Raw genomic sequence first — 144,179 nt, forward strand, 5'->3', positions numbered from 1 at the left:
ATTTTTGATAGGAATAATTTCCACCTCTGAGTTCACTACTCTTTCTTCAAATCAAGTAGTCTGTTTCAAAATACTCATTTCATAATGTACAGAATGGATTTGCAATTTCACTGTGCTACTCTTTTAGAAGAAAGCTTTACTAGTTAGACATCATATAAGATTAGCTGCACTAGATTAAAAACTGTTCAACATAAAATGCCTTTCACCATTCAAAAAGTCCTCTGCTGTTCCTATGATTCAATGATTCTATCTTCACCCCAGTGCTGCCTGAAAACACACAGGGTATCTCACCTGCTATAACCAATTGTAATATTTTATTTCTCAGTGCATTTTGTAGTACGGTACATTCCCTGTTCTATTATATCCTCATCGTGTTTTGGGGCGGGGGGAGGGGGGAATATGTTGATATCCTTATCTAAAATATTATTCAAACAGTGAAATGCATAGTTACCATCAATCCACCACACTTCTTTTTAGCTCCAACTCATCTTCTTAAAACATACTGAAAGACATTCATTAACAGTGATGTGATTTCACCACCTTTGTGCTGTGTCAGTCCAGCAAAGTGCCCTGCTCTCCTGCAAAGTCTTCAGAATTCAGTTGGTAACTTCAAAGGAAGGCAAGCACCAACTTCTCCCAGAAGATCCTGTAATGTTAAGCAAAGCACATTAAGGATTAAGATCCTCTCCGGAAATAAACAGCACTTCATTTAATTCAAGTTCTTCTCCCTGAACCTTAACTGAATAGTTCTGGGGTCATTTTGATAAAACAATTTGCTAAAAGGCATCCTTTCTGATAGCGCTTTTATCTTTGCTTACTCAGTTTATAAAAATGAGTGAGTTTATCTGTGATGGATTTGAAATGTAGATCTCTAAACAAAATAATCAGATTAGCAATTTTGTGCAGTATATTTTGTGAGAGTGAATGTAAAAAAAAGATTTAGAACATTTATTAGAACACTCAAAGCATGCAAACAGCCCACTGGATACAATCCACTGGGGAATTAGGCAAAAGCATACTAAAATCCCCTCACCAAAAATTAAGCCTCAATACTGACATTCCCATATAACATTTGATAAATAGTTCCCAGTACTATTTTAATCCTCTCTGGGAGCATAAGAGAGAATCTAGAGATCCATTCTTTACAAGCACATTAAAGGATGCACAAAAATCCAACCGTGGGGGGTCAGCTCCATTCAAGAAGCTCACTTGATTTTGCTTTCCAAGTTTCCAAACAAAGTCATACCAGCAAAACAAATTGCTAGGTAAACATTTTACAACTAGGTCTTAAAGAAGGCATCTACCTTCTGAAGCAGGGAGGATTATTCCTGTCAACTTTTCTACTAAGTTCTTCTGCTGTTATGAAGCTATCAAATATCACTGAGACATTTTATATGAAATGCTACATTTCTACTTTGCTCTTTCTGAGATTGATTTGGACAGAGTCTATTTTTGTAGGATGGATGCTCTAGAATTCTTCTATATGCAGTTGCACAGAAATACTTTTAAGAAACTGGGGTTAATGGTAGAAACAAATTGTAAAAGTATTTTCTCACTAATTATAGGTAATATAGGCAAGGATGGTTGTGTTAGAGTTAAATGCCATAAATACAAAGGCTCTGTTTTTCAGATGGGGTGAGCAAACACAGAAAGAACCTTTTCCCTCCCTCTCCTTAGCAGCTTGTCCACAATAGAATCACCTTGTTGTTGAGATGGTTCTAGTCTTTCAAGAGGGGGACAACCACCCAACTCCCACAGGCAGTTTGCAATCTGAAGGCAGACAAATTGACAGAAACTCAGAAAAAAGGGGAAGCAGAAAGGCAATCCTTATGAATATATTGCTTCACATCAAAGAGAGGTGTCTCTCTTTTCAGCCGGCTTTATATCAGTAGCAGGGCGGAAGCCAGTCTTTCAGAGCACCAGCCAAAGTTGGCCACCACATGCCTCCTAGGATGTTCCTCACCCTCTCAAAGATTCATAACCACACTTGTGCAGGAGTGATGTGTTTCAGCCTACTTTTATTTCAGAGAGCCTCTTGACAAGCAAGTATCTGTGCTCTCAAGTTTCCTGGGATACAGATAAGAAATCTGAAGGAGGCTAATCTAAGAACCCCCCCACAACATTATTGCATTCTTTCTAGCCTCACTTTCCTGCTGTTCTGCTGTTACAGAGAGTGTTGACTCACAGGATTTTGCATGCTGTGAGACAGCAAGAGGTAAGAGAGCTGTGTGCAATTAATCTACTGTGAGAATGAGAAGGAAAATGAAAAAAAATTATTTATAGTATCATGAATGTCCTGAGTTCGGTCCATCCAGAGCAGAACCTCTATTGACTCCCTCTCTATGCAAAGTAGTTTTCAGCACTTAAGTCTTCCAATATCTCAATTTAAGCATTGCTTGGACCTGTGTTTATTTATCAAGTCTTACTAGGTGAAGTTATGGGGGGAAAGTGAGTAAGATCCCCAGTAAAGAAAGAAACTATTCAATGAGTGATTGTGTGGCTTTCCAGACGTAATCTCAAAACGACGTGGTAGTTATTGTCCCTTACATGTTATTGGGCTTTCTTTAAAACCAGAAAAAAAAATCATGACTCTAGAAGCTGATGTAAGCACTTTGCAAACTGTCAGCAGAAATCCAAAAGCTGGGCTGGCAGGGTGAGCAACGTTGATGGCATCATCTCAGTAATGTGATAGGGACACTGGATCAGAATGCCTCCAGCACACACTGTGATAGAGAGTTAGGTCTGAATGATAAAATCACTTCTGTGCCTGTAAATCAAACTTGGGTCAGCCACCCAAGTCAACAGAAAAGAGGAGAGATGAACTAGTTAAGAGCAATTTTACAGTGACATTAAATAATCTGTAATCAGTTATAAGCTATGGGCCATTCCATTTCATTTTGCTGACACAGGTAGACCAGGGCCAGTGTATGCTCCCACAGCTTTTGCACTCACGTGTGGCAGTCACATATACAGCACATTAAGTGCTTTGGTTATCAATTGGGGCACAGCTGACCAAGAGGTGAGAATTGCACTGTCTACTGTAGTCCACCAATAACGGGAGAGATGCAAAATTGCAAAGAGAAATAATAGATCATGCTCTGGACAGCGGAAAAGATGTGGCAAATGAGGCATGGGATGTTATGCAGAATGTGTATGTTGCAGAGGACTAAAGTCATCACTGCTTCATCTGATTTGTAACTTCTGACCTCTGAGAATAATCACATCATAGTCAAATCTCACTGTTCTGAAGGTCAGTGGTGAGGTTTTTATCAGCCTGACATTTATTGTCAACAATTCTTTTTTTTCTGATGTTTAAGTTCTCATTTCATTTCTTTTTAATAACAAAGGAATGAGGACATGAGGATTATGCATAAACACCTCCCACTGACATTTCATAAAATACTTGAATTAAAATAGACTTCAATTTATCAGGAACATAGGTAACATTATCAAGGTCTCATTCACATCATGCATCCAATCAACTTTTGAAAACAGGCATGGAATTCTAAGATAGGGCTGCTTTGGGAGTGTGTTCAAAAACATAAAACAAGCATATGAAAAAAATTATACCAGAGTGCAAAATTTTTATGTGTTCATTTCTTTTCTTTCTCACCTCATATGATTTATGGTTCACTTTTCCAGAAGTGAAGTTAGCTTTCACCAGTTCTAGAGAAGAGAAACTTTGCAGAGAAGTGAAGCATTCACCACTAAAGGAAAACAGGAAGCTTCTATTTCCACTACTGTTCAGTTTATTGTCTTGCCAAGCCCAGTAATGCAGTTCATGGGAAATCAAAAGCAAGGGAAAATCTGACTAAAACCATAATTGAGATACTCAGTATCCACTGAATAGTAGCTCATCCTCCTTTACATTATCTGATAAAACAGCAGTGTTCTTAAATGCATCAACATTACAGAAATCAATTTTACTGGACACTGAAGAAGGCATTTCACAACAAAATGTCTTGTTAGAAATTAAGTTTAGTCAGTGTGTTTATTTCCCACGTTGCTTCAAAGTATATTCAACATTTGAGCTATATCATTCCCATGACAATGGGATCACAAGGAATCATTGTATAACAATGTTAGACCAGGCAGACAGAATGTCAGCAGTGTCAAACTGGCAAATATATCATTTAACCAGAGATCAAGAGGGAAAATCTGAAGGTCAGAAATACAATATTTATAATACTGTCAGTAGCTGGATGCATACTGAACACCTCATATCTAGATCTTTACAAAGCTTATCAGAGGAATGTTTACAACACACAACAGCAGCTGTTACAGCAGTTTTCTCCATTAAGTTGCAGTATGCATGGGTATGGAGCCCAGCATTCCCTAGTATATTCCCTAGAAACAGCAAAAATCTTGAGATATACTTTAATGGTACTGTTTGTCATGCAAGACACACAAGCAGCAGTGAGCTACTACCCTCATTCCCACTAATTCCAACTGGTACCACAAAACTGCCCTTTGGTACATCCTATGTCATTACTCACCCTCTACCTAATTATATTTAGAAGCCCCAGCATTTTTCCAATATGCAACACTTTCCTTGGAAATAAACTAACATGATTAGCATTGCTTCTGCCTTTGGAAGAGAGGAGAGAAGAATAAACCAAAACAGCTCTGTATTGTCACCAATTCATGCTGCAACAGGCAACTTTGGCACAGTGCAGAGAAAATACCTGTAATAATATTCAGTTTTCCTTGAGTATCTCTATGGCAATTGAACTGGAGATGCTAAAGCTATGGAAGAAAGGTTGACAAAAGCAAAAGCTGGTTCACAAGAAAAATGGAAAGAGAATGGACATAACCATACTAAATTCTGACTCTATTCAGCATATAACAATAGAAGACTCCTCCAGATTTGGTGTGGGGAAGAATCTGTCACTGAATGTTTGCACCTTCCATACCTTTCTTGTTATCATAAGATCATTTTACCTAGATCTAATGTCACTTAATACCATGCTGATAGAGAGGTTGGATGACATTACCATTACCTAAATGATAAACAAAACTAAACTAATAAAAAGGAGCCAGAATAAAAGGTTATGAAATTACTGAGTTTAAGTTGTGACTCAAATGAGAAAAATTCAAAAGTACTTTTTGTCATTTAGGTCTTGAGAGTTCTTTCATTTAAAATTTCTTATCATAAACATAATATCTCTTGAAATATCTTTTTGAGATCTCCCCAAATACTGCAGTCAGCATTAAAAAAAAAAAAAAAACCAAAAAACCAAAAAAAAACCCACTATAGATCTCTCAGATCTTAAGGTCTTTCTTATTTATTGAGATTTTATCATATTCTCTGTCTGTTGACTGTCAGATAAACTCTGCTCGTAAAATTTTATCTATGTCAGCAAACTAAGGACACAAGACATGTAAAAGCTCTATTTATGAGTTCGAAAACCTTGAGAAACATTCTCTATTTATACAGCCTGTCTCCCCATCACCTCCTTTCTTTTCTTTACTTTTTGTACCCTTCCACTTTTACACCCTCTGCCTTTGTTAATCTCTTCAATTTCTCTATGCATATTCTAAGCCCCCCTTCCCCTTTTGAATTCCTTCCTTTCTTCTGTCCTTTATTTAACAGGCTCAGAAGTTCATTTTTCCAACTTCATTTTCAGGGTTCTGTGTACTGGAAGTAAGGAGGAGGTCTGCTTATTTTTGGTCCAAACAGCATCTGGATGCTGGGCAGCTGACACATATGCTCCACCCAATTCCTCTTACCCATAAAAGTGAATTAACATGCTTCCCTGTACTCTTTGGGCTCCCCAAAACCATCACTTTTTGCTTCCTTCCTTCCACATGCTCTTTTTATAACAATAAGCAATAAACACTTTGTCCAAACAACTCTGTATCTCAGATTCTGTTCCGAGATTTTCCCTCCTTCATATGACAATTGACCGCAGTTTCCCTCAGACCTTCTGCCGTCCTACAGAAAGGACACAGATTTTGCAGTGTCCTGTTCCCCCATCCAGTTATTTTCCCTGTCTAGTTTTATCTCAATAGTTCTAAGTAAATAGAAGAACTAAATCTATGACCTTTGTGAATTCACCTGGTATATATTTTTGAATGAAACCTGCATGTCAGTAGCACAGAAACATTATATCATAATACTATACTACAGTGCTATAATACTATGCTATAGTACTGTACTATATAGTATATATGCACTATATACTATGTATACACTATCATACTGATGGTACTATAACAATGGTACACTAATGCTTCACTATTTATTTGATGCTTCTGAGTTCACCAGCTCAGAAAGAGCATGGGAGAAATGCCATCCTTCTTCCCCAAACCTGTATGTTAAGCAGGAAGAAATACCTCTTCAAAACAGAAGCAACTCTGTTTTCCATGACATACCTTACATTTCTTGTGAACAATGCATCCTGACAACAAAGATTTCAGTTATAACTCCAAAGTCTGTTGTGACTGAAGTTTTTCTGGTTCAAACCTCTATCAGTTCAGTGAACTAGAGTAATACTAGTTCACTGTGGAAATCAACATAACTGCTGCTTGGTAGCTGGATGTACTGAAATATCAAAGACTGTTCCAAAGATCACAAGCGCTGTAAGGAGTACAGTGGAAGTGTGGGGCAAGTGGGGAATGGAGACGTACCTCTGCCTGTACCTCAAAGAAAGGAGTGGTATCCATAACACTTGAAATAAAAATACACAAAGTGCATTTATTTAAATCTAGCCCTCTTTTGGAAGTTATACTGAGGCAGATTTCTTAGAAACATCATTTGGAGTCTTCTGTAACTACAATTAGATGGAGTTGGCCAAGTTCATTGCAATGACAGAGAACTCTGGACCAGGGATGTAGATGCAGAAAAAAAAACCCACCCCTCTGGTTCATATACTAACTTAATGGCAGTCTTCAACACCTACAGGGTCAACCTTTTGTTGAGATCTTCCACTGTAAAATACCATGCGATGATGCATTAGTATGCCCACTGGGATTTGAAGTACTAATTTAACATTTTTCCATTTATCACATATCAAGAGTCATGTGCATGGGGAAAGACCTTCTACATATATCAATGTACAAGTCTCAAAGAAATCAATAGTGTTTAACTAGGAATTTGTTATATTAAAAAAAAAATCCATCAAAAGAACATAAACAAAATAATTTAAAATAAGCATCAGTCACAGCTTTTCAAATATAAGCTGTCTAGGAATGTTATTTAAATGATAAGGCAAGACACTGAAATAATATTATTTTTCTGTTTTTAAATTTACTCACTAGATTTTAATGCATATAAGTGTTGCCAGATGGAAATCTGTTCGTACACATTTTCCTACATTTTGTCAGAATAGTCAACACACAGATGAATTTCAAAGGAGAGGTTCTATAAAGAAACAATATAAAATGTAAGTGCAAACTATACAAGCCAGCATATGAATCTAGAGGAACAGACAGCAAGTTCTGCCAAGGTGTTCAAATGAATAAAAATCAAAGAAACAGCTCAGTTAAACTGCAAAGAATACTGAGTACTTGTGAAGGATATCACAATCAAGCACTACAGCATCAATTCCAGCCTTCAAAAAAAATCAAAGAGAATTTCTAATGAACAATGTCATTTTCATAGCAGGTTAGAGTTTTATTACTTTATATTTTATTGTACTAGTTAAAAACATGAATTTTTGAAAAGATAAAGAAAACTAGGTGCAAAATACAGGTTGCAAACAAATACATATGAGAATAAGTACATTTTTAATGCATAGTTAGATGTGGGAAAATGTCTCTAGAATAATAGCTGAATCGGTTGCTAGATTCAAAGAGAAGGTCAAATTAACAATCAAAAGCCATATAAAAAGATTTTAGAAGGCTGAGTGATAAAACAAAGAACAACTGTCTTTAAGACAATGGTTTTAATGCTGCGTATCCAGCCTCTGTGACACAAAACAAGCAAAAAAAAACCCCCAAAAATAAAACAAACCACTAGAATTTGGCAATAATTAAAATTCAGCTGAAATGACATGCCCCAGGAATGGGTTGAAGAACAAGTCAAATAAAGAAAAAGGGCATATTTATGCATCAAACTGGATTTAGAGGAAGTGATTTAAAGGTGGCAGGTTTCAAATCAGCATAAAACCATAGTCTCTCCTTGGTATAGCAATGGTGCTAACCATTCCTAGCAAAGGGGTTTTTTTGTGGTTTTGTTCTCTTCCATTTGAGGCTTCTTTGGGTCTGGGTCTTTTGCAATCACAAGAAGGAAATGCATTTTAGAGTTACTGTTTGGGGCTACACAGACATTTCAATTAAGTAATGCAAATAGATGGTTTTTGTTTGTTACCATGAACAGTTAATTATTTTTCAGTAACATAGTCTAGATGCCAGAATCCTCCAATAAATTTTATGTTGACTTTGTGAGATAGCTGCTCAAAGAAGTTCTACAGATTATTGCTCTGTATGCAACTTAAAACAAACAGTACACAAAATTAATACAACACACAGTTAGTAAAACTGAAAAGATACCATTTACTGGTGGGGGGGAACAACCAAACAAACCAGAACAACAGACATCTGCAAAACCCACATGCTCATTTTATAACATGAAAGCTTTCATAACACTTGGAAAATCATTGCTATAGTAAGGCCCCCTATAATTCTCCCTGCTATAGTACTAAATCCTCTCACAGAAACAAGGATGGAAGAAAACACCAGGACAGAAAATAAGGAGATCTGCAAAGATCCATGAAGTATTTAGGCAAGCAGAGTTCCCTTTGGCCTCTGAAAGACTCCCTAACTGACTTACCTAAATCATAAAAAATAAGCTATATCAGTGACAAACAGAACCCAAGACTCTTGAACTCTATTTCCATGCCTCATATAATTGGCTGGCACAGTAGTAAAAAAAATTTTAAAATGCAATTACAACTCAAAAACCAATACTACGTTGCCACTGTTGGAGTATATGTTGTCATATGGAACCAGTTGTAGTTCCTAAATCCCACTTCTGCAAAACCAGGAAAATGTTGAGTCCGCCATGTTCCGAGTTACAATCAAGCTCTGAGATAGGTCACACCATCACAAAAGTTGTTACGAATTTGACATTACAGTTTCATTACTGTAAGAACAAACACCAGTTTTAAGCAATACAGCATTGCTGTATAAAAAGAAGTGATTTCAAATACCTTCTTGGTGCACGGTTTAGAATTTCAACAAGAACTTCCAAAAAAACAAATGTTGAAAAACAAAAAACAATTTAATGATAAAGGCACATGCCAGAATGCAATTAAGCTAAACCATCCTAAGTACAAAAATGTTTCTGCAGAGAGTAATTTTGTAAGAAATTCCTTCCCTTAGTACTTACCTGTGGCACCATTGGAAAAGCCTGTGACACTTCCTTCACTCACAGGTTCATCCGGAGCCCATTCAAGTCACTGTGGCTCCTGAAATATTAGTAAGAGAAAAACAGAGGTAACTGCAGATCCACACCTTAGTGGGGAAAAAGAGAATAAATAACAAATATGACAGAAAACTGAAGCATTTAATTAGTCTTCACAGAAAAGATTGTGACCAGATGCTTAACTTTGATAGCAGCCACAGCAGGATCAGAATACTTATTACCGATATTAAGGTGGATTAGAAATTTAAATAAGAATGGCATAATAATATTCTCAATACAGATTATGTAAAGAACTAGCCAAAGCATTATCCTTCAACTTTGAGTGCTATGAATTCAGCACATAATGTAGGTCAGTAAAATGACAGTACCTAAAGAAGGACAAACAGCCATCCTTTAAGATGAGGGGGAAAGGAGGACAGGGAACTACAGAACAGTCAGTCCAACTTCAATTCTCACAAATATACTAAGGCAAACACTAGGCCTAATATGCCTACAAATTGTTTCTTTAATACTGCAGTAAAAACTGACTTGTCAGGAACAAACTGTGTCAAATCAGTCTCATTTCCTTCCTCAATGTGATAGCTACTTGGTAGATAAAGGGCCCAAAGAACATATTATCATTAAGGTTTTTGATGTGGTCCCGTATAAAAATCATCACATGCAAACTAGAGAAACGTGATGAAAGTACCGTATATTCTAAGTGCTCATCTGACTCACATTGAGAAGATATCTGCGAATCACTTTCAGACTCAGTGGGTATTTCAAGTAGAGTCCCATAGGAATTTGTTCTGGCCTTAATTGTATTTAATAATTTGTTAATAACATGGAAGTTGAATAACAAGCACACTTCTGAAGTACATTGGGATATAGCTGAGGCAGAAGCGGTTACCACAGGATAAAGAAGAGTATACTGGGACCAGTTGGGCCACCCTATTTTTCAATTAAGATGGAGCCAAACTGAAGAGAGTGCTGAGAGAACTCACAGTTAGAAAAAGGGGTTACCAAACTGATTTCCAGGACTGAGACAATTTGCTCTAGTTGTATTTGATCCTGCCTCTCTGCTGAAGCCCTGCCTCAATCTCCCAAGGTGACTTCCAGACCCCATGATTTCTGTTGCTTCTGTTATTTTTATTTCCTGTTAAATAAAAAAAAGACAAAGCCAATTAGCAAAATTTTATCAAACTTCTAGACAGATAGCTGTAAGTAAGCCTTCATTTTCCAATGTTCTCTGTGAGCTTATTCAGACTATGACACTATTCCAGCTTTTTACTTTAAGAATGTTTTCTCCCACCCACCATGAATGCTAAGCCTGTCAATCACACTAACAACAACAAAATACATATGGGACAGTTTAAGGGGGAAGAGCAGACATGAGAAACTGCTCCTTTAACTTCTTTGGAATCAATTCCAAGATGTGTGCCTGGGAGAAGAAAAATGAGTATATGGTAAGTCATGTTCCTTTTATTATTTTTGTATAAAATGGTCAAAAAAAAATCAGTGACAATGGCTTATATTTTATATACAGTAATACTTCTTTGAGCTATTTTGCTCAAGTATATTTTCCCAAGAGCAGTGTTCCAGTGTTATGTCCAGTAAAATACATTGCATGCAGCTGCTATGGGTTTTTGCAAAGCAGAACTTGACTTTGAAAGTTTTGAAATAATTTAACACATTTAGTGCTTATGTTCATGAATATATATAGCTGTATTTAGTAAGAAATGCCAGTAGTATGATCTAGGAATCAGTTTTTATACTGCTCATTAACGATTTCTATGAAATCACAAATTGAGAACTTACTTTATGAAACTCCAAGGAGCTGTAGCCTGTAAAAACATGCCTCTTCTGTGGCTTGCACATTCCAGACTGTAGGAAAAAAATTCATTCAAATATATGCTGTAACGTATTAACTTTGCTGTATGTACAAGTTATGTATGAGAATGATTTTCTGTTTAGAGGTCAAATTAGCTGGTGTATAAAACACACACAGTAACTAAGATTCCTCTGAAATTTGGTAGTTCTCAAGTACTAGATGTCATTTTTGCTAAGGGGTCCAGAAAAATTAGATTTTTTTAACATACAGGATCAGATTTCTGCCTTTTTTTGAGGAGCGAAATTGTAAACAGTAAGGATGAAGTTTTAATGTCTCCAGTTAGCTACAAGATTACACTCTGCAGATGTACCCAAACACATTTTTAAGTCTACCAGTGTCCATACCAGATCAAAACACTCCAGGGAATATTCAGTAGCAAGTAAGCATGGCCTGCTCAGGGATAGTGTTGATTCTCATTCAGGTCTCTAGCATCTGCTTGAAAGTTATGTGTAGGCACCTGGCTGTTTGGAACACAACAGTGACTGTGGCCTGTCATTATCTGGTGGATTCTGGAAGACTCAATATTCTGGTCAGGAATCCCCCCCACTGCAGCCCGCACAGCCAGCGTGTGTTCAAGTGCACATATTTACTCGGATTTCCATGAAAGGTGATATACTACATAAAGTAACTAGAAGTATGAGGGACCTAAGTAGAATTGGTAACGAAATCTGGGGTCCTTCTAGCCAACAATTCTTGAAATAATCTCCTTGAAGGTAATGGAAAGCAAGTGGAAATGCATTGTAATATTCTCCATTTTTGTTGCACACACTTGAGGAAAGAAAACTATGGCATTGATCAAGCCGACATCAACACCAGCATCAAGAGACTAGCTGCAGGATCCCAGATGAGCCTCCCCACATCCCTGTTTTTTAATTTTTTGTTGCTGTTGTTGTCGTCATTTTTAATCTGACTAAAACACAATGGCAAAATATTTCTTGCAAGCTATAGTCTTTGTGGCTCAAGCACCTCTGCTCCAGCCCCTTTGGGAACATAAAACTCAAAATGACCTTCCCAAATAGGTCTCTGTCTCAGTGGAGAAAGGTGAACTGCATAAACATTGGCCTCTTGAGAGTACTCTCCTGAGAACCCAGGATACAAATTAAGGCAATGTCAACACAGGCAATGATAGGAGAATTAGCCAGAAGTTAGTGTTGAGGGAGAGCAATCAGAGAGAAGCCAGGTGGGCAAAGAGGGAGGCCTGTGCACAGCAAGGTGGGTGAGCTGGCAGGGCAGAGCTTCAGCTCACACTGCTGACTACCAGGCAGTGTAGGAACGTAACAGTGGAGGGCAGCAGGCAGCAAGGAGCAGCTCCTTGCACACCAGTATTTCTTAAAATGTCAGTGGCCTAATGGGCAATCATAGGAAGAGGAGCAGGTACTGCTGGCAGCATGCACTGAACTGCAAAATCCTTAAAACACTATTTTTAATCTGCCTTTGAGATGTTCTGAACTAGAACTGCTTACACCTACTCAGTAACCAAACTCAGCCTGTACTGCAGAAATAACAACATTGCTGCACTTCACTTTATTCATATTTCATACCTGATGCCATCTGTTATTTTGTTTTTTCCCCTAAGCAACCATTAAACCTGTAACTCACACATACTTCCCCACCCAGCTGCTTCCCACCTCCACCGTACATGAAGACCCTACTAGTGACACAATCACTCCTGAACTCAACCTAGGCAAGCAAAGTTTCTTAAGGAATGCATGCACCTGTCTGTTCTGGTCCTGTACACAGAGAAAGAGAGTATCGCTCCCTCCCGTCATCGAGGGAGATGTTGCCCCCCTTGGAACAACTCACAGCCAACACTATGAAACATTGAACACTATGAAACACCATGAAATTCAACATAGTTTTTCTTATAGTGTGCCAGCCAGGCACTTTGGAGAATATTCCAAGGCGGCAAAGGTTAAGTTGCAACGCCTTCTATCTTAATTCTGCACTTCTGAAATTCCAGGAGTTGAGTTTTGCCAGATTCAATGAACTGCAAAGTCACAAGATAGCAAAGAGTTAAGAGTATTCACTGACAACAACTGACCTGTCAGTCACTCTAACAGCAAAAATACATGCAGGAAAATTTGAAGGATAGCAGATGAGACATATCAACTTAGCTGAAATCCATTTTAATCTTTGAACATGTGCCCCAAATCCACTTTGCACTGGGAAATAAAACAGGAAGAGTAACTGGAAAGCAGAATATAACATTCCTTGGTCTCCAGCCTTTTATGGAAGCTTTCATATTTCTCCTGTTGCAGTGACTCAGAACTGCTGAGCAAAATAATCCGGGTTTGTTTCAGCAGCTGCAGCTGCATCTTTGCAATTTTATTGCCCACTCTACAAAGCAATGGCTCTCAAACTTTTCCCCCTTGCTCCATTTTAGAATACGCACCCCACCCCCTTCTCCAGTTTAAGAACTGCGTATGCTGCTCCTCTCAAAGTCGAAGTGTATTCTGTGTTAGAGGTGAAGAGGCAGAGAAGGGCTGCAAGTGGGGCAAGGATGCAGCTCAGCTGGACAGGGACAGGGGCGGGAAGGGGCAGAAGTGCCCATCCTGAGCCTCCTCGGCTCTGCTCCCTCTCGACGCCATCTCAGCCTCCACTAAATACATCTGTCTTCCTCCTCCTGCAGCCCAGAAGCAATTCCTGGCTGTGCCTGCCCAGTCCCTTATGCACATCCCTCATTAAAGGATAACAGTCATGGTTCCAAATACGTACATACAGTGATAACATATGTGATATATATGCATGCAGCACATGTAGAAACCATATCCAGACCAGCAAGTCCCCAAGTTCAAAATGTTTGGAGACTGGGAGAATACTATGGAAGTCTCACATCCTTGCCTTGTTTCTGTACAGTTTCCTAGGTAGCTCACTTCTGACCATAGTCAGAAAAGAAGATGCTGGGCTGGATGAGCTTATGGTCTGACTCAGTACAAGCATTTTATGTTAGCCCTACCTTTTACAAAGATAACGTATCACTGGAATGAATTTATTGATATTTTGTTCTTTAGCAGTAATAACAATGACAGGGAAAAAAAACCCAAACCAACAAAACAAAAAAACCAACCCCAAAACTTTAGATCGTACATCATCTTAGAGTAATTGCGTGATTTATTCAAGCCCAAAAGTATGATGCCCGGACTTGACATAAAGAATGAGATTATATGATGTGACAATATGGAACTAAAAGTTCTGCAACTGAGTTCTAATTTTTCTGTCTAAACACCACAGCACAATATGTCAAAACCCACAAGCAAGTCACATGCAATCTGAAGGCAGATCCAAGCAGCTGGATCAAGGAGTTCAAAGTAGGTAAGAGACACCTATCACTAACTGTTTTTGTAATAGATATGAAAAATAGTTTCCATATTTAAACCTCTAAGATGCTGATGACTCAAATATTTTATACACTGATTTTCAGCAACGACAGATATTTGCATATGTTGATATAATAACTTACAGTTTCCTTATACTGGAAAGAGTCACTCAGAATAATATTGATACTTCCTAAATCACCCTTTATAGGCGTTCACTTCAAGTGAGCAAACAGGAAAAAAGTTGCAAAAAGGACTTCCTCCTAGGATTTCTACAGTAGCTCAGTAAAAACCAGTGAAGCAACAGTGCAGTGTTACTCACACAGATCAAGTGTTTCTCACTGGATAGCAACATGGCCACAAAACTACCATCTCAAGATGAATTTGAGAACTGGACAGTTTTTCAAGTTGCAGATCTCCTAAGACAGGTACTGTATGTATATGTAACACATGAGACAGTCCAGCCTATATTCAGCTAGCAGAAACTCTTACTGGATTTATCTTTGAAAAACAGGTATCTTATCCTAAATCTAGCACAGATATTCAGAAGTACTGAAAATAGATTAGTCAGCACTTGTTGCCCCCAAGAACTTATTAATATTATGTGAGTTTCTTGGTGCTCTCCTTTTTTATAGAAGTTTAATTTGTGGAAGAAGCTGCTAGCTAAGATCTCCTACATGGCAAATCATATAAAAATGTTTGCTCACAGGGATATTTCTTATAATAGAAAAGGTATTTCATGCTCCAATTTATTTCCTGCTGGGAAGAAATAACCATTTCACTGAAAGTGGGTCTAGATTTTATATTTGAATATTGCTTTAAAATTTACAGCTTGTCAATAAGAATCTACTGTTCATCTTTTCTTCTCAATGCATATATACCCACAGTAGTTGCTAGACGTTGCTTAAGTTTAAGGTACTTGAGGTTTTTTAATTACTCATTCCTTTGTCTGCTTGTACCTTTCCTAGTTCTGCAATGTCCTTTCTAGTATATGTAAAATAACCTGAATTGCACAAAATATTCCAAGCTTGTCTTCAGTCATCCTTTCATTACTTGAATAATCTCCTCAAGATATATAAAATATATCATCCCTGATACATCCTTTTTTTTTTGATATGAGATTTTTCCTTGTAACTTACTGAATACTATGACTCAGGTTTTAGACTTCTGCCTGTAACTTACTTACATGAAGTCCATTCACTGCATTTTGATATATAGTCTCATTTTACATTCCTTTTGGGGTTTTTTAATGCAAGTTTCTCATATGATTTTATATATACAACTTTTCTGTCTTGTGTTCATCTTACTTCTAACTGTAGAAGCACCAATCTTTTCCAGTTCCTGCTTTACACCAACAGTGAGAATTTATTGTCATTAAGGTTTCTCATCCTTTTCAATTGAAGGAGCATACAGTCATCTTCAAGAGAAATAGTACAGTGTTATGAAGTGTTTCTACAAGAGTTCCATCTGTAGCCACATAAAAAGCAGGCCGAAGTTTAAAATGTTCATTTTTTAAATTATTTTTCCATTTTGCCGTGTGCATAAATACATATGCTCATGCATGTACAATTAAAAAAAAAACCACAACAGTTTTACAATGCAGATGTATCACAGGTGGACCATTGTCCCTACATTGAGAAAGCTAACCTGGTTCCATGGAATTAATGCATACCATAATGATAATGTATGAGCTAAACTGCAAACTTATTACTGTGAACAGCTACTCAGAGGATTAATTAGCTCAAAGCCTTTCAGCTTAAAGGAAATCAGACTAATTAATAGAAGATATAATGATTTTAAAGTACCCTGTAATTCTACAGCAGAATACAAGACAAAAAATTAGTAACAATTGTTCAGCAACTCAGAGACTTCCAGGGAATTTTCAGCAGGCATGCCATAACTACTGGCTTCATACTTGTTAAGAGAGACTCTTCCAACTTTATAAAAAGCTGTTAATGCCTATGCTTACACTCACATCACTGATTAAAGCAGCTAAGTGATCTAATTACTACAGTACAACCAGCATTAAGTGCTTGGCCATTCTGCGTATCAGACTAGCACTGGAGAGTAGTGGCCATTTGCCTGCGGCCACCATGTACAGAGCTGTTCAGCTCCTGCTACCAGAGCCTGAGCACCAGGTACTGCCATCATTTCTACAGTCAGCCAACGTGCCTGTGCTAAATCCCCCCTGCCAGAGACTGGGTGTACACAAACATGAACGCTAAAATAATGCTGTTAAGGTTGCAGAAACAAGCACTCAATTTTAAAAGTGCCAGAAGTGGGATTACCTCTATAACCTGAATTTGCCCCCTTTGACATACACATTACGATAGTCTGTAATCGCTCCTTTGTGTGCTACCTTTTCCATTCACAAAAAACTGCCTCTTTCAACACGGAGAAGCCTGTGTGTTTTGTACGCTACTCTGGGCCATTACAGAAATCGTAAGGTACGCAAGGCCAGGGCTTGCTGAAAGAGACAGAATTAATTCATGGTAATGTCGATTCAATTCTGTCTTGAAATATCAGATTCTGTCACTGCCACTCAGCATTTTTACCTGAAGCCATGTAAGTCACCGAGAAAAAAACATGACATTTCCTGAGGGCTTGACTTGAAATTCCAGGCTCTGATTTGCAGGAGTGGTGAGAGGCGAGAGTTGTACCCACCATGGCAGCTCTCCTCAGAAGGTAAAAATGCCAAAATATTGAGTATGCAAATATACACGTATATCTCACAGATCCTACATAGCTCTAGTTAGGCATCCAAAACCACTGGATACTCTATGAGTTTTATTTCCCATGCACCTCAACTCCCCCCTTACTAATAGTTTTCATCTCACAGGGTGGTCTTAGAAAATGCAGTTAATTAATGTTTCTGAAGCACTCAGACAATAAAATGAGTGCTGTAGAACAGCTCAGGGCGGGGGGCAGGAGGGGGGGCGAAATCATTCAGGGTTCACAGAGGTTTGAATACTGCGCGGTACAGGTGTACAAGATAGCAGACAAGCAGTGAAGCAGTGAGCACTGAACAAAACGTGATATATTGAACAGCAGTTCCGGAAATTCACATCAGCTTTTATGTGCTGTGACTGAGGCTGGGTCTTCTAGAAGAGATATACTGAGGTTGGTGCCATAATATATATGTACAAGACATATGTACATACATACAGTGTAATTTTGGCATTTCCTTTTCTTTTGCAGACTTAATGATGTTTCCAAAACAGATTTTTGTGTATCATAAGCACAGAAGTTATTAACTAGCAATTCTGCAAAGTGTTTCCAGCCTTACAAAAGGCATTTTGTATAAAATCAATAGCCTCACTAGTAAAAAATAATTAACCCCATTGATTTTGCTTTTTTCTTCATAAATAAGTGAAGATAATAATGGAAGCCTGCTAGTCATGCACATGTACTTACTCCCCTGTTATCTTGCATCTACACTATAATTGCATCAACACTAAGATATTCCAGGTGCATTCAGAGTTTATCTACTTGGTCTCCATTTGCCATGCAGCCTAGTCCCTCTCCTCAGTACAGATCTTAACGCTATGGAGTTAATGCATTTGTAAGAAAATGAAAAGTTCAGCGGTCGTCACTAAACACCGGTAGTGAGACATCTGCTTGTCTGACAAGCTAATGATGTAAAAAGATCAAATTTTCCCTTACACAAAAGTTACACGCTTGATTAATAGCATAAGGCAAAGCACAACAGCAGCTCATCAGAGCCAATAACCGGAGACAGAGCCAATCACTAGAAATAGATAGGCAAAAGCCAAGAGCAGAAACTGTTCATTACCTTGATTCTTTGCCTCTCCAGCAACATCAGTGCAACTGATGGCAAATTAACACATCCCACAACCAACCATTGGTCCAACACCTACAGAACCCTCTCCTTTGAATTGTGATCTACTCTGTACTGCAAACAAGCAGCACTCTCCCAGTCATAGTATAAAAGAACAATTTATAAACTCAAACAGAAATACTGGTTTATGGACATATATTCAGACAGTTTGTTTGGCCTAAGTATGGAATTTTCATATCAAAAAAGTAGATAAGATACACTTTCAAAGTTTCTAAGTGCGATCAGTTTCAAGTATTCTAGAAATGAAGGATTACATAAGAAAATCCACATATTTCTCTGAGAAAAATTTATTTTCACTAATATTCCTCTGTTAGTGTCTGAGTTAGTCATTACTGCTACTGAAATTTACAGCTAAGCATTACAAATACTAAAACTCTTGTAATGAGTGATACATTCTTAAAGATTTCATAGAATCTTAGAATACCTCAAATTGGAAGGGACCCATAAGAATCATCAAATCCAACTCCCTGCTCCTCCCAGGACTACCTAAAACTAAACCATGTGATTTCTAGGTTTCTTCTCCACTTTCCATGCATAACAGCGCAATTTCTTCAAAAAGCCAGGCTAAAACATCAGTGAAACTTTTAGGACATCTTTAGCCCTGTTCCATTCCTTACTGCTTTTTAATAAAGGAACTCCAAAGTGTCCATTTTTTTTCCAAATTACTATTTAGTTTCTGTCATAAAGAGGTACTACTTCTGGTCATTCCTGTTTCATTTTAGTTTATAATCAACACCAACTTTCTTAAAAAAACACCAACATCACAACTATGTTACAGAAAAGAAATCCTTTTTCTGAACCTGAATTCTTTCCAGCAATGCCCGTCTACCATGGGAACTGCAAGACACGCTTAGCCCAATTGTCTCGCGCTGAAGCCAAGCAGAGGCCAGTGCATACACAGGGTTGATAAACAGGCACGTAACAACAGAGCTTTCTCTTATATAGCCTTCATTTTCCAGCAGACAGTATTATAACCATTTCCTGAGGTGAAGGCATGACTACTGATGGTAGCTTGTGACACAAACTCTTTTAACGTGTTTTAATGCTGGCCTCCTCTTATCCCATAGCAATTAAACTTCTATAGTTTATTTCTATTGGGCTCTTTGTTCCATTTATGTTACCTTTGATGCTCCATAATTTCATCTTGTCCACTCTGTTCACAATTTTATCAGCCCTTACCCCCTGTAACCTTTCTTCCTAAGAAAGAGGTAATATCGTGTCTTATCTCTTATGTGGAAGTCACCACCTATTTCTAAGCATTATTGCTATTCTGTCCAATATTCTTTTTCTAATTATCCATGCCAAATAGTATAAAGATTTCCACAACCCCAAGCATTTGAGCATGGAAATATTCATTAGTTTGTTTACAAATGTCAAGTTTCATATTATTATAATAATTCTATTTTTTCTCACCTCAGTTTGGAATGCCTGAATCTGCTGTGGTTGTAGAAAAACTGGGCATGAATGGATCTCATTTCTTGGTAAGCAATTATTTCATAAGAGGTACTATACAAGCATATTTCAGTGTATGGCCAGGAAATAATCTGATATTTTCTTTCTTTGCACATACTTTGTCAATTACTCTAATTTCCTATTTTAGTGGGTTGATTTATGTCTCAGACGCGAGGAACACACACACACAACACAAATCCCAGCCAGCCCTTCTGCCCCTCCAGAGAATACAGATCTGCAGAATCAGCCATTAGCACACAACTGTGGCAGGAAATGTTTCATGAAATATGACTTAGAGGGGGTTGGGGTTTTCTTAAGAAAATATATATTGTAAAGCCATTGTTTAATTAAAAAGCTTTTTCATAAAACTTGCATGATTGAGAACATTTACTAGTACAGAATTCTACATGAATTTTACACTAAAAGTTTACAGATGCCAGGAATAATCTCTGAATAATTCTGATAACTTTCTTTCTTGACCTCTGTAGAAGTTTTTGCATAAGAGTGTGGTTAGTTGATTGCAACTAATTAGAAGAGAGGAATAGAATAATTCCTGGAACTGGGGCAGTTCCTCTACCATTAATTCCATTTGTGTAGCTAGACCTTTAAGATCTATTTAAAGGTAAAACAATTCTTATAATGTATTTATACGCTGCAGAGGAATTATATTTGCTTGGCACTTCATTGCTCAATAAAGCTGTTTCCTGGATGCATCAGGAGTTATATCTGCTGTTTCTGTTAACAAGGGCTCCAGTCCTGCACAGTGATTCATTAGACCACAGCTACTCAGGTGCATGCAGGTTCACTTTGTTTAAAACTGCATAGCCACAGAGTAAAATTGGGTTTTACTAAAAATTCGTGCTAGCATAGTAGGGCTAACAAATCTGCCAAATACAGACTGATTCCTGTCCCATTCATGCATTATAAAGTGAATCGCTAAAGGTGCTGTAATCTCCATTGTTGGATGAGATGGAGTGAAGTTAAAGCTAAGGGTGAATGTGTCGGCTTCTTTTGCCTGTTGCAAGTAAAACTGTGCAGCAGCAGTGGGAAAGGATATGAGAAACATTTTCAGACATTAGTGGTAACCTAATGAAAACACAAGTGAAAAAAGCAAGGGGAACAATGGATGATCTTTGGTGATGGTCTGCAATACAAAATTTTTAAAAAGCAATATGATTAAAAATGAAAGCGTTTGCTAGTATGTTCTCCAAACTATGTATTCTCTTTAACACATCTTTAAAGATTATTTTGCACTGCAGAAAACATGGCAGTATATGTGTGATACAGTTAGCCATATCCATTTTTGATAGCATTGTAGAGAAAATGAGACAGGTCTTGCACATGGGTAGTAACCTTCCTACAGCTTTCATGTGTTCTCTAATTGAACTTTCAGTAGTATTGTTAACATGATAAATCTGTAATAAGGTATGCTTGAAACAGAATTAATTATGACAATACTAAAAAAATAACTATTCAAGAACGTATATTTTGCTATCTTTAATGGCAATATTTGAGTAACTATGAGATGCTGTTCTCATATGTACAAGCTAATATACATATTAACTTGTAAGTAATTAAATCAATAGCCCACTGTTTTATTCCAAGCTCCTAGTCTAGTATACAAGAAGTCTATACTATTCCAGGAATGAAAAGTTCCTTCTCTGTTACCAGGTGTCTGATTTAGAAAGCACACCCTTAGCAGATCCACCTTAACAATATATGACACAGTAACCAGATGACTAAGGTACACACTTCCACTCAGAAAATCTGAGTTTCTGTGTATACCACTTAAAGCGTGATTCTCTACCTGGATCTACCGGTTTGTGCGGAGGTGTCTGGAAATCCAAAACTCCAAAATCCTGACTCTCTTATTGTGCCTATTTATTACCTTTGGCAAGAACGTTAGGTTTTGCACCTCACTTTATCATTCAGTTATAAGGCACATATGATTTACTTCACTACACTCTGCAAAGTCTTAACAGAAGTTCAATATCACCTTTGGACATTAAGCTAAAAGTCACTAGAGAAAAAGCTGGCCTTCTATCACTAGACAGCAATGAACAAAAAACCAAAAAAAACCCCCAAACAACAAACCAAGAAAAAAACAAAACCAGAGAACACTTCAGCAAGCCTGATGCCATCTACTAGATAGGAGTGGTAGGTTTACCTTCCCATATTAATAACATATAAAAAGCAAATACAAGTTTACCACTAATACACTTGTGCATAGAGACACTATGCACATGGGTAGATCTCTTGTGATGCATGCGCAGCATTTTCATGTGTCTACCCAATGTTAGATGGATATTTAAATGCAGATCTGTTTTTTGTGGTTTGTTTTTTGGGGGTTTTTTTGTTTGTTTATTTTTGGTTTTGTTTTTATGAGATTTGTTAGGTACCACTGGACAGAAAATTCCTTCTAGTCTGGCAGATAAAGAAGAAAGCAGCTCTCTTTGGTGTCTTCATAGAATCTTTTAGGTTAGAAAAGGCATTTAAGATCATTGAGTCCAACCATTAACCTAACACTGCCACGTCCACCACAAGACCATGTCCCTAAGCACCACATCTGCAAGTCTTTTAAATACCTCCAGGGATGGTGACTCCACCACTTCCCTGGACAGCTTGTTCCAATGCTTAACAACCCTTTTGGTAAAGAAATCTTTCCTAATATCCAATCTAAACCTCCCCTGGTGCAACTTGAAGCCGTTTCCTCTTGTCCTATCGCTTCCATGTGACTTTAGTGAACTTTCCCCCACCGCACATTCAGAGAGGCACAGTTTTCTGTTTTACCTTTGCAAGGTCTGAAAACCGGTCCTCTGTCCCTGGGCATTGCTGCAGAAAGCACGTAAGAGACTGCCTGTGAAGGTTGAGAGCACAGCCTGAGCAGAGCCAACTCTATGCCTACCAGCAGCCCTTCACGTTTCTCAGACGAGACCTTCTTCTCACCATAAAACTCCCCCGGCATGCCCCAAACCTCTGCCATGGTAGACACCTTAAGCACATGCAGCACAGGCTTTTTATATCAGTGAGATATGCCAAAATTCAGAGAGGCAACGCCCCTCTGGGGCAGGCAGTGCACTGGCCCGCTGGTGGGCCTCGCTGGCAGGTGTTTCCTAGAAAGCAATGCATACTGCCAGCGTGCTGCATGTTTATCACAGGATATAACCACCAACACACCAGGTGTGCCCCTGTTTCCTGTGTGGTTTCAGCAAGGACACTCATCTTTTTAATTTTTCCAAAGAAAGAATGTTGTCAAATTTGGGGAAATGCTGCAGAAAATAATTATCCTAAAGCTCACCACTTAACTAACACAAAACTTCTTAGGGGGCCTTCCTGTACAACACGTCCTTCAAGTCAAATGCAAATTACATTTTATTCGCAAGTGAATCAGATGGCTTTATCTGTACTAAGGTCTTTTTGAAGTTTAAGATGTTCAAAGTCAAGTCATGCAGGCACTGTAGCTACATAATCTATGATAAATTGGTGACAACACCTTAAATCAATTTTGACTGGTTTCAAAATAGAAATAGAGTAATCAACATTGATATGGTCATTTCTCTGAATATTTCTTGTCTTTGAGTGGCTAAAAGACCACCGACTTTTATAGTAATATCATATTCTGTTTTATAAACATACTGAGTATCAAACTGATCTTTTATAGGAAAGAAAATTACATGCATTTTATAAAAATTCAAAAGTAATAGCTCTTCCTTTACACTTCTGTAGAATCTAAAAACACAAAAGGGTGGTATATTAGATCTGAAGTGTACCATGAGTTTCATTTTTTATCAATAGTACTATACTTGTGATAGTTATTCAATATGCAGGTCACATCTAAATGATGCTAATCTAGACCTAATGTGCAAATCAGCATTTAGCCACAGCTGTGTTGCACAGAGCATATTATATTCTCTCTTGCTTTTTAATGTCTGAACTTGCTACACTGTACTCTGCTTTTCAGTTCCCTCTAAGAGTAGGTTGCTTGTTTGATGTTTTTTTTAAACTCTGTTTTGAATTCCCAGTGACAGATTGAAAAAGATATAAAAAAAAAAGAGTGAATTTTGACTTGAACTTCAGAACTGAAAAAAGGTAGGCTTTCTTATTGGATTTGTATATAGAAATTTACTAAAAGAAATCTCGAACATAGCAAAATGGTCAGACATTGATTCTAAAGAACTTTCATGTATTTCTCCTCTTTCTTGCTATTTCAAAATATGTTTGAATCACATGGCTGGCATATGAGTGCCTTGGAGAAAACCAGACCCATTTTCTTCACCAATACCCTATTGTGGATTTTTGAGTAATATTTAGAGAATGGAACCTGTGTCTTCCTGTGGAAGATTCACGCCTCCCTGATAGTGCAAAACACTGCCAGAGCTTGCCAGGTTCAACTCACCAAGGCTTTACTTTGACATCCATTTATGTCAGCCCTGCTACTGAGAAAAAACAACTATCATCACACATGGATGCTCGTTCCCATTTCTGCAATGCAAAAGCAGCAGATAGGAAAGGACAGGAACCTCACCTGCTTTCTCTAGTGACCACAATGACCAAACACACCACACCTAGAGCTCCTGTGTTGCTATGTCAATGTTGCAGAGTCCCACAAGACCTAAAATCACTTCCCCAGTTTCCCAATACTGTCAGTGGTATTTTAGCAGCATGGGGTAGGGGAACAGGTGGAAGGACAGATTAAAATCAGTTTTGGCTGCTTGGATATCTGTTAGGAAAGAGCTAACCAGCATCAGGTTCTGTTCAATTGGATCTGATATCCATCCCTGTATACTTAGTTTTACAAATAAAATTTAGACCATGACAGCCTTGAGTTTCCAGGGTGGGGAGGGGGAAGTTTTCTAGGTCCTACATAAACAACAGAATAAGAAAATTAATCAGCAGAAATTAGAAACTTAAACAACAAAATAAGAAGCTTGCTAAGTACTTCTTTATAACTGAATTCCCCGGGGAAAGGGCCAAAAACTCCTTTGTAGTGTTTTCCCCAGGTATCAAGCAAGCACAGAAAGCTTGCATATAGGCAAGGTCCAGGGAAACGTGATGCAAGTTGCAGGTACTGCTGAGTCACACTCTCGGGCTGGCTGTCGACATCTAAATGCCACAGCTCCACAGCCAGGTTTTAAGAGTATACCACTTATCTCAGAAAGCCATTTAAAAAAAAGTTTTTTTACAATCACACAAAACCTCAGTATTAACATTTTGTGGTACCCAAGTGTTTTGCGTGTGTAGAAGTGATGTAGGCATTGTTTGTCCTGCCTTTGGCAAGCACACGAGGTCCCCAATGGCAAAACCCAACAATTGCTCCCCACAGAAAAGTGATGTTACAAAAATACATATTTTCAGCTGCAAAACATGATTAGGCCATGTTACTGCAATAATTTAATTCCATTTTTGCACAATTTCTATTCTTCTGACATTCTTTTCTTCTATTCACATTTATCTACCACCTGACACGTGCCCCCCCTCCTTTCCCCAGTACACTTTGCAGGAGCTGAGCCCCTCTGTCTCCCCCAACTTTACACATCCTTGCCTTAGGTGCCTTCCAACACTAGTGCTTTACTTCTGCTTGGCTTTTAGCCAGACTCCTCCTTCCCTTTTCTCCTCACTTAGGTCCTATTGTTCATGAAAGGAAATTTCTCCTGGTGACATTTCTCATTGACTTGCAGTCCTACAGGCTTTCCTCATTTCCATCCTTCTCAGCTGTAGAGGTTCCCCATCAGAGGCAGCTGAGCTGCCTCAGATATGAAAGGTATTTTTTCAGAAACACCTTCATTTCCAGGTATTTCTACAGACTCTGGGCTCACCTTCTCTATGAAGAGCCTAGATAGTTGTAGGAGCGAGGCACCTTAAGAGCTTGAACTCTTTTGTGCAAAGACAAGTGATCTTGGCACCTATCCCTATAGCAAGTGCTTTACAGATTTTGAAAACGCTGTTTAAAAAAAAGCTGTTTCAAATGAAAGTTTCTCAGAGCAGGTGGAAACTGAAAACAGTTTCTCCTCAGGGGAGGCGGATGCAAAACATTCAAATGGAAGGTAGAAAATGTAACAAAGAGCAGAGAAGTGCAATCTTTGCCCTTTACCAGTTCTTGCAGAGCAATGCAAGGGGGCTGCCAACAAAGGGGTAGTTTGCAACAGCTTCTTAGGTCGCCCTGATCATCATCAGCTATCAAGTAGGGAGGGGTTTAGCTGTTTCTTGCTGTTTCTAACCAAATCAGAAACTGTTTCTAAAAGCAGAATCACAAGTACTTAAGTAATTTCAAAAAGAGGAAAATGATAAGAACATACCACAGAAAGGATGCAAATGTTGTTAAACATATAAAGTAACTAGAATCAAAGAGTGACCTTAAAGAGATGATGGCTGAAAGGGAGATATTTTACAGCTTAGCGCATCTGCTGCTTATCAATCATCTTCAATTAAGTAGTAAGGTACAATGGCATTACATATTCATGTATCTTCAACAAAGAATAAGGCATCTGTAAAAGCCAAAACTGCATATTTATCCTTATTCTTCAAAAACAAAAAAAGATAAATATGAAGGTAGGTTACTGAATGTAGATATAATTTCTGAAATATAGGGCACTGTGAAGTTATGCATCATTATTGACACATAAGAACACAAGTGATTTCAGCTATCAATTTATTAACTTCAAAATATATTCATATTAGTAGACAAAACACTCAAAATATTAGACTAAGATAAAGTCAAACATTGTTATCACCAGACTCCCATGAATGTTACCTTCGAAAATGAATTTGTATCCAATCATTTTGAATTGTTTTCCTGCTAAGTATTTTCAAATATCTCAAAAGCAATTTAATAAACCTGTCTAACACCATGATCTAGCAATGTAATCCTGTAGTAAGACATTCTGAGCCAGTGCAAAAGTAATCTTTGCAGGAGTGGCCCCTTAATTTTTTCTGAGACAAAAGAACATTTCTATTCATATTCCAAATGCTGCTGCCAGAAATGATTTGAACATAAATTTGTTTGTTTTATGCAGTAGCTGTGAATGATGGGAAGTGCTTGTCTGTTTTCCAGTCTTTAAGCTCTGGCACACAACAATCCAATCAAATTCTAAATGTCAAATTATTCATAATTACATTAAATATGGATTAAAGGAATATCTTTTGATGCAGAATTCTTTGCTCTTAAAGTTTACTGATAACTTTAAATGTTATTAAAAATATCCTTCAAGTTTTGTGGACCTTTCAAATTCAAGGAACATGAAAAAGAATGTGAGAAGTTGTGGAAATTTTTAAGCCATTGTGTCATAGTTTCCAACATTTACTTTGTAAGCCCTGAGCTGAAAAATAGAAAGAAATCCGCACAGTCTCAGGCTTTCCAGTTTTGAACTTCCTCCTGTTTCTGCTTTATTAAAACATCCCAGTTATATAAATGCTCCCTCTCTGAGATCATTTTAGCAAATTGTCTTCAGAGACAATTTGTGATTTGAAGAATCTTCATTTTGGGTGCTTTTGTACTCCTTCCTTCCTGAAAATCAGGAGCTTTTACAATGCATGCGAGTTGGAACTTCACAACACTAATGCCTAAAATCATTAGTCATTTTTCAAAATCTAGCCAGAAACTATAATCACTCTCCCATTGTTAAATACCAGCTGCTAACCATTTCAGAAACCTTCCAGAGTCCCTAAAATGTCAGAATTTAGTCCTTCTGCTTTCATATTAGCTGTTTCCAATACAGGGCTATAAATTCCTAATTCTCCACTCTTTATTTTATGCTTGAAGAGGCAGGTGAGTGTGGGAAGCTGATACTAAAGTGGCAAGTTCATTTTTTCATTGTTTATCTTCTGTACAGGACTGGTCTTACAAAAAAAAAAACCAAAAAAACATCAGTAGGCAAAGGCATATTGTAAGTTACATAAAGATTATTTAATGAAGTAATTATAAGTTTCAGTGAGCAAGTCCCACAGGAAGTCAGCAAAATATCTCAAGCAGAGAAGACAGCAGGTTTTCTCTTCTCCCAATACATACTTTTCTTACTAAAAGTACTTATACATATATAATGCATATATGAATGGACCAAATTTGTCATTACATACTGATACCTGCAGCTCTAGTGATGCAAAGCTACCAAACTAGAAAATTATAGGCAGTTTTGTCTATGTTTGTCTGAATATCACTCAAGACAGAGAGCAGTTGGAAAGCATTAGCTGACTCTGGCTTGTAGAAGCATTTGAGGAAGTTTTTTAAAAGAGAATGAGAAAGACCTGAACTAACTGGTGGGAACATCAGTTACAGAAGGAAATGCTACTTGCAAATTGATTATTGTTTCCTATCAACCCAAAATGACTGAAAGAGATTAGAGAATTAAAAAAAGAAAAAAAGTCTTTTGTTCCTACTGTACATCCACAGCAGTTATATGTACAAGCCAATTTATTAACAACAGAGCCCATGCTGGTTCTATGAAAGGGTGTGTTGCATCAGAAGTTGCAGGTACAAGAAAGCAAAGCCGAAACTAAATCAGGAGGTAACAGATGTGTCCATAAGAAGGGAAAGCCTAAGCCCGTTTGATTTTTCTAGTCTCATATCTATATGACATCTCACATACATCTTTAATACAGTGAGGGAAACAGTAAAAATCTTATGTTCATTTTTGTGTTCTATTTCTTTTTGTATGTAACCTTTGTATGATTAGAAATTTTAATTTATAAGAAAATTTACTCTCACAACATCAATTTATAATGGTGTAGAGTTTATCTAGATGGTACCATTTTTAAGAATAAAAACAAATACTGGAAATCTAGGAATCATTTAACAAAAGAATAGCAGTGAGGACATTAGGTTATACGTGTATGGTCCTCACTGATCAGGCTAAACTCATAACTCTATCATTCCTTAACATGATGTAAATGAAAAAAGTTGACAATAAAGTCAAAGCAGACGCAATCTTGACCTAATTAAACCAGGACTTCCCAAGGATAATGCACTTGCACTGATTTAACTGTCTTGCGGATGAGGAGGACCATGGTGCTCTTAGCCTGAAAGATATTTCTGAAGGTTTCTGGGAAAATACTTCTTTCTGCAGCAAAGACTAAAACCAGCTGCATATTATTGATTCTTATGAGAAAGCATGAACAAGGTTAAAAATCAATGTTATAAAGGAGTTTTTCTAAGATAGGGACAACTCTTAGGGCTCTGTTGTTTTGGAAAGGTGAATATATGTACAATTCTGCTGAAAACAAGGAAATCCTGTGAGAACCAGACAATATAGCAGGGAGAAAGGGCTCCTTGGGAACAGACCAGTGAGAGCCTGAAGATGCAAGTTGTTTATTTCCATTGGGTTCAAGAAGGCAAATCTTCAACAATTTTCTGTGTAAATACAGGATTGCATCAAATAAAATGTCTGACTTCAGCATAAGTTTCTATTCCAAACAGAGGGAACCTGGAAAGGCCCCATATATTAACATGCTATTTGGGCCAATGGGCAATGCTAGAGCCAAAACGAGATTAAAAAAATTTCCAAGGAGATACATTTCAAGCTGCTATTCCTGTTGAATCAAAGTAGAACTAACTGGAGTCCTGACTGCAGAAATGAAAGATGGCTAGAAATAATTTAAAAAAAACCAAAACAAAACAAAAAACAAAACAAAAAAAAAAAGCAACTTGAATTTCCCAAAGGAGCAGAGAAAGAAGCACATTTTTGTTGAAATACCTTTTAACTCTATCTGGATACTGTCTGCCACTATAAAAGCTAATAAATATAAAGTGACAGTAACTAAAGTAAAAAAGAACACTGTTATTCCCAAGAAGACATCCACTGGGGTATTACATGAGGATGATTATGCCAGGACAGTTCTGCTGGCAAATTTCTCACCTAGTGGTGCGCTTGTAGCCTAAGAGCTAGATGTAACCCACAATCACCTGAGCACATTTTGCTAATGCTGGCTGAGCTGTTGTGGCTGTATTAAAAGGCTTAACACAGCTAAAATGAAAATTCGTGAAGCCTGCAATGCAAATTTATAAAAACAAGAAACACAGAGGCAGATAAAGACCAAGTTACCAAGTGTCAGGGGCATTCCCTTAGTAAAATGAAGCCATCCCATTTTCTTCTACACGATGCCATCTGCTCTGAATAAGCATGACGCTTCGGAGGGGGGAGATGCAAACAAAACAGGAACAGCAAACCTGTAGATTACTATAAATGTAGCGACTGCTAAACTTCAATGTAATATTATCTTTAATTTAAAACAATCAGCAGATGGCTTGCACAACCTGTCAGTTATTAACATACTGTTAAGAGCAATGAAAGCTTGCAGCCATTCCTAGAATGATTCAGAGGATACAATTAAAATATTTATCAATCTTTCCATATCTAAAAACTCATGGAATTTTCCCATATTAAAAAAACCCACACAAATACACTTGCAGAGATCTTTCATTAGAGAGCTTTCCCAGTGCCAATTCTGTGCGTAAGCACAGACCTTAACATTAGGGAATCTGGCTTGAAATTTGGGTTGCATTGCTGAAAAACCACATCACACGCTGGTGCTCAGGAAGAGGCATGCTAGAAAGAAATTAGAATTCCCAGAGGTCCTACAAAACCAGTGCTTAGAAGAATAAGAATTTCAATCATTTCATACACTTAAGGCCTCTGGAATAATGAAGGGCAAAATCTAGGTAAAATTCACCTTACTGTATCAAATCCAGAAGCACAGCTTCTACTTGTAGGGTACTTGGTTTTCTGTAGGTACTATTACCTGTACCATTTGAGTTTGCATTAGTAAACAAATAGGCACAAAATTCCCATGAAAGATATTTTTAAATGCTAATTAATGTTTTTGAGACCTGCTGTAGAATGCTTTTATTTTGTTTCTGTACCTTTTCTTTCCCCCTCCCCCCCCAATTTCGTCCACTGTTCCTGTGTAGCTTTTTGGCTTAAGAGAGTAACTATTTTGCCCCTTGTTACTTGAATGCAATCTACATTTTTAAAAGGTGTTATTGAGATAAGATTGAGAACTATTAAAAATACGCAGGGCCTTACAAATGCCCTGAGTTGATTTGTCATGGTGTGACCCTAATAGAATAAAAACTTGATTTTCGATTAAACTTACTTAAAAGTCCCAGTACATTAAAACAAGAGCTGATCACCACATACAAGTAGGCAGGGTGCATAACCATCTGAATGCAGGATAAGATAGAAATAAATAACTATACAGGTTGTACAATTTTTTTGTTAAAAAAATATACAGACACTAGATTACAAATGTATATTTCATATGTATAGCTGACAACCTACTTTACTTGCTCAAAACTACCCAAGGAAAATGTTGACATTTGCCCCAAATCCCTAGTTTCCTGTGAAGGGGGAAATGCAACACTTCATTTGTGCATTAGATTTATATACTACAGGACCCAGACAAAAGCAGATTAGAGGAATGTCTACATGTGCCAGCATCACACTGCAAGTGAAGGAGACTCTTCACTGGAACAAACAACAACAACAACAAAAAAAAACCCCTACCCTCCCCCCAAAAAAACCCACAAAACAAACCCCACCCACTACTCAAAAACCCAACCTCTTACTTGTATGCTTTTGATTCAGGTGATTCACAGGGTATCTGAAATGCATCTGTACAAGCTCAGCACTGAATTTTAAAGAAGCAATAGGAAGAAAAGCAAATAAAATCTTTAAGAATGAGGGTATCGTCCCCAAAGCCTTGGGTTATATTTGGTCATAGCATGTACACTCCCCCAGCAGAAAGTCCTCTACCTACAAATTTTTAGTCTTTTTTAGAACCGTGCCATGCATTATTTATGGTGATATTTCTTCCTTTTCCCTGTCCAATTAAGTATTCTTGAACTTTACAGTGTAGTGCCACATTTTCTGTTGGGTCTTGAAAGATTTTGTGACTGTGCTCATGAGTAAATTCAGGAGCATAAGAAACTGAGGAACTCAACAATTAGGTCATAGAAGATTTTTTTAATGTTTTTCCTATGTTCTTCATCATAACCCAAAGCACCACTTTGGTTCCAAATGGGAGAAACATGCATTTGGGCTGCACAGATAAAATGGCTATAATCTGACATTTGCAGACAATAGTTGGATTTCCACAATGTAACACGAAATACAGTTCCAAGGCCAAGAATTTCTTGAATATGATTTTGCCTTTGTTGAGCTTCAGTTTGAAGTAACTCATATTCATGAAATATTGGATATGAATTTTAATCAGCTAAAGTCAGAGCCACTTTTGTCATGCTAAATGGTACCCAGATCCACAGATACTTCACATAAGCATGGCCAGCAGTCAGAAGGTCAACAACTATCCCAACATCCATCATCTGAATGAGTGCATGCTCACATACATATCTGAATGAGATGCACATTCTCTCACATACAGATAATAGTTGGAAGCTGTATTAATTTTACAAACATGTAATAATGGGAAATACCAGGATCCTACTTAGCAGGTGACAAAATACAAGAAAACAAGGAAAAATAAATAATACTTTTTATTACTTTAGATGACATCTAGTCATACTACGCAGGTATGTTACATGTCTAGGTGATTACAGTCACATGTAAAAAAAAAAGTAGAGTTAAAGAGTACTACAGGAAAAGAATATGGATTTTTTTTTTTTTTTACTTAATGCTTTATTCTTCTGGAGTAGAAATACAATGCTTTTGTTTAGGTTTATGTAGGAGTGCACACCATTAGGGATTATTTCATTAATTTATAAGGAGAAATTTCTAAATGGATTTTGTTTATCTAAATCTGCATGTCTGAAGTTTAAAACCTGTTCTTCCCTCCCCTCCAATTCTGAGAAATTAAGTGAATATAAAATACAGATTTAGCAACACCACCCATTCTGTGGCCATCCTAATTTATTAAGGAGATGAGTTTTTACATTTTAATTGCACCAGAAATAGCTACAAGTAGTTGTATCCTATATTTGAAGTGATCTGATCATTGCTAGTAGCTTTAGTCACTAAAGTGATTTTGGAAAGCCATGCTGAAAAATAGTACTTACAGTATTTATTGAAATATGAAGGAAGTTTATGTAAGCAAATTTGACTGGTTTTATCCAATAAAGTTATTTTATTTTGCCTGTGGTCACGTAAAGGACTGGATTCACATTGATATGGGACTCATTACAAACCTTTTAACACAGTGGTGGATTAACTTCTAATAAAGATGCAAAATTTGTCAACATTTGATATTTAATTAATTGACCCATATCAAAATTCAAATGTGTTTCATCTTTTTGTGTTCTTTTCCTGTTTTACAAGTGTGTGTGCCCCATCATAAGGATGGCTGTTATATAATGTATGATCATTGTCCATTATTGCCAGCTTTCATTAATCTATCAAGCCATTTAGAGACCAGCATATGATTTTTATATGCTTAATGTTCATTCAATTTCTGGTTTGCTTCTGCATGTAGACAATAATACATGACAGTCACTCTGCACTATAAATTGGTTTAAAACCTTGATTAAACCATTTTTAAATGGCATATAAGTAAAAAAGAAATATTCATTGTACGTTAAATTTCAGTATTAGTCAATGGTTGGGGGGCAAGAAAGGGAGAGAAAAAGTCAACCAGCAGTAACTTTCTCCTACAAAGAAACTACTCCCAGACACAAGGCAACTGGGGTTGGGAGACTAATTTAAAATTAACATATTAGTCTCTTTTGTGCCAGCATAAATATCATAAGTATCATTTGCTTTCAGGTACCATCATAATGACAGGCTAATATTAGAACTGGTTGCAAATACGTGTATTGTATCCCTGGAATAGGCTTATTTTTGAAGCCATGTGAATCTTCAGAAATTACTAGGATGTGAAAGGACATTTGCATGTACAGTTTTGACCTCTTCTCTTGCTCTTTGCCCATTAATGTATCTCAGCTGGTTTGTCTTTTAACATTCCAAATCTTTCAGTAGCTTTCAAAGCTCAACTTTTCTCAAAGAAAGCATGCTGCTTTTCCTTTCTCCTCCCACTCTAAACTCTGCACAAGCTTCCTAATACATTTAAACATATACTGCTCCAAAATGGTCAGATGGTACCAGACTGAAATTCAAATGTTAATTTCATGAACTGCCAGGAAAGGAAACAGTGTCAACAACATGTTGGGTCATTGACTTGTAAACCCTTGAAACAAAAATATTTATCTTTAGACAATTTAAATATATATCCTACTATTTCTTTCACTGCAAGAACCATACTAGCTATTGTAATTTAAATTTAAAAATTGGTAGAAACAGTTTTTTTCTAAAATATATTCATGTATGCTTACCTACAGCGGAACAGTAATTTCAGTAACATCTGGCATCATTTTTATAACCCACTTTTTAATTGCCTTGTTCACAAGTAACTCTGGTCACTTCAAGAAAGAGCCAAAAGAGAGTCTGTTTCATATCCATTCACAAACAGTATCTAATGCTATAAAATCAATGCAGAACATACTAAAAACAGGATTATACAGTCTGAATACTTAGAAGCTTTGAGAACTTCGGATGTAGATATGGACTCCAGTGGATAATATCAAGGGTCAAAGAGAAAAGACCAATACTTATATTTTTTGAAGATTCATAGTGTTGACAGGGACGGTATACACTGGGTGCCCCAGGACCTTGAATAAGTACTCAGATTCAGGATGAAATCCAAATACATAAATGTTTTTGTATAAAGACCAAGCAGCAATACAGAGGTAGAACACAGACACAAATACTATATTGTTTATGTACTGATATTCTGCAGAGAAATACATGTGCACACGAACACTGGCAACTTTGTTTAATGTAACATAATGGGTCCTGTATCCAAAACTAGATCTTCTTTTCCTACTGAAATGCAACTAATAGTTTAACATGTACTAGACATATACATCACCTGACACATGGGTCATTAGTCTGTTAAATTTCCATATAAGAACAAAGGAGAGGAGAAACTATCAAAGAACCTTTTCCTTTGCTTCTTTCTAGCTATCATGAGCTGATCAGATAATGCCAGTTAAAGAAAAATCAAACCTCTCGAATCAAAACTCTTTACCTTTGTAGCTGTCCTCACAACAACCTATCATCCAGAAGCATCATTAGCATCAGACATGTTGCACTGACAGAAGACATTGTTTATTGCATTGGTCCAGAAAATATTTTAATTAAATCATTTAAGCACACTAACAAATCTACTGGCATCCCAGAAAGGCAGAAGCTATTGGGATGTGGGGGAGGAAGTGTTATTGCATTGGACCAGAAAAGATTTTAATTAAACCATTTAAGCACACTAGCAAATCTAATGGCATCCCAGAAAGGCAAGAGATGTTGGGATGTGGGGGGAGTGAGTGTTGCATTTACAGGCTGTCTTTCAAATTTCCAGACTGGGAAAAATGTAGCAGATGTTTAAATCAAATGTCCTTAACCTCTTTGTAGTCAAGTACTTACCAAGAAAATTTCTACAGCTCTTTGCATCACTGGTACACACTGATCAATACTGTACTAGTCTTTGGCTTGGCCCCTTCAAGAGGTGGCTCTCATGATTTGGGGCTGCCCTGGCCATAAACCACTAAGCAGCACTCTGCACAGCATCACAGAGCAGGAGAGAGGTCACTGCTCCATACTATACGTGTCTTCCACCCCATCTTAGAAGTCCTCATCCAACTCACCATGCTGTGACCCAACACAGATGAGGTTCATGCTTCAAATGAAGACATCTACTGACATAAACAACCACACGTTACTTTCTCCAGTGGCAGAAATAGCTGCTTTCTGTTTAAGTCAGTGCCACAGGCTGCATGCAGTATTGGCAGCTGGTCTCTTCAACACAAAACAGTCACAAAGGCTGAATTCTTACAACAACTTAGATTTAGCACATATGCTTTACAGTACGGGATCTTCATTGTATTGAATCTTGATAATACTCCTGCTGCCTACCTAAATTACCACAACTCATATGGCGTTCCTTCTCCTACTTGCAATGAACTGCCAGCACCTTGAAGTCTATCTTTTTGCAAAGTTATTTCAGCCGTTGATATGCAGCAGTCACGATCTTGCTGATGGACTCGGTGATTACCCACTATTACTGATGGTGCTTACTGTGGCTGAGGTAACATGATTCAAGCAAATCAACTGCTCATTTTCAAGATTGCTACAGATATACATACTCTTTAATTCATACAGTCATGAAAATGTTGTGTATCTATACCAGATAGCTACAACCACTGTGATTATTAAAATGAAGCTAAACAGTGGAACTAAAGCATTACCTCAAGAATACAAAGCAGTATCAAAGAAGGTACAGTAAATCTATCCCACTATCCAGGGGGTACTTTCAAAGCTAAGCAGCTCAGCAGACTTCTGGGTGGGCATATAAAATTGTTTCTTCAATTTAAATGCGCAAGGAGCTTATGCTGTGATGTATTTCCAAACAGAAGGTAGCCAACCATCAGTGCATCTGGAGCTGCCAGCCATGCACAAAGTTGCATTTGGTTTCTAATTCAGCAAAGGCATTTATACTTATCATTAAGATTAGCTACTTCTTGTTCCCGTGATGAAATTTGATGTGCTTACAATTATGCATATGATCTTTCTTAATCTTTCAAGAATACTCTCATGTGTAGGTTTTGCTTTTAAGACTGCTGTTGCAGTTTTAAGATTGCTGACCACTCCCTGCCATAGTATTTGCTCTAAGAGGCGAGATGATTCTCATACCCCTTCTGTACAGCCTTTTCAGGCTCAGCTATTTCCCAGCACTTCTTGTTGTAATTATTGTTTTTGTCCAGATGCAGGAAAGCGGAAGGCAGCTGCTTCTGCAGGCAATGTCAGCAGGGAGCACTTCTGCACAGTTCCCAGGCCCTTGGCCAGCAGGGGAGAGCTGAAGGCCCAAAATCCCCCACTTTCTGGGATTCTCCAAGATTTCTCCCAGCAGCCTGAGAGACCTGTGGAGCTTCTCTATTCAACTATTTGTCCTGTATAGCAGCATTTAAGTAGGATTATGACTTAACTTTCCCCAAATAACAAGGGCCCTTGCCAGTCTCACCTATCAGTGACCTGAGAATTGATTCCTGCTGTGCTATTTCCTGTTGTCATTTTCAGCTTCCCTCTTGAGAGCAGAATGGAAACTCTTAATATCCAGAAAATAGAGAGAACTTTTGTTTTTCAGTGTAGTGCACAGAGCGTCTTCCACTGAGACAGCCTCTGTCACTGTTCCAAGACAGTACTCTTCCTACTAAGTCAATATTCAAATACTGAAAATGCCACCACTGCAACCATTTTAGCTCCTGCCTCCCTCAATTTCCTCAGTAAGCAAATTAGATAAACTGAAGGGACAGTTTCACATCTGGTTAAGGGGGCAATGCTCCGCCTTCCACCTTTGCCACATCTTGCCATTACATACATTCACACACACACGAAATTTTGCTAGCACTGGCTCTCACTTGGCCACAAAGGTGCTGCATCAAGTTTTTAACCAGATGGAAACTTTTTTTTTCCCATGTTTTTTCTCAGCCAGACCACTTCCCTAATCCAGTTTACCACTCAACTACTGGTGACAGCATGGAGGAGGTAGAGAAAGCACAGTGCCCAGAGAATACACGTCTCCAGGAGGTTTAAAAAAAAACACAGCTTCAGTGAGAGATTTCACACAAACCCAGACAACTGAAGAGGCTGCTGCCAGGAACAGGCCTGGGTCTCCTCACCAACAATTTTCTCTTCCCCACCCCCCAGCTTCTAGCCAGAAGCTTCCCTTGGTTCAAGGGAATTTCCTCATTTCATTTGCAGCTGGTTCAACTCACAAAAGGGTCAGAGAAACACCAGAGTCAGCACACGGACAGAAGACCTTCCTCTATGACAGGAAACGAGGGAGAAGGGAGGGAGCAGGACAGGCCCTGCGGCAGCCACAGCGGCATTCGGGTGCCTCACACAGCTTCCCCCTGGCCCTGCATGGTGGCACCGTGCTGGCCTCAGGGAGAGAGCACCAGCGGGGCTCCATGCGAGCTGCATTATAGCAAACACCCTCCCAGAAACAGGATATGAGGCAATTAAAGTAAAGCTTGCTCAGGTTATCTAGCAGCAAGAGACTGTCAGAGGTAGGGAGGATCCTGGAAGAGCCCCTGTGCTCCCCCCTCAGCAAGGGCCTGGTACACAGGCCATGGTGGAGGGGTCTGCTCGCTTAAGGATATACCAGGTAGCACAAACAGATTATTTAGGTAGGAAAAGGCGAACTAGAAAGAAATTGCACATAACCACACAGCCAAGGGAGAGTCTTGTTTTCACAACAGTGTTGTTTTAATAAGCTAGACAGAGAGGGGCACCTGTTGACTCAAATCACCTGCGTGCAGTTATTGGAAGGGGACTCGGGTAGCTGCAAGCAGCAGCTGGCCTCAGATGTGGTTCAGCCCTGTCGAAGGGCAAGATTATTAAAAGAAGCTGACAGTGTAAATCCTGTTAGATGTCACTACTAAACTGGTTCCAAAACTAGTCCAAAACTGGAATGCACAGCCTAGTGCATTCCCACCTTGGTCTGGGTCCTGGGGAAAGGTCAATTCCTAAAGCATCAGTTCCGCTTCCAGCAGAGCCCCATGCTGAGGACACTTCTGCAGCATGTTGTTTCTTGGAGATCTCAGGTCACTGGTATCTTGACTATAGACTAGAAGGATTTTCTAGGCCATTAATTCTTAGATGTGGCCAAAAACGGAACTTCTGACACATCAGTATTTCCCTTTGTTCTGAATCAGAATGAATAGTTGCAAGTTTCCTGTAAAAATAAAACATTTTGGAACCACTAAAGCAGTATCATTTACATGCCTCATTTGGGCCTTTTGCCTTACATTAAAAAAATCAAAATAAATTAATTCAACTTTGCCAAATTTTTTTATACATTCTTAATCACTGATGAAGTGAAAGGAATCCTGCAAAACAATGTTTTAATTGATGAAGCATTTTTGGAGATAAATGGTTCTGCTAGAAGGCTTTCAGCTGGCTCTTCTGAATTCTCTTTTCTCAAACAAAATAAAAGAAAAAAGAAAAATCAGACTTCCTAATCTTGCAGCCCACATGAGCAGCAAGCTCTGCTGGGTTTTGCTGAGACTAAATTTCTAGTGGTCATAGTTGTTATTTCTGTACGTGGTAACTTGCTTCCTTTTTCAAACACTAAACCCCATTTTAATTTGCTTAAGCATATAGCAGTACATTACTATAAAGATATGGGAAGTGGCTTTATTTTCTGTGTTCCAGTAAGTATCCTTTCAGTAAGGACATGCAAATATAGAGCTCAGCCCACAGAGCATTACATTGTCAGTGCGGAAGATGGTATAATTTTGGAAGGAACCTTGGAAACCTCTCATCTCTCCATCAGGTCAGCCTAAGACCAAAGTGGACACCCATGTTCTAGGAAAAATAACATGAACTTTCCCATTCATGCACTAAAAAGACAGATTTATGTTGCATATCAAGCTTTACCACCTTAGACCAAGGCTATTTCTGCAGCCAGCTTTCAGGGAGGGGACCATTTATTCAGCATGTGAGATTGAATAGGACAGGTTGATAAAAGTCTTGGATAGTCAAGTGTGAGCAAGCAGCTCCTGGGGTATAGAATGGGCTGGAAACCCTAGGTCATAAACAAATAAATCATAGGTGAACACACTCATAGCACGTATGAGAACAAAGGATCTAGTTTCATCTTTCATTGGAGCTCTTTCAAAGCAAAGATGGTTAACCTTAAATGTGTGCACTTAAGGTACTATTGCAAAAGGCAGTTTCCTCAAAATAATGTAAACCACAGGGATTCACTGAGCTACTATTGCAGGAAAACATCTTTCAAAGAACAAGTCCCTAACATCTCAACAGTTAAATAAATATGGCAGGGTATGCAGTACAGACTCCCCAGCCTTGGAGTTCAGGCAAAACCATGCAGTAGTTCAATGCATATTAACTCTAATCAAATAATTCACAAAAAAACTTGGTTTTCACTTGAAATGATAGAGCAGCAATACCACAAACAGGTATCCATCAATGGTGCTAAACTAATCCTCACTGTCCTAAAAAAAAAAAGTAAAATACCCTACTGTTCTTTCCCGCAGGATAGACATCTAGACCTCAAACTCCCATAACATGTTGAACAAAGCTCTTGGATAGTAACACACCATTAGATAAGCAGTTCTGTTTAGCTAAAACCATGCCTGAGGACAAAATACCAGCAGCACTTCCTGATGGCTGACAAATCCACAGCAGACCAAGAAATCCATCGCCAACGGTTCTATTTACACTAAGCATTTCCTGAATATATTCCTGTGCTACTAACACTGCTACCAACACAACTTAATTTGTTCTATGCGAGGTCTTACATAAGCCAAACGTAGAGATGGCTGCTGTGAAATCGTAGCGGTATCATGTATATCAACAATTCTGGCACTACTAGCACAACATCCTTATGCTTCTGCTACTTTGGAAAAGCATCAGCGTCTAAGCAGTAAGGAGAAGCCCCGGTGAGTGCAGACAAAGCCAGAGTGACTCTGCACATAGCAATTGGCCTTATGTCATTGCAACTTCTCCCACACTCAGACCTGAAAGGTCAAAAGTATATTAGAACTGTTAAGCACCTGTGCTGGATTACCAGCTCAGGATAGATAAGACTGCATCGCCTAGCTCTGGCTGGTATGACTGTTAACAGCTAATCTTGTCCTCACAGAGCAGCTCTGCAACAAACAGAATTGCTGCTCATCTCTGCTTTCACGTTAAAGCAGTAGGCTCGCCTATCTGAAATGACAGCAGCTGTTTCTTATACCACTTCTATAACTGTGACTGTAGTTTCATTGCAGAATATCAACATTTGTATTCAACAAATATGATTCACTGTACTTTGAAAGTAACAGAGATAGAATGATAGAGGCAGCATAGCATGATTCACCTCAGCCTTGAAACTGCACGGAGCTATGTTTCATTAGAATTATGCTACCGGCATTTTTTACCTCTGAGATATTTGCAACAGTTATTATGAGATAAGACTGTAAAATAAACATTTACAACCAAAAATTGACCAACATAGTTTGACAATTCTTGCCACAAACTGCCAACCCTGAAAAAATAAACTATGATTTTTTTTTTTTCTTATTTTTGCCCACTTGTAATTATACTTTCACTGAAGCACTTTTCCCTTCCTTCTTCCTTCAGATTTGTCTCTGTCTTCACCCAGTCTTCTGTTGCTGATCTCTTTCATTTTATTATCTGGCAGATAGATTTGAATGGTGCTTTTAAATGTTTCTATGTTCATTAAATTGCACCCTTTAACTATTGATATGGCACCCCTAACCATCTTTTTAAATAATTTTAAAGATTAATATTTCATTTTCACATAACTTTGTTCTTTTTCCCTCTTTATTAGTAATTTATCCATTATGTATATAATAGCACAGTAGAGAAAGCTAAAGTAAAGCTTCATTGGGGTAGGTATCACACAGAGTTTTAGCAAGGGTTTTTTCTTCATAGACCCTAAAATCTGAATAAGCTGGACAAAATGTGGAAGAAAATAGAAGAATATTTTTAAAAATGCTATTTGAATAAAATTATGAATAAGAAGTGAGGATATCAACTATGACTCAGCAAAATGCTTAAGCACAGACACCAGCAAGCAAACATATCCTCCTGTCTTCAAAGAGAATGATTTAAGCATATGCCTATACGCTCCATTGATTCAGACCCCAAATGTCTTGCCTGAATTCATGCAAGATCTGAGTCTTGGCCATAAAGCCTGGCTTCCCCTCCCAGAAAAGCTTACACTTGTGAGTAATGCCACACCTGAGACGCGCATCACAGCTCTGAAGCCTGACTTCTGTTTATTCATAACAGGTCTAAAATTGGTAGCTGCCGAACAATTTCCTCAGTGACCCTGCTGAGATTCTTTAACCCTTATCCTCAGCTTTTTGGATGGGAATATTTTACTCCTAATGCCCCTTCCAACCTTTTCTGCTCTAATGAAACTGTTCATCAGGAAGACTCTTCTGTAGTAGGAGTCCATGCATTCATAAAGATGAACAGACACCACCATCTTGCTTCACATACATGACATACTACTAAAAGGAGCAAGATGTAATTTGAAAGGCTCTGTAACACAAAGAAACAGTATTTTAATTAGGCTGAAGTACAGGGAATTGCAGTTTCAGTATGTAGTTACAACTTGTTAATCTGCTATGCAAATTGCTCTCACTATAAAGCCACTTTGCACACAAGTGCTCTTGCTACCACTAGATGTCAGTTTTGCACACTTTAAAATGGATAAATACCTTGAAAATAGTGATTCTGCATTCACAATAGAAACATATTTCTTTATTATGCCACTCTTTCTGGACTGACCTTTAACTTTAAGGATTCCACATTTTATTTACCTTATTCTCTTCTGCTTTTCTCCCCCTGTGGGGCACAGTTCTCCTTTATCTAAGAAAAGAAAGACCTAAAAAACTTCCACTATGCATTTATTCCATTATTTATTCAGTCTGAGACACTGACAGTTTTTGCCAGCTATTCACTGGTAAAAGTCTATAGCTCAGGTTGTATTTCTAGAGGACAGCACCGAGATCTTATTCTTATTCCATAAGGAAATTTTTTATATTCCATAGGGACATTTTCACTAAGAAATGCCATATCTTCTCTGACTGATTACAGATAGTCTACTATGTGAGTTAATAGAGGATATTGTTAACATGTATTATTACAATTCTATGATTTTTTTTTTCAGATTTTTACTTGTTTTGACCACCTAAAGGTAGATCATTTTTATTTAAGCTCCAAATTTCTGTGTCTCAGAAATGAAAAATGTAGCTGTAGATTCTTCCTAATCCTGGCTTCTTGCAGGTCTTTTTGTCAGATTCCATAAACATAAACAGGTACTAACATAAAGAAGTTGATCATACTAAATACAGAGCTTTTGTAATATATTATGCATTTACATTGCCATAACAACATGAAATTGGTTTACATCAAGTAAATCTGGGTCCTTACTTCTCCCCCAAAAATTGAAGAAAATTAGGAGGAAATCAAATTCATTATACCATAGCATATTCAAATATGTATATATATAAAAACGTATAGATTTTTATATATACACACACACAGAGGCACACACAAAAAGCAACAAACTCATTTCACAGCAAACCTCTCCAAACTGGTCCACGCTCAGAACTGGCAATGTTACAGCATATAACTCAGAATTACTGTAAGGTAATGACAAGATTGTCGCCTTACATGCAGCTTTACTGCTCAGATATTGACAGCTTACCTAGCAACACAGTATGTTTGTTTACCATGAAGTCAAGGGAATCCCCTCATCCTCATTCACATCAAACTTTGACCTTTTCAGACTCCTACTGATCCTTCAGAGCTCTCCTGGATTATTCAGGTATCATTTGCACCTGCAGCCATAACCATCTTATACAGGTGCTTACCTGCAAGGAGGGGCTGAAAAGTAAGGAAGGGGAAAGAGATGTGCATATATGAACTTCAAAATATTGTTGAAAAGACCATATCATACAATCGACTATATCACAACCTTCTTCAAAGACCTCTAAAAACTTTTTTGAGGCAATAACTCTATTAAAATATCCCTTAGCACAACCTCAGCTAGGAACTGTGAAAGCATGACAAAAAAATCTCCAAAGCAAACCTGGAGGCCAAAACATGTCAAGTCCCATGACTTCTGACAGCCACATTTGTGACTTAGAAGCCTTCCTCAGAGAAGTGCTAAACCTGGGGCCGGTGAAGGTGCCATAAAGGCTACACACTGTATTATAATATTTTATCCCATGCAAGAGCCCCATTCCCTTTACCTTCCTACTACACTTACTCAGTTTCCTCAAACCAGAGCTCCGTTTGCATGCTAAGTACCCCTTATCCACCTACCAGTCATCCTCTACATATCCCCAAGTCCCACCCAGCCAAGGCATGTAAGCCACATGCACACGTGCTGGCCATTTGTGAAGCACATGCACAGAACCAGAGCACCTCAGACATGCCGGTTCACTGTGCATGTACTGCACAGTCCATGTACATGAGTCATTCTAAGCTTTTCCAGACAAAAATGCATAAAACCTACTTACGGGTCTGCAGCTCCAGACTGTACAGAAGTTTAGCTTCTCTTTGCTTTTGATGTAAGGCTTCCCCTTCCTCAGCACCCATGCTGGCAAGCAGCTACAGCAGGATAGGCTCAGATCCAAGGCTCAGATCCAAGACATGCCTCTGCAAGTAAAGGAGAGAGAGACACACCTCAAAAATTTGCACCACGGCAGCTTTTCTCCCCTTCCATGACGCTATGTGCAGAACAAAGCTGGCTGGCTTGATTTGCAAGCTAAGAGTTTTGGTTACTCTTAGCTACTGAGCAAGTTGATGTCAGGTGAACGAAGCAGCCAGTAGAAAAGAGGAAATCAATAGCAGGTTTGAAGAGAACATAATTTTTTATATGCTTTCTAAATTGCATTCTAACATGAAACTGTAAATACAAAAAAACCCAAACACTCCAATCTGTCCCTTTAGTTCCTCATTGTATATTTGGCAACTCACATCCCTCCAGGAAAGAAACTACTTTAACTTCTTCTTTACCACACATTTTCATTTACAATGTCTTCCATTCATACCAATATGAATCACTAGCAATGTTTATCATAAACAACAACGGGAGCAATGGATGGTTAAAACCTGGAAAAATTAGTCATCTTCTTAGAGAAGCTACCATGTAATTTCAAAAAATGTTGAGTTTGCAAGATATTTTTGTACTCTTTCCTAAGACCAGAATTTTGTTGCTAAAACACAGCAACAGCTCTTAGTTGCAATCAATGGTGCAATTTACTGAAAAAGAAGAAAAAATACCACACACATACAAAATAAGGAAATATATCTTTCAGCTGAACACATGGATGCCAATCTCCTCAAACTTCAGGCTCATAGCTTAATCCCCTTATTGAAGACTGTCTCAGAAAAAAAGGAAGAGGGTTTAAACCCTCTATATAAAACATTCACCAGTATAGGAAGTGCTTAGATCCATAGCTTCCTCCTCTATCAAGCTCAATCGCTAGTTAAAAAAAGGGCTGGATCTGACCATACACATAGCACCTGCCTGTGTAGAAAGAGCTGCCTACAGCAGAGTACTGCTTAAGCAGCAGATTACAGCAAACAACAGCTTGGAAGGACAGTAAAAATTACACAAGCTACTTAGCTACAATCACCAAGCAATTATACCTCAGCAAGCTTAATACACTCAAGAAAAGGTTTAAATAGCCTATTTTGCAAAGAAAAAGGAGTGAACAAAAATCAAACCCTTACAGCAAAAAGTATAGCTGTTTCCTCCTCTTATTTAGAAGGTACAATAAGAGGGGAGGAAATAGCCCTAATATTGCTGGTCATTGATCTGCAGAGGCAATTTGGTGAGTCATCATTACAGCTGACAAAGTCTGAATGAGCCCAGATGGGCCTGTATGTCAATCAGACAGCTCAATAAAGTTTTAAATTTCCTCAGGAATTTGGTGATTTCTAGATCTGCTAGATCATCTGCTAATTACCATACACACTACATGTAGATATGCAGCTGCTTTTTGTTACAGTATAATTACAGGCTAAGTATTAAATGTAGGGGGTTCTCTAGTGTCTGAAATGGCATATTTTCACAACAAATAGACCAAAGAACTTAAAGAAATGCAGAGATTCACTTGAATTTAAATACAGATTGAGGAAATATGTTTTCTCTGAGGTCTTACATGTTCTCCACTTGATCTCCTTGTCTCATACACTTGTTATTAGTGTCTCATTTTGTATGCCTGATATAAACTCATCTATCACACTGGTGAGACAGTGAGAGAAAAGGCAAAACAGTTTGGCATGGGACTGATGGCTGGGGGGTTATCCAGAAAAACAGGTAGAGCTGGGCAAACATCAGTCATGTTACAATAAAATCAGTATCACTGAAGTCACTGGAAATATCCATTTCAGAGATTTCACATCCATTATAGGTGTGCCTAGGAAGTCTCGGGAAACAATGAAATTAATTTCCTTTTCCTGACACAAAAATAGAAGGAGAGTTAGAACTGCATCTATTAAATGGACACGTTTTCAGCCTGACCTATCCCCTGCTGAAATCTATGCTGAGAAAGATGGCATTTTAGCGTTAGCAGGTTTCTGGACTGAAACCATGCAAACACACACTTGGTCTGGGTACAATCCAGAGATTTTACTGGAAATTTTGCACTAAAGCAAAATCCATATATTAAAAAAAGGTTTAATTTAGACTACCTTAAAACTCTGACTTAAGAATTTCAGCTGCAAGTTGCACACTAGCTTGAACATGGAAGTACTGCCACTGCTTTAGTGTGGTGCATGGGCACTTTAGTGAAAGTATATGGAGCTACACAAACTATTGAAATGATTAGGCTAAACTGCTTCCAGTACCCAAATTAGCTTGTGCAGCACTAGAATGGGCACTGTGTGTGCCAAGGTGGCACACTAAAAATTGTATTTCTTTTTCATCCCCACTTTTTCATGGGTTGAGGAGTCATACAGAAGTCTAGCACAAGAACAGACCAAACTGGGACTTAATAGTCTCCCAACCATTGTTAAAGTAATCTTCCACTCAGCCATTGTTATACCAATCTGCTGATTTCAGTAAAAAACCCCAAAGAAATTCAGTGGTGGAGCTTGAAAGAGACCATATAAAATGGCTTGCTTATCGCTTTTCAAATGATTCATTAACCAGCATAATTTAATCTGCCGCATGCCCAGTTAAATTCCAGTTTAACAATGTAGTGTGTGCTACCAGCTTTCCAGAAGTGTTACAACAGGCCAGTAATAAAAAGTTAAGCATTAACCAAGATGAGACAACCATGTACCTACAAAACTAAAAACTATTTTTTGGGTCTTTGCTTAGTTCACTATTAAAGATGTCATGCAATTCACTTCATGGATTGGTCTTGATTAAATTGATCTTTATTTAAATACAAAATATGTTTTCTCTCTTTTCAGAATGTATCAGAATATGAGCTGAGCCAGTTCAAAATAATGGACCAGATGTAAGTTTCTCATTATTTTCTGCTTCTCCATTAAATAACTAATACTCTCTTGTACTCTGACAGTTTCTCTGTTAATAAATAAAGGAAAAATGAGAATTGAAACCTCCTGCTCATGTGAAGGGCATTAATTGATGGGGGTGGAACTTCCTCAGAATTAGGATCCTGGAATGCTCACAAGAACTGTGGTTCAGATCAGCTGACAAGAAAGTCTCCTCTGCACCAGCTATTCATCCTCAGAACAGGCAGGGACAACCTTAATATTAGGAAAAGTACAAGTTTCAACTTCTTCCAGAATACAAAAGCTCTTTACTTATAGAGTGTAGGAGGCCAAATTTTCAGAATTGGTTCATCTGCTGCTTAGAGATCAATTTAAGTAATCAGATTAACAAAGTGCTATGTTGAAAGTAATTTGAATAGAGTACTGAATAAGAAAATACAGATAGAACAGTTAGGAAATGCCCTCATGTAATTTGTGACAAATCAAGTTCATTTAGAGGGGCATCCTTAATGTTGAAGTATATTATTTCTCTTGTATTACTGCACAGAAATGATATTAGGGAGTTCTCTCTATGAGCCAATGAAACCAAGAGTTCAGTTTAATATGGAGTCAGTTGCTCTACTTCATCTAATGGTTGTTATTATTCCATGCAGCATTTTTTTTTCCCCTATCTGGGAAAACTTTATTATCTATTTACGAAACCAGAATTGTTTTTCAAATCCCACTCTATTGGTAAGAAACTGGAGGAACTTGGAGGCATTTTTACCCATTAAAATCCTATTCCTATTGATAAGAATTTGATGAAAGCATAAGTTAATGTTCTTCTGGGTTTGTTTTAACAATTAACTAGATGAGTAAGGAAAATATCAAAGTACTTTCTTGCAAAGTAATTAAGTCTAATGGGACATCATTTTGAGACAAAATGTAGAGAGCATGAATATAAAGTTAACCAAGGGTGTGGTCTCTGTTTCTGTGATATACATTAATCTGATCTACGACAATATTGGGGCAAACAGAAATCTACCGAACTGAGACCAAGAGTTGCACTTCTACTGATGTGGGCATTCAAGCTTTGGATTCTCAGATTGTAAATTGGAATAACAAATATGAATTCTGTTGTCAAGTATAAAACAGAAGACCAGAGTAGATCAAGTCTGAAGTAATAAAACTCCTGAAATGCACAGCGTGGATGTCACTTCCCTAGCACCAACTTTCACTCTGTTGCTCTTACTACTTGCTATTGCAAAAATTGCCTGAGTTTCTAGCACTCAAACAGTTTGCATGTTTTAACTGGGAATGGTCTACATTGATGCATCTAAGCCAGGTGAACAGGCCTGTTCAAGCCTGTTCATACAGCAGGTAATCCCCAATGGACCAAAACAGTAAGGATAGATAAACAGGAAAATAGTAATTGCCAGGCAAGGTGAGACCAAAATCCTGTGTTTCTCCTGGCAGTGGCCAGTGCTTCAGGTCTCTGCCTGTTATGAAAGTTTCTTCATGGGGCTTCATTAGACAGAAGCTAGGTCCCCTGATGTGCCACCATCAAAATCTCTTTGCCTTTCCCATTCTAATTCTCACTAGCACAACACTTGGTGGTGTTCTTTTCCATAAGAAAGATTTTGAGTCTAGAAGGCCATAAATGCTCTGTGAACTAAAACACGCAGTTCTTCTACATTATGCTAGGAAATCCCATCACGGATGTACCAGGAGCAATCTGCAGCTAAGCATAGGTATACTTCTCTGATTTCTGCACCAGGTACCTCCACAAACTCAATGGAAGGCTCTTTTCCCACTAATCAATACTATACCTGTTCCCTAGGGGGGAAAAGATAGCAGGGGCAAAAAGACAAAATGCTTTCTCTGGGAAGAGTTTATCATAGTAATTTTGTTTTGACACTCTGAAATAAACTTTTTTTGCACTACACTTTTCATGAAGGCTCTTATATTCTGTTAATTCAATTAGCATTGGCTTTGACAGCCTGATGTAAACTAGTTCTCATAACACTTAAAGCCACAGGTCTACCTAGATTGCTTCTGAGCAGCTACTGAATATAGTAGTGAAATTATCAAGGTGCAATCTCTACTAGTGTCCTATCCTATCCCTGAAATGCAATAATGAAAGCTTTCCTTTGCCACTTCCCAAAACGATAACAGAAGAGAGGTGCTGCTTTCAAACGTGGGACAGCAGACTACTGAGGCACTAGTCCAAATGCTCTCTGGAGCTGGCTGCCAGCGTTGTGCAACAGACTGCTCTCACAGGTTTATATGTTTTCAACAGACCTGACATTATGTTGAAATCTTGAGCTTTGCTTAAAGCCCTTCCTCCTGCAGAAGCACCATTGTATTTTTCCCTCCACACAACAGACTCAGTTGATACACTGTTGCCCCAAAAGCCTGGGGTCACCTCAAACACTGAACAAGCTTGCTCTCGAGAATGTATGACAGCACTTTCCAGATACTTCCCATCGGAGAAGTCTCAAACATCCCGCTGACTACAGTCATGGGCACATTTATTCAGTGTTAAAATTTATGGCAGGAAGAACACTGTATAGAACATCACGCTACATTCAGGAGCACACATTAAGAGAGTGCAGATATCAAAATCAACCTCATACCACAGATATTTCAGAATACTGGAATTAAGTGCTTTCCAAACATGCTGTCTTGCTATCTTTACTTAACATTTTAATAACCAGTGCAAATAAGATTGGTATTTATAACTGCATTCAGCAAAACTGGCATATAAGCTGTAACTCAGCTATAAACATCCATAATTTGGAAGCACATCCTGAGAAAGAAATGTAATTACAGCTCAATCACCTCAGTGTAGATAGTTCAAGACTTACACTATCAGATGTTTATGCAAAAGTTGTTTCGCAATGCTTTCAGCTTACTCAAGTTTCACTTTCCCAGGGACTGTAAAATTAAAAGGCCTTCTTTATAGCTAATGTGATTAGAAATTAATCCCAAATCAAACTCAGAATAAACTTTGCTCTCAACTCATGAGGTCTGGGGACTGTTTTCCAAAGTCAGGACTGGAATCTTTCACCACAAAATCAGTAGTCTCTATAACATGTGCAAATTCAGAAGCCTGTTCTGGCTGTGTTGGATTGTTAGGTAAATGAGAAATCTTCACCCGCAAATCAGGTATGAGATGTCAAGTCTCGAGTTTACCATTTGTATATAGCAACATGCAGTTATGAAAGATCCTGGGTAATAAATGAGCTGTGATAAGGAACACATAATTACAAGCTTTGTTTAATTATGGTGTGGGCAGCATTTGATCTCCTTTTCTTGAAATGAACATCTGCCCATTTTCACTGCTGTGAAAAATGTTACTAGTTTATTTTACCAGGAATTTATAGTATATGCAGAAAAAATTGCTATTCATAAATCAAGTCAGTGTTCTGTAATCAAGACTGATTTCTAGATTAGTTTCTAACATCTATTTTTCATTTCTTCATAATTTTTAATAACTCCAGACTGAATGTTTTCATCCTTGCCTTCCAAGCAAAGGAGATGTCTTTTCCTGAAACATACAAATAAATTCTCAATTGTAAGAGACGTTACATATAAGGAAAGTACCTTTGTAATGCTGAGATGTTCCACTTGAAATGTCTGTGCTTGCATAATTCAAACTGCAAAAGCTAGAAACATTACACAGTAACTGCTTTTTTGTCCTCCCCCCTCCACTCATATTTTTTCTTTTATTTCTTCATTAAGGAAGGTAGATAACCTAATGTGGAAATTCACTTTTCAGCTCTTTCACAGCTATCAACATTTAAATCCATGGACAAGTTCTCCATACACCAGGTGCAAAGGCCTGGATCCCTTCTTAGCCCCTTTGTAGATGGGTCAGGAGAGAGTTCGTAAGGCAAAATTCTTTGGAGTGATGGTGTCCGGTAATTACTCAACCTGGATTTCATAAATGTGGATTTGGGACCTTGCTTTGCCCAAGTAAACTCAGCTAAATTATTTTAGCATTCCCTGCTTCCTTTCCCACCTGCAGTATGGAAATAGTAGTGTTTCCCTATCTCGCGGGTGCTACAATGGAAAAGCATCAGGAATTGTGATGTCTTTACTTAAAATAGTAAGGAAAACTGTTCAACTGCACTACAGGTGAAAGCCGTAACTTGCTTCCCAAGGTCCCATTCACCAGCTGTGATGCTACAGGGCCACAGGAGTTACATGCATTGGGGACATCTGAATATTGTGGGGATTACTGGCCAAGCAGTGGCCAATACTGCCATCGCTGCAGCTGCCAGACAGACCTCTGTGCTCTCAGAGGCCACCCCAGGCTTGCAGGCAACAAAAGAGGATGATGGTTCAAAGGGCAAACAGGCCTCCACTGGCAAAATTCATTCTAGTCTACCCATGACAGAGATTTACACTCATCTTTTCTCAGCAATTTAGTCAGACACTTCAGTGCATTTTAACTCATCGTCCATGCTTCTAGCGAGAATCATTGGCTCAAACACTTGCATGCATAATGCATTTTCTTCCATTACATTTTTACTTCTCATTAAAAAGACAGGAAAATTGAAGGCATAAACATTAAGACAATAGTTAAAATTAAAAATAAAATAGAACAGAACTCAAGAAATAAATCAGTAAACTTCTAATAGACTACAAAGACGTTCAAATTTCACATGTAGAGAATTTTCTGATCCTGTTTGGAGGGGGGGGATTACATAGGCATTATTATTAAATTTATTCTTAGTTAATAAATGTAGGATGTGCAACATGATACTTCCAGTTTCACTTTGAAATATTTTGATTTCTTGCTCCTCCATTTTTATTTCAGTGGATTACCTTGCCTAATCAAAGACAAATCCTAATGAAAACACTAATAAAATCAATGAGATTCCTATGAGTACTAGATTGTTTCCTTAAGCAATTATAAAGACCGAGAGCTTTTGCTGTCTTTTTAAGTAGGATGCAGCAGTACAGAAATCTTGTGACAATCTGCATTTGGACTTTCCCCACTCGAGAGAAAGCTCCAACCTGAAAACGCAAAGGTGATAGATGACTTCTATCCCAATACTTAGTAAGCAGGAAAGGTTTTCCCGTCTCCTTGGCATATATCAGAATGGATTTTTAATTACCCTATATCCTTTAAATTCCAGTGCTGACTCAGGTTGAATGTTTTATGTCTAAATATGTAGACTTAGTTTCTTGCTTTCCTTCGTTTTCGATGTAGCTTAAATGCCACTTTAAAAATCTCAACTTATTCCCAAAACTGGAAAAGGCCAGGGCTGCAAATTCAGAAGATACCTCTTCATACAATGACCTCCCAATAAAAATTATACCTAAAAGAAACCAAAAGAGGTTTCCAGTATATGAGCATTGCAGTGTCACAGAAACATACTACAGGACACTTCCTTGGTAGATATATACACTCCAGAGGAAAAAAAAAATGTATCTGAATTTGACTTTAAATCACATTTTTATATATTATTTACTCATTTTTAGCATAGAAAGGCTATGACAAAAATCTGCTCAGGCATCAAATATTTACAGAGGCAGCCATTGCCTGCTGATCAGAATTAATTCTGGATATTCTTCTGTTCACAGGAGGATCTAGGAAATATTTGCTCAGCAAAGGAGCAGCATCTTGCCTCCTTTTACAGCAGCAGAGAATATTACACTCCTGCAGCAGAAAGGGGGCAACAGACACTTGCATTACAGCAGTTTCTCTTCCATCCTGCCATGAGCAATTGAGACTTTTGCAATAACACCAGTTACTTGAGAAGGAGGGAAGACACCCTCACAGCTCAGGAGCATATTGTATTCCAAGTTCTAGAAAGCTCACTTCTGCTAGTGTAACTAGACTGTTCACCATGCTATCTTGGAACTAAAGCCAGGCAAAACTGGTATTCTGAAATAATTTTTGAAGTGTTTTGCCAAAGCTTAACAATGAAAGAATGGAAAGATCATGGTGTTAAAAGCCTTGCGGCACCACCATAGACCACATGGATTTGAACCTGAGACCACGGTTTAATCATAGCACCTTCCCCATTTCAGCTCCATGTCAAAAGAAGTACCTAGTCAGGCAAACATGGACAGACACATTCCAATACTGTGAATCCATAACAGGGCATTTTTCTTAGTACTAAGAAAATCCAATCCAATCTTCTAACCAAGCTCTGCCATATTTTTGAGATTTGCCAAAAATTTATGATAGTCTATCTTGGCAAAATATGCTGTCCACTATTTAAGTCCAATAACATTTGATACTTTTCCATAGATAAACAGTGAATTTGTATTTTATGCACTGTTTATATTGAAAAAAGTGCATAAAGAAAATTGTACAAGGGAGAAACTATTTCTGTACATCACATTCTCCTATGACTGCAACCACACAGCAGACATTTCCAAACAAACTATCTTTCTAAACTGGACATGGAGATGCAAGGTGGAATTACATTAATGGTGTTCTAGGTGGGATGAAAACCAAACCCAGTATAGAAGCCATTCAAGCTAGCAATATGTTCAGCTGAAGAGCAATGTATATCACCTTATGTTCAGTCCTGTGCAGTATGGCTTTTAGATCATGAGCAACTCGCCTCCTGTCAGCCCACCATCTGCTTGTGGTTCACAATTAAGACAAACTCAGAGATGCAGTACTTAGGCAACAGCCTTACCTGTCCTGCAGCATTCCTCAAAATTTTAAATGAAGGATATTTTAAGTAAACACAATGTCTAAAAAGCCCCTACTTCAGTGGCCTTTCTCTAAATAATTTCACTGAACAATTTCTTCAACTGCAGTTGTATAAAGATGCTAAGTAAAATTGACAGGAAATAACCATAACTACAAGCCTGTCTTTGTTACCAGAAATAAAGATGTAGCTAGAAACTACATTTGGCAGAGCTTACAGAGAGAAAACAGACACCTGTATGCAAGAATCATAGGAAGTCACTAGAGACTGTAAATAAAATAGCATTCAATCTTTGAAAAAGGTGCTACAAATGGTAGCAATACAGTTCTCTCAAAAGTTGAAAATATACAAAAATACACAAAATATACAAGTTTGTATTTTCTGATCAAGTCCCGATATCCATGTATTTGCTGGGGTCTTACTACTTTATCAACGATCTGGGTGAGGGGATTGAGCGAGCATGCAGTAAGTTTGCAGATGACACCAAGTTGGGCAGGAGTGTCAATCTGTTTGAGGGTAGGATGGCTCTACAGAGGGATCTGGACATGCTGGATTGATGGGCCGAGGCCAACTGTATGAGGTGCAACAAGGCCAAGTGCTGCGTCCTGCATTTGCGTCACAACAACCCCATGCAACGCTACAGGCTTGGGGAAGAGTGGCTGGAAAGCTGCCTGGCCAAAAAGGACCTGGGGGTGTTGGTAGACAGCCAGCTGAACATGAGCCAGCAGTGTGCCCAGGTGGCCAAGAAGGCCAACAGCATCCTGGCTTGTACCAGGAATAGTATGGTCAGCAGGAGCAGGGAAGTGATCATGCCCCTGTACTCGGTGCTGGTGAGGCCGCACCTGGAATACTGTGTCCAGTTTTGGGCCCCTCAGTACAAGAAGGGCATGGAGTTGCTGGAGCGTGTCCAGAGAAGGGCAACAAGGCTGGTGAAGGGTCTAGAGAGCAGGTCTTACGAGGAGCGGCTGAGGGAACTGGGATTGTTTAGTCTAGAGAAAAGGAGTCTCAGGGCAGACCTTATCGTTCTCTACAACTACCTGAAAGGAGGTTGTAGTGAGGTGGGTGTTGGTCTCTCCTCCCAAGTAGTTAGTGATAGGATGAGCGGAAATGGCCTCAAGCTGCATCGGGGGGGTGGTTTAGATTGGATAGTAGGAAAAATTTCTTCATGGAAAGAGGGGTCAAGCATTGGAACAGGCTGCCCAGAGAGGTGGTGGAGTCACCATCCCTGGAGGTGTTCAAAAAATGGGTAGATGTGGCACTTTGGGACCTGGTTTAGTAGGCATGGTGGTGTTGCATTGATGGTTGGACTGATGATCTTAGAGGTCTTTTCCAACCTTAATGATTCCTAGTTTTTACTTTCATTAAAAAATAATCCAGCCACCAAGCCAGGAAACATTAAATTGTTACTCTACCCTTAATTGGTTTAGTGGTGGACTTGGTAGTGTTAGGTTAATGGTTGGAGTGGATGATCTTAAAGGTCTTTTCCAACCTAAACAATTCTATGATTCTATGATTCTGCTTTCCAAATAGCAATGGTGGCAGTTCAGATGTTATCATGCTACAGTATTGCAGCTACGGTTAAAGTGGAAACTAACTTGGCAATGTTTTAGTTCTTGTGTTTTTGTGGACTATATTCCTGCCCCTGGGCTGAATAGAAGGAATACACAACAAAAGGCTTTCTTATGCACATACTACTGTTAGACTGAATTATCTGTGTTGCTATGATGAGGAATGCCTCAGGGTTACAGATATGTTGTCAGAGTTGAAAGGTTTTTTCCATTTTTATGAAAATTGCATTGGGAAACTCCAAGGAAATAAAAGAATTTTGTCCTTTTTCCCATCCTTTCTTACTGAAAATAATCCCATTCTCAAACAGTTGAAATACCAGTTGATATTATCTAGAGGTCAACAAAGAACTGATAGGATATGAAGATGTCAGAGGAAATCCCAATTTTTCTTCCCAACATTCTTGATGCCTGCAATGGAAATCAGTATCAAGTTGTCTGAGTATCTTCCATGGCACATTTTATCCTCCCTATCCCAGTAAGGAAAATACAGAGAGGCGCACAGAGGTTGCAGTCTTAGCTGGCTTATGTCTATATATATAATATGTATAATTACTGATAATAATCAGTACCAGCCTAGAACTGTCTTGAGTCTCCTCCTCTTCTTCAGCATCATGATTTTCCATTACTGTCTGTTCTGGAGCCTGTTCAGGACAACTTCTAAATTAGAAAATTTTAGAATTGGTCAACCTTGCCCAGTCTCCTTTCATGGTACACTACCATGCTCAGCCATCTATGGAAAGCCTTTTTTTTTTTTTTTTTTTTTGGGGGGGTGGGCGGTGGGGGTGGGTCAGGGTGGAATAACAGTGTAATTGTAGAAATGCTTCTTTAGTATTGAAACACTATGCTCATTTTTAGGGATGTTAAGCAAGATAAATCACAGACTCTTTTTGATAACAGTGTGACAAACTAGTGCTAAATAATACTAGATGTCTATTAACCGTCTTTGAAGAGCAAGAGTGAATCAGCCTCTGAGAAAAAAGCATATGCTGGTCCAGCTGTAGGGAGAGCCAGGTCTGTAACAGACAGCTTAATCTCTCACTAAGTTTTAGTGAAAGTAGAAACATTTTTCTTTGTCAGTACTCTAGACCAGCCTACATAGCAATAGAATATCAGTTGCAGAGCAACTCAAGTTGGGTACCAAAAATCAAAGCAACAAGTCACCTTTTTAGACACAGACCCAAATGACCTGCTTATGTTTGTACACAAAGGCAGAAGTAGAACTAGAAATGGAAGGTGTTGCTGAAATCACAACCGGGTTCTTCACCATCATTGTATGTCTGGACAGGATCTTTTTCCTCCACCCTGTCAGTTGATGTACTTTCCTTTTCTCTATTACATGGCTGTACTCAGACCACAGAGAAGAGGCTGCTGTAGTTTCGATTCACTGGTCTTTCTTCCCTTTTAGAAAATCATATTTGCTAGTCAGAAAATGCTGCACTTGGGACTCAAAACTCAAAATAACTTCTGGCTCATTCAAGCGATGAAGTGTGAAGGACTATTAAGTTGTAATTTCATTTTAGCAGAATTCCACATGTGCCCCAGCTCAAGTACACACTGGGTAGAAAACGGAGCAGATGTCTTGGCTCATTTTGCTCTAAGTCTCCAAACTGGAGTCCTCTCAGTTTTTGAAAGAAATACAATATTTAATTTACAGCATGTTATCAACAGATATTTATGCTCTCTGCAGGAGAGACATTTCATTCTTCTCACTTTAGACTAGCCTGTGAAAATGAGTGAAAACATAACCTCTTTTTGCTTTTGTGTAAGCATGCAGATCTTCATTCATTAGTTCATATGTTTGTGCTGTGATGGCAGGTGGTCTATGCAGTATTTCTAAGATAATGAAGGAAAGTATTAAACCCTTTCATTCAGACTTTCCTGAATTCAGAAATGAGAACAGGTAAATGGTTGAGATAAGATATTAAGCCATGAAATCTGCAGTGCTTAAAAATGGGGTCAGCTAGGCAAGCAGAGTAGAGAAGTTACAAGATGAGCTGCAAGGAGAAGTTAAGGGACTGTGGCAGGAGGGCCTGTTGCAGCTGCAAGCCAGACAGTTGGTGCTGTAGCAACCAGTCACTTGAAACAGCTTCAGGAGAGGCTGTTCAGCGCAGCTGGCCTGGCAAAAGACGAAGTGCAGTTGGTAGGAATGCCACAGCAGCCCTTTGTGCAACAGAATTCAGGACCTGAAACCCAACAGCCTGCACAGCTACAGGTGGCAAGCCATAGAATTAATAAAATTGACAAAAATATATATTTCAAAGATTTGCCCCAAACAAATGCAGAAATTGCATTCAGCATGCAAATAAATACCTCTTCACTAGTACCCTCCTCATAAACTCCCTTTCCAAGAGCAACATCAACATGAGGAATGTAGAACTACCTTAGTAACACCACAGACACTGGCAGGATGGTACTTGTGCATATCTACATGCCAGATGGTATTAACACTTGCCAACACAGGATTCAGAGCATCAGAGAGCCTCTTGGGATAGATCATCTGTAACCACCTATATACAGACAGTATCATAATGCACATATTTATGAAATTAAGAGTCACAGGCAACCTCCATGCTAGCTTTCTCTCATTTTCAGTACGTCAGAGCATCTGTACACTTGCAGTTAGTGCAGCGTAGGGACTGAGGAGCTAGCACCAAGCACAGGAGCTGCTCAGCTGCCAGAAGCAGGAAAGCTGTGCTACTGGATGCTGCACATGATCTGAAATGCCTTGTCTCAAGGCGCAGCCCCGCTACGTCTTGTTCCATAGACTGCTCAGTTGTTGCCAGCTCTGGCACTGTGCTCCACCACGCAGTGTGAACACACTTTGACTTTACAGTCTTGATGTTTGTTTACAATTCTTAGAAGTAAAATTCAGGTATGCTCAGAATTCTTGAAGAGGTGAAGTGTTTTCAGGCCAGACTATGGCCAATCTCTTGCCACGCTAACAGCAGTATACGCAGCTTCCCTGCAGCATATTACAGTTTAGGACTACTCAAACCACCTCTTGCAGGTTATTTTATCAACCTTCTGGAGGACAGAAGGATGAAAGGACATTCTCCAGAGTAGGAAAGCAGTTCAGTCTCCCTGCCCAAAGCTGTCTTGGTCTGGGCTGAGACTGCTGTTAAAACTTACAATGGAATTCTATTGCCTGATCTGTTTTAAAAAATATTTTATTTTATTCTTCCAAAAGCCATGCCTGATTTTGCAAAGTCTGACAATCTCTTTCTGTTCCTAGTAGTCAAGAGTTCTGAAGGGAAAAAAAGAGATTTTATGTATTTTACAGTTCTTATACTAGCTTTCCTGTTTCCATTCTCCTCCACCCACTGCCATTGCACATTTTAGGTACTCTCCAATGATATCCTTGACAGAGCATTAAGTCTCAGTTTCTTCTTCACAATTCTGGCACTTCAGTTTCCCCAGACAGCTGCTACCACAGCTCTGTCATTTCTCCTATTTAGTTCCTCACTGCCCAGTTTCATGGCTTTTTATTACTTTACAAAGCTCTCGGAATACAGACAATAACCTAAAAATATTTTACCATTTTAGTTAATTTGCCTTACCACACTTTTCATAAAAGTAATCAGATCCTTTTCTAAATCCCTGATCTGGCTGATGTAATTAATTACCTTTATCAGCATATATCTTCCTTATCTCATTCCTCTGGCTCAAGCAATAATATTCTGAAGAAATACATGGGAATATAAGGCATACCCATGCTGTTGCTTTAATGAATAGATATTACAGTTCAAGATCGCAAAAGTAAAAGGATTGTTTGTATTGCTTGAAATGTCAGCATGAACTACCAGCTACTACTACCTGTACAAATAATGTTTAAGAAATTATTCATTACTAGATGTTTATTGTCCACATATAGCCCAGAAATAGATAGATTTAACTATATTCTGAAAAACATTCCAAAGTCAAATGTTTCCTGTCATTATTTTGTCTTTTTAAAGAAACAGAAGTATGATTCACATGTACCATCTTACAGGTATTCTCTGCTAGCTAATCCCTTTCCAGGGATTTATCAAAAATTACAGATAAAACCAAAATTTCAACAATTTCAGCTTTTAACCAAAAGCAGGACTAAACACGTATGAAATATCTCCATCGCATTGGTACTTCACTGGTTTTTAGCTTAAAAAAAAAAAAAAAAAAAAAAGCCATCTCTAAGAAAACACTGAAAAATAACAAGTGTGGCTAATTTCAGATCACAGACCCTTACAGATGCTGTCTTTCCAGCAACACTTCTCTACCATCATCAAGGTGAATATAGTATCAGATGCTCTGTTAACCACAATGAATAACGGGAATAAATTCTTCAGGATTACAGATGTAAATGGTCCAGAACCAGCCTAAGTCAAAACAAACATATCAGTTATATATAGATATAGTATATATCTATACCTATCATGTACCTTGCAGAGTCCAAAGGATGGAACACCAGTTTCTGGGAAAGCCCTACTCTCTGTACAGATCTGAAGTATTGTTCATTCACAACCAATGCACCAAGAACATTTTGAAATGCAGCCCCATGGTGTAGCTCCAGCAGATACCTGGGCAGGCTTAGAATTTATTCTATACCAAGCTCAAAAATTTCCTCCTTTATTACAGCATTTCTTTCTACTCTAATATCCTTGAGTATTAGCTTACTTAAAGTAAAGCAATCCTGGGTCAGATCAAAGGTCTAATTCATATGACATTTGTGACATTAGTCTGCATCAGGTGCCTAAGGAAGATAAGAACGAGCAAATGGGTGTGGGTGGGTGCCTCCGTATGCATGCATATGAACAGTACGTCACTCGCTGAGTTGGTATAACACCCCAATGGACCATGCTGAAACAAATAAATATACACTGTGAATTTTGGTTCAGGAAAGTGTTGGTGGTATCAGTTCCACCAGGAATAAGAATAATAATAGAAATCTATAATTTCTTTAGAAGCTCATGATACTTCGAGGAGTCTTTTTCATAAAAGGGGAAATTTTCCTGTGAAGAGAATGATGAAAGCTAACCGCCCTCAAGGAAGGCTTAAGCTTCAAAGAAATCACAACCCTTAAGGAAGAGATACCTTAAAAAACAGTAATTTCTCCCTGGAAGACTCTATTGTATCACTATTGTCTTCCTATTTGCTAACTAATATGAACATTTTATAGCAAGAGCTATACAAATAATATATACCTTGTCAACAGTTTCAAATTACAAATAGTACATAGCAATCTAGTCTTCACTCATCAGTCTGTATATAAGCATATATATCTGTATATATCCCCAACTCAACATTATTGTGGCAATAAGAAACAGGACAATTTCAAATGTATAACGTAACACCAGGCAGATCTCTGCAACACAGAGAAGGTTTAAGTACCCAAGTCCGTGCTGCAGATGTTGGTAAAATCCACTAGTGTCCAGAAATTAAAAATCTCCTATCATTTGTGTACATTATTTCTAAACTACCAGTCATAAACTTTCTTTAATCCCAAAATATCTTAGACAGTAAGTTCCTCAATGCAGTGACCCTCTTATTGTTCTCTATTAGAACAACGTATAATGAAAAGGGATAACTTTTTATGAATAAGACTACTATATGCTACTGCAATACGAGTACTCAAATTTACATATATGTGTTTCTTTACGTGTAGACTTCTATCAAATTTTCTTTCTTCTTTCACTTCTCCCTGAGTTCCCTTTATATTTTAAATCTGAAGGGATGACAAAAAAAGTAGAAACAGTTATTCTGAAACCCAGTGTTCGATACTAAATGTAGAATTTTTATCTCCCCATATACTCCGAGAGTAGAAAGATGCGGGCTCTTATGGCCACAAACTTTTGAAATAACTCTTTTAAATGCTGTACTACAGCAATGCTTCAAAATAGGATATATAAAAAATAGTAACCCACTCTGATACAGTGTGGCACTCCTATTCATCTGCTACAGTTTTGTAGTCTTAATGCAATTAAAGTTACCAACTGTGTAAATGTATTCTTTGCAACAGTTCACAAAATTTGCAGTCTTAGACAACAGAAAAATTTCATGGCTATAGTTACAATTCTGGGCAATTTTTTGACACAGAGGAGAGTATTCCATGAAACTCTATCTCATTTCACAGCATAGTAGTTTGCTACTTTTTTAATTAATAAGATAATAATTTCTTTCTTTAGAAAGTCCCCCATCTGCTTTATCACTTCACTGTCCTTTTTTGAAGGCGGTATTTTAAATCCACTAGACTTCTGGGTGAGAAGGACTTTTGGAACTTTTTCTGTTCAGTGACATTTCTGCTCCCAGAACATAGTGTTAGGCAATTCCAGTTATCCAAGAAACAGAAGAGAGCAGTTTTAAGAAGATGGAAACACATGAAAACAGACAAAAGTATTTTTCCTGTTCCTGAGCAGGAACAGGAAAATGCTCAGACAGCAATTATTATGGTCAGTGAAGCAGTGCAGATTCAAATTGTGCCAGAGAAAAGATGTACCAACCATTTTCCTTGGCTGTATGTATTACAGGCCAGTGTAGGAAAGGAGTGACTTAAAAACCATTGGTTTTTCAGAATATTCCAGGTACTGAAGGCATCATGATATGTGTACATAGTATCACCACTATACAGAAATAACCTCATCTTAAGACTTCCCTTTCATTTTGAAATTTGAAAACTTTGTGCAACCTTCTGTCTGTGAGTATATACAGCGATTTTGTCAGCCAAGACACAAACATATTTAGACCATTCACTATCTATGTCTGAATTCTGACTGATGCTCAGTAGGCACACACAGAAAGGAAGGACACAAAACACTTCTCCTCCCCCATCCTCCTCTGCCCCATGCAAGTCTCATTCTCAGTGCCAGGGTAAATAACCCGCTCTGCTAAACATTCCCACTAAGGCCTCTCGGGTATCCTCCAGGGCAAATCCGCACCCCAAACAGGAGGACAGACAGGGAAGCAGACTTGTCCAAGATTTAATCCAGTTGCAGCAAGAGATGAGGAGGGTGGAGAGCAGGGTATACAAGCCCCAGAGAAAAGTCAGAAACAAGAGTGGCTTGCCAGTCTGCAAAGAAGCCCGTGTCCCTGTGCCCTCCCTTCTGTGCTAGATTAAAGCTGGCCAGTTACGAGTATCTCCATTGCAGTCACTCTTGACTGCTGGAAGGGGATAAGATTTGCAGACCAAGCAGCAGTATTATTCTTCAGAGTCACTGTAGCTGTCGGTTGGCTCCAACACAGGTCACTGCCTCCAAGGCAATCTGACCTCAAATGCTTTCAGTTTAACATTAAAGAGTTAGTCTGTCTGAAGGAGCAAATTTTGTGTTTCTGCGTGCATGTGGAACAGATGACAGTAAAACTGAAAAGCAGAAGTGCAGCTTTTTACACAGTGGGTTTGTCCCCAGAGAAATAAAACACATTTTCTCCGCAGGTGCTAAAATGAGTTTGCTCAGAAGCCCCTTCATGAGAAAATCCTACTAAATTTACTGTTTTCACATCTTTGCCTACCCTGCAGCACATGCCTTCACATACAGCCTGTTTCCTCCAGTGAGCCTAAAGACAAACCCAAAACCCATTCAATTAAATTCAGAGCTGCGTTTTCAAATGCATCTCCTACTACTATTACTATATGAACAACTTTGAGTATTCCATTTTGTATCCAAAGTGATAACATATTAAAGCTTTAAGATTTCTAGGGCAGTTGCTAGGAGTCTTCCAAACTTAACACTGTGGCATTGAGCCATTTGACCCACAGTGAGGAGACTGAAACTTCTGAAAACTGGTATTATTTAAAAATACTTGGGACAGAAAAGTACCTCCCTCTCATCTGCTAAGACACAACTAAATGCCCACATATAACTTTTCCTGTACAAGTAGTGTTTTCTGGTTTAAAACAGCTTATATGCATCCTGGAAATGTAAAAAATCCATTCAAACAGACTAGTTAATGAGAGTCTGAGAGTAATGCTTGGAAAAACCAGAGATGTATTATTTTAAACATGAAGCAACAGTGTTTCATCTGTTTATAGCAGTCAGTAAGTATTAAATACATAGAATGTCATGAGAAATCATGTTCCATAAACTCATGGTTTCCAAGTACCAGCTATGGGACACTGAACAGTAAGTTAAGTAGGCAGTGTATCAACCGAAATAGAAATTGAGGGGGAAAAAAACTATGACTAAATTGGCATCGTTTTAAACAATAAAGTTTGAGTGCTCTTCTGGCCTGGTACCAAGACCCACAAATTTGCATGCAGACCCATATGATCAAGCACAAAACCCTCCCAGGCAGCATGTGACTGCTAACGCCCTGTTCCCCCTCTGCTCTTCATCCCCACAGCGTGTTGCCGGCACGTCTTCCTACAGATATTCTGAAAGCAGAAGAGATCAAATATATACAAAATACTTTAAAAAAGCAGACCTTTAGGAAAAAATTCAAGCCTGCATTATGGCTGCAGATTCCAGTTCAGATTCAGGTGGTATGAATTTAGCGTGTTTTCCAATTCAGATGTAGGCGGTATCCGTTTGGGTTATTTTCACTCAACTTCCACAGCCTTGAAAAACAGAAATGTAGCAATCATTTACTGACTTTCATGTGAACACAGACTGATCAAGCCAAATTCCTGCTACATTTACATTCACATTACACTGCTTCCGTGGTTGGAGCTTTCTCCTTTAGTGCTACCCCAGTAGTAGCACAAAGTCAGAGCTCAAGCAGTAGACTCAAATTTTAAATAGAGACCTTTACGTATGAATAAGTACTCCCTTTGAAGCAATTATCAGAGTCTGAGAGAGATTTAAGACAGCATGTACATATAGGCAGGGAGAAGTACCTCTGAGCTAGGTGAAATACTATTACCTCAAGCCAATAAAATCAGACACATATTTTGAAGTGAATTTTCAATCATTTTAGACATTGCTCAGGAGAGCTTACATTGCTGCTCTTCTGTCAGGACTTCCTGAGGGAAAAGCCAAGCAAAAGCTCACAAAGCTGTCTTTTAAAGAGTAAAATGTGCTACAACTTGTGGTTCCCCACGTTCCCCAGAAGTGGGGACATCAAAATGAAAAAATACACTAGCTACTTGGCAAGACAGGTTGTGCATGCAATCCACTTGAAGAATTTTTTCCTGTAAAGAACAGTTGCATCCTTGACTCCTGAGTACTTCTAAGAAAAATTTTGGCATGATCTTCTCTATTAATGTTGGAGACAAAATTTTGCTAATTGAGAAGGGGTTAAGAAATGGGTTTTCTAGCATGACTGAGAGAAAAAGTAAGTCTTATATGGTCTTGTTATGAATAAAATTGAAAGCTGGTTATCAAACTGATTGCTTACTTAAATCAAGTTTCTCAGCTGGTTTATATACATTGAAGGCACTAGACTGTATCTATGAGCATTAATGCAACCTGTAAAAAATAGCTTCCTCTTGAAATAGTCATGCATAGTTCATTGAGATCCTTTGATGCAGCACTGTCTACTCAAAACATTAAAATAAAAATAAACATTAAAAAGATTTACATAAATTGATGTTTTAAACTAATCTATTTGCAGTTCTTTTTATGCACCTTCTTATTGCTAAATTTTTATGCTACATGATACAGTTTACAATTCTCTGCTTTTTATTTCAACTATGTGAAATCCTAGAAGCTCAGAAATGGCAACTGAGAGCCAAGGCTGTACCTATACACTGGCTTGGACTTTTCATTCTCTTTCCTGCAGCTTGATTGCCCATCTCTCCTGTGTGCCACAGCTCCTGCCTGGGACACATTCCTAGGGTTTCTTGTCATGCAGAGGAGGCTATGGGCAGATGCTGTTGCATCACTGAGCCTCACCTCGTTATGCAGTCTGGGTCTGCCAACCCAGATCAGGAACTCAAACAGGCCCCTAGGTTCCCTAGACTAAGCATAGCCATAATCTGTAATCCACATTAAGACAATGGCATGAATGGTCTCCATAAAAAAGTGTTAGCGTCAAAGCTTATGAATTTAAAAGGAAGATATGTACAGCTGATATTTTATATAATATTTGACATTTGAATATGAATATTATGATATTAGTAGCTTCAGCAGGAATCCCTGACAAACCCAAAATCATCATACAAACCATGTACTAGAAGGTATTAAACTAGAGAGCATTAATTTCAGTGGAAATCAGAAAAAGCAGTCATCAAAGGAGTCAGAGACCAACCTTGAGCCAAGAAAAACAATCAGTCTTGTCAGTGATAGTAGTCAAACTCTGGATTTTGCCTAATGGTTTCTCTACAACAATTGGCTCTGTATGAAGATGCTTGTTCTGATCTAGGAACACCACTTACCAAGGACTAAAATGCTTCAGACAGGTCTTCCAATCCCGTGTTCCTGTGCTACAGGAGTTTTCTATCTACTCAGAGAAGCAAAGTCAAACCATAAATTATCTTAACAATAGGGTATAGAAAACTGGAGTACTGAGTAAACAGGAAATATCTGGCAATTCACAGCAAATTTTGACCAAATGAAGGTAGGATACTCACAGTCTCAGACACAGTTTGTTCCACCAAGTCTGGTTTTGACCATGCCTCGATGACCTCACAGCTCTTAAATAGAAACCAGAACACACCGCCAGAGTGAGGCAGCATGTACAAGGAATTAGCCAGCGGGAAATAAACAGCAGAAAATAGCAGAGGGGGTACAAAATAATTTTAGTTTCTGAATATACAAGATAAAGAAGTTGCTTTTAAAAACCTTTTTGTTTATGAGCATAAGTGGAGAATTACACAGTCATATTGGGAGAGGATCAGAGAGACAAACCCAGGCTACCCGCAACACTTGCAGTGATGAGGAAATTATGTTGCAACAGTCAGTGGCATTTAGAAAATCTGTCCAAGCATTTAGAAGGTCTTTTCCAAAATGTCAGTGGCATTTTGAGCATCAAAAATAAAAAAACTGTCCATATTCTGTGAACCGTCCTGCCAAGGGAATTTACTGGCAAATCTTGCATTACCTGTGTTAAATAATGGCGCCAGGAATTTATCCTGTATCTTTTTTAGTCATATACAGGAAAATAAAGTTAATGGCTATCTACATAATCACAAAAATGGCAGAGTCTGTGTGAATGCGGGTTCTTAAAACATTAGATAAGAAAATACCATTTAGGTAAAGGGCTTGAATGATGATGCTCCAGAAGACCAGTTCTGTGGGAACACCTCTGAAAAAGCCTCATCCAAGATGTCAAGATATATTCTCCTGGGACACCATTATGCCCCACACCCCTGGGACTTGTCCAGCAGCTGGGCAGCACAGGCTGGTCCAGGCTGCCAGGCCATGTCTCAGAGGGCAGCAGCACTTGCCAGCCAGTGGCTGTGCATCCCACACCATGCCCGTTGGCCTCAGATGTGCCAGGGAGCACGGAGGTGGCACAAGCATCCCTTGAAACAAATCCCCCTCTGCCAAGAATGGCACTTGTGGTGGGCGAGGAGGATTTCAGGTTAACCGTCACTATGGTCAAGATGCCACCCACACTGTAAAACAAATCCCAGGTCCTCTTTGGCATTCTCCAAATGAGCATATTAGCTCAAAGAGGAACAGTTGCTGGGGTTACAACTATAGAAATAGCATGACATTACGTTCGCTGCGTGGCTCAAACCTGCCACCGCCTCCTAGCCCTCCCGGGGTGCCTGAAGAGGAAGGCAGGGTGTTTCCTGGAGTGGGGGTTAGTAAGGCCCTGGCCTCCCCTCCCGCCTGGGCCCCCGGAGACACTGTTTTGGGGTGATGAGCAAAGCTGGAGGGTTGGAGGAACTGCTGCTGCTCACCTGCCCTGTCCCTGGTGCAGGTCCGCAGGGCCCTCCCCAGCTGCAAACTGTGGCTTGCTCCTCTCTGTGTGGACTATACAAAACCCTCTGGGCCACAGACAGGATCAGTCCCAATATGGGCCAGAAGTTTGGACTCTGAAACCACCTGCTGGGCAAAAAGAAGAGGCCTAGGGCTGTTTGGAGGGGCTTGGGCGTGTTCTTCTTTATTTAAGGTTTTTCTCTAGTGGTTGTCCTGTCTTGTTACACCCAAGCAAGCTTTCTCAACACCAGAGTAGATGGCCAGATAGGCCAATTTGGAGGCAGACCAGAAAGAGCTAAGCGGGCTGTAGTCATTTTCTGGAGAGGCTGAACTGTTTAGATCCAGATGTTTTTGATGCACATACATATTTAAAATGGGAAAGAGGAGGAATTTCACTGTAACTGGAAAGGCTTTGTTTGACATTTGGGGGAGGGTGGCTTCCTTCTCTTAATTTCAGGACTTTGCTTGCACTTGACTCTCCATTGGTTTCCCAGGAACAGCGTATCCGAAGGTGGCCAGGAGAAACCACTCTCTCAGATGCCTTGGGTTTAAGATAACTGTGGGATACTGGGCCCTGTATGTGCTTTCTGGGGCGGAAGGGACTAATTTATTCTTTGCCCATGTTCTGTATGAGCAAAGAGAGCCAGCCTAGACCACATCCCCTGGTACTAGTGACCTTTGCTAATTCTAGGCCAGGACTCGCTCCTCCCCAAGAAAAATTCCCCCTGCCAATGTGTCTTGATAGGAGTGGATATAAAGGGAAGTAAGATATGCCCTCTGTAAGCATTCAGAGGCCCAGGGCTGCGAGGACAAGCATTTACCTCCTTTCCCTGTACTGCTTTCCAGACAGGTAAAAACAAGCCCTGATGGAGTAGTAGGAAAGGGTTTGGGGTTTTTTGGCTACAAACTGCTTGTAGATATTCAAGTGAAGCACGGCTGTGTATCGGGCCGTGTGTGTGCATGGAGGAAGCAAGTGGGCTGAGGTATGACCAGTGGACAGGCCCCACAGCAGATGCCACAAAATCTCATGAACAAGTCTTGTGCAATGGAGACTTTCGTAGGAGTAACTTTTTGGCAGCAGTACCAGTCTAAGCAGTCACACACCCTATTCCTTCCACCCCGTGCTGCACCCTCACAAACACCTGGGCACCAAATCAAATCAAGGAACCAATGCAGTTAAAACCCCCGTTTTTTGTGACTTTTTGCTAGACCGTTTGTAGTGGACTCCTTCCCCAGTCCATTTCACTGCACAGCTACACAAACACATAGGCCAGCAGATCACAGGGACCACAGTGTGGCTCCTGCATGAGCCACATTGTCACCAAGCCCTGAACGCAGGGGACTTGGGGACTGCTCTGAGCACGAGGCATCAGCAGCGGCCCCTTCCCGGGAGCAGCGAGGTGACAGCACTGTAAGGACAGGCATGAAAGGCCTCTGCACCCGACACCGCAGAGCATTAAAACTAAACCGGTAAACAGTTGAGTCAGGAAGAAACAAGGTGAAACCAGCACGGCAGTGCAAATGACAGGCTGCTACCAAAGATCTCAAAGGGAAATGGTCTGCGATTTCTGCAGCAGTCGGGCAAGAGGCAGTTGTGTAAGAGAAATCACTGCATGAGCCTCCTGAGCAAATCCCATATTCTGATACATGTTTAGATACAGCAGGAAGATTACATAAGCAAAAAGAAAGTGACAGTGCAGTTTATTTACACCCACTTCTGCACACTGCCAGAGTGTTAATTTTAACTAATTCAAATTTAATTTAATTTTCAAAATAACTTTTAGGGTGTAAAATTGCAAAAGTGTCCAGTCCATAACCAGATACAATGCAGGGTGGAATTCCAAAGTTTTGTGTAGCAAATGACATTCAACGTAGTTATGTTATTCCTTAAAGCCCACAAACTTTGTAAGATACCCCAAAAAGTGCAATGTGTTCACTATGGGCCCTCCTGAGAGAAGTACTCTATGCAAATATTGAATGATTCCCCTGTTGAAAGCTCAGAGACCAAAAATGTCAGCCATGCCAAGATCAGAACAATACTGTCATCAAAGACACAAATCTCATGGCAGGCTGTTTCCCCAGAGTCATCTGGACTAACCAGGAAAGTCTGTTTTGCCACTACATTGTCACAAGAAAGAACTATAGTCACTACAGTCTGGGGAGGAGACACATCTGGCGAAAATCTAGCCTAAGCAGCAATGAGAATCTCCCCAAGAAATAACTTTGGGTGTCCTCAAAACATATTGTACCTATCAAAACATATTAACATGATACAGAAGTACATTTTTTAAAAAAGGACAAATAGGATTCCCGCCTAGGGCAGCCTTAGCTTATGAACTAAGCTGCGGACAGGCCAAAGATACAGAAAGACAGCGACAAGAGTCATCCTCCAAAGGTGCAGAATTCAAATTAATCAGCACTTCAGGATAAAGGCTGAACATGAATATCTGCTTACATTGCCCCTCAGAAGCAACCATCGATGATCTCTCAAGGTCCCTTCCAACCCAAAGCATTCTATGATTCTATGATCTGCCTATAAAGTTCATCTTTAAAGAGGAAAAAATGCTTCAGCCCAAGACTAAGAAAAAAAAAAAAAATTCCCAGGCTCAGGGATATCAGAGCTGTAAAACACAGATTGGCTGCCTGCACCTTGGGTGGGAACGGCCTCACCCTGTGTCCCTGGAAGGATCAGGGTTTGCTCCTGTCGTAGTTTAAGAAACAGGGTGAGGAAACTTTTAAAAGGATGGGGATAACAGGATGGCTTTCTGGAGCTTTGCTGGAGAACCTCTGGGAAGGGAAAAGCTCCCAGGGCAGCACGTTGCTGCCTGGCACATCTTCCCCAGGGAGAGGCGCGGGGAGCCAAGCGCCTGCGCCGGCCCCCGCAGCCTGCAGAGTCCCTCGGGGCTGGCCCTGGCCCTGCCGCTGCCCACTGAAGCTTGTCTAACCCTAACGCGCTGGAAAGCCGGCGCAGCCGCGCGGCTGGCTCGCCTTTCTCCGAGGCCGAGCCGGTGTTTCCCTAAGGCGCTCGCCAAGGTCTCCCGGGAGGAGCGGACTAGCGAGGCCTCGCGTTTCCATTTCCGAAGGCTCCACCTCGGCTGCCGGTTCCGCAGCCACCTGTGCGCGCCGGCGGACGGGGCGGGGGCGGGCGGCGGGGCCGGGCCGGGGGCCCCGAGCACCGGTTGCCTCCTCTGCTGGCGGCGGCGGGTAGGGCGGAGAGAGGCTTCGGCAGCGGCCGCGATTTAACCCAGCGGGGGCATTACCGGCGGGCGACTTTCCGCCGCCCTCCCGGCCGGGGCAGCAGGAGGGGGCCGTGCGGCGCCGTGCCGGGCAGGTGCCGGGTCCGGAGGAGCGCAGCGCGTCCGAGCATGGACAAGCTGAACAAGCTGACCGTGCCGGCCGGGGAGAAGTTCAGGTAGGGCCGGCTCCGCTCTCGGGCTCCGCCGTGCGTGGGGAGCGCTCCTGCGGGCACGGGGGGGGGGACAGGAGCCGCGACCCGCGCTGGGGCTGGGGGGACTGGGAGACTCTGAGGTACGAGGAAGTTGGCACAAGTCTGAGGGTAAAACGGAGGTATTGCTGGGCGCCAGGGCGGTACAGGGAAGTGCGGAAGGTAAATACAGGTCTGGAGCAATTAATCGGACACAGATTTCGAAGCAGAATGCGTGTCTGCTTCGTCTGCGGTGTCTTCAAGTGCCTGCTTTCAAAGCTGTAAGAAAATAGTCTTTGACTCACTAAGACGCCTGAGCTTTATGCCAATTAGAAAAATGTAATTAATTGCTTAATGGTTTAATCAGAGTGTTCTATGAAGATGGCTTTTGCAGTTAAGTTCTGTGATATTTCTTAGTCTTCGAAAGAACTGGTGGAATAGAGGGAACTGGAAAGCGGGAGATGTTCCTAAATGAAGGAGAACAATGTTAAATACAGGGTTTGAAAGGAAAAAAGCAGAAGCTGACCATTACTGAAGTATTTTTAGTGTGACTCAATTGGTGTGCTGGTGGAGTTGGCACCTCAAGGCTCTTTCATCGTGTTTTCTTTTTTTTTCTGAAGAGTTAAAAGAAGTCCTGTTTCAGATTAAAGTAGCATAGAAACTTTTTCTTCCCCTGAAAAATAAGAATGAAATACTGAAAAATAAGAATGAAATACTGAAAAATAAGAATGAAATACTGAAAAATATTTTTCCTATCTTATACTTAAGCACTTGATACTAATTTATAAACCATTCTCAAGTCTGTCTCCCTCTCCCCAGAAGCCTTCATGCAAATCAGAATTATCCCTTGTAAAGCTAATTTAGATGGAATGGCATTTCTTGATATACTACTCTTTCCATACTGTTGAAATACTGGGGGGGGAGTACTTGAAGAGCTGCAATGACCCTTATATTCCCCAGCCAGGCACACCTAATAAAAGCCTAGCAGGCTGCATCCCACAGGCCAGGCAAGAACTCTGTGGAAGGCTCAATGGACGGGGTGAAGAAGACAGTGAGTTTCCTCATTATCACCTTAAATAGTCTAAAATGGTCTAAATGGTGTCAGGGCTCAATGTTGGTCTGAACTAGCTATCTCAAGGTAATAAGCTGAGTGATATGATGGAAGGCTTGATGCCATCAAGACAGTTACTGATACATAAAGAAATAAAACGCACGCTCTCTGCTGTGATAAAATTGTAGCTGGGATGTATCTTCTGCACCTTTGCAAATGATTCAAGCAGGGTTATTTTCAAGTATACACAGAGGGCCTACATGTGAGGGTTATAATGGTCCACAACTTGTTTGTGAACTTACTCAAAAGCCCTAAACCAGAAAGGCAGCCATCACACCCCTGCTGCGTCTTTACCCTGGCTGACACTGTTCATCTTGTCTGAAGTTTCAATATTGTTGTAAAATAAGGAAGAGGAGGAGGTAGCTCTGCTTTGCTGTATTATCTTGAAGTATTAAGAGCTACCTTTTCTCTCCTTACAGCAAATTCACCCCGGTTGTGCAAGGAAAGTAGGAGCACGCATTTCTCAAATGTGCGAGTGTTCTCAGTACATGCAGTGGAAGTGCATGCATGCTTCAATTTGAGCATGTTGAAACACCTCCTTAGACAGAAACCTGGGTATTTGGCTACGTGGTCTTACTACAGTAGCAGGCTTTTAAAAACTTACGGCAAAACTTTCCATGAATACATATTCATAATATAAATTTAGGAGAGATGTGCAAATATAGGAAGAGATCAGCATAACATGGCGGCAGCCTCTTCTTCCTTCTTTGAAACAGCCGAATACCCCCTTGTGCTACGTGACTTGTTGACAGTGCAGTTGACTTCCTAATATAGCCTCCTGTCTGCATGGAAGACGCATACATGGTTCAGAGCTTGTGCCGAATGTTACATGAACTAAATGGTTACGTTAAAAACCTACCTTCCTCCATACGCCAAGAAATATTCCTACCAAACATAGTTTCAGTTGGTGTAATTATAGGTCACATTTTTCTAAAGACAGCTTCCTTAAAATTTCTGCTTTGTAGCAGCAAAAATTAAAGTAGCGCTGCTGTTGAGTCAGTGTCTGAGGGCAGAGCTTTTGATTTTTTAAGTGTAGACCTGAAAAACTAGATATTTTGTGGTTTTGCTAAGCTCATCTATTCTCCATGGGTATATTTGAGCCTAACAGACCTATCTTTTTCTTGCATTAGCAAGTCTTATGTCAGATATGAATTCTTAAGAATTTGTTTGTTTATTGCAACAATAAGAACTATACATGTTCTTATGTGCCTCTCTTACTACCATGTTGGGGTATGGATGTTGTTTGCAGTTAATGCACTCAATTAGTTTTAATATCAGATGGATAGGAATGCTGGAACTTCATGGAATTCCAGTATTATTTTTATATAATGTTTGTTATAAGGTATGCACAGTATTATACAAGTATTCCTTCAGAGTACATTGTGTTCTAATTACTTCCATATAGGAAGTCAGGAAAAATGAATTCCAAGGCTTGGTTATTTACCATGAGATAATTTACGTCATGCATACAAATAATTTGGTACTTTCAATGGTTTTCTGAAGTGTGGAGTGAATACATGAGCAATAGCCATGCTGCCATGGCAGGCTCTAGTGTGCCTTGATTTCGGCCTGAACTTCAGGAAAAAAGTTTATGCTGCAAATGCACACATAAATAGATGCACTCATAATCAGGGATGGTAGGTGGCAAAGGTAACAGGAAGTTAGCAACTAAAAGATACAGCACTAACCTTGCAGACTCTTTTGTGGTTTAAGTTCCTTAGACTATGAGTCTATGATTTCTGGTCTTTAAACAATTTCTAGCTGCTATATATGACTCCGTTATAGCATCTCTTCAGATGTGCTGTGGTTTTTTTTATTATGACCACAAACCTCAATAATGACCCTCTGCTCATGGCTGTCTTTAGCTGTGTATCACAAAGTCCATTTCAAAGGCATCATTACCATCACCGCTGCAGTGATAGGCAAACCATGGCACGAACCAGAAGTGTATCACATGCTTTCACTTGCCTAAGGTCATGCAGCCAACAACTTCCAGATTGCAAACAGACTTTTCCAAGAGCACAGTTTCGTGTTCATTTCTGATTACTTCATTAATTTGCAGCAGTTCTTCCCCCACTCCCAAAAAAGTCCTTAAAATCACTATCTCCAACCATAACTCCCAAATGAAAAGCAAGTGGAAAAAAAGCAGCTGACTTTTTTTCTCAGGTTGGACAAGTGTGTCAGTTTACTTGCAATATTTTGTTTTAACATCCCTTGCTAAACAGGAGGGTTTAAGTCCTAATTCTATTAAAATCAAGAGGAGTTTCCTTAAGGTCTGAATGTCAGTTAGTTGTCCTTCGAATTTGAAGGTATTTTATGGTGTTCACTAATTTTCTACTGACAGACAAAGCTTGACTCTAACTACTAGGTCTTTTCTTTATCAGAGGATTTTCTGGTACTGTTTCCTCTTGAAAGTACATAAGCAGAAAATTAATTCATTTGGGAGTGAAACAATATTTAACTGTAAACTCATACCTTCTATGTATAGGATGTTTTATCATAGGGAATATTTACTTTTTGAGAAAATGAATGGGGAATATCTGAACATTAGCTTTGCACTGTAAGAAAATATTTTATTACAGTAGTTGTATTCTTGTTAATAGTTAATTGTAGCAAACAGACTTAGCAACTTAATCTGTTTTTCCAAGTCAAATTTTAACATAGTTTATTGCATTAATGGACTTGAACAAAAATAAACTCAAGCAGGAAAGAAACTGGAGTTTCAAAGTAAGCTAGAGAATGTTCCCCATGACAGAACTGGGCATCAAAGTCCACATCCAACTTTAACATCTTTTCCCTTTTTTAGTTATATAGACTTTGGAGGAAAGGCTATGCAAATGCCCAGTACACTGCTCGGTGGTCTAAAGGCCCAAATCAGAACTGTTCCAAATACGAGATTGCTCTAGACCAACCCCTTCTAGTTGCTTATCACTATCTCTTCCTCACAAGTCGTGGCCCCCTCGCTTCTGCTCTTCTACCTGCTCTGTTCTTCTCCTCTTTCTAGCAAAAGTCTCATCTGCCTCCACCCTCAGGCCCTAAGGACGTAACAGCTGTGAAGGTCTTCTGGGACAGCACCCGTTGCCACCTCCAGTAGGCTGCTGGCTCAGCTTCCAGTTGCTCCTAACAACTTTCCACTGCACAGTAACACTTTGTCACGACAGCAGCTTTTGCGGCGCGCTCATGTTTTAGCCCAACAAAACGTAGGCTGAATGTAAGGCCACATGAAATCACAGTGCCAACAGTATGCAGTCTTTAAAGTTGACTTTCACAGGCACAGGGGAAAAGGAGGTCACCAGCTACGCTTGCCGTGCTGATGAGTACAAACAGAAGTTCCTTCTGTAGGATGGTTAGGTCCAGTTTGCCATACAAAGCGTGGGATTGTGATTAAATGATGAAACTGTATAATCTCTATTTCCTGTAGCTTTGTCAGCTTAAACAGTTCATGAACCTCTGGACTTTGGAATGGGGTGAGATACGAAATGCAAACTTCCCCAAACACCACTGTAAAAAACTCTTCTTTCACCCCTAGTGTGAGTTCTCCAGTCAATTCCTCCTGTTGCTTCTCTCTCTGACCTTCCTTCAGCATAGCATGGTCTCTATCCCATCTATATTTGTCCTCCTTTCTTCCTTTCTCTCTGCACAAGCATTTCATTCTAACAATCCTTTGAAGTTTCTTTTTGTTTCTTGCTTATCATCTTTCTTTCCAGCTATGTCATCCTGCCTGGACCAATCTCCAAGCTGCCCTAAAAAAAAACCCAACCCCCACCAAAACCCACTACTTCTTTCTTTTGGTTTTTTTTTTTTTTTTCTTAAAAAACCTAAATAGCCACATAGTAAATTATTCTCATACAGAATTTCCTGCCAATGATGCCGTTTTATAGAAAAGTGTATTTAAGTGTGACTGTGATCTACCTATGTTTTAAATGAAAATATGTCAATGTGGACAAAATGATGTGGTGTAATATTGAAACTATGGTGAAAAGCCCTGGTTTAATCTCTGTATGTAGGTACCAGTGTTGTCTGCTCACGAGACCAGCTATGCTTATGTAGTACTTACAGTTTCATTCTACTTGCGCTGACAAAATTGTTCAGTTGCTGGCATAGCTTATTCCACCACGGCCTCATATGCACACTCTTCCAAATAAAATTAGGTCTTCTAGTGACATTGTAGTTTTGTCAAAATAACTGTCCACAGTAGGAGCACTTGCCAACTGTAGCAATCACAAATGACATCAACTTAGGCCTGTGACTGTCAGCTGTTCAGCAAAAGCTAGTAACATAGATTGGATCTAAAGACTTGCTTTTTTTTTTTTAAAAAAAAAAAAAAAGTCAAATAATAAATGACCAATAGCCAAGAAAATAAGCCAAGAAATTAATTTCGTGGTCATGGAAAAAATAAAACATTCCAGCAAACTTGGCATTTTTTCACCATTAGTTTAAAACTGTACCCCACACAGCTGTGCAGAGTGCTAGATATTAACTCATAATATGGCATTGCAGGTACCCAATGATATGTTGATCCCAGAACAAAACAGTTTTGTGTTTTACAGAATCATTCAAAACCTTTATACTGCACACTACCTTATAATGTGATAGATGCTTTTCTTTTGGAAGGCAAATATGACAATCATAAAATGTTGCAAAAAAGCCCTACATGCTGTTATGGCTTGTGTCAGCCATAACAGTGTTGGAAAACATTAGATAATCAAGAGGGGGGGAAAAAGAGTTCCCACATCGGTAGAAACTGCTATAAATACCTCTTTATTTGAAAATAAGTATTGTTTTTAGTGGCTTCCTTTCTCACCTTGGAAAATGCCTCTGCTATTTGATTATCTCTGAGAGCTGTCTGATAGGCTTTGGAAGCAAAGCTCTTGTAAGTCAACAGTTGAAAAAGTTAATCAAGAGTAATAGAATCAGGTTTTACTTCTGCTTTTGGTGAATTTAGTTTTGGAAAACCATTTAACCTGATCAGAAATCCTGACTAACCATCTTCAGGGTTGTAACAGGCTAGACAAGATATAACTAGATCATTTTTAAATATCGTAAGAATTCCATTGGTTTTGCTTTCTGTTTAAAGGATGAGTGAAATCTGGAGTTTCAATGCTGCAGGCAGTTCCAGCATTGTGACCAAACCTAGAGGAAAAAATAAGATTTCAATTATCTGCAGAACAGAAACTGAAACAAATGACAACTTGTAGAATTCAGATCGTTTTACTTAATGTTCACAATGTTACATTAACTGAAATTTTTTATATTTAAAAGATTTGAATGTTTCCTTTTAGTTTGTTGGACCAGTATAGTTCAGGATTAAATGGTACTTCTCCACTGTAGCACATTACTGTATGCACACTGCAATGAGGGAAGCTTGTGACGCACTCTATTTGATGTATTTAATTGAAATGCCTCAATACTGCTTCTTTCATAGACGGAGTTTGACTGCAGGAATCAGTTAAAAGTAATTTTTAGCCATCTTCAGATGGCTAAATCATCTTTTGCAGATGATTTATAAGTCCCTGATCATTAGAAAAGAAAGAACGTGTCTGCTCACTAGTTTTTTTTCTTATATGTTTATGTGGTTTTTAAAATGATTGCTACATTAGAGGACTGATTTTTAGTTTTATATAACATCTTTTTATAGTCTAAGTACCCTAAAGCATGTTACAAATATAAGTAAATATTTCTTTTAGAAAGCAAATATCACTAGTTTTATGCTCTTAGCAGACAAGAGAATTGGAAAACTGATGGAAAACAATGGCTGAAAGTGACAGTATTTTCTCATTTGGCTGTAGGGAACCATCTAAGATTTTTGGTAGACTGTGAAAGGGCTTTATATACTATGCAAATAAGTTTCTTTTGTGACAGCCATATTAAGTGACTTAGGGGTAAAAGAAGCTTGGAAATTCTGTTAGCATCTTTATCCTAACCTGTTAGTATATGTATTTTGGACAAGTTAATTTTCCAGACATAAGCAAAGCCAGACGTGCAATGCTACAGGTTTGACCTCAACATAAACTACATACTACATAGTAAATACTTTAGAAAGAATTAAAATATGCATCCTGAGGCAATAATATGAAAAACACGAGTATATATTTTTCAAGCTTAATGCAAGGGCAACTGGGTGAAGTAGGCTATTAATACAAGTGGCTATGCTATATGGCTAAATGATTCCTTCATGGCTTAAAATGTAGGTGCTACAGGCATCTCCACAAGAAGCACAGAGGCAGCTAAGTGCTACTGAAGCTGTAGTTACATGTCCAATTTAACTTACCATAAGTCTGAGCTGCTGCCAAAAGTGTAGGTGCCTTTCTTCTACCCTCCCAGTGCCCCTGCTTGCCCTGCCGCTTGTCTCCGCCCTTACACTGGCACTAGGGTTCCCATGACTGTGTGATGAAGCTGGATCTCATCCTACTGATATCTAAATTGGCAAAAGAAAAAAGTTAGTTTCCCAGCTGGAAGTTTGTGATTCATCATAGCTGGGTAAGCAGTGAGGGCAGAGAAGATTGGAATTTCCCCTTTTCAATGGCAACCCATGTGGCCTCCATTAAAGTGGCTGTATAACCCTACGGACCAAAATACTTCTCCAAAGTTCTAACAAAACTTGATAGACTTCAATACAAAATAAACAACAATAAAAAATAAACAAAACTGGTAGATCCATGAGCAACCTCTATTAGATCCCTGCCGGTGCCACCCCACATCTGTGGTGGATATGGTGTTTCTGTAGCTTGAGTAAAAACACTTTCAGCCCAAGTACAGCAGTGTTTGTTAGTCTTCATCAGATGCGTCAAAAATTTGTCCATTTCCCTGTACCCCTATCATTTTGATTCTAAACAGGTGGTAAAATCACTTCAGCTAAAGGGAATTTAATGATAAAGGCATTCAGTTTAATAATTTATAACAACTTAATGCTAAAGGCATAAAAATTGAAAGTCAAAAAACCATTATGCTTTAGAGAGGAACAAGAGAGAGTTCCCGTCTCCTTCCAACTCAGGCATTCCTGTAGAGAAACTGCCTGAGAGAGGGAAAAATCTTGTCAGAGAATGGAAAAGGAAGTACTGGGCCATAAAGGACAGTTTAAAAAACATGCTGAAAGTCCATTTATTGTTTTTTTTTCCTTGTATGAACAGAACCGATAATGCAATACTTTAAGACAAATTTTGGCTCTACAAAAAGCAAAGCAAATTTATAAAAATGCTGAAATTAGTGACTCTCTTAACTTCATACATCTACTCAGTGTATCTAGAACCTATACACGTAAAAGCTATTGTTATGGAACCAATATTAGTGACTTGTGAATATTGTGCAGCATTAAGATACCTGGGGTTATTTTGTCTCTAGGAGTAGGCTAATGGGAGTGTTTAAAGTTTAATGCCATATCTAGAAGTTCTGCTCTGTTTTATTTGGCTGTTAGAGCACTATTTGGTAGAGCAAGTGCAGACCATTATGCGTATAAATGCACTTTTGGTTTAAGGAGAAGAGTTAAGCAGCTGTTTAGAAAAGCCTCCTTTTTCTCCAGTGCACACAGCACCTTGCCTTCAAACTATTAAGCCCACAAAGTTTTCCAGCCCCTTGAAAAAGCACACCATTTTTTTTATCCTGTCAGAGTCTATGAACTTACTGGATTAAAATCGCTACATTAGAAATGTATTTTAGTAGCTATCTTAAATGACACAAAGACACTGACGAAGACTGCACTCGGATCATGAAGTTAATTTATTCATCTTGTGTCAGTGCTTCTGTGCCCACATTAGCAAGACTTTAACACAAAATTTAAGTACTTATCTAGCTTTAAGGTAGTTGAAGTTAGACGTGTGCTTAAACATCTGGCTTAATCTTGGTCAAGCCCGTTACATAGTTAGACATAGACTTCTTCAACGTCCTTCCATAGGTGGCCAGAACTAAAAGGGCAGATTTGAAATTTTTGGAAGAGGTAAAAGAGGAGGAAAACCAGAAGAACCCACTCTGTTGGAACACCAAATCAAAATTAAGCCTTTATCTTTCTGTGTTCAGTTCACTCAGTTTTCTTACTTTTTCATTCACTTTCATGTCTTTCATGTGACTGTACTAGTCTTTCAATCTACATGCCTGCAGGAATGACAGAAATGTCATCTCACCTTTCAGAAAATGCTTGTAGAATTGTGACTAAAAGTAATGTTACCACTGACACGTGATAGTTTTCTGGGTCTGTGACAAGTCCTGTCTTTATTCACTTCCCTGCAATGACTTTGTGCTTCCTCTTTTTGGTGAAATATAAAAACCACTTTACTTTTTTTTTTTTTAAATTTCTGTCCTTGCTCTCCTTCACCTACCAGGTTGTAGGATACCAGTCCTTCAGGGATGTACAGCACTCAGTCTTAACTGGAACTGTATTTTAGAGTAACCTAATGCATTTGGTTTCCTTCTGCTGCTTCCAAACCTTTCAGAAAAATGGAGTAAGCCTTGTGAATGTAGCTTCCATGTGGATTTTTTGTTTTTTAATGCATCAGCTCATATCCAGACAGCTGGTGCATAAAAGGGATCAGTTAACCAAAAAGACTCAGAACAGAGCAGGTCAGTTACAGATCAGAAAATATCTTTTAACTTTTTGTGTCAAGAAGTGATGTGCAATACTCATTAGCATATCATAATAGCTAATTATTTTCTGTACTACTTACACTATTACTATTACTCAGCTGGGATAAAGGGGAGAGCAAGCTGGATAAGAGGGAAGAGGTGTCCAAACCTGAAATGCCTTCAGCTGTTATTAAATATCTACATTTTTTAAAGTTGTACTAAAAAGTGCCTGGTCATAGCTGCTTTGTGATATTCAAAAACAGCCATGAAGTCCCCAACAGTAGTAAAGAAAGATAACAGGAACCAGGTCTACTCTTCTTCTCTGCTAAATAAAACCAAAAATGATTGCAAAAGATATCATACAACTTAAACACATTAAATCTTTGGTATTAACATTCTGTCCATATATACTCAGAACAAGCCTCAGCCTTGACCTAAAATGAGGAAGCAGTTGCACCAAGCAGTTGGTGTCATAAATCTGCATAGGTTCTTTCAATGCACAGAATTCCCAGTCACCTCGAAGTAATTACACTATTTAATTTCATGTTAGGACTGATTTGTGTCAAAGATGTATTATGCCTTTACATGCTACATATTTTCATTTACTTGGTCTATGTTAGTACTTACTAGTACAAGAGAGATTGACAGCTTCTTTGTGAAGATTATGTAGAGGTCATGTGAAGATGAAAAGTATAATCAATATTTAGCTTTTCTGTGTGTACTATGTAAACTCACACCTGCTCTAATTATGGGGTTTGCCTTTAGACAAAATAGTAGATGATTGAAAAGTGAGCAGAATACTATGTTATTCAGGCTTTAAAAAAAAATCAACACTCTTGACAAAACTAAACTATTTATAGTCGTTTCCTCTTGTGTATCTCATGAACACAGCAGAACGCAATTCGTTGTTCTTTCTTCCTCTCAGATAGGTGTCTGTAATTGAATTCTCCCCATAAGCAAGCCTCTTTCAACTTTTCTCCACAGCTTTGAGATAGGTTTACAGATAAAGATCAAAGGCTCAGTGCCTTGAACTGATGGTCTGGTGTCACAGGTTACCACCTCCAGCTCTAAACTTCTTCCCTTCCCATCATGAAAGGAATTGCAGGGGGTGGGCTGCAATAAGCCCCCAGGGTGGATGAGGAGCTGTAACCTCCTATCCTAGACCAGCAACAACTGAAGCAGTTTATCTGATTGCACCTCAAGCATTCAGCTACGTCTTTATGCATTATACACATGTAACAGCCATAGAAAACACTAGCTCCAACGCAGCCAGCTGATGCCAGCCTGCATTTCCTTGCAAAGGAATTCCACTCTCATTGTTCCAGGTAGCATATGATTTAGGGGTGTGTGCATGTGGAGATCTGAAGCACCTGAAGGAGGCCTAACGAGGAATTAGGTGCTTTCTGTATTTGGGAATTTCCTTTTGCTTTCTACTGAGCAATTAGAAGGGGGATGGAAAGTGGGGAGGGTTGTAAGTAATTAATTGGGTTGGTTTAGATGCACAAAACTGGCAAGTGATAGAAAATTATGTTTTATGAAGACATTCACCCAGTTCATTGAGATCCATGTTCTTCCACAAAGACTGTCAGGAGCACTGTGTTAATGGAAGCCTATTGTAAGAAAGGTGGTACTTTTCTTGTTCGTTAATTTAGTTTGAGAAGATAGTCCAAGATAAGAGCTTCAAGCTTTTCAGAACCTGAGGCAGTACTTTTACAAATCCCTTCCAGGTGAACAGGTTCGTGTGTCCTGCCCCCCGCAGTAAGCAGGAGTCTTCCCCTTTGTCCAGAAACAGTAACTTTCTGTCTTAATTTGGTCACCTGCACACCTGTTTATAAAACTAAAGGCTAATAGAAACACCAAATAAAGACCAGCTGGGGAGAAGGGGATGGAATAATTGTGCTGTGAGAAGCAGCAAAGGAGGGGGCTGGGCATGCTGTTCCTTCTTTAGTTTCATGTTTTAATGTGTTATTTTAAATTACAAAGGTATATGTAGTAATTTTTAATTTTCTGCTCTTCAATTTTTGTTTTTCATCTTCTAGTAACTTCACTTTTACTCTCCAAATTCCATTATACTCTTCCTCACTTTGTTTTCTTTTTTTTGTGGTTCTTTTCTGTAAAACTTTATAGCTGAAGCAGGTGGGGGTTTTGGGGGGTGTTTTTGTTTTAAGTCTAAATTTGTACTTACTAATTCCCATTCTAGGTTTCCAATGGTAAGCATTTGAATTTGCCTGAAAACTAAGAAATAACTGGTTTTTGGTTTTATGTGATCTGTTATGCTGCCTTTCTCAAAACAAAAATGAGGGTTACACCTACCTACAGTCTTACTTTAAGTGAATGGAGGTAGTAATGATCTTCAGAAAATGGGACTTTCTAGACACAGAACTACAGGGTGCCCTGTCAGTGAGAAACAGATGTACCCAAAAAGGTATAAGAACTGAAACTGGAGTGCAAACTGACTTACAGTGTGATGGGTTTTTTTAATAATTATTATTTTGAAACCAGTTCAACTTGCAGTTAACAATCTAATTGACGTTAGGAGGAGGAAAAGGAACATGCAGGTCGCTTGATATTGAATGTGTCCATATCGCTTACAAAGCTTCCCTTGTAGACCTTCTGTCTGAATATATCCTGTTCAAAATTCTGCCCTTTTTTAACTAAAGAAACTGGTCCCAGAGCGCAGATAGGGATTTTTCAAGAAGCACAACAGATAATTCAGTCCTGTAAGCACCAGAAGTTTAAGGAGGTATAATTCTAGACCTACAGATAAACAGAAATAAGTATGCTTGTAATATAGAAAACTTCCTGTGATTCATTTAAAACTGGTTTTTGTTTTGCCACCACTCCCTCCTGACGCAGCAGTCAGCCCTGTTTCCAAAAACATTATCAGCACCACTCCCAACGGCGAGCGCACACATCTGTGCTCAGAGCCAGATGCGCTGAAGCAACTGTGCACAGCCTTCCCACCCTGGAGACTGTAATTTTACAGCTGAGGGGTGTCACTTGCTGTGGGGTATCCCTTGCCACGTGACATAGGCAGCTGCACAGCTAGAATACTGACAAGCAGAGTGTGTGCTGGAGGTCCAAAGTACTGGATTTGTTGTGCACAAGTTGGTGAACTGTGCTGTTTGTGCACACAGGAGATCCCTCTCTCTTCCCATGAGCAAGGGGAGGTCACGGCCACTGAGGAGCCATTCATGCCAACTGCTCTGAGCCTTAATATACAAATTTACATAGTATATATTGGTAAATGTCTTCACAGATTTACAATACTGATAAATACAATTTCTCAAATATTAGTCCAAATGGTGGGAGAATTCCTTATTACACAGATCTTTCTGAGTTAAGACAGAGTTTCTCAAGTCTGGGGACTCTGTACCTCATCTGACATCTGAGTTGAAAGCTTATTACACACTTTATTCCTCTTCATATTATTTATATTTTTTTCTTTTTAAAATTATTTTACCTTTGGCAAGCTTTTGTGGGCTTGCTTGTACGCAGAAGAGCCAAAAGCTTCCAGCTGATGTTTGACAGTGGGGATGTGTCACAGGCCAGGCCCACGCATGGCCCTTCACTTGGCATACATTCCTCGTACACTGAGCAGTGACCAGATCAAAGAGAGGGTGATTTTGTTTTATCTCAAGGCAGCTCTGCCCATCCTTGAAGCACAGCTAGGTATTTTGTGACACAGCAAATCCTTCTTTCAGGGTATATTGTGCTTGCAATGGTAAACCTTTCTGCCTTCCTTTACATATGTGTCGCAGCTAGCGACCACTTTGTCAATACATCTGATAATACTGATTTGCTGAAAGTCAAAATTGATAAGATCTGAAAAATAGCAACACAGGGCTAGAAGGTGTTTCCTTTTAGGATTCACTGAACAGTCTTTTTTTGTTATTCCCCCCAACATGTAGATTTTCTAATGTATTTGTTGGAAACCTAAAACTTTTTAAAGCACCTAGAGCCAAGACTTCCAAACTTCTCCTCTGCAGAAAGCTGAAAATCTGTTCTGTGTGCAGTGAGTTCCTGATCAGAGGGTCCCATCCAGTCTATACCTGTCACAATTAAACTGGATTTCAAAATAGCTGTCTATTGCTGAAAAGTGTTTGCAGACTGCGTCTTTATCTGCAAGCCTGATTTTACATAAAAAGCTCTCAGCCAAGTTGAATGAAGAGTTCATGCTTGTAGTTAAGAAACAACTCTTAAGTTTGACCTCTTAATTATCTTTAATTAACTGCAATGCAAGGTAAAACTACATTACTTATTATTTTCATTTACAGTATTAGCTGATTGAGGTCCTTGAATGCTTCTAGTATCTGTTCATCCCAAGAGAGCAACTAGAGAATAAACATTAGTTGGTAATGAGGTCTGACTCAGATGTCTTGTGAAGAAAGAGGGTGTAGTTATGTACCTGAAGCAAGGGCCACAATAGCCTTCATTTCCTAGATACTCTCAGGGCTGCTGGTCTGATAAGTTCCTCCCACAATGAGACTCTTTACTGGGAGTATTGTCTTAAGTAAAGAAAAGTATTTGAGAGCCAGACAAAAAGTATGTGACAGCTAGTCAGATATGCAGATCCAGGCAAAACATAAAGTCTATAAACGCCCTTCTGAGCTTCACTTTCCTCATTGCTCTGGAATGGCCTTTGGGCTTGGGTTTGGGAGCCCTAAGATGTGGAGAATCCTCTTGCTATAGGCTTTGCTGTCTGCTTCTTTTCTATGGTGTGTCTAAAATCACAAGTCAGACAGCTCTTTGTAAAACTTGTCAGTTGTAGCCTATTATATCAGCTGGCATCTCAAGAAATCTCAGCTTCTAGCTAACTGGACAGACTGGGTTTTGCAGCTTGTTCAACTTAATGGGTCAAAGGGGATTCCACTTAAACAGGAGGTCATCCATGCTTGATGACTTCGTACACTTACCACTATACAGTACACTGGTTATCTGCTTACTCTCACAGGCTTGATACAAGTTAAGTTGTCTAGAGGCAACAAACTAAATATTCTAGCAACTCCTACAAGAGCTACATAACTTTAAAAATTAAAAAAATTTACACAAACACATATCAGATACTCCCTAATTTATCACAATCTGTAATTAGAGAATGAAATGGCTCCAGAAAGAGAATAAGGAATAAAAGAGGCAGAGATTTTTAGGAAATTTGATTATGCAAAAATAGGACTGTTTGATTTCGATGTCGGTTCATCTGCATGGGAAAAGTAACTGCACCAGTAGGGGCACATGCGATCATCTCTAATGCTTTTTTTTTTTTAAATGGAAATATGTATTAAAATGCTCTTTTAAACTATAGCTTTATTCAGTGTACATGGAACACCCATGATAGTCTAATCAGTTCACCTAAATATGATCAAATGAAAAGCAAACTGTTCTGGGCACTCACAGTTATAAATTTTGGGGTGGGTTTTACTGGGGTGTGGGGGTTTAGAGACCAAAGTGACAATATAAAATAAAACCAGTCATGTGAAAAATGAAACACCTTTTTTCAAAATAAAGCTATAATTTTACCATTGTAAAGATATATAAATATCAGAGATGAGTAATAACCAATATTCAGATCTAAATCTACAGTTAGATTTTTGTTTGTTTGTTTGGGTCCTATCTCTACCAAACAATAAATACTGGAAGAAAAATAACTGATGCTTACATGCCTTTCTAATTAAAGGCTGGCAAGCCTTTTTGAAAAAGACAAAAACACTTGCAAACAACCATTGTCCCCAAACTAGAACTAAACCATTTAAATCTCCTGTCATTCTTTTCATTCCTCATTACTTTTCATTTATAGAACCTGGCAGGTGCCAGCTGGGGCACAAGAAAGAAACAGTAAAAGCTGGCTATTTGTGATGTTTCAAGCATAACCAGAAGCTGAATCTATTAGGGAAAAAAAACCCAAACCCCACAGAAAAGCAGAAGTTCTTCTGAGATCTTCACCGCAGATTTGCAGATTTAAGTATCTGGTTAGTTTACATAGTAATCCAAGCTACTCTCATAGATGTAGTGCATTGTTGCAGGAAATCTCGAAATATTTTGCTGTGCACCTGTTTCTCACATCTATAGGTATTTTTTTTTTTTTTAATATCAGCAGGTAACACTATATCCTTTTGCTGTAAATAAATAGTATGAGTTTTGAGCAAAAGTTAAATATGTGCTTGTGAATTATTTGTCAGTTATTCTCATGATTCTTTTTTTGCCTGAATTGAGAGCCTAAAAAGAATAGGTTGAATTGTTTTTTAAGTAAAATTCCTTCAATTCCAGCCAACATAATAAGAGGATCAGATTTTTGTGTTCCGTTAATAAACATTGTTAAGACTAAAATTAAGCTTCATTATTTATTTTAGGATTCCAAAACCTGACAAGTACTCAGTTATTTAACTGTCCTTTTTAAGCAAGTCTCATAAAGCGGGATTAATTGTCACTAACTACCACAACTGCTCCAGAATCAGTAGCAGAGGTAGGAAGGTCCCTCTCAGTATAAGCCTAATACTCAGTTGCTACCTGATGCTTTAGAGTGGTCATGTGTCTGCTCAGTCTGATCCATGGACTGCAAACAAATAATCACATTAGTGCAGTTATTTCCTGGTTTTGTCTAGCTAATTCTCATCTAATTCCAATTTCCTTTGGAAGAAGTTATTTTAATTTTTAAGAGGCAGCTGTAATTACTAATAATGAAGCTGGAAGATAGTTTCTGTTTAGCAAAGCTCAATACATTACTCAACCTTTTGCATAATAAGGTTTAAAGTTTAAAGCTTTAGAAAAGGAAAAGAATACTTTGTTTATACTTGTCTTTATAAGCAAAGCTTCCAAGAGTCTTTTGGTAGCCTGATCATCCATCAGAGATGAGGCAGGCAAGACTAAAACGTGGAATGACATAGACAACTTTTATAATGAAGAATGGAAGGCAAATTTTTTTAAGCCCTTTTTCAAAAAAATCATTGCTTTCCTTTGTTGGTAGCGATAAAATCTTCAACTGGGGTCTAATAAAAGATACTTGGTTTAGGTGAACAGGAAGAACATACACCGTGTGAAGAAACTAAGAATATATATGCGTTCTATAGAAGTTTCTAGTATGACCAGCCTTCCAACAGGTTTCACCTGGTATTCACTTGATTTTAGTGGTGTGGTTTTTTAAATGAGAAGGGAGGTGGGATTCTAAATGATACTTGCTGAGTGGAAAATTACATATTTAGCTTAAATTGCCTTGATTACAAGTAAAATTTTAATGAGGTCAATGCAGCTGATGAATAAAACCAATCTTTGATTCTAGATATCAGTCCATGTAACTGGAGTCCTGAGATCACAAGTTTTTACAGCTCAGAGTCACAGATACTCTAACAGTTTCTTAGATGGCCTGGGCTCAGGAATGTATCATTTTTCACCCTCCTATTATAGCTGCAAACACTATGGGAATGAGGTGAACTCTCCACTGATGAAGTGACTCGTGTAATACCAGAAATCAGAGGGCATTCCCATTATAGCTGTGGAGTGTTGTAAAGTCAGTTCTGAACAAAATGTTAACATTGCAATATTTTAAACTATTAATTTAAGCAATGATGTTCTTTCCTGATGCACTTGATGCACAATCAATCTTAAATTGTTTAAACTGCACTTAACTGTATTAAGAAGGATAACACAAATCATGCCAAAGAGCTCTGTTAAAAAGGGAGGGAAACTTCATATGCAAATGATTTAGCAACTAAACTACTTATTGAACGTACGTTAAGCATTTTTGATATGTGAATTACTGGAAATGTATTTCCTGTATTTTTCTTATTTTATATGAATGGGTGTTCAACCACATGGTAATTTTAATGCTGGCTTTGTTTAATATCTTACAGGAAGCTTCAAAAGATGGTGCATGACATCAAGAAAAATGAAAGTGGGATAATCAACAAGTTCAAAAAGTAAGTTTAAAACACCAATCCTAGTTTTATCAATTTGGGGAAGTTCAGATTGCTAGCGTAGTGTATAGTGCTTTAGTGGTGGGACCATGTTATTCTAGAGGGATGTACTTCAGTGTATGTAAAGAGCTTCAGTCCAGACTGCGACATGCAGACTTGTCAGTATTAAGAGTATCACAAAATAGTTGCAGAACTGGGCTCCAACGGGAGGTTGTGTTTGTAGCCCTGAAAAACAGTATTTGGGTAAAATGCATTTTTCTTACGTATTCTTTGGGAACGATCATCGCTTGTTTTTTGGGTGTGTGCCTTTCTCCTCAGGCCACTGTTTAGGCTACCTGCTGCAATTAAGTTTTAATTTGAGCTCCACCTTGAACCAACTGGTCGGACATCATAGTTAGAATTCCCATAAAAATGCTAAGTCCTCCTGCGTTTCAGCCCCATAAAACAAACCCCAGCACTACCTAACATCCTTATTCCAGTAAGAAGTGCTAAACAGCATGCATATTGATGTCATGTGCATATGAGTATCATAAAATATTCATGTGTATTTATACACAGAAAGAAATTCCAGTAATTCTGCATCCTCATCAAATGAATACACCATTCACTGTTTCCAGTCAAACATCTATTTAAACCAATTAGCTATTTAGCACACTTTTTCTTTATGCAATAGCTCATTTGCATTGAACTTCCATTTGGATGCGATTTTCTCATTCAGATGTCTGTCTTTACATGGGTCATTGACGACAAAAGTACTAAGTACTTTAAAAAGTTAATTAGTACACAGTATCTGCAGTGTTTCCAGGACAACCATATTACATTCTAGAAATACAGCTCTCGTACATAAAAGGCACATATAAACATTGTTTAAAATTGTTCTTAAAGAGTGACCATGATGGTTCAGTTCAAGGAAAAGAAAAAGTGTGGTTTTCACAAGAGCTAATTCTAGGTATATATGAAGCAGTTGGTAGACTGCTGGGAGAAGCAGCAGGGCTCTGCGTGGTTTGCCTATGCAAGAGCTCCAGAAAGGCAGGCTGGCTGCAGCTACTGCCCCTGCTGCCAGCGCAGGTGGGGCTGGTGTTTGTGGGGCAGCTGCTGTCCCTGGCAGAGGCGGGGGGATACACTTTCAGGAGCAGCAGCAACCACCTGGCTCACCCATTCCCCAGGCAGGAGGAGTAACCTTAGGTTGTAAGCCCTCCTTTGTGGCCTCTTTATCACAGCTGTTTCTGTCCACAAACCTTGAGCAGGCTCTGATGGTAACACCTAATGTATCAGATAGATTCTTGAAATCACTTTTTTCCTTTACTCATCCTCTTTCATTCTAGCACTGCTGCAATTCACAGTAAATCATGGTGACATGGTATACGTACCTGTTATTTCCACACAAGCACAAAAGGAAATTTTCCCTTAAAATGACCCTCTTTCAACTACTTGGATCTTTCATTTAATCTAAGTGGGGTTTTGTTTTTAACAGAGTGTGTATGTAAATAGACCACTGTGTTCAGAGATCCATCTGCAAAAAACCTCATAGTTTCACCTGGGACCTGCTCACAGGGAAGAGCTTCTAGGCTGTAAAGGCTTTTGATGGGGTTTTGGGGGGGAGAGATTTGCTTTCTTTTGTTATTGCTTAGTAATAAAGGATGACTTCCTACTTCACAGAAGTAGTTTAAGTGTAGTTAATGTTAATAATGTTGCAGTGGGTCCAGTTCAAATGCCTCGGAGAGGAAAGCAGATGGCAGAAACAATAGAAGCATTTCAAATTTATAATTTGAGGCAACAAATTGTCTCCCATAGTTGCCTGGACATGAATTCTCCTGTTAATCAGTATTGCTCTGACTATGTGTCCTTCCCTGAGAGTAAGAAGGGAAGGACAGACAAGGGAAGAATAACAAGACCTAAATGTAGCTGAAGCTGGGAAGGTCAGAGGTGCCATCATTAAATGTCAGATACAAGATTGCTGCTATAATGCTGCAATTCTTTGATTCTCTCAAGATTAAAAAAAAATCCACAAAAAAAGAGCAGTCTCATGAAAACTCTCTTAATGTATGACTGCAGCACAAAGCTCACATTTCACCTCCCCCAGCTGTAAGAATACAAATTGAAACATAGAAAAAATACATACAATAATCTTTTTGATACTTCTGTGGTTCATCTGAGTCATATTAATCTCTTCTGCAATTATGAAGATCAGAAACTTACTCTTATTTTTTTTTAAACTGAAGAAAAAATTCTCACATTTGCACATGACTTCAGAACTCAAATCTTGAACCCAACACATAATAAGACTACAATAAAAGCATGAGTTGACAACACTGATAAGATGTACAAGAGATGCCAAGCTTTGCAGAATTAGAACTGGTTGTATTCCTCTGAATGTGCCCTTTGGGGGATTTTTGTTTGATTTTTAGTAGATGCTTTTTCTAAAAAATGCAGTTATCCAGTTGATCACTTCCTCCCTTTCAGTTGTGGGATTATTTTATGAAATGTCAAGGATCTAAACATGACTGAAGCAGGAAAAATTGTATTAAAAAATGGCTTTATGTAGCACAGATTTGGAATTCATCTATATGCTGAAAAAACCCATCGTTTTGGCTCAAATGCAAACCTATTATAAGTAGAAGTAGTTTTAGAGAAGTCAAATAGTGTACTTGCTTATCCCAAGCCTAAAGTTGTCACATGTGTACTGTAAGCCTCTGCTGCTGAAATTGAAAGAATGGTTAAATACTTATGAAATACATTTGCCTTATTACCAGTCTTTAAGACACTTCTGAAATCTGGATTCGCTTTTGATTATGCAGAAAAATAAGAGATGTTCTTGCATCAAGTGTCTTGCTCTCCAATCTAGTTCATCTGCAGGGTGCAGGTGGGGAGGGGTACGTCTACCATCCATGTGTGTCTTAAAGGTCTGCGGAAAGCAGTCTAAACAGTGGCAAAAACAGGAAAGAAAACTATAGATTGTTTGTTCATTGCTTAAAAGCTCCAGTTGTTTATTCCTCATCCTGATTCAAAATTTTCTGACAGTAAAAATATTGCCACTGCAAGCTACCATTCACCTGCTTGCCCTTAATCACATGCAAAACTGTTTACAATACTGGAGTACCAGCTGCTGTGCAGATCATGATGTCAAAGAGGATTATGTACTCAGGTGTAGAAGCAATAGGTGTAGCCAAAGTTGTATAAACAGTGAGAGCTGGGAGCATTTTTTCGTACTCGCATCCTTGGTAATGCAGAACAGGAAAGTAAGGCAGAAATCATAGGTTTCACTCTGCAGGATGGTAGCCTGTGCTTGAAACGCACTGTGAAGACATAGCATTCATCTGTAAATCATAAGCTTCAAGCCTCTAGGCTTTGTTCAGTGGAATCCTAGCTCCACTGAAGTCAACGCTAAGAGTCATGTTGCATATACAGCAAAGTCAGGATTTCACCCTAAAGTTTTGGTACATGCTGACCTACTGTGTTGAATAAGAAACGAGAAGTTCAGGTTACCTTGTTGCAATATCACATCCTATCAAAACTTGCTTTGCAAAGCCATCGGAAACCATGCACTTATAGTTATTCGTCTAACTGCACACAATCCAAATATGTGCATTTCTTGAAATCACATTTGCCACGTGACCTGAAAAATGGAAAGAAAATGCATCTTCAACTCACCTGCTTTACCCAGCTTTTTAGTTGGGTAAGTTTTTTTTTAGTTCAGATTTGTCTGGTCCATTTTCCTATACCATTTATAACTTAGGCGGTAACTTCAGGCAGAAGAATGAAGTTGTGTCATTAAATGTCTCTTCAACCTGCATAGCTGCAACTAGAAGACATCCATGATAAAACCTTTGGTAGAGGGAGAAGTGGTATTTTATGGACTAAACCATGAGAGAAAAGTATGAAAATCAAGCTGTACCACACTTACAGAAACCAGGAAAAAGTATAATACCTAATTTCAGCTGTATTAGGAAGAAATATGAATTTCAACATGTAGCTGAATAGGATGTCTTGAGTGCCAGGATTTTTATTAATATAACAATTTTTTCATCAAAGTAAAGATTAATAAATCACAACTGTATGCCATTTCACTGCCACAGCACGTTATAAAGAAAATGTGCAAAAGAGTAGTAATAACACTTTAGAAATAAAAAAGTTTCAGATTGATTGTGTAATCACCAGACACTTCCAAAGCTGTAACAAACCATTCCACTAGGTCATGAGAATACAGCTTAGGGAAAGTTTATCTGTCAGCTGGATTGCACCTGTTTGGAACTCTGAAAAAGTTCTCAGCAAAGTTCAATTAATTTATCTTTTAATCACAAGTGTGAAGATCTAGTGCACTTAGGACTAATACCTACTATAAATATTCAACCCAGTAAAGATGTCAATACAATTTTTGTAAAACCTATTCAGTTAGAATGGTTCCCAAGAAGGGATTGGACTTTGTACAGAATTAACAACAGAAAAAGTGAAAGACTCTTGAAAACCAAGAGTTTTTAGGCAAATCTTCAATGCTGGGATAGTGAGCAGAAACATTAGCGAGGAAATGCATCTGTAGGAGAATTCAGTGCTACACATAAAGGGCTAATACTACGTGCATTTGGTTACTTTCCTGGGTGTAGCCCGTAAAAACAAGTCTTGCTAGAGCAGAAAACCCAGACCTCTGCTGCAGTGTATTTAAAAATTCTCCATTTACTGCAGGAAAACACAAAAATGTGCCATGAACTCAAAGCATGTGATTCATATTTGCAATTCCTACAGGACTCCTTACGTGAGAAAAGTTAAGCACATGCCTAAGTGCTTTGTTGGATCAACCTCAGCATGCTATAGAGGGGAAATCTCAGAATACATTGTTTTTTTTAAATGAAATAGTTTATTCTCCTAAAAGTTACTGTGAATTTCTGTACATTGCATTCTGTTCTTGTGTGAGCATTTCATTACGTGAAATGTCTCAAATGCTACCTGGTTATTTGTTGAAGCTAAAATGTATATAGTAAGATGTGTTATGTTGCGTTTTAAAACCTGTAAACATACTCTCAAAAATGTACTTGGATTTTATTGAGTCCTTTAGAACTGAAATTTCTCAGGGATATTTCAAAATCTCCAGAAAATTACTTATTTTCTATTAACTTTTAGAAAAATACTAGTCCCATTTAAGTAAACAGAAATTCAAATTATTTAATTGTGTTCTATCACAGCTAACACAGAGATGCTTTATCACCTGTAACTTAAGTCCAGAGCTGAGTAGCAATAGAATATTTTACTTGGAAATTGCATTTGCTATAATTTTATATAACTCTGTTAAAAGATATGTTAGGGAATCATTCTGTCTTCCACTGAACTATGTATGCTCAGTTGGATGGCATTTGATTCTTTCAGTCCTTTCTCATGAACTTCAGGTGAACAGGACGGAGTCAGTTGTCACTCTGCAAGCATCTATGTGGATAATTACGTCAGAATCTGAAATAGCTAGGTAACTGCTCCTCGGCATAGGGGCTATGTCTTTTGAGCTTGCATTGTGGTTTGCACATTGGCTAAAGTTCTGGCTCTTGCAAAGCAAAGCTCCAGTTGACTTCAAAAGAGCCTGGATTTCAGTTCTGGCACTCAGTAAGTCATACCAGTAGAGTGAGAATTATTTTTTTAAGTGGATTTGAATTTTAGAATAAGTAAGATATTTGAAGAGATTCTAGCAAATATAGATGTGGCTGTGAACTGTTTCAGCTGTGTGACAGAAACATTATTTCTTTTCTTCTATTGATATTCAGGTTCCAAAATGAACAAGTGGCCTTAATTTGCAAAACTGGGAAAGATACTTGGGATCGGTATGCTATTTCAGAGCTGCACAATGGCATGATAGGCTGCTTAGACACAGACCCCTGTTCTGTGCTTCGTATGCTTTCATTATAACATATTTACATTTTCTGTCGGGGCCACTGCCAGGATTTACAGGGCCTGGGACAAAGTGTTGGAGTCTTCTGCTTAGCAGCTCGGAAGAGTGTAATGTGGCTTAAGCCACATACTTTACACTGTGACCCAGACAGCCTCTTACTGTTGCCTCGGTTCCACTATTTTCCAAGTCTCCACCATCTCTGAACAACTCACGATAGACATGTTGCAAAGTACATTAACAGATTTTGGTCTACCCTCCTTAAGACCCGAGATCTGCCCTGGCAGTGGCCCTGGGTTTTTCTTTCTAACATGCCTGTGCTAACCTGGACAGACGACAACAGCAGGGCTGTTGAGAATGCTTTTTAATTTACTGTTTGTACACTAAGTTATATTGTGCTGCAGGAAGTTAAAGACTCGGAGGAGGCAGCTATCCATCATTAGTGTCGTTAGTAATGAACAAAGCAGGTTGGTTTTGGTTTGGTTTGGTTTTTCGGGTTTGGGGTTTTTTTGAGCTTTAGCAGTGCCTGCACCATTTATTCATTGATTATTGCATATGCTTTTTTTTTTTTTTTTTGTGACTATCTGAACAACAGAATTCCATAAATTCAACTCAAAAGTAGCCAAAGTGTTTCTCAAAATAGATGGGAAAAGTTTGTAAATTGATGTGTTAGTGCTAGCATGCCACCACCCTGAGTTACATTGGTACCTGAACAATGACACCCAAGCAGTATGCTCAGGACCTAAATACTGAGTGTCAAATTCTCATGGTAAAGCAAAATTTGTAGACATTGCTATTGCTCAGAGATCACAAGAAAACATTTTAAATTCTTTGTGGACACCTTTTTTTTTTATAAATAATTTGCTTATTTTTGCAAATGAATTTGTTAGGACCTGATTGAAGAATGAGTGAAGCCATCAATTCAGTGGACAAAGGTTCAGGTCCATGGTGAGGTCCCATCAGTGCAACAGGGAAGCTGTCAGACAATGTTCAAAAGTCACTTTGAAAAGTCATTTTAATGTAAATTGTGTTAATGTTTTATACAGCTACAAAAAGCAAAGGTGTTTTTTCTCTTCAGATCCATCAGTCTGGCCTCTGATATCACACATGCACCATTTGTTTTGACTTTAAACCCAAATTCTTCTCTCTGTTTTTACAGGGTAATGAAATAATCGGTATATCAACTGACTGCAATTCAGTGTCTTCTCTGGACAGCTGCAATTTACATATATATGCATATACCTTTTGCATATACACATGTCTGAACAGGAGTACACACATATAGATATGTGTATACACATATATTACATATATGTATACTCCTGTTTGCTAAATAGCTATATATACACACACACACATATACGTATGTATATGTATAGCCACAAAGATCCTTTCAGTATTTCTACAAATTATGTTTTGATTCACTTGGTATTACAAATGCCATTGTAATAGTACTTACCAAAAAAGGGGCATAACACCATAAAATAATAGTAAGTGGAAACAGAATCTGGCCCTGAGGGACCTGGTATATGTTTAAACATTAATCAGAAAGTAAAGTGCATGCAAAATGACAGTTATAAAAATGCGACTGGAGAGTGCTGCACCACTTTCCTATGCCATAGTCTTAGCAAAGTCTCTGTGAGCCTGAACAGATTTTCATCTTCAGATAGATGTGCATTTATCTCTGAGCCCTATGTTACCTGTTTCTGCATTGGAAATGAAGAGGTGAGTGGGTGGGCAAGGAAGCTGTTCTTTCAAAATATGTTCCTAACGCAAAAAAAAAAAAAAAATCTCAGATTAGATTCTAATTTCTTATCTGTTTCCAGCTTTTCAAAGCATTCTCCTGCAGCTATTTGCTAAGCATCTGTGATGGTAATCTGTATTTCTTCAGCTGCAGGTATCTTTTTGTTATCGGCTTTTTTATGTGTCTGGCTAATGCTCCCTTCTAGTGAATGTTACTTATCAGATCATAAATGTAATAATTATTGTTTACAGGTTAAAAAAAAAAACTCCACCAAGTCTACCACAAAGGGATTACGCTTCAGGTAAGGCTGTATTAATGTAGATTTAAACTGCATGTCTGTGTATATTTGATACCTATATACCTAACAGTGTTTCAGCTATACCTTTCCTCATAATTTGTTTTTAATGAGAGAACAAGATAACCGTTATCAGCAACCTTGAAGGTAGTTCACACTTCTGAAATGAGAGGCAAGCAAAACATGGCAAGTTGTCCCAGTATGAAGAAAGAGTAGCAAGTAGCTACTCTTTCAAAATCAGTATTTACCAAGGTTCTGCATGTAGGCTGCTCTGAAAATAAAGGAGAATTTGCATCCGGTCCTCTGGCAGAAATTGTCATGTGAAAGTAAATAGGGAAAAAATTGAACAAAATGATTATCACAGATTCAGAATCTCAGTACTATTAATGTGACAATGATGACATCATGAATTATCTTAAGAGGTAGAACTATATTTGCTTATCATACAGCACTGCACACAAACTAGTTTATGCCCATTTTTACAAGTTAACAGCTATCTTGTTAGGGAAACAGCAATATGAGAACTGAAGCAAAGAGGACAGAGTTTGGAAGTTATCCCGTAATTGTTCCATGTTTAACATAAACACTTGTAATTAGATTTGCCGCCTTGGAGCTTTTACCGAGAAACAACAAAGTGCAAGGCCCAGAGGTCAGCGATAGATCTGTTATGTAGAAAATGTTACTCCTACTTAAAAATTAGATGCATTAGCAGGACACTCTGGGTAAAGTGCATGCTCTGCTGTTCAGACCATGTGCAGTTTGCCATTTGCTAATGCTTTTCCAACAGCTCTGAAACAAACTGTCAAAACCAAGCAAGGAGGCATTTAATTTACTATTAGTAATTCAGTCCAAACCAGATGTGTGTCTCTGAACTGTTTAGGAAATTTTGACTGCTCTTTTTTAACTGAATATGATAGATATATTTCTTCAATCTATACTTAAGATAAACATTTATGTTCACTATTCCATCTCCTTAAATAACTCTAATGTTTGGTCTAGAACATGCAGACAATGAAGACGACCAATGGTCAGATGATTTTGTAAGTACATATTTTGGGGTAGTAGGAGGTTACTGCAGAAACAAGTTCAGCACAAGCAATAATAATAAAAGTTTATTTTTGAATCATTTACTTGCGATTGAACTTAATGAACTACTGAAATGTTATCTTATTTGTTACATCAACATTATTTACAAGTCGCCACTGATTTTCAGCTACCTCAATTTTTTTACATTCAACTTAGTAGTACACTCAGAAGCATTGTCAGTGGTAGCCATGGATGCTAAGCTCTTTGGATAAGTAAGCACATAACATCAATTTGTGGGACTTCTCACACTGAACAGTAATTTCAGAAACCAGTATGATCTTCTATTTGGGGGAGGGAGGGCGGGAGGGGTGAAGAGGGGAAAGCCACTTCTTCCTAAAAATGAAAAATATCTGATAAGATTTTAAAGAACATTAGAATGAAGCAAGTCATGATCATCAGCCATGTAAAGTAATTGCCATAGTGTACAACCATCAGCCTGAAGTGACTAGTTTCCTCCTGGAGTTAGCTCCTGAGTACCCTTTTAATAGGAAATGGAGAGGAAGTGACAGGACGCATCAGGAGTCATGGCTGGAACTGTCCTATGAAGGGAAACAAGCTGTTGGTCCATAATTTGAAGACTGAACTCGTGGTGGGAAAAGACTCCTTGGAGATAGCAAGGAGACAGGGAGCAGGAAGCTCCTGGGAGGAGCAGAAGGGGAGGCAGGCAGGTGGGAGTGCCTCTTTGCTTAGAGAGGGAGCACTAAAAGGGAGTATAACATGTCCTTTCAAGGATGCATTCTTGTAATTTAGTTGTACTCCTGCAAGGATATTTGTGTCGTACACTGCTGTGAGGCCGTAAGTATGTTATGAGATGAGAAATGGGAAGTTCTGTCTTTCTAGGACAGTGATTATGAAAATCCGGATGACCACTCTGACTCTGAGATGTATGTGGTCCCCAGTGAAGAGAATCCTGATGACAGCTACGAGCCGCCTCCAAGTGAGCAGGAGAAAAAGAAGATTCCCGCCGCATTCCCTATTTCTAGGGGTGAATATGCAGGTAGTTACAGACTAGTTTGCTATGTCAACTTGATAATTGTGTATTTATTGGTACCAGAAGAGAAGTGGCCTCCAATGGACTAACCTGTGCTTTCCTCAAGAGTCTCTTTTAATTCTGACAATCAGGCCTTCAGCTCTTAGGGGTATGATTTGTTATTACAGCATGAAACAGGTTGGTATTGCTGCTAGCAATGTTTAGAATTTTAATATAATATGTCCCTAGAAACTTTGCTAGACCTCTACTAACTACAAAATTCAAGCAAAGGTATGAGGGATATCACTAACTTAGCTCCAGACTCATCTGCATAATTTAATGCAGGAATTTGTGTTGAAGATTAAGCATCTAAGACTAGACAGGTCCTGTCTTAATCTTTTCTGGGTCTCAAATAATTATTCCAAAAGCAGTAAAACAGAGGACAAAGCAGCCCAAATGTTCACTCTGTATTGTCCTTCAGGATTGGTACTGAGGACATTAAATATCCTGAAAAACAGGACAGGATCAAGATTATATTTACATCAGTCCAGCATAAAGGCATTTTTAATTCCTGTTTTGATTCTTTTCAACCATGAGCAGATTCCACTGAAGTGGACGAAAGTTAGCTTCAGTTAGATGAAGATTTGGGCCATGGGGAAAAGAAACATTGGCATGATGCCTGCTTTCATTTTTGTATGATATAAGACTGTTACTGGTTATAGAATAGTCATCAAAGTGCTAAAATGCTACATATATACTTTTAGAAGTTTATCAGCACTTCACCTACATGTTCTTTGAAAAGGGGAGGAATTTTTAAAATGACACCCCAGAGGACCTGGCATGATTTGTGTCTTAGTCCCACTATTTGTACTGTAACAGTTGTTTTTCTCATATGTCAGATATGTTCTCTCTCACTTCCTATCACCAAAGTTCATATTGGCACAGGACATACTAACTAATGGACTATACCACCCAGCCACTACCTTTTCCCCAAGGAGTTAAACAGCTGTTCATACAACAGGCACTGCCTAAGCACAGTGCCTCTGCAGCCTGATACAGAGGACTGGCTTGCTATCCTGAGAGATGAAATAGGGCCGGTTTGCACACAAGTCTCAACATCAGGACCAGCATACACTCAGGTCTGCCTTTTGACATGAGCTGCAGCCACAGTAAAGACTTGTTTGCGCAGGTGGTAGAAGACAGTCCAGAGGCTAAGGTGTGATTTTTACTAAAATTGTTGTTTTCTTCAATGTTAAAAGACAATCGCACCAGTCACCAGCAGCTTCCTTCTGTCAGTAAACCTCCCCCAAGTACGCCCAGTCCAGCCATCTCCAGACCAAAGAAACCATCCGTGCCATCCCTGCCTTTGCCATCTCCTGCTGCGAAACCAAAAGTACCACCGAAGCCTAAGGAGTGTAGTGATGATGAGGTAATGTTTATAGATACAGTTGTTTGGACAGTTTAAGTGACTGATGACCCCATACCAATCATAAGATAGACTACACAGCAATGCCATGGCCTGGTCTCTTCTTAGCCTCTATGGTACAAATCATCTTGTACATCACAAGCACTGACTTGTGAGTACCATGCTGGTTCCTAGGGGTATCTGACTACTTTCAGGAGGCTCTTTAGCCCACAGAATAGTTTCTGCTGATCTGTAACAAGCTGCAGGCAATGGGGGGAGTGCAACCTCAAAGGCTACTCCAGGACCAAAGGGAAGGGAGGGCTTTTGTCAGGGAGGGCTTTGTTCAGAACTGGAGTAATTTGATAAAGAGTTTTCAGTCTTGGAGAATCCCATCCACATAGGATGATACATGTCTGAAATAGCAGTCACTGTGAAACAGCAACTGTTAGAAACTGCTGCCAGGGCTTCAATCCCAACAGTTTGTTGTTATGATGGAGGTTTAACTGGTAAATTTTTGTCCTTCATTTCTCATAGGATAATTACATTGTGCCAGTGGATAACGACGATGATAACTATATTGAACCCACAGAAAGCAGCATGTCACTACCTACAAGATGTGAGTTTTAGTCATTTATATAATAATTATTGCCTTGTTAGGAACAGCAGTGGTAAGGTGGATCAAATTAATGTCTATTTCTAGGGTTCAAAGACTGGAGGTTCAGCTATTAAAGAGAAAGCCTGCAAAAGGCAGTTGGCTCCTTTGGCCCATGACAAGGCCAAGAAAAATTATTTTTAACTTTATTGGAAGCCATGTTTAATTCCTGCCTCTCTCCCTCAGCTGTTTCAAAGTCCAGCCCTTATACAACCAGGAAGATTTTCATGGTATGTGATCTCCCTCCTCATCCAAGGGAGCCACAGCATTACAATTCTCTGTTTGCTGAAGTGCCTTAGGAGAAGAACAAGCCTTTTTAGATTTTTAGTAAATAAAGACAGACTTTGATTCTTTCTTTTTTTTTTTTTTTTTTTACCTCACTATTTGAAGTATATTTAGCTGGAGAGTGAAATTATTACAGTCCAATGGTGAAAAGTAAACAGAGAAGAGTATGTAGTTCTGCTCTCTGACATTACTGACAGTGTCAAACCTATTCAACAAGGCATGAACACTGAATGTTTCCCTTTTAAAAAGAGCTGCTTTCTGCCTCAGTTGATCTGTTCAAGGTTACATGAAAAGGCTATCGTTTGGACCTATTTAATATTTATTCTTATTGCATAAATGTTACATTGTGAGTTTTTTTAATATGTCTGTGTGTATATATATAAATATGTGTGTGCACACATGCACAAGTATATATGTATATGAATAAAATACGTGTTTTAGCTCCTGTGAACAGATTTATGAAGACAACAAAGTCAGCCCCCCATACTTCTCCAAAGCCTTCTCTTACTTCTGATATGCAAGGTATGTTGAGTTTGTATCGCTCTTAAAATAAAATCATCTAAGACTGAGGAATATTAAATAATGTATTCACAGCACAAACCATATGACATACTTCAGTAAAACAAAAATATGTTCCCCTTTAGGTTTTTCTGTGTTGTAGCGGTTGTTTTGCCTAGCTTGAATAGTAGATCTGTTTTAAGCATGAATAAAACTAGAACAAGTCATTCGCCCCAAACCAATTTCTTTTTAGTCTTTTGCTCTAGCAGAGCAATGCAAATGGATCAATACAGCAAAAACAATTATAGGACTCAATATGTTAGTAATCCCATTTCACTACAGGAATCAAGACTCAATACTTTAAAACCACATCAAAATTCAGCCTTAAAGAAATTCCGTATAGGCTGATGTTTTGCATGTCCTGTGGTAACAGTGTTCCCATTTTTAAATTCTACAAAGAGCAATTTATTTGGAAAAAGAAACAAAAGCAGAAGCAAGTAAGAAGAATCATATTTGCTTTTGTAAGTGCAGATATACTTGCTTAATCTTTCTCAGCTGTCCTTACTCTGAGTCATTTAGCATCCTCATCATGTCATTAATTGCTTGCAATGTAACCTTTACAGACTGATCACACAGTTCTTTAAAAGTCTGCATATTCATTAGCAATGTGTTTAGCTTTCAAGTCGTAAACTACAAAAGTTCTTTTTCTGAATGACTTAAAATTTTGTGACTTACTTTTCAGACATTTTAAAATGCCCTTTTCAATCTTAGCCTTTCTGTAAATCAGTGTCAAGCAACAGCCAGCTCCTGACAGATGTTACTAAAAAAAAATAAAACATCTCCCCCTGGTGGGAACTCAGACATTTTTCAGCACAATAAAAGCAATGAAGCCTTACACGAAATTTAAACATTTGTTGAAATATAATTCAATTTTCATTGAAGAAACTGGACATAGATAAGGATGCTGGCAGTTTTAGCTTTTAATATCTGTGAATTAAAGTATGCCTATGGGGCAGAGCTCAGGGATGGATGCTGGCTACACAAATGAGCCAGCTTGTATTTATGATTTACCTGATCTGTTTCTCCCGGAGTCAAGAAAAGACTAAATGCTACCACAGATGTGATAACACATCTTTTCCAAACTGTCCCAGGTTTGCACAACACAAGCATTCATATTGCTGGGGGCGGGGAGGTGGAACCAACAAAAAAAAAAAAGTTGTGCGGTGGGGGGAAGGTTCATTAATGCAGTGACTGTTGATCAGACTTCCTGGGACTTTACCTAAAGTTCCCACAAGAAGGAAGACCAGGGGTGTAGCTACCCCAGGGTTTTGGAGGCAGAATCAAGCTCTGAGCAGATTTTTCAAGTTATTTTTCCAGACGCAGAAGTACAATTGATACAAATTCTGATCAGTTTTTCTGGTAACATACAGTACATTTTTGCTAACCAAAAAACACGTTTTTTCCTCCCTGTCCTACAGAAGTCTACGAGGTTCCTGAAGAAGAGGTAAGGCCTTTCTATAGTTTACGACTCGCATTGCCCTTGGGCAGGGCACAAATGTGATTGTAAAAAATTATGATCAGCCTTTCAAAGGGGAAAAATGGGAACAAATATCTGTCTGCACTTAAAACTCTCTGACACTTCCTTCACAGAAAAGCTGCCAAACCAATTCAAAAGGTCTGCAGAACAGAGTAAATGGGAAGGGGCTGAAGTTTCCCAGTCCTGTGTGGTAGTCATCCAGTCTAGGAAGCAGCAGCCTAAGGGAATGCTTTCCAGAAGCAGAACTGCAGCAAAGGAGCAGTTCTGACACAGTAATTTTCTTCTCACTTGCTGGTACTGATGTGACACATGGCCAAAGCAGCGTGCTCAGGGTTTCACAGATTTACTGGTGGTGACTTCTTGCCTCTCCCATCCTAGTGCAGATTACCAGGCAGAGTTCCACTAGAAATCTATACCACAATGCAAAAATAAGATATTGCTGTGATAACATAAATAGGATCACACTAATGTATTTTATGAAATCAAAAAGTGACCAAATCATTCAGTGCATTTTCTCTTACAGGAAAAACTATCACCACCACCAGTAACCAGGTAACCCATTGCTATGAATGTTTGTGCATTATTTAAAACTTGTCAGAAAATATATTTTCTCATCTAGATACTATATGTTTGATAATTCTCTCTCTAGAAGATACACATATAGTAATTCTCTCTCTTTAGATTATCAACACAAAGATCGTCATGCATTTCTATGTTAATTTCAATAACCCAAATACAACACATATTAAAAAGAAATACCTCTTAAGGGTACTTTGTAGAATTTTGAGGGGTTAGGGGAGGAGAAAGAGAGTTTGCCTTTGTATTCACTGTTGTTAAATATAGTTTTCCTTTCTTAATTCATGTTTTATTAATAGGTTCACTAAGCCACTTCCATGTATGCCTGCTCAGAATATGGACCACTCCCACATGCACAACATGACCAGAGAGTCACCTAAGCTGGATACTTCCAGGTAAGTCAACAGCAGCTTATATCAATAGAAAATATTAGTGGAGACAAAATGTTCTCCTCTCTATTGCGTAGCCTTCAGACAGCAAGCAATTGTCAGGACACACAAATAGCTAGGGATGTTGGGACAAGGTAAAAATGAAAGTTCTCATTTCCTTGTGAACTTCTGTATTCAAGCCAGCTTGCCAAATGCATACTGTTTTCTTGAAATATCCCTTTAGGGATCCAGTGCAGGGGTAAAACATCTCTGCAAGCCAGTTTAAAGTCCTATTACCCATCGCTGCACCCTTGCAAATGAGATATTTTTGCAGGGGATGGGGCACAGGCTTGCTTGTAAAGAAGCTGGACACAGTAAATCCATGATTTATATTCCAAGTCTCTGGAGGAAAAGAGGCAAAGGGAACTTGAGTATGTAGCCTATTTCACTCCTGTGTCCACAGAAGTGTAGCAAGTTGCTTCGTAACCATTGTCTTGCCTCTAGGACATCGCTCTACAAAATAGGCCATATGCCCCAGGAAGAGCAGGTAGCATCCACAACATTGTGTGTGTTATGGTGTTTGGTGAGGTCCTGTGCACAGCTGCAGGGGACCCGAGGTCCAGGACAGAAGCTTTTCTAGAATAGTTCCACACTAAGGGTACAGCATCACCACAACCACTGCAGCGGTGCATAGCTGCAATTAAATCCATTTACTGCAGACCTCCTCCTCTCTAGATCTTGAAATGCATATCTGAGCCAAGCAATTAAGTAAGCAAATCCTATTCATCCTAACTTATTGTATATATTTTCCAGAAATATTTTGCCTGTTCCTAGAAATCGTCTTCATCCAAAAGCAGTGAGTAATTAATGTGCCACTATAAAATGTGTTAACCATAGGCTGTTCTGTGTTTTATATATATACATAGAGATGGATGGATGCTTTTTATTATCTGGATTAAATAACAGAAACCGGTAACTCTGAATGTCAGATTGATCTAATATTGTAATTGTGGCTATTAATCCTTTGGACAAAAGAGGTACATTGGGCATCTGTATTAATCCAAGAAAAATTTCAAATGTTTTAAGGGATGTATGTCTCAGTCCACAAAAATAATTTTTGTACTAAAAAAATACCAGGTGAACCCCAGGAACTCTACTTTCAGTAGCAGTGGGCGATTTTGCCCAATCTGAAGCACCTTCCTTGAGCCTCATTCCTTTAGGATGATGAATGATTCATACTTTCTGAAAATTGAATCCTCCTAAAATGTCAGACTGGGTAGTCCAAGTAACCAGTATCACTAGAAAATGCAGTCCATGAAGGAGTAATTACAAGCTTTGGGTTCCTAAGGCTGTGTTTAAGTCATTCCTCTTCTTCCTCTGTTCTTTTCCTCAGTCTGTCCCTCCACAGTGCTGGAACAAAGGTTTTCTGAATCAAACTACTTGGAAACTTGTCTAACTGCAGCAAATGGGCAAAAGCAAATGCGTAAAATGTTCGTTTCCAGCCAGATTACTTCCATGAACTGTTCTGCACCATTGCTCTGCTAACAGTTGTGCCAGCACAAGACAGAGTGCGCATGAGGAGCAAACTACCAAGAAATAGGGTGACAGTAACTGCATCAGCATCTGTGCCAAAAGCTATGTGCATCAAACTCTGTCCCAGCCCAGGGCTCTGAATTGTCCTTGCGAAATAATCAGTCTACCAATAACTACATAGAGAAATTAGATGCTTAAAATTAGGAATTTGGGGTCATACCATAGCATTAGATGCTATGGTAACATAACACAGGTGGTGTAAGAACATCTTACAGTCTTACTTTCAATCCTTAAATTTCTAGATACACCAAATATTGGGGGGGGGGGGGGGGGGGGGGGCGCAGCAGTTTGCACACCTCTGCGTACAACAGCAGCACCATTTTAGTTTCCCTTCCACCTCATCGCAATGTTCTTCCAATTTAGATCTGTGTCCTGCAAGATGCTGAACAATTCCTGAGTGGTGTCAAGTCCGCGATTTCTCTTTTATGAAATGGTTTGATTTCTCAGCTTTTCTCACCAATATAAGATTAGAAAAAAAATCCTTCTGAAGGGAGAATGTTGGACAGAAATTCCACTCTCTGATCAGTGCTAACAAGAATACTCCTGCTTCAGAACATATTTGAGTGCCATATTGCAGCTGAAAACTCTCCATTAATTCATTCTCAGAGCTTACCTCTAAGATGGAGATCTATCCTAACTTTGCAGAGAATCAAGAGAGACTGTTGTTTTGCTGGGGCCACACACTGAGTTAGTTACAGCACCAAGGATGGAGCTCCCAAACAAACACTCATCTGTACAATGGGTGTATTCAGCTCCTGGGTGCTTGCAGTTACCTAGTTTGGCACAAGAGTCAGCCTAGGAAAGAATTTACCCAGTGTAGTCCAGATTTTTGGGTCTTTGCTTGTTGTGTAACTGGCCAGCCCTTACAGTTTTAAAGAGCATGGTAATAAGCATGATGTTTGTCCAGTGCTGTGCTGTGCTTTTCCATTCCTGACTATGCACCCTAACAAAGCAAAACAATAACTGAAACATCTGTTAACTGCTCCTATTCAATCTATTCTCAACACTAACCAGCACCGATCATGTTAACAGAACTGTAACCCTTGTTCCTCTGAAAGGCTTAGGCTGACTGGGAGAAAAATTTCTCCACATCTCACTCCCTCAGCTGTTGGATGATGGATTACACCTCTCCAACCAGAGAATGGATGCATTTGTGACCAAGATTAGTGAAAAGTCATTAACCTGGTGGATAGAGATGGACAAATTAATAACTGGTGCCTTTTTGAAAGTTACTATCATATGGAAGTCTGATTCCCTGAAAGACAAGAAGTGGGAGCCAAAAGAAAGCATCTCCAAAAGAAGCCAGGAAAGACAATCTACTTGGTATCCTCTGTTCAGTGGAAAATGTGTTCTTAGTATATTCAAATCTGCTGAAAAATTTCTGCTTTCCAGCTCAGAAATGAAACATGAACCAAAAGGTCTTGCTGCAAAATTCAGGGCAAATTTTTGCCATACTAAAACCAATCCCAAGGTTATTTAAAATGTTCAAAATTAGATTGATGTTTGCTAAAATTTTTCAAATGCTGTAATAAAAGCTGATGAAAAGTGTCCTGGGTATTATACGTGTTTCGTACAAATATATCTTTGAACATTACGACTGATTACCAAGACCAGATTATTTATGTACTTCCCATTTAATAGTAATTCCTTTTTTAGTTGCTTCTCATCAACTCTAACATATTTTTCCATTACAGGACCATGAAGCAAACAATGATGAAAGTAAGTATTCTGTACTGAAAACATGGCAATATGAGCAGAATTTGTTGTCAGTATGTCACTGGTGACCTTAATATAGCATGTAGTGGAGTGTGTCAGTGTAAATTTTAGCTGTAACACCCAGCAATAAGCAAGAAATGGTACTGAAGTGTTTTCTAGTATAATCAGAGTGAAAACATGTCAAGATAAAAATTAAACCAATGGGTATTTTTTACTTTTATTACATTAACACTGAAACGGCAGTGAGGAAAACTCTCTGTTCAGATACAGCTAATATTACATACTAAATATGTCATTTGCATCTCTAGATCATAGCTTCAGTAACACACAAGAATCCAGATTTCCCACTGGAGCAGCTCCGTCTCCATTACCAAGGGGCCTGTGAGTAAAAAAAATAACAAAACTATTTCTTTCATAGGGATGGGGTCAATTACTAGGTGTACTAGCTCCTATCCTTGCCTATGGTAGTTGGAATTCAGGAGTAATTTTTATTGCTGTTCATGAAAGACATCCTGACTAGGTAAAGGCAAGCTATTCTTTCATTATTTCTGGAGGAATACTGCTTGCATGCCAGTGCCACTGTCCTTCATTGCCTGCCACCAATGGCAGGTGCTGGCTGGCATGCTTAATTTAGTCACATGTTGCAGCAACAGCATGTGCATGCCTATATGTGCAGAAAGTTGTGTTTTTCATTAAAACTCTCCTGCCCCACCCAAGCTGTCATCTTAAGCATTGGACAGAGTGTAGCTTCCCTGCATATCATAAGTACCTTTCCTGAGTACCCACATTAAGTCTGATACCCTTAACTCTTTTTTTTTTTTTTTTTTTTTTTTTTTTTGGGGTGGGGGGGAGGGGGGAGGAGGTTGTTTTGTTTTGTCTTGTTCCGAACTGCTACAGCTACCCAGTAAGGAGATGCATCCCATCTTGGCCAGAAGTATCTTGGGAATCAATGAACCCGATGCTTAGTTGCTAAATGAATTTATGTATCTGCTAAGTAACCATACACTTTTTTCTTTTTCTTCCAATCTGCAGAAAGAAAACTTCTAATGCAGTAAATTCACCAGTAAGTTGACTTGTAATTGCATAATCAAATGATAATTTTACAGGTGATTTTTAATTTATTCTAAGAATTTTATCATGAGTTTGGGTACAACATAAATGCATAAAAAGAATAGGGGAAAGAGTTACAAAGAAAGGAAATATTTGGGTGCAGTTATATGAACTAAGCAGCAGTGAGAAAGCTCAAGTAGAAAAATATTTTGATTAAAGGGATGTTTGGATTCAATACTCTAGGATGTAACAATAAACACAGTGCAAGAACTGAATGAAATGAGAAATAAATGGGAACGCAGGCCATTCAGAAGTATTCCCTGAAATATACAGGGCTGCATATGGGAAACATGGACTTATTGTAAGAGTGATAACTCAAGAAAGATGTGGGATTTTACCAGAATTTGTCAGAGGTTTTTCAGTAAGTATTTCATCATTAGAAAAATATCTCAAAACCTCTTGTGGGAGAAAGTAAGAGAACTGGTTGAAATTTTCAACGAAATTAATTTGAAAAATGTTTCAAAACTGACAGTTTACTACCATTGTTTTCAAAAGAAAAAAAAATTGAAACTGGAAGGTTGGGTGAGTTTTTACTGTGAGCTATACTGACAGTTTAACTTTCAGTAAAAAGCAATGTGTTCAGACATTTGTAAGCATAGCTTGACAAAGATGAAAATACTAATTTTTTTGATTTGCAAGTATTTGGAATGGACTCTCCATTTTTGGACTTTAGATAAGAATGAACTATTGTTTACACCATAAACTTACTGATGGGAGTTAAAAAAAAAAAAAAAAAGCACACACCTCTAGATTTTACTTTTGTCCATGTATTTATACACACAAACTGGGATTCTTTCCAAATCTACTATGCAAAATCCCAAGCTTCAAGGTCATACAGCTAGAGGCTCTTCACAGAATGGCCATGTCCCTACCTCTAATCCCTCCGGGATGCTGTCAATTCTAAATGTAAACTACTTGACAAAAACTATAAAAAAGATAAACACTTGCTGTACAAGTGACATGCCATTTAATATTTGGTTTACTTCTGGTTTATTGCAGAAACCGTGTTTACCTTCCAGAGAGGCCTTAACTGCAAATGAAGGTAAATTATCTCCACTACTGTGTTATAAGTTAACATTTATCAGAATTTAATTTTGTTTTTATTAAAAACATGAAACAAACAACACCACATTCGATTTATTCTAGGTTTTTGAGGGGGGTTTGGTTCTAGCAGTTTCAAACTGGATCTGGCCAGCCTTAGTTGCACGGAGTATCACTGTTCTCTAAAAGCAGCCACAGTAAAACTACGGAGGTTACTGGCAGGGTAACATACGACATAATGGACCAGCAATGCACCATATAGTCCTCGAAGTGGAAAAGGAGGAAGGGAGGTGAAGTGTGAGCGTATCAATTCTGAACTCGGCAAGAACCACCTCACACGGAGCCGACGCCTGGCGAGAAGCCAGCCCCTTGCACAGGCAGAAAATGCGTCTCGCCCCTGTGCAAGGCGGCAGCTCCTCCAGGCAGAAGCTCGGCAGGAGCTGCTCTCTAACGCGAGGGTAAGACGCAGCCAGCCGGCCGCACCTCCGCCTCCGGCTGAGCTCCTGTAGGCAGCCTGCCCCAGCGTCCTCCCGGGTGTCACGCAGCTCGCCTCGCCGAAGGCAAGTCTCCCACTGAGCTCCTGCGGGCATTCACAGCGCGGCTATTTGCCTAGAAATTTGGTGGTATGCCGCTAGTTAATAAAGCAAGCAGCAGGATGGCAAGCTGCCGTGTAAGGGAGAACCCCAAACGTTATAATAATAAAAGAAACCCTCCTTCAGCTACTGGGACTCTTATCTGGGATAATATATTTCCGGCCAAATCTTGACTCAACAATTTGTTTTCCCAAACTACAGAAAAACCTACAGCAGCAGAACGACGACGAGGTTCCAGCCAAGAGCTTCTGCTTCCACCCCTTCCGAGTGGTGCCCAAAAGTAAAATCCCTTTTCGTCATCTTTTGAATATTTCAATGCACCAGCTCCTAGCGCTCGGTCTGAACACAGCTGTGAGAAGTTCAAAGGGGAGCACTGTTTTCTCTGTAGCCTTCTGTTGCTTTTTGGAAGTCATGATTCTTAAAGCCTCAGAGCAGCAAAAAATAAAACATGGCAAATGCATCCAAATACTATAACTACCACCAAAAAGCATGGGAGGATATAAGCTCTAATTAGGTAATGGAGATTTAAACCAGATTTTTAAATTCCTAATTGTCAGGACTGGTGGGATATGATTTTTTTTTTTTTTTTTTTTTTTAAATACCTGTCTCTGGCCCTTATTTCTCAATGGACAAATGGGTGAGATGGAACACGTTCTACCACTGCATGCTTCAAATACACAATTTTAATATTTTCAGAACTGGGTAGATCTCCTCAGACCCTTCTGTAATCTCTTGATATTTATTTCAGGCCTTTGCTCCAAAAGTCCTCGATTCTGCCAAGTAAGTGTAATTCAGATTTTGAATTAAAATGTGATTAACTTGTAATTTCAAATTAATCTTTGAATTATTTCAAGATGCCATGCATATTTATTAGTTGGAATTAACATTTGTCTCTGTAATGCACGCACAGAAGAGATCAAGTATCCAGGGGCTTAGCTCAGCTAGTAAAATTAAGGGAGTATGTCAGGGTTATTGTGTAAATCAATGGAAATTAGGTGCTTGATTCCCATTTGTGACTACTGGAAATTTCTACCAAAGGCAGTTTGGGTCAGTTCCCATCACAATAAAGATTCCATCAATCTTCCTTGCCACAGAAGAACGCTAAATATGACATTTCTGGGATGTTCCAGGCTTCTGTTGCCTAGAAGCCAGACAAATTATTATTGCATCCAGTAGTTTATTCTTTACAGGGCAAAAAAAAAAAAGAAGGTATTTTTATGATGGCAAACACTAAAGCTCTTTGAAAGTAATACTAGTAATCCTAGTAGCATTTTTCCCTCAATAAGTAAAACAAACAGGAAATAAAACTTCCCAGAACAACAGAATAAGTAACACAACTTTCTACAATCATCTTCTCTAATATAATGATATTGATCTGTACCCAACTCTGATCAGAAGTACCTATAGCAAACTCCTATACTATCTTTGACCAAGATTCTCTTTTACCAGAAAAAAATTATCTATACTTATTTCCCATATTTCTATCATATCATTACTGTGGAACACTACTCAACCATCTCCCTTCTAATTTCTTAGTGACTTCAACATCCGTATTTCAGCCCTAATAGCTATTTTCTACTATGCTTTGTTATTACAATTATAATTAAGCTTCATAATCTTTCTTACTAGTTCTGCTTCTCTATTTAGCTGCCTAGACTTGTTGCACACATATGCAAACATTTCAATTGGACTAAATTAGTGAAAAATTATCTCTGAGCTACATTTATTTTCCTGACTCCCTCACCTATATGAATGTTTCTCATGCTGGACTGAGTGCCTTTTGTGTTCCTGCATTTTCTTTATCTGTTCCTATGTTGATTCACTTAGGTGGTGGTACGGTTTTTTTTCTTGCGTTTTAAGTTTAGCTCTGGCTATTAACCAAGTTGTTAACCAAACTATTACTAACCAAACTGTTTCTCTCTTTATAAGCAAGGCTCCTCTTTTGAGCAGGCAAGTGTCCCAGGCACTTATATAGGGCCCATCCATTTGCAGTAGACAGCTTTCCTGAGTGATATCAAAGGTCAAGCATTTCCGGGTCTTCCAAAGTCCTTGTAACAAATCAATTTCTTACAGCATAACAAACATACTTTGAAAACTTATACATGTTGTTTTTTCTCTTTTCTAGAAGTGCCAGAAGCTGCAAACCGTTCTCTGGGTACTTCCCCTCACAGCAGCATTTCATCTATTTCAAGTACTGCAGACCAGGTATAACATTAGCTATAAATTCACAGTACAGAAATCTTCTTATCCTTAAGGTAGTATTTCCACCCCTACCCCCTTTCTAAATAAAAATCATACTCCTTTTGTGGAGGGCATCCATGTCCCCTTTTGCAGTGAAGATTTTCTGTAGCACGAATAATCCGAGTATTAGCTTTCATAAAAAAAATGCTTAGAACATATCGCATAGGAGAGCTTTAACAAACTGTAGAAAAATATGTAAATAGCATTATACAACACCTTGGCACTCTACCAGTCACTTTAAACAAAACCTGAAAAAGCTTCTTAGTTTCAGGTCTTCCTGACTCCCCAGTTCATAATACTTCAACATCATTTGAAACAAGGAAATACGTGGTGAGGTACTTAAGTCTAGTCCTTGATGTAGATGGCTATAAAGTTTTTAATTGCCTACTTTTTTCTAACTTATAGCTGTACATACTGTGTCCTGAAAAAAAACCCAACATGCACCACGCAGGTACAATGAAGCCATCTGCAGCTATTAGCATTAGCCTGCACTGATGTGATGTGTTAAGAAATCCCAGAAATTTGTAGGAGGAAACAGGGATGCTCTGCTGACTGGCCCAACACAGCAGGATGCAGAGTGTAGAATCACTTTTATGAATGTTGCCCTATTTATTGTGGTTTGGGGCATCAGCAAGGTTTTACGAACCAAGAAGAAAGTCACTGCTGCCCCTCTTAGAGGACGCTGTGATGCCTCCCCCTACATGTTTTAGTCCCTCCCGAGTCCTATTCCTTTTTGTTCCTTTAAACAGACCTCTTCTCGTTACAGTTAATACTGTCAGTGTTACAACCAATTCTTTTTTTTTTGTGTTTCATTGCAACATTAAGCTTTGCATAATCTAAGTAAATGCAATTTTCATTTTTGTGCTATTCCCTGTACTGTCATTTTGAATGAAGGGAGACTATAAAATGCAGGAAGCCATTCTTATTAGCCTAGTAGTCACAAACAAGGTAAAAATAGTTCTGTTGAATGCAAAACAAAGGCTCTATTATGCATAGCCAGTAACATTAAATGTTCTAAAGCCTAACATGACAAAGACAATACAACAGTGAAGAACACAAAGGACTTGAGGTTCTGGGAAAATTTTAACAGTATGTCATACTGGATATTTATTATAAAAATTGCTTTCAAATAAACACTCTAGCAGACAGTAAATAAACAGCTCATAGCAATTACATTTACAGCTTTTATGTAACAGCCATGGCCAAAACCAGAGCTTAATAAAACATCCATTTTGTTTAAAAAAAAAAAAAAAAAACACCCACCATATATACAATAAAAAAAAACCCCAAACCTGTTAGTGTTATTTTCCTACCAATTATATACAGTGGTATCATTTGCTGTAGCATCCTGCACAATATAGGTGCTCGCAGACATGATTCATGCCCACAAGGTTCATCATCCAAACTTTGGCAGCAGCTCTCTGCTTCCAGATTATACGCCACAGATATTGCTAGAAGAAAGGTCTAGGGGCAGTTGATTCCTTGTTCTGTTGAACAAAGATTGGTTTACTGGGCTCATTCTCTAAGTGGCTGAGTACCTTGCATATTTGCAATTCCCCTCATCCTATCTTTTTCCAATGAATAGTGTGACTGGAGAAATACATGGAAGAACTTTGGAGGTAAAGTTAATGTTATGGCTTAGGCCAATCTAAGAGTTTAGTGCAATGCCCCCAAAATGGAGGCTCTGCTCTCTCCTCACTGTCAACTCCCCTCCCAGCCACAGGCTTCTCTGGGGTTCCTCTGATCCTGCAGTGGGCTGAGCCAACTTATTAAACTGACAGAAAACCAACCTGGCAGTCAAACAAAACAAGACAAAACATAAAAGGTAACACATTTTTTTCCGCAAGATTACTGAAGTGAATTATCTCACCGTGGGATCAGATGAGCAACAAATAAGTACAAAGGAGAAGCCAAGACATTCCCTTTTTGGCAGCGATAAGCCAGCTAGACCAGCTCAGCCATAATGTCCAACTTCATCTTTAATCTTTTTTGTACAGAGGTGACAAAGCTTGTGTGAAAATTAATTTTATCATTAAGCTTGTTACTGTAAAGTTGGAGAAAAACTGTTCAAATGACCAGGAAGGTTAATACCCAGAAGTATTCACCAGGAAATACCCTCAGCACTATTTCTATAGCCTCTCCACTCAGCTGAGTTAGCTTTTGCATCAACCTCCTCAGCAAGAGCTCACTTCTTATGATTGCTGCCTTTATAACCTGCTAGTTAATCTTCTAGCTATTAAAGTCTGATAATGCATAGGTCTCAGGTTGCCTCCCTCATCCTGTCCTTCCCTTGGGTATAATTTTTCATACTTCTCTAAAATCCCCCATACCTTTCCCCTAAATTCCACTCCTGTTCCCAAATGTACACTCAATCCTGCATCATCTTACTACCCAGTTTTCTGCCACTTCTCTTATTCAAATTATAATCTCGTACCACTCACTCCCAAGTGAGTACCACTCACTCCCTCCTCACATCTTTTTATCTTTGCAGTTCCTTTGCTATGAGAGCTTTTATCTTCTAAAACAGAATCCACCTATCTTCAGGGTGCCAATCTTTCTACCTTGTATCTTCAAGTCTGCACCTATGCCCCCATCCAAGAAGCCCTTTGTCCCATGTTTTCCAATGGAAGAACCGGTGAAGTTCACTTACTGTACAGAACACTGCCAAACATTTAACAGAATGGAGAGAAGAAGGATGATCTTGGTGAGGTGTTCACAGGGGATAATACACAGAAATGAGGCACCCAAGAGATATGTTATAAAATACAAGCCGCTCTGTATTCTGTCACAGATGTAATCCTTCACAGTAAACATGGTTTCATGCCTTCTAGATAAGAGCACCGTTTCAAATGTAAGGATATGTTCAGACCCAATCTAACAGAAAACCAGAACTGAATTTGTATCTCATGTCTCAGGTGAAAGCACTGGGGGCTGAACTGCTGTATTAGTAGAAGAAATACAGTAATTATTGCTCTGTTTTGTAGGACTCCATCCATTTGTCCTTATTTAATAACAACAAAAAGAGCAAAAGATGCACTTATCCAATCTCCATGCTATCCAGATGGAGGCAATCGGATCATGTTCAGAAATAGCATTAAGTATATGGGAAATTTCGTTCCCAAAGCTTAGATGCCTACCAAATCTGGACATTTCATTGGCTAGCAGCTAAGCAGCATTTAAATTGTTAATGGTCAATTTATTCCTCAACATTTCCTGGATACCCTCCTTAAATTCTACTTAGAATAGCTCCTGCTTTAAAAATACCAAACTATCCTCCAGTTGAACCTAACTACTTTCCTCAGGGTATCTCTCTCTCTTCTGACATATACCAGCCTTCTATCGCACATCCGTTACCACTGTTTTGACACACTAGTTTTTCTTTGTCCTACCTCTATCCAACAAAACCAGTGAGCTCCTGGCAAAGAATTTACTAAATTCTGCATTTTCTAAAGTGTTCTGCATTTGAGTTCTTCACAGCTGTCATTATTTAGTAGTAACTCCCTTACAGACCATATTCTTTATTATTACCATTATTATTTTACAGGTGAAACACTGTTTCTCTCTTTCTAGGATGCTGGTGTTCATAGTAAAGCATGGTATGCTGCTACCTGTGATAGGAAAATGGCAGAAGATGCATTGTACCGATCAAACAAGGTAGGTCACTTTTAAAGAATGTCTATTTTATGAAAAAATTTCAAATATAAAAAAATCAAAAGACATCCAGAAATATTCTAAGAACATCAGTGGTATTCTGAACAGGTCAAAATACTATGCCATGCAAATACTGTCAAACATGAAATTATTGTGGTGAAACTATTTAACTATCATTTCCCTCCCAAAACAAAGTTGCGTTAGTATAACTCAGACTGGTGCACTGTAGAGAAAGCTACTGCAGACTAGAGAGCTGAGGAAGATCTGATAGCTCATGTGCATCCATTAAAATGGAAGGCAAAGCCCTGTGACTCTTGAATGATCTCCACCACTGTCCAATGGCTCATGTAAAAACAACTACTATTTGGAAAGGCTGATGCTGCCCTGCATTTTGAAATAGCAACACTGTGCATTTAGGTATTTGGAGAATTTGAGTTCTCTCAACTATTCTGTGTACAAAAGCTAGTGTCACAGAAGGGTATAGTAACATGTAGAGTTGCATCCTCAGCATCAAGTACATTTCCACTCTTGCCTAACTCAACAAAGCAGGATAAAGGGGCAGAGCTGGGGTTATTACCAGTGTAGGCCACTGCTAGCTAGTGAGCACTGGGCTACAGTGTCAGTAGCTGTAGGTGCTTGTCTTTATCAGTGCTTTTTACAGCTCTGGAGAAATGGTATCTCCACCTCTTACTGCCTTCCTGCCTACCTACTGCCACTGATAGTAACTTCATTTTGTAATAATCTGTGGACTCCAACATGCTGCCACTGCGTGTTTATTTCTTCTTTCTTTCTCTGATTGAGAGAGAACAGGCAGCAGCAAAGGTGACTCTTAAATGACACCTTTGTAAGCTACTGTTAGACAGCAGGAATACATGCTACTTCTCATCCCCTACTGTACAGTTTTTCTAAAGGGAGAAAAGGGTTTAATGCTAATATAGATGAAAATATTAAGCTAAAAACAAACTAAGTTGTTGAAAATAATAAGCTGAATACACTTACTATCTTTCTCTCTTTAGGATGGATCTTTTCTAATAAGAAAGAGTTCTGGACAGGATTCACGGCAACCATACACACTGGTTGTGTTTTACAACAGAAGAGTATACAACATTCCTATACGATTTATTGAATCAACACGACAGTATGCACTGGGCAGAGAAAAAAGTGGTGAAGAGGTGAGGTGATGTGGGTTTTTTTTTTTCCTAACAGTTTTCAGTTATATACCTTTAATAAGCAAGGCTTAAGATATACTGCACTATGACCAAAAGGATTCTTCATGTATCAGGATGAAAGTATACCCTATATGACTGATCTATCAAGCTAGAGAAACCAGTGTAACATCAGCTCCTGCATAATGTCAGTAACTAAAACCACAGATCAAGTTTAAAACATACTCACAGAACTGTTTTGAAAAGTTATCAGGATCAGAGCTGCAGCTGCTAGATCAATTGTCCAGTTGATTATAGTCCTCTAGTCACCATCTACCTAAGACTCTAGTTAAATTGTGAAGGAAGAACAGCCATGCTAAAAAAAAAAAAAAAAAAAAGCCCCACAAAAAACCCCACCAAAACCAAAACAAACAAAAAAACCCAAAACCATAAACCCAAAAACCTCGATCAAAAATGAGAATGATAGTACTTTTAATCCTATTTTCACATAAAGAAAATGTTAAATTCTAGTTCTAGAGTGCAGAAATCACTGGTTGGCTATTGTACCACACAGATAATTACTCTGACAGCAAACCGGAAACTTGGAACCCAAATACCAATAAAAACTGTTTGTTATCACTGCACAGAGTAGGCTTTTCAGGGATGTGAAAGTAGGCTTGCCTTAGCCTAATTATCTGCCTCCCAGGCAACAGTTTTGAGGTTACAGAATAAATAATAGCCTGGAGCTCATCTGGCCTTCAACAAAGGGTCAAAAATGACCTCAGGAGAAAAAGAGGAAGATAGCCCAAAAATCTGTATTTGACCAAAGACCAAAAGGAAAAGCAACATATCAAGCAGATATTGGATATTAATTTACAGTGACAAACATGAAAATTGCATAACTAAAACAGTTCTCATTGATGACTGGCTGCACCATACTACTCCTGGAGATTGCCCTACCTCTAACTGAGGTGGTTGAACCACAGATGAAGCAGCTTCCAAACTGCCACAGTCTGCAGCCTGGTATATATTAAGGTAAACTGAAAGCGGTGTCAGTTTAATATGCCATGTAACAACCTTTCCGATTCAGTTTGTGCAGGTGGCAATCACAAATGGAAAGGAGCATGAGATGAGGCTAGCGGCCATAGTATCTTCCATTGTCCAAATTTAATCTGTTTATGACTAGTATCAGGCCTAAGAGCAGGATCAGTGCTCTTACTAAAAGGCAGAGCATTTCACTTGGTAACACTCACAGCTCCGCTCTCTTCAATGGTGGGAAGAAGCAAAGAGAAAAAGATGATGCAGTGATTACTGTCAATATTAGAGCATTAAAGGAAGCCAGCACTAATTTTTTCTTTCTCTATCCAGCGCTTTGACAGTGTTGCTGAAATAGTAGAGAATCATCAGCGCATCTCCCTGGTTCTAATTGACAGTCAAAACAATACGAAAGACTCGACAAAACTGAAACACATTGTAAGAGTTTCTTAAACCAACTGAACTGCTAAAATGAAGACTTTTTTAACCATTTATTTCAACATCCCAAAACGTGGATCAGGTATTAAAAGAAGAAAATCCAGAATGATGGAAAATACTCTTTAAGAGCACCTACTGAGTAGTAAGAGATGCATTTCATAAAGTTCAACCCCACGTCACTTTTATCAGAAAACCACTTGTCTTTAACGCAAGAAGCCAAAGCAGATATACTTTCATCTGTGATTTCCATCTGTGACAACATGGATATTCAAAGTCACATGAAGAACAACTGCATACCACAGCCTGGTCCTTTGACTGCTATTTAAAGATAGATTTCCTGTAGGATGTTTTCACTTTAAAAATGAGAATACCCACAGTGATCTACTCATTCCATGTGTTACGTTTACCACAGATCACTGCTTCCAGCAATTTCTTTGTGAAGTGCACAGCCCCAGAAGTTAAAGCAACTCGACCTAATGCACCACTGTGTACAAGCTGAAAATAGGACTGTACTTCATGTGATTAGTGGCAATAAAGCTGTCTGAATGTTTTCAATTAATGGACATGTGTTGTCCTTTTCCTCGGCTTTACACTGTATCATTGATGTTTTTGTATTTTCAAATGTGCAAATAAAATTAAAATATTGTAAAGTCAGTAGTGTATAGAAGCATTGCTGGATCATGTTTCTTAGCGTTCTTCCAGCAAAAAAACACCATTCACTATCACGGATGTTTTAATGTATATATTTGTATGTGCTCCTTCACAAGTTCTGTTTTTATGAAAACTGTTGCTTTTTACAGCTTTAGCATATATATTTGGCTTAATAGCTCTCAAATCTTTTGTCTTCAGATTGCCTACTGTTGGTGACCCAAGCACACTGCTTCATTGCTAAACCAATTACCCACTCAATTCTTGCAGAATTACTGTTCACAGACACACACAAAACAACCAATCCTTTCTTTTTTTCAAGCCTGTTCTATCACAGCGGTTTACTTATTGTATTATTGCAAACAAAGTAATTTCCACAAAGGTTAAAGTACTGAAAATTAAGTTGATGAATGTATAAATTGCACGAATGAAACACTTTAACAACTGTTCCTAAATTAGTTCTATAGGTGTTTGATTTCACTCATCCTGAAACCTCATCTATCTTAAAAGTATTTTCCAAAACTGACACTCTATACACACCTGCTTTGTTCTTTTTGTTCCAGATTAGGCAGCGTTCTCTAGGATTATCTGCAAGGCATTTTAGGCAAGACTTGCAAAGTCACTTAGAGCTATGTTGTAGCTGTATTCTGCAACTACTTCCTTGTGGTTTTGATCAATTACTTCTACAAGTAATGCATCTGTCTTCTAGAAAGATCTGCTTACTAATATGATGAAGATGTTCAGCACCTACCTTGCTGTGTCTCAGCTTCTTCCCTCCGCAACACAGATAATACTTACCCCAGATGTGAAGCAAATGAGACACTGGCAAGTAAGAAACAATCTATACAGACTTTACACAAGCCTGCCTATGACAGACTGTTCACAGTACCACATAAATGCTACGTTTAGTATATTGTTCAGTTGGTATCAGTTAGTATTATGCTAACACTATGCTTAGTACTAGTGTAATGTTTAGAACATCAAGATTGCCACATCAAGATCTCAAAATTAACAAAAGTTATTAGTCTCTGCAAGCTTAATTTACTCCATATATGCACACTGATATTATTTAGTTACACGAAACATCACTTTAGAAGGTTACCATTTCAAGCAATACTCACAAGGGAAAATACTCCGTGAAAAAGCAGCCATTCAGTATTTAGCTTTTCTTTGCGTTCATGTAGAGTCCTTGCCTTATTCACCCATGTACTGCACAGTATTTAAACTTTGTTCTTGACATAACTGTTTCTTGTTAACGTCTATATGTTGTTCCTCACAAAAGTGTCTAGGTTCTTCAAATGTTTCTGAGTTAAATGTGTAGTATCACCATCATTCTAGAACTGGGGAAGAAAAAGGCATGAAAAAATAAAACTCAAGTGTAGCTAGGCTCCCACGTGAGAGACTAAGTATCAGTTTTTTAAGGTAATTAGCAATACTGAGCCCTTTTCATACTCAAAGCACTCTGCTCCTGCCCCTCAGCATTACATGTAACTTTGTGGCTGATACACAAATAACAAATATACACCAGAAAAACATTCAAACACTTTTCTTTTTAGCCACGTTCCTACATCATTACAGGGGTACCTTACAGTTTTGACAACAAAATGATGCAGGATTTGATAGGCAACACCACCTTCCACAAAATAATCCATTCATCCTGAGACGAGAACACCCTAGGCACAAAATAAGGCTCCATGGAGCTGGGGACGACACCACCACAAACAAACAAAAACACCAGTATGTGATTATCTATTTTACTATACTCACAGTTTTATACAGCAAGCAGACCAGTTACTCTGCTTTCCATACCCCAGATAGATCTTTTATAGCTTGAGCAGACTGTGGTGTAGACATATTTTGAAACAATTTTAGCTGGAGAAAAGAAAGGTTTGAGCAAGGGAAAAATACAAGCTTCCATTTTGCAAGGATATAAAATAAATTAGCACTCAGGATGGAGCATGCTGCTATGTTAAAAAATCCTGATGCTATTGATTCAGCAGCCAATATAGAATCTAGGAAATGGTAACTCAGTGCAATCCTATACCTGACAATTTATCTTACAACTGTTGATGTGCCAGCAGCTGCCACTAGTTAATGCCGTCATAATGCTGGTGTTTCCACCAGGTAGCAGGTATGTCAAGTCTGAACTCTGACAGACGTACCAACACACCTCTTCCCCCATATTTCTTTGATATTGTTAGCTAATTTCTCTTCCATATAATTGTCATTAACTGAATAGCTAGGGAAAAGAAAAAAAGGAAGACCTAAAGTTACTAATATACACAGGAGCAGAAGTGTTGTCTGCCTACCTGATACAGAAAGAAGAGTACAATGAGTACTGCAAAGCATTCCTGACAATGTTGTTCCATGAAAGGAGTAAAAAAACTTCTATTCTCAAAAATCCAAGTGTTCAGACATGAAAGTTACAAAACTACATTCCTCCTTCAATCTCAACGACCAGAAGCAGGCAGATTCTTAGGAAGTGGTGTAAAAAAAAAGGTCTTACATGCCAACAGCCCTGGTACAAACACTGAACACAAGGTTTTTGCTAAAACATTGGAGTTGCCAAGGAAGAGAAACCATGACTTACTGACTAATACACATCCTGCAAAGAATACACAATGGGATAGACTTTAGGCCTCTTTAAGGCCACTTCACACAAACACATGAACACTGTACAAATAAGGCTTAGGCCACTTAAGTATATATTTACAAAACATTTTCTCAGAGGAAAAACACTTGTTGACCCTGCACTTGCACCTATTTCTGCATGTCCCAAAACACTATAAGCAAGTTAAAGTTTTCTTATCTTGCTATATGCACAATGTTACAAGCTACCTTAAAATGTTACAGTTGCAAAGTCAAGCACTCAAAATCAAGACACTCTCCAAATCAGGTTACCTGTGCAACCTTAATTTCTCACATCAAATATATCCATTACAATAGAAGCATTAAATATGTGATCATTGACTATTTTTCCATGTGGATTTATATATTTCATTTGGTTCACATGGTACTTCAGAGAGAAATCGTAGCTGTGTAATGAAAGACTGTTGTTTGTAGGATATTTGCAAGATATCTTTCCCATTTACTGAAGATGCTGAGAAATGCGCAAACAAACATTGCAGGAGTCAGCCAGTAAAAAGATAGCCTCATATTGCTAAAGCAGTTGAACATTTCATTGAAGAACTGTCTATTGTCCCTGCACCTTCTATTGCACTATCCACTGTGATGCTGGTCAGATCGCTTAAGCCAAACTTTCTCCTGACAATCATTAACTGTGATCTTCATTCTGTGGAAGTCTCACTTGAGATTCCTTGAAATCTGACCTGCAGAAGTGCCAAACTCTTAGGACCTCAAACAAAGCATTATGGAAAAGCTCGTAAGAAAAAGAAGAATTATATATTCAGAACAGTACTTGAGCAATGTGCACTAAATAATACAAGGACATAATTGAGGGTGGGGAAACAAAATATTAAATCATTGCTCAAGAGGGAGCAACAGTTCTCTGCACTGAATGAGATGGATGTCCACGGACAGTGACACATGACAATGAATTGAGATTGTATAAAACAATCTTATTTCAACATTTCCTAGCTTTACAATGTTCCTTTTCACAGTATTGTTTAAGGTTACCCAATTCATAGGAAAACAAGCTGGAGGGAAAAAAATTTCCAGTGACAGTTGTCACTCTCGTGATTCGTCAATATAGAGAAAACCCCCTAACTCTACAGCAGAATTTCCACCTCAATGCTAAGTAACTGTTAACAAAAATTGGTCATCCTTGGTAAAGTTGCACCGAGTAGGTTTTAGCAACAAACTTCACAGATATTTCTGGGAAAGAAGGCAATGGCAATGTCCACAAATCAGGGGTTCAATTTCAGGGTTTATAGGAAAGCAAGCTGAGGCAGCCAATAGACCCTTCCAGTCAAAAAAGCTCAACACATTTTTGTCCTTTCCTAATGCTGTTTCTTTCTACTGTTTCTTTCTAGCGCATTTCCTCACCACTACACTAGTCTTCTTCAAGCCAAATTCATGGCTCATGTCAGAGCTCAAGCCCACTGTGCAGCACAAAATGATCCGATTTTGATACAGAACACGCACCAACTGTATATTCATTCACCCAAACTACGCTGCCTTGACTGTCTCAGGTACTTCAGTTGACTCCCATACATAACTCACTAGCTACAAGGCTAGTGTGCGTCTTCCTGCCAACAGACACATCAAGAAAAAAACCTACAGCTACTGAAGTCATTTTTAGTAATTTTTTAAAATCATTTTCATTATAACACTTTTTAAAACATAAGTCGAATTCTGTTACCAGTGACATCCCTGTGACATCCATAAAAGACTTCTAATTGTTTCATTGGCAGCAAGTTATTTTTCAGTTTCACCCTACGGAAATAGTCACAGAGAACTACCCCTGGGCTTGCACACAATCGAAAACCTCAGAGATATAAATGCCCCAGTCCTCTCCAAGTCCAGTATTCAGTTTTGACAGTTTTTCCATCAATACTTTGGGAAGCTGACTTACACACCTAAGATGTAATCTTCCGGTACTTGGGCAAAAGGTGCCATACGGTAAGGACACTCCCACTAAAGACTGGATTTAGCCTCCGGGTTCATTAAGAATCTGGAGGACAAAGCCTCTAAACATAGTAATTACTGTGGATAATGCTAACCTTCATTTGTATACTCTCAGTCACCATGGATAAGATAAGGTCTTTCGTTTACACACCCTCACATAAACGTTAAGAAATGTAAAGCATATTCTCCCTTCGTCATTATCCCTAAAACTTTAAGTAGGAAGCAAGCAGGCTCCTAGGAATATTACCCTACTGGCCAGTAAAATGAGGAAGGAATAACTTCAGCCTTCGTTTTGCCAAACACCTGGTACCCTACAAAGCAGTTCATCTCAATAAGCAATAGTAGAAAATACTATTTAGTCATTATGGGGACAAATTACATCCACCTGGAATAAAACTGCAATGCAGCTACAGGCATGAAATGGTGCTTTGCACTTCACCATATCCTGGCCTTCCTATAGTGTTTGTGGCAGACATAGTATAAAACAAAATAAAAACATTTCCTATAAATGCTCACAGTCATATTCTGTAAACACAAATTATAGCAAATTTAATAGTGACAGAGTCAATACAGATTAGGAATGTTCACCATTCTTAAACACCATATACATTATGAATATATATACTGTATATTTTCAACATATTCCATTCTCAGGCTCACCGTATTAACACAATTGTAACATGTTTTATTAATTTATATGAAAAATACTTCACTAAGAAAGTAGACAAACTGCACAGAAATAGTACAAGTGTCATGTGCATAGCAATATAGCTTAAAGCATTCACATATGGCTTTGTTTAAATGAAACTATTGGGGAAATGGCCCTATATGGACCTATGGTTACACAGTTGACATAATGTAAACTGCTTCACATCTTTTAGGCACTTGCTAACAATAGTGTTCAATCCCTGAAAAACAAAATCAAGAGCTAACAAGTGAAAATAACAAAAATCCCAGGGTAACAGCTGCATGTAGTTGAAAAAATTTTTAAAATTGGTTTTAGTAGTGCATGCACAGAACTGAAAAATGGGGGGGGGGGGGGGGGGGGATAATTTCTGTGCAAGAATTATACCAAATAACTGAAAAGTATAAAAATATTTACATGTTTAGGTTTTTTTAAATATGTACAGAACAACAGCCCTGAAGACTCATTCTATAGAATAAAAATATAGGACATGATAGTAGTAACAAAAAATAATATATATTTTTATGGAATTGTATTTGCAGTTAGTTACAAGTTATCTAAACCACAAAGCTCCTTGATCTACCTCAAAGCTCGATGGCAATAGAGAATCTGCTCTTCCTTTTAAAATACAAGCACTTTGCATCATTTTTAAACTTCAGTTACAATACTGAAATACAAACCAAAATTACTTGTGTATCCTAATTCAATTGATTCTCTTTTTAAAAAACTGTAATGTATGGTATTTGTTTTCTTCACTGGTCATCACTACATTAATGAATTCCAATCTCGAGTAGCCTCCATCAGATGCCTCTGTCCATGTCCTACCCAATTATCCTGATTGTCAAATATTCTACCGCAAAACCAGCAGCTAAACTTAGCTTTCAAGGTATTATCGGAGGTAGTTTTCACAATCTGATAATTGTTTTTGCTAGTCTTTTTCAGTGTCAATTTTAAGACAAACCTTTCTTTTACAGGGCTAATAGGTTTTATTGTCCTGTGCCTCTTTTGAGAAAGATCCTCAGTAGTTATGTCCAAAGGATTGCAGAAGGCTGGCTGCAGAAGCGCTTCAATAGTTCTTTTTGACAATGAAACCTTAAGAACGTGTCCCTTAAATTTAGCAATGGTTTTCATTACATTTACAACTTCTGGAACATCTGCATCAGGATGGTTAAGCACAACAACTGGTTGATTTCTCCGAGGGCATTTTACAAGCTGTTTAGAATTAAAAGGAAGTAATTTCAGAGTCCTCACAGTTTCTTTTGATGCCCTCGCTTTGTAAGGGCCACCTGATTCACTAACAACTTCAGCCTGATTCTTTTCCTTACACTTTCTGTGCAACATTACTTTCTTTCTTGGAGGTTCTGGGCAATTATCCTTACTTTTCCGTTTGAAATTCTTGTTTCTTTGCACACCCACAGTTTCTGAACTTTTAGACCCAGTTTGTTTTAGACGAGGTTTTACTTTTGCGGTTCTGTTTCGAGTGCTCCATGTGGACTTCTGACTACCAAAGTTATTCCTGTTGTTAGCAGTTATTACTTGCGTGCTCTCAATAGAACCTTTCTGCAACCGCGTCCCTGCAGACTTAGTAGAATAAACAGGTTCTACAGGAGGAACACAACATGCTGGATTAGAGCTTGCCAAAGAGGCATTTGCTGGCATTAACCTACCTGGTAAGATTAAGGCATCATTAGAAGCAATATTAGTTTGTTTCTGTGCTAGTGCAGGAGTAAGGGACTGCAAGTTATCCAACGGTAGTGAGGGCACTGAGTTGCTTACTGACTGAGTGGTATCAGCCAGCATATCTGAAGTAGAAGTCTTAATTTTCAGCAAAAGCTTTTGTTGCATGGCTCCAGTTTTCTTTGGTTGACAATTTTGATAATGAGCATTATCCTGAAAAACACTATGTTTATGAACTACAGGCTTGTTTGGTGTCATACATTTCAGAAAAACTGCCTGCTGTCCATCAGGCAAAAGTGCATAAACATGTTGTTTCTGTTTAATTTCCTGCTGGTTTACTGACTCCAAGGAACCAAAGACAGCATCCTGATGCTCTGATAATACCTTCACAGAAGAAATTCCTTTCACAGATGACTCCGATGAGTTTGTAATTACTAGAGGTCCTTTGAGTGGCATGCCATTCAATGAGTCATTTGCTGTACTACATGCTCTCCTGTTACAGGAACTTCTTACACTTCTGAAACTGTCATTTTTCCCCTCCACTTTTGAGGCTGGTATGGTTATTTTACCATATTCTCTAGATGCAACTCTCCCTAAAATCTGAGAACTATCACTAGGGACATTTGCAACTGTTCCAATTGCCCCGCTAAAAGTCAAAATCATTCCAGGTCCTTTATTTAAAACAAAGGATGCAGGTACACCTTTAGTCACATGCCCATCTGACGAACTGGTTGACGGAAGAGATTTTCCTGAAACCACCTGTAGTCCAGGCTGGTTAGCAAGGTGCAAAGGAACAAAAAATCCTGATGGAGGGGACTGAACTAAAAGGGTTTTCTTCTGTTCCTGAAGAACTGGCGAAAAGCTACTAGGATTTTGGGTTGTAGACAGTATTTTATCTTTTACTAACTGCTGTGTTATGATTGCATCTGTATGAGTTTTTAGCAATGTACCAACACCTGGAGTTCTGGATAATTTATCCATTCCTTGTGAATCAAATGATGCTCTAGGTGTCTGTCTGTCTCTCCCACAATGCGTACCTTCATTTGTGCTACATCTTGTGTTCAACTCTCTCTTACATAAATGAAAGGCTACATTAGTAGGAGGCCTCTGAAAACTACATGCAGTTGCTGAGCTTTTTAAATGCGTAAAGGCTTTATTCCCCGTCTCGTGACTAGAAAGCAGCTTGTCAGAATGAAGTTTCACACAGTTATTTGACTTGCTGTGGGATTCTTGCTGAGTAGTTGCTTTCACTTTTAACACATCTTGCAGTAACTGGTTTATTTCAGGTGATAAATAATTAGCTGCCTGTTCACTCTGCAATGAGAAAACAGATGTGATTTTAGGCATTAAGACCGAGTTAACACAACCAGAGGCATTTTCTTGGAATTTCTCAGCTACATTCTCAAAGCCTTGATGTATGTTAGCATCCAAATACTGCTGGCCATTATGCTGGTCCTCCATAAAACACTCACTGTCAAGAACACATTTAGATTGGCTTTTAGAAGACACAGAGTTATTCTTAGTGTTTGTGTGTCCATAAGTTTTATTAATATTTGATTGGGCTGAGACAACTTTCTCTGGTTTTATGCCTTTCATCGACTCCAAATATGAAGATGCAGATTCAGTTCTTCTACTGTTCTGAAAAGAAACTGTTTTGCTAGATAAAAATTCTTTATATCTGTCATCTGTTGACATCCAAATGCTACATGGATTATCTGAAGTGTCCATTTTGGAATAGTTATGAAAAGACAGCAACCCTTCATTAGAAGAATCCACTGAAGTTGAATAATAGAGATTATTAGTTCCATTACTATTATTCAGGCCACCATTTTGTATTTTCAGTTCAGGAAAGAAGGGCATTTTCATAGGGTCATAGTGAAGCGTATTTGTAATAGTGGGTGGTAATACCTGAGGATGACTTGGAGGACTATAGCTTCCCCATGAGATACTACTTCGAGTTCCAACTTTTGTCACCTCATCACATGGAGGTGCAGTTGAGCCCAACTTCATTGGCAAATAATTTGAACTTTTTCCTACAGCTACATTAGAAGGTGCTACAGTTTGAGAAACACTCCTACCATACAGTAAGGAGTTATTTTGTTTTTCCACTTTTGATTTTCCTGAATGAGGAGCAGAACAAGAAAATGGAGGGGAGGTTAAAGGGTGAACAGAATTGTTCTTTAAGGTTGGCTGATCAGTTACATGTGGTATAGCACCTGAAGACAAGCCATAGGGATCAGCTGGTTGTAGCAAAGGAGTTGTAGAACCATCTTTAATAGGATCAGCTTTCTGACCCACCAAATGTAAGTTTTGTTTACTTGTAGGTAATAATTTTATAACAATATGTTGTTTTCCATCTACCATTTTAAGTCCCATAAATTTAGCACTGTAATTTGCTGGAACAGATATTTTATTGTTTTTGACCATCAATACCGTTGGCCCATGAACAGCATTTTTCAATAATCCCAGGCCATAACTTGTTGCATCATCTGCTTTATTGTATTGTGCAGTAGCAGCAGAGAGCATTCCACCCGTGAAATTACGCTTTTCTGTATATGTAATTTGATCTTTTTCTTCATTTGCTTCCACATCTCTCATACACTGGTTCAGCTCCTCAGATTTTGTTTGAATTTTATTCACACTTCTTAGCACTTGTGTATTTTTTTCTCCAGTTTTGTCACTTCCACTGCTTATTTTTTTCCGTCTCCAGAGTGCTTTTTTCGATGCTCCCATTTTATACCTTCTTAACACAAGCTTCAATCCTGCTGGAGTCTTCACTATTCTTTTTTCACATTTATCCTTTTCCAGTTTTTCTTTCGCATATAAGTGGTCTCTATGCAAAGCTATGATGTGTTTTAAAAGATAATCTTTCCGTGGTGTGCTGTAACTGCAATATTGACAACCAAAAGGAAACATACTGGTGTGAACAAGAAGATGTTTCTGGAACTCCTCTTTTGTAAAGCTTACGTGATGGCATTTTCCACATTTATATGGAATCTCATTATGTCTGTGAATGTGCTGAACAAATGTGCCCACATCCTGGGTAGAAAACCCACATTTTTCACATTGAAAGTGACCGTTTACACAATGCTTTGATGTGAAGTGTTTTGTCAAATCCAACAAAGTGTACATATGCTCATCATTACAGAGCTCACATTTTACTAAAGTGCTACGATGGGTGCGTCTATGCTGTTTAAATGACTGGAAGTCATTAGCCGAGAAGTTACACATCTCACAAGGATACAAAGGCAACTCGCCATAGTGTAACAGCTGAAAATGTTTCTGTAGATCATTTGGGCTGTATCTAATGTTATCCTTGCACTTTGTACAAGTGAAATTCAGTATCTTTGCCGTAGTTTTCAACCCTTCTTCAAATTGCACTTCCGGTTTATTTTGCAAGTGGCTTCCCTCCGAACAATTGGGATTGCTTCCGTTTATTTTCTCTAGACTTAAGGACTTCCTTGCAGTTTGCTGTTTACACTGAAAGAGTTTTCTAAATCTATCAACTTCATGTTTCATTAATACTTCATTTGGAATGTTCACCTTGGGTAAATCAATTTTCACATTTTTTAGTTCGTAAGAGAGATTGACATCTAAAATTGCTGGTTGAGTCATCATACTTAAAGGATCATTCACCAGTGCTTTTCCCAAAGCAGTATCTGTAGAAATATTCTTTGCAGCATTGTGTTTTAACAAACCAATTTGCTTTTTGTCAGGAAAAAACTGTTCCTTTTCAGATGGCATGATTTTAGATTTTCCTTTTCTTTAAGTGAATTCTTGAGACTAGTCTTAGTTCCTGCAAACAAGACTGCTGCAGCAAGTTATTCGCAAGGTTCTAGAACTTCCCCATTTTATTCTCCTGAAATCAGAAAACAAACAAAGCAAATATTACATTTAAAACTAATGCAATTAGAACACTCATTACAATTCATTAATAAATACATGCCAATCTTGGAAGTTGTTGACTTTTATAACAGCATTTGAGAGAAAAAAGGATGAGGCAAAAAAAATGAGACATTACACCGTAAACTTTTGTTTCTTTGTTGGTTTGCTGTTTGGAGGTTTACACACACATACAGAAATGCATAAATCTTGAAAAATAAGCTTTAAAGGACAACATCTACTGAAAGATGAAAACACTGAAATTCCATGCCATGAAATTTTGGTTTTCTCCCACCAGGACAGTCTGTAAGCATGAGAAATCCCAAGAACTGCTTGGTTGTTTGGTTTTGTTTTTTTTTTTTTTTTAAATGAAGCTAGCATTTATCACTTATTCAGGATTTCAAGCAAATCTAAACACAGTACCTTGCCTGTGACATGGATCACTAACTGAACCTAGCAACGTAGCTGAAGTACTAAAACCAAGTCAAATTCAAGCAGGCATTGATATTTTTGTTACTCAAGTTTGTTACTCTATTGGTAGCTAACTATTGTGCTTAAAAAGAAAATTAAAAAAAAAAAAAAAAACGACAAAGATCTACTCACTAATGGAGACATTACCTTTATCAACACCAAAAAACTCACCACGCTCTACAATGAATTTTTTGCATGCCTGCCTTTAGTATCACACAAGTCTGAAGTAGTCAACAGATAAAAGTTAACTTTGGTTTCTCACCATATGTTCCTGGGTATAGGTTAATCTTTTCAGAACAAGAGCATGACTTACAACAGTACTCATCTATGGATTAAGAGGCTCAAATAGGTATGGTCAGCATCATTGTCTCGCTACAGACTTAACGTCAGTGTTTCCATAACAGGCCACACTGACAATTTATAGCAGCTCAAGTCTATGCTTGAACAACACTCCCACATGTCAACATAAAATCAGCAGAAATGGAATAGCAGTGAAAATCACTTGGATTTTGAAAAGTAAAACTGAAAAGGAACAAGAACTGTTTCTTCATTCGTATATAACACTTTTTACGACAAGCTTTTTCCATAGCAGAAGCCACAGCATCACTTTCTTCTTTCCTAGCAAAGGCCAGTGAAGTGTTGGCTGAAATCTGATCAGCAGCTCTCTCTCCACTATTCCCCTGCCCACCCTGAAGCAACACAGACGTGGCCCTCATAAGATCATCCTATTTATTCACACTCAAACTGAAAGAATGATCACATCCTCTCCCTCATTGTGACGAAGTGCAAGAGCTGTTTCATCATAAGCATTACCACTAAGGTCTTCCAAATATTCTCCCACAGTCCTGTAAGAAGGAAGTATCTAGCATTAAACATGTAAATACCTGACAAAAGAAAATGGAGATAGAAAGATTTTTAAGGCCACGTTAATGTATCACATAGCAAGAAAAGCAGACCAGGGTTTTTTTTTGAGCATATGCTTTATTGTGTTCCGTTGGAAAAGATATTAGCATTTCTGCACAATTCTTGAAAATAGTAAGCAAAACAAGCTTTGATATTTTATACAGACTCCAATATCAAATAAATTCAACTAATTGTGTTCTTGAACTATGAGACCTGCAAGATTTCAACTATATATCTGACACTCAAAAAACAAACAAAAAAACCCCCACCAAACCACAAACATATACACACACACTCCCTCCTTGGGAGTCTTTGCAAATGAAAACACTTTAGGTACAGGATTTTTTTTTTTTTTTTTTTTAAAAAACTCACTGATATATTTCCCATCTTCCCCACAGGAGATTAATACATGGGATACTACTCTACTTAGAGCCTTCAGAAAAGGACAACTCATCTACATCACACTCCCATTTCACCAAGACACTACTGTATTGTAATGCTTTCTCTTGTCAATGGTAAATCCCTTATTTGAACAGGAGCAAGCTGAACTCCCACATAAAGAATAAGTAAGTAAAAATGACTTGGACTTGTTTGCTGAAGAACTTTTTTAATACACAGATGCAACACATGAAGTTTACAGGTTGCATGATGCAATACATCATCCTGATGGCAGCTGCCTATCATTCAGGTTAAAATGTTATACTGTCAAATACCGAAACCTGAAATATGTGTGCAATTAACACTATAAAAATCAGAAGTGGACGCAGTATGCTGCAGAGAACAAACCTCAGGCTTTTGGCCCCATGTTAATGTGGTCCTCAGTTGGGCAACGTTTCACTAACTGGATAAAACATTTCTGCTTTGCAGAGTCTCAGCTGAGCATATTCAAACCTGATCTGAGATCTCCTTTAACTAATTAACCACATAAAATACAATTTAACTTTGTTGTTATTGGGTAGCACGCAACTATCGACAAGCACCTACAGCACAAAAGTATTTAATAGAAAAAAACAACTAGTTAAAAAAAAAATCCCAGGGATCTTTAAATGTACATTATCAAAGAAGAAGTCAGACTTACACATTAAGAAAAGACTTGACTTCAATTCTTCAACAGCCTTTTTAACATTTTTCCACACACACAGAAGAGGTAAATATGTAAAACTCGGAAAAGGCCACAGTCAGGAGGAATAGTGAAAAAAGGTCTGGAAACAAAAGGAAAGATATTTTTAAAGATGTAAATACAAGCATAAATCAAAGAATAAGCTGAAAAGCATAAATCCTTCACAATTTTACATTACATGCATTTTTAATACATTGAAGACAGAAAAACTGTAAATACATACCACGCTCTCTCCCAACAAACACAAATACAATACAATACAAATTCTAAATTAATGAGTGGGATTAAAAATCACTAGCAAACTCCTCCTAACAAGGCCTATTTTAACCTTAGCTTTGTCACTACTTCTCAGGCATTCATACCTGGTAAGCATAAATATATGATAACTTCAAAACAAGACAGAAAAGAGTAACTGGTACCTCAGTCCACCAAATGAACTCAAAATAAACTTATCTTTTCTTAAGCAAAAAATGTAATAAATTCTATAGCAAAGACCTAATTATAATTTTCTAGAAATTTTTCCAAAAGCCTGAGGGGAGTAGGGGGTGGAATATAACTTTCACAATATTTGACACAAGTAAGTAGATTATAAAGCAGATACAATCAATAGAAACCCTGAAAATACATAAGCATGCAAAGTTACCTCTCATTAAAAAAAAAAACCCACACCCACAACACTAAGCACAAGCGTAAGTAACCACTTGAGGCTCTAAGCCTCAATTTTCTTCCCCCAAAAATGCTCAAATATGTCAGCATTTTGTTTAAAAAAAGTACACATGGAGAAAAAAGTTTTAGCTATATACTTTAATCTAGTGAGAAATGACAGATAGAAGTAAGACACTCCTAAGTTAGGTACCTTTTACAGGTTTTCCATTCAGGGGGAAAAAAAAAAAATAGAAATTCAAAACACACTCCAGGCAGGTAGTATTTTCAAGATTTCTGTAAAAAATTGTTTACACTCATTTACATTTTGCTAAAAACAAAACAAAACAACAAAAAAACCTATGCTAAAGTATTTTCCACGCTTGGTCCCATCCTACACGTGTCTGCAAATTTAGAGTAGTGCCTTCACTGCTACAAAGATCTGGACACATGCAGGAACTTACAGAACTAGATCTTCAGGAACCCAGAGAGTTAGAGCTTCTGGCGGTCAGATACAATCTGACACAGCAAAACGCTGCTTTTGTAGAAATAAAATATAAAGTAAAAATAAATTACCAAATCACTCTCAACGCTAACAAGCACAGACGCCCACGCCACACAGCAAACTTGCCGTGTACGAAAAGAGCCGCTCAAGGCTCCAGCGACACACGGCCACCGCCACCGCCGCCGCAGCCGCCACCGCCTCAGCCCACGCCCGCCGCGCCGGGGGCCGCCCCCCGCCTGCCCGCTCGGGCTCCCGGCACCGCCGGTAACGAGCAGCGGTCCCGCAGGGCGCTGCCGGGGCTCACCCAGCAGCAGCAGGGCCGGGGCCGCGCCGCGGGCTGTCCCGCCGCCCCCGGGACGAGGAGGCAGGGAAGAGCCCGGGACAAAACACGAAGCGGTCGATGACACCGGCCCGGCGGGGATCGGGAGAGCCCCCGGGGCTGCCACCGCCTCAGGGCCGCGCCGCGGGCTCCACCCGGCCGCGGCAGCAGCGCGGGGCGCTTCTCGAAATTGGGGGGGGGTGGGGGAATGGGGAGACCCCGCTCCGCAGCTCCTGCTTGGGAGCCAGCCGGCTCCTCGGGCGGCCCCGGTGGGCAGCGGTGCCCCCGCCCCGCCGGGCCGCCCGCCGCGGGGCGCCCACACGGCCCCGGGGGGAGCCGCGTCGCCCGCGACGCCTCGCCTGGCCCGGCGTAGCCCGGCGGAGGGATACGGCGCCACGAGCGGCCCCAGCGCCAGCCATGAGGCATCGTCGCCCGCTCCCCGCCGCGGCCGGGCGCTGCCCGCGGTCCCCGGCCGCCCCGCCGCCAGCCCCGGCCGCCCCGTCAACTTCCCGCGGCCGGAGGGGGCGGGGGGCGCGGGACTATTTGACGGCTCACCCCTACCACGGAGCGGCTTCCTGCCCCGCCGGGGCTCGCGCCTCCCGCCCGCTCCCCGCCGCCACGGGCCGCGCCGGGCCGCCCCCTCCCGCAGAGCGCGCCCCCCCCCCCCTTCCCAGTCCGGTGCCCCTCGCGGAGTTACCTCGCCCCGCTCCATAGCCCGGCGAGTCGCCGTTGGCGGCCATAACAGTTTCCATCCGGGGACTGCGGGGCTGCGAGCCCGGCGGTGGGGGCGGCCGCGGCGGAGGGGGCGGCCGCGGCGGAGGGATACGCGTTCACCTGGGGAGACGGACGGCGGCCGACGAGGCCCAGGGCGGGGAGCGCTCGGGTGGGGGGAGGGGTGGGGCGCGGCCGCCCCCCGGCGGCATGGGCGGCTGCCCCGCGGGGCCGGGCCGCGCTGTGGGCGAGGCGGCGGCAGCGACAGCCCCCGCTGCCTTCCTCCTGCTCCTCCTCCTTGGATGTGGGCGCGGGGGCTGGGGGCGGGAGGGAAGCACAATGCCGGGCCGCCCGGCGGGAGGGCCCGGGCCTCCCGCACCCCTTCCCCGGGGCTGCCGCGGGCGAGCGCCGGCCGAAGGCCTGCCGCCGGCCGAAGGGCTGCTGCGGGCCGCCCCGCCGGGCCTTGGCCACATGGCACGGCCGCAGGTACAGCCTGGCCGCACGGCCCCTCGGTACCTTGCAATGGTTTCGCGCTTCCCTCCGGGCGAGGGTGTGTGCGGAGCGATGGCCGCTAATGGCGCCGGGCAGGGAGAGCTGAGGCCCCATTATAAAACACCCAGAAAGAAAGGGCCCGGCCTAGGCTGTGCGTGGCCCACCCTAGACAAGTATTTGCTCAGCTGCGTAGGTGCAACATATCGGGGCTGTCGGTAGGCGAGGGCAGCAATGAAAGCATTCCGTATGTCATGCATGGATTAGACGAGTTGATGGGTTTTCATATGCTCCAAATAACACAAAAATCAAAGCTGAAAATCACTGCAAAACAAATGTTTGTCCTTGTTAGGGACAATATTGTTGCTGCTTAGAAGAGGGATAGACTACGCTCGTTAGTAGTAGCGTGCTCTAAACACTTGTGCTAAGTTCTAATGCACGTGGAAGATCACCAAAAGTAAGATCATCCACGAGTGTGAAGGCACACGTGAAATAGGAAATTCAGGTGTACCGTGGCCAAAAAGTGGCAAATGCCCATGGCAGAAATAGACTGTAAAGAGGAATTGTGAGTGAAGAGGTCATTGAAAAGGAAAGCCTTTCTCTGCTTATGAAATAGCATTCAGAAATGAAAAGTGAAGAGGAGAAACATTTAGGTTCCCAAAGGAAAAAGCTTAAACTAACTCATGAGCAATTTGACAGCAATTCAGCTAAATTTTTCTCCAGAAGAGTTATCACATCTTAATAGTTGCAACAGAGTTTAAGAAACACGCTTTTTACTCATGGTTAAATTTGAGAACAAGGAGGAATGTTGCTGTCTTTGAGTATGTATGTGCGTGCAATATGGATCCATGTAACATGAACATATTTTTAATTCCTCATTCAAACTGACATCACTTATTTCCCTTGTGCCCTGGACTATAAAAGAAAATGAATAGAAGGCATTTTGGGGTGGGGTTTTTTGGCCCTAAAGAATATCTTCAGGAATAGAATTATATAATTGACGGTTCTACTACACCCAAATGAAACACTCTGTGCCAAAAGCAAGCACAGAAACATACTGATGCTTTGCATGCAAATCTTCACATTCTTCTTCTCACCTCTAATTCATTACTTTCTTCTAAATGGTCAGAAATGGAGTTTGAAAATATGTGCCTGTAGTGTTCTGGAGGATCTGAAAACTAACTACAACTGAATTAAATGAGAAACAGCATAGGTCTGGCTGCAGCCCTAAAGTCAGAAAATATAACGGAAAAGAATTATCCATGAAAGTCATCAGTCTAACAAGCAGCTACAGTATCAAATTTGTGTTAGAATGCTAGTAGTCCTAATCTGAAATTAAAATCTACATGGTATTGTCAACGGTTCATCACAGCAAATTCGCATATAAAAACATAAGCAAATATTTTATCCGTTGCGTATCACTTCATAATTCAAATTTAGAACACATTTGGATGTCAAGCACAAGAGAGAAAACTTGTGAGATAACACAAAAAAGGGAAAGAAAGAAGAAAGGCTAACATCTAATTTGTCATATACATTGAGATTCTTTGCAGCACAGGAAGACTCAAAAAAGATGACATCAAAACACTTGCTTGTAACAATAAATTTATATTGGGATTAACATTTGTATAGGAATATGTGGAAAAAAGAAAGGTGGCAATCAGGTGAAAAATGACAACAATGGGCAAAACCACCAAAACGATTGACATATTATATAATAGCTTCTCCTAAATTCATGAAAGAGCTCTTAGTCATGAGAGTCAGCATCTGTAAAAATGCTCCCCAGAATTTCTAAGTCATAGTCTATGGCCTTCATATTTTGCAAGAGTACTAGGAACCCCTTATAAACTGACATGAGAGGCTGCCTCAAAGATCTTTGTGAATCCACACGCTCACCACTGAAGAAATGACCAATGAATGCAACAACTGCCATCCTACCACGCTCAGAGTAGAAACTAAACCAAAAGCCATCAAGGAAACCCAAGTGAGACCAAAGTCTTCTCTGGTGTTTCAGAAGCGAGTGCACAAAACTGGAGAGCACACACGTTTTCTGAATATCCTGATGCTGGCAGTTGCACCTCATGTGGCATCAAGCATGAATTGTGACAGAGTGTGTGAATGCAAACTTAGATATTTTTAAGTACTTTTGTGTTATCCTTAGAATATGATTTCTTTAAAGTAGCATCAGGCACTGTCCTATTTCAAGGATCAATGAGTGCTGCATGAGGGCTAGAATATCTTTGTATTCTTTTTCCTGAAGACAGAGATCACACATGATGCATCTGGATAGGCATGATACATACACATCACTGTTAAATTCCCAAATTCTTAAAAAGCAAGGACTGAATCCACATAATACTCCACTCCCTCATTCTTTTTCAGAAGATAAATTGAATTTGGTCCACTTTACTATGTGAGATCCTGTGACGAAGATGTTCAACTGCAAGACAGTCTACGTTCTGTGAAACATGAAATATCCCACAGCAGTTTTTACTTTTCATGCACAAAAATTGCTCTGACATCTGCAGTCAGGTTTTTTTTTCTGAGTGTTTGCTATTGTCTCCAGAAGCATCTGTAAGCCATGTAGTATTTCAGAAGCTTTACAGATATTTGTACTCGCCCAGTGCACATTACATCACAATTATTCTGTGCATCTGAAATAGCAAACAATGACAGGACTTCTCATTACATATGTCATTAGCATTAGTCTGTTATAAATTGGTAGGGCAATTAAGTGCAAATAAGTAGCCTTCATAATGTGATTTTTATTATTGTTGCTATTAGTTCTGTATATGTGATTTTTAATATTGAGAAATCAATGCTTTTCTCAAATACAAGGGCATCTCACGAATAACAAAGAGTACTGCATCCCTGGTTTCAGTTAGATATCCAGCTCATTTATGGATAGTGGGATGGATTTGTCCTTTATCAGCAGTCCTGGCTAACCAGTGAGGTCCCAGTTTACTGGAGGTTAGCAAATGTGATGCCCATCTATAAGAAGGGCCAGGAGGATCCAGGGAACTACAGGCCTGTCAGTTTGACCTCGGTGCCAGAGAAGGTCATGGAGCGGATTGTGCCATCATGCGGCATGTACAGGACAACCTGGTGATCAGGCCCAGTCAGCATGGGTTTATGAAAGGCCAGGTCCTGCTTGACTGACCTGATCTCCTTCTATGACAAGGTGACCCACTTAGTGGATGAGGGAAAGGCTGTGGATGTTGTCTACCTAGACTTTAGTAAAGCCTTTGACACTGTCTCCAACAGCATTCTCCTGGAGAAATTGGCTGCTCATGGCTTGGTCGGACATACTCTTCGCTGGGTAAAAAACTGGCTGGATGGCCGAGCCCAAAGAGTTGTGGTGAATGGAGTTAAATCCAGTTTGCAGCTGGTCACACGTGGTGTTCCTCAGGGCTCAGTATTGGGGCCAGTTCTGTTCAATATCTTTATCAACGATCTGGACAAAGGGATCAAGTGCACCCTCAGTAAGTTTGCAGATGACACCAAGTTGGACGGAAGTGTCAATCTGCTTGAGGGTAGGATGGCTCTACAGAGGGATCTGGACATGCTGGACCGATGGGCCGAGGCCAAGTGTATGAGGTGCAACAAGGCCAAGTGCCGGGTCCTGCACTTGGGTCACAACAACCCCATGCAACGCTACAGGCTTGGGGAAAAGTGGCTGGAAAGCTGCCTGGCCGAAAAGGACCTGGGGGGTGTTGGTCGACAGCCAGCTGAACATGAGCCAGCAGTGTGCCCAGGTAGCCAAGAAGGCCAACAGCATCCTGGCTTGTATCAGGAATAGTGTGGCTAGCAGGAGCAGGGAGGTGATTGTCCCCCTGTACTCGGCACTGGTGAGGCTGCACCTGGAATACTGTGTCCAGTTTTGGGCCCCTCACTACAAGAAAGACATTGAGGTGCTGGAGCGTGTTCAGAGAAGGGCAACGAAGCTGGTGAAGGGTCTGGAGCACAGGCCTTATGAGGAACAGCTGAGGGAACTGGGGTTGTTTAGCCTAGAGAAAAGGAGTCTCATGGGAGACCTTATCACTCTCTACAACTACCTGGAAGGAGGTTGTAGTGAGGTGGGTGTTGGTAACAAGTGATATGACAAGACGAAATGCCTCAAGTTGCGCCAGGGGAGGTATTAGGAAAAATTTATTCACAGAAAGGGTTGTAAAGCACTGGAACAGGCTGCCCAGGGAAGTGGTTGAGTCCCCATCCCTGGAGGTATTTAAAAGATGTGTAGATTTGGCACTTAAGGACATGGTCTCGTGGTGGACTTGGCAGTGCTAGGTTAACAGTTGGACTTGATGATCTTAAAGGTCTTTTCCAACCTAAACGATTCTATGATTCTATGATTCTATGATTGGAACAATGTATTGCATAATCTTCTAGGCTATCAGAAATTACCTATATCAGAGACGAATCCACACCAAATAATTGGGGCTGACTTAAGGATTTCCTCAGAAATACTCTGAAAAAAAAAGATAATTCAATTTTCAAAAGTCTGTGCTGAGGCAAATACCAAGCACAGATCACCGAATGAAGCTGAGGAACTCCTCATTTTTTAAAGAAAACCACTTCTTTTTAATGTGAAATTGCTCATGCATTTGCCTGAAATCATTGAATTTGGTCACAGATGTGAAAGAGCTTCTTTTAGAGTTAGCAACAAGAATGAAGTGTTACTGCTACTGTGGTCCATATTTGAATTGCAAAGTGGAAATACCTGGCTAACAGTGAAAACATTATTGCATTTAGATTTTCACATTTGTTGGTATGTATAGGAAAATAGTCAGATCTTGAAAGGTTTTTTGATCTATGATGGTTTTTAGTCTTGGTTCTCTCCCGTTTTTTGTTCAATCTAACATGAATTTAAATTAGTTTCTCTTTCTACAGACAGTACCAATGCTGCTGTTGTTTTCATCTGAACTTTTATTCCTGCAATTTTAACAATTATGGTTTAGATAGCTCTAAGACTGAATGGCACCATGAAACCCACAAAGAAAGCTAAATTGTTGACTTCTTTCACTATTGCAATGTCACTGTAGATGTGCAGGTAAATTCATAATGAGAATTCAGTGATGTTCTGATATTAATAATGATACCATTAGGTGTCAGAATTAATACTGCTATGTTTGTAAGACAATGTATCATGAAAAGGAAGCCTTGTCATTATGCTTTCCTGCTGTTTTAACCACTGAAACAAAACCAGGCTATTTACCATGAAAAAATAAGGATTAAAAAAAATTAAGATGTTTGTTTTACCTCACTGACAGTTATCTATAGGCAACTGTACATTGCAAAATATTTGATCATCAAAGCCAATAATCTAGTGTATCAGAAACCAGTTTCTCATAAAAAGGCAATCCTCTTATTTTCACAGTGTACTGATATTTTATCTTAGAGAAAGAAATATGGAACTTCTCTTACAGTCATGAAGCAGCTCATCCACACAAGCATTGTTTGAAGTACACTCTAGTTTATGAAAAAAATGAACTCTGCCTAGCCAATGTATTATTTGTTTTAGTGACAAGCACAGTTTGGAGATAATCTCCAAGCAGATTGGTATGGAAATAATAGATTTGAAGAACGAACTCAAAAGGCCCCACCAAAAAGCTTTTAGGTAAGAATATATTAGTAAAAAAAAATAATACAAGAAAGCCAAGTTAGCATCTTCAACGAGTGAACTGGTATGGAACAGAATAGAATAGAAGTATTTTCTTTGAACCCTCCATTTACACTATGTTGTTTTTCTGTAAGATTACACTTTCTATTTACTGGTCATTACAAGAATTTGAAACAACCATCTAGCAGTAAGATTACTTGTCTCAGCCTTTTTGTTCATGTCAGAACAGATCTTTCCTAATTCCTATGAACCAGGTATATTTAAAAGAAACAGCAGAGGCATCTCACTTCTTTTTTGCTTTTAGTTTAAAGACTGTCCTCCTAAGCACTTGGCCTACTGATGCCAAGCAAGATCTGACAATTCCTAATCATAATTTTCCTTCATCTAAGTATGTTTTGTCCTTGGTTTCTTCCTCCATGGATTTCCAGCCACTGCTCACTGTGGTGTTGCCCGCCCAGTTGTGCCATGAAGATAGACATATTTTTTGCTATACTTTTCATGAACATATTCAGAACTTGCTGTCTTCTGGAAAAACATGTAATCATTGGAGCTGTTCTGGTGATACTAAGTAGTAGCTGGTACTGCCAAGCAGTACATAAGAATATCATTTGTAATCTCATTACAGACAAGCCAGGAAAGAAATATCAATGGATTACATTTTATGAAGTATATATTTAATAAACATATTAAATGCTGAAATAGGCAAATGCGTAAGATTTAAGTTTTACTTACTGTTACTAAAAGCCACAAAATGATTCAGGATTTTATCTGCTGTAAATAAGGAATGATTTAGCCCACGTCATAAGAAAAATATTAGACACAGGAACACTTCCAGAAAATCTGTACAGCCAATAGATGAGCAAGGTATAAAACAAGCACTCAGACGATCAAACCGCAGGAGAAAACCAAAATGAATTATCTGCATCTGTAAGAAAAGACTTGTGGAAGTTTCTGCATTAGAACTCTTCTTTATGGAACATGTGTAAGAGACTATCTTAAATTGTCTCAAAAGTGTCAGTAGAAAAGGTTATAGAACAAAAAAAATGAATGGTAACAGTCAGTAAGACCAGAACCAGCATTATAATGGAATAAAGAATGAAATGGCTGCATGATTATGTCTGAGATGTAACTTTTCAGTTAAAACTGATGTAGATGGCATATGGGACCCCAATTTTTTACAGCATTTTTGAGGTGAACCAAAGAGCTATTAACTAATAAGTCTTATGTCCATATAGAGCAAACTGATAGAAAGTCTAAAAAAAAGCATAGAATACATGAATATATGGATTTATGGTACCGTATTTTGGAATGTAAAGTTGATTTTCTTGGAAGTTACCAGAAAGTCCCACAAAATTCTCTGTTAAGGCCTGTGCTGCTCAGTATATTCATGGAGCAGAAGGCTGAAATAGCACCATGACAAAGTCTGATGATGACAAGTTATTAAATTCACAATTTTCTACAAAGAGCTGCAAACAGTGTTCATAGTGCTGAAGAACTGGGCAATAAAATGGAGGATGAAATTCAGTACAGTATCAAGTAATATATATAAGGAAAAGCAATAGTAATTTTGTATAGAAAATTATGGGCTCCAAAATTACTAATAACACCTAGAAAAAGTATCTTTGATATGTGATAGACATTGATAAGAAAACAGTGTCTGTAAAAAAAAATAGTAGTGTCTGTAAAAAAAGTTTTGTTCTCTACTCCTGAAAACAAGTAGAGAAGAAAACAGTAAACATCACAGGGCTGCTACATAAATCCTGGCTGTGGATATATCTTCCACCCTGTATGCAGTTCTGGCTTCTCTTTGGATATCACAAATTCAGAAGGGTTACAAAGAAGGAACTGAAATGCATGGAATCACTTCAGAATGAAGAAACTCAGACTTGAGAAGGGATAACTTAAGAGCTGATACGACAGAACTGATATGAAGAAGGTGAGCAAAGGATGACTACTCACCATTTCTTGTAGTAAAGGAATTAGAAGGCATAAAATTGTTACCAAGAGGCCAGTTCAAAACAAACAAATGGGGTGCTATGTGCAATTAAGGGTTAAATCAGGGAACATACTCTCACAAGAAATGAAGGATACCAAGAATTTATATGAGTTTGACAAGCTATGAGACAAATTTACCAAAGAAAAAACAAATTATTAAAATGAAAGTTACAGCCTGTGAATCAAGATGACCCTGAGCCTCAGATTGCTGTGCTCTTGGAGAGCAAGCTGGGAAAATAGCAGCATTTGCCCATATCTTCTACAGCTCTGTTGGAATCTCCTTTTGGCCAGATGATGCTCTGCTAAATAGACTCCGTACATCAGTTCCCCTTGTTAATTATTTTAATACACCCAGCAGGTGGATGCATTCAGTTAAGAGGCCCTGTTATAACTGGATGTCCTACACACACTTATTCTCAACGTAGCTTTTTCAGGTACAATTTCTGATCACTTGCATGCAAAGAGTCTGTAGTACAAGTGAGGAAGCCTTCTTAGGAAGTTACTGAGTCTTTGGAAGCTTGTGGAGAAAGCATCTCTCTGCCTTTCCGTTATGTGAAGTGAGTAAGAGACTTTTTTATTATTAACGTTTGGGTATGGAGGAGTGTTGCCAGACAGCAGATGGAAGAGGCATTCTTAGAAATGTGTAAACAATTTTTTTTAAAAGTATATCACTGTATTTACGGCTCTACAACACGTAACTCAATTAATAATAATCTGCTGAAAGATGAGATTCACCTTCATGACTAGCTTGCCTTGGTACCAGAACTAGAATTTCTACATATCTATTTCTTGATTAGACAATACTAAAGCCACTGTCCTTAGAGTATGTCTTAGTGTCATGAAAACTAAAGTTTGCATGGGTAAGCAAAGATCGGATTTGGCTCGTTGTCATTTTAGTCTCGATGTATGCAAGTGTCTTCAGTATTGGGAGTAGTCATAGCTGAAACAAGATCAGACAAGCCAACTTAAAGCAGACACTAGGGCTGACAAAGAAAGAGGCAAGAGCTAGGAACCAAGGCTGAAGAGATCAAGGGCATGATTAGGAACTAGCACTCAGTAGGAAGAGGAACTAGGATAAGGTCTAGAAAGCAGAAAATTGGATCAGGATTTTAGACAGGAGCCAACACTCAAGAGCAAGATGTGATGAGAGGGACTGACAAACCCAGAAAAGTTTGAATCAAAGCAAATTGCAAGAATCTGTTAATGCACAGAGATGCTGAGAAAACAAGACAATCCTCAAGCCTTTCTCAAAATGGGGAAGATTTTACTCTTGGTGGCAAACAAACTAGAAACCACACACCATTGCACATACTGTCTTTCTGATGCAACATTGCAAAATACATCCTGAGTACTGGTCTTGTTTTCTTTAGCAAGGCGGGTGCTAATTTCCCTTTCGGAAGGTACAGATACACAAACTGAAACATTTAAAATGACTAAGTTCTTCTATGCCATATTATAAGGCATGGCATTATATATTCTATAACACCATACCTTCTATCCCTTTTTGCATTTCTAATAGTTGTGAGTATCTGTCAGTAGAGCCCTCTCATATGTTTTACTGCCTAGGCGCATATGTCCATACCTGCACACTTCAGGTCAGATCATTTAACCTCTCTGCCTCAGTTTATCCATCAGTTGGAGTGAAGGTGTACACTCATGAGGGTCCTAAAAGATTTAGTTCTTTATAAGATTAATTTTTTCTGCAATGCATGCTATTATATTAGCTTAAAGTATTTCTTTGTCTTACTCTACAGACCAAGAGCTTTGTACCTTCTTTGCTATCTATTAGGAAATTGAGTTTCTTTTTCAAGAACTGGGTGACATTTCTAATACAACATGTTTTTCTCATGAATATCAACATGACTTCCTGCATTTTAACCTTACATATGTACATACACTTCAAACCAAAATCTAATGGGAGAAGTAAACAACGTTCAGGTATGGGTGTTTGCTTCCTGTTGAATTCTGTGGAAATTGTGGAAATATCGCTGTGCACAATTGGACACAACTTGTTTCCTCCGTGCTGCTTGAACAATGATAACTTCCATTCCAGTCGCTGCAGATAAACATCTCCTAACGAATCCCTACCAACCTGGAATCTGATGGGAAACTAAATTTCTTTCTTTAACTCAGATACCGTTGTACTTTTTTGTGCATTTGCTGTATCACCACATGCTGAATTTTATCTGGGTCTTCTAGAAA

At 39.0% G+C, this 144,179-nt stretch overlaps 2 protein-coding genes across 2 annotated transcripts; one reads left to right on the forward strand and one right to left on the reverse strand.

Annotated features, from left to right (window-relative positions):
• Nucleotides 1-14,880: 14,880 nt before the first annotated feature.
• BLNK (B cell linker) lies at nt 14,881-118,116 on the forward strand. The gene is made up of 25 exons (XM_075717695.1): nt 14,881-14,979; nt 19,829-19,891; nt 46,832-46,878; nt 87,816-87,881; nt 93,623-93,679; nt 95,740-95,789; nt 96,783-96,823; nt 97,710-97,866; nt 99,099-99,268; nt 99,779-99,860; nt 100,623-100,703; nt 102,158-102,183; nt 102,740-102,768; nt 103,092-103,187; nt 103,974-104,016; nt 106,448-106,472; nt 106,778-106,850; nt 107,502-107,532; nt 108,579-108,621; nt 109,415-109,493; nt 109,962-109,993; nt 111,339-111,418; nt 115,025-115,108; nt 116,122-116,277; nt 117,619-118,116. Exons 1-25 carry the CDS (start codon nt 14,905-14,907, stop codon nt 117,736-117,738), a joined length of 1,806 nt encoding a protein of 601 aa, XP_075573810.1. The 5' UTR covers nt 14,881-14,904; the 3' UTR covers nt 117,739-118,116.
• Nucleotides 118,117-124,190: 6,074 nt separating this feature from the next.
• ZNF518A (zinc finger protein 518A) lies at nt 124,191-131,680 on the reverse strand. The gene is made up of 2 exons (XM_009484602.2): nt 131,655-131,680; nt 124,191-129,179 (listed from the first exon to the last, which is right to left on the reverse strand). The coding sequence occupies exon 2, from the start codon at nt 129,062-129,064 to the stop codon at nt 124,409-124,411; it is 4,656 nt and encodes a 1,551-aa protein (XP_009482877.1). The 5' UTR covers nt 129,065-129,179; nt 131,655-131,680; the 3' UTR covers nt 124,191-124,408.
• Nucleotides 131,681-144,179: the final 12,499 nt, after the last annotated feature.

The sequence above is a fragment of the Pelecanus crispus genome, chromosome 10, assembly GCF_030463565.1.
Source record: "Pelecanus crispus isolate bPelCri1 chromosome 10, bPelCri1.pri, whole genome shotgun sequence".
Classification (NCBI taxonomy): domain Eukaryota; kingdom Metazoa; phylum Chordata; class Aves; order Pelecaniformes; family Pelecanidae; genus Pelecanus; species Pelecanus crispus.

Bases quoted from the DNA above. Each gene is read 5' to 3' on its own strand.
- ZNF518A (XM_009484602.2), bottom strand. From the start codon at position 129,064: ATGCCATCTGAAAAGGAACAGTTTTTTCCTGACAAAAAGCAAATTGGT.
- BLNK (XM_075717695.1), top strand. From the start codon at position 14,905: ATGGCCACAAAACTACCATCTCAAGATGAATTTGAGAACTGGACAGTT. The intron at 103,188-103,973 runs GTAAGTCAACAG...TATATTTTCCAG, and splicing joins CCTAAGCTGGATACTTCCAG to AAATATTTTGCCTGTTCCTA. The intron at 116,278-117,618 runs GTGAGGTGATGT...TTCTCTATCCAG, and splicing joins GAGAAAAAAGTGGTGAAGAG to CGCTTTGACAGTGTTGCTGA.